Raw genomic sequence first — 144,179 nt, 5'->3', positions numbered from 1 at the left:
CTGATCCTGATACCGCTCGGTTAGTTGAGATCTGCCTCACCTCAACCTTTTTCAGTTTTGAAGGAGAGTTCTTTGAGCAAACTTGTGGGGTTGCCATGGGCTCACCCCTATCCCCTGTGGTTGCTAATCTGTTTATGGAGGATTTTGAATCTAAGGCTCTGAACTCAGCCCGTCTCCTACCCAAACTTTGGAAAAGGTATGTAGATGACACTAATGTCATCTGGTCTCACGGCCAAGAGGAGTTAGATCTCTTCTTCGATCATCTCAATAATCAATCCTCGGCTATTAAGTTCACTATGGAACAAGAGGTTAATGGTTGCCTCCCGTTCCTTGATATTCTTATCTCTAAGAATGAGGATGGTTCCCTCTCCCACCGAGTGTTTCGCAAGAAAACTCATACGGAGCAGTATCTTCATGCTAGTTCCCACCATTTCCTGGCCCAGAAGTTGGGGGTTCTCAACACCCTTGCAACTCGTGCCTTAAGGATCTCTGATGATAAGAGCTTTGAGGAGGAGAAATCCCACCTCCTTAATGTCTTTGTTGAAAACGGTTATAGTAGACACTTGGGACAAAAGGCTTTCCTCAAAGCAGCTAAGAATTCGTTAACCAAAAGAGGGCCTAAAGAGCGGATTCCTAGTGTCCATCTTCCGTATGTTGAGGGGACCACGGATAAGATTGCGAGGGTGCTTAAGAAGCATTATGTCCCCAAAACTTTTAGACCTCTCAACACCATTCGTAAATCCCTCAGATCTGTAAAGGATCCCATCGACCCTAAGGACATGAAAGGGGTTTATATTATTCCTTGTTCTTGTGGGACCCCCTATATTGGTGAGACTGGTCGATCCATTAATCAAAGGATTAGTGAGCACGTAGCTGACCTCAAGAATATGAGAACTAAGTCTTCCGCTTTAGCAGAGCATGTGGAGAAAACCAATCATCATGTCTGCATCGAGGAGGCTAGTGTGATTGCTAGAGTGTCGCAATTCCATCACCGGAAATTTAGGGAAGCCCTGGAGATTGAAAAAAGACCGAACAATCTCAATAGAGAGGATGGCTGGAAGATCAGTAGTTGTTGGATCCCAGCCCTCTCCTCCTAGTCGTTTTCTTTCTTTTACACCCTTATTTCATCGATATATTAATTTTTATATGGTAATTTATTTATTTATTATTATTATTATTATTTATTTATTCTATTTATTTATTTATTTTTTTTATTTTTTTAAAATTTATATGTAAAAACTTTTTGACTATTAATTTAAATTTAATTTATCTACAAAAATCAATTTAAATCTATTTTAATTAATTAATTTAAACTTTAATACGGTAAAATTATTATTATTATTATTATTTATTTATTTATTTTGTATCAATTTAAACTTAATTTACATAAAGTGAATTTTAAAATTAATCTATTTTAATATACTTTTTTTTTTTTTTAACCATTAAATAGACCTTGAATTAATTTTTATTTCCAACCCTTCAATTCTCTAATTTTTTTTTATGAATATTTATATTACTAACTAATATTTTTATCTAACAATTTAAAATTATTTTTATTAATTAATATATTTAATTATTTATGTATTTATTTATGTTTATTAATATATTAATATATTTGAAACTAATTTATTTTATGTTTTACCTATTATATTATATTAATTTATTCTATAACCGAATATATATATATATATATATATATATATATCCCCTTATCATGGTCAAACTAGCCGGTATAACTGACTAATATTTTTATTTAACAGTTCAAAATTAATTTTATTCTTATTCTTGTTAATTAATATATTTGAAATGATTTACTAATTTTACCTATTCTAGTATACATTTCTAACAATTTTTAAATTAATTTAGGTTTATTAATATATTTAAAATTAATTGATTTGTAATTAATTGATTTTATGATTTACTTATTATAGTCTATATTAATAACTGAAATTTCCTTTATATAAATAAATAAATAAATAATATAAATTAATATAATACCTCTTATCATGGTCAAACTAGCCGTTATCAGGTCAAATTTAGTTGTTGTCATTTTAGTTGTTACCTCATCGAGAAATCTGAGTCAGTGGATATTCTGCCCTATTGTTATAGACATTTTTGTGCCTTGCATGAAATGTCCATAAACCAAGGGCTCCTAAGTCCCTAAAAGTGTTGTTCCAACCTCTAAAGGAACAAAGTCAACAAATTACAGCTTCTCCCAGAAGTTCTCCACCAGAAACTGCTCAGAATAAGTCAAAACAAGATCATTTCAGCTGCTCCACTAGCTAAGTGCGTTGCATAGCACCTAAATCCACTGGCTAAGTGCGTTGCAACGCACCTAAATGCACTATCAGGGTGCGTTGAGCGGGAAATGACAAATGGCAATGTCATTCCGCGAGGTGGAGAGACAATGGAAGCTTCCAGAATCTTCTCCTATGACACTTGCCTCACTGAATTCGACCAAGGATGAGTAAGAGGCCTTCAGTCTCCAAGTGGAAGCAAGAACTGACAGAGAGAAGCCACTAATCAAATCATAAGCTAACTCATCCTCCTTGCATACATCTATATATGGATCCCTCATCCCAGAGATCCAGAGGCTGGAATTTTGCACATTGTAAGGAATTGCTGTTGGTTTTGAGATAGATATTAGAGTATTGGGTGATTTATGCTTTGTTGGAGGTGAAGAGGGGCTTCTTTGCTGGGAGGTTGATGCTGGGTCAGGAATCATCGGTTGTAACTCCTCCTGGATCTTCTCGTATATCAATAAAAACTATTTGAGTTTTTCCTCCATGCTTTTGTATCATTGATGCTTGTTACATTTGTATGGTTAGCTTAAATCTGATCCTAAGCTGTTTATGAATATAGATCCATGTCTTTGTATAGTTTTCTTCTTCTGTGATCTTACAGGTACTTGGTGAAGCTGGGTAAGTAAGAGAGCAGGTAGTTGGAAGTTGTCAAAGAAGAGAAGGATTGAATCAAAGGATTAGCGCAAGACATAGGTCGGTCCTTTCTATTCCTTCCTATCTATAGTTCATAAAGGAAATACAAAAGTAGTTTTCTCTGTTTGTTTCTAAGGCAGCTGTCACACCTTAGTGGGATAGAGCAGTTCTAAATAGACATATTTCCCGATAACAAAATGGCGACTCCACTGGGGACGAATTAGTTTGTTTGTCTATCTTCTTTGTTGTCTTTTTCATAAACTTACAGACGGAGTCTGAAGCTGTGCCAGGTAGCTTTCGAACTGCATTTGCTATGCAAATGCAAAGTAGCTAAAAGCCACTTCAGTCGACCTCTGGGATCTGTTTATGATTTAAACAACTGATTTACAAACTCTCTGATTGCCCTTGTGATAGCTCTTAGACCCTCCTTAGATCTACCCCCGATTGTGCATTACTGATTGCTTTTACTCGGCCAAAAAACCAAAGACTAAACTGCAAACCATGACCCAGAACCCGGATAGAATTCTCGTTTCTGCCCCAGCGCAGGTACTGTGAAGAGATTCTGCATTTCAATGCAGTTCCCGAAAGGGCAACCTGCGTTGCAATCCAGTTTCTCTGTGTTACAGGTGCGCTGATCAGCCTAGCCCTGTGCAGCTGAGGTTCTTGTGCTTCATTCTTTCCAGTTTTGTCTCTGAATTTTGCAGCCTGTGATCAGTATATGACTGTTTCAAACCCCTTTTCCTTACTGATATTCCACCTCATTTGTACAAAAGAACTGTAGATGTTTTTATGTGTTTGTTGAGTCGTTTACAGTTTTCCATTGCACAAGTAGAATAGTCGTACTGACGTCCTTTGATTTAGATCTGTCGCAAGTGTCGATTTTGATCATAGGAGAAAGTTTGATTGCTGTTGATGGTCGATTATACTTTTACTATTGCCTTTGGTTTGAATTTGTGACTTTCTAGTGTCAAAACGAGTATTTATTTCAAAATCATAAAGTGTCGTAATCATCTCTACCTTTTGATTTCGAAAAGAAGCTTGTTTGTGTTTGTTGCTTGAAAGCAAATTCAGATTTGTACATCAACTTTCTTTTTAACATCAATATTAAGAAAGTCGAAAACAAATACATGCATGTGCATTTGCATATAGACAGTCTGTCTGGCTTGATTTAGGATTGTGCATTTACAGTGTGCTCTTTGCTCTTTGTGAAAAGATTGTGTCTTTCTTTTCCCCTAGTAGCTAGGATTTTCATTGCCGAAAAGAGATAAAAGTTTGTTTATCATCTTTAGATTGCATTTTAGGAATTACATCTACATCTCGTGGTGAACCCAAAAGGCAAACTTCATAAGAAAGATCAACTTAAAATAAATTCAATGAATCTAACAACGCTTTGGAACTTAACGCACAACATTTAGAGGTCTAGGCTAGAGACATATTCCGGCGTCGTAAAGCCTGGTAACTATTGTCCTCACTGATGGTTGGGTGATTCCTCCACTTTGAGACGATAAGTGCCAGTACGGACTTGTGCTCCCACGTACCGTCGAGTATATTTTGGGAGACCCCTATAGGCTTAAATCCTTTATCCATAGGAAGCCGTGTCGGTCGCCCTACTGATCGCAATGCACTGAACACAGCATTCGGGAAGATTGACTGTCGTACCGTAAAAAGTATTCTACAGTTTTGCGATTGGTTTGGTACTCCCTCTACCTAGACCTCCAGAGTAGTCCCTTTCATTCATTTTCAGACTCTTTAACGGAAAAGGTCCATCTGAGCACTTGTCACTTCAGGCTCATTAAAAATCGAAGGAGACTAGAGTCATCTTTTGTTTTTTCTCGACTCTTAAAAACTGAAAAAACAAGTTGTGTCAAAGCGTGTTAAAATTTATTTTAAACGGAATATTCATTACCCCTTCCTACGTTGATCTTGGGTTGAGAAAATGGAACCTACCAACCAAGGAATTCCCCTTGGTGGAAATCCTAGTCCCTTCTCCTCTTGGGGAGATGTTGGTGCGCCCCATATGGCCACATTGTCGCTTCCAGGACTGACAATTGGTTTGCTTATATGGCTCTTCTCAACCTCTGTCGTTCAGAACACCACTATTCCTGAACAATCGAATCAGCAATTAGACGAGTCCAGAGTTGCCCACCAACCTTCTACTTCCTCTAATTCTTCCTCTCCTCCTTCCACTTCGCTTGGTGGGGTTGGTAAAGCCAAAATTCAAGTTCCTAAGGAGAAGAAGGAAAAGAAAAAGAAAGAGAAGAAGAAGAAGGAGCCAAAGGCGAATGGGGGAAAACGAATGTCGTCTAACGAAAATCCACACACTGCACCGACCAGGCCTAAATCTCCATGTGTCATTTGCAAAGGAGACCACTTTCACAGAGATTGTCCTTGCATCCCTCGGATATTAAGGGATTGGTCTCCTCGTTTGCACAACCCGGTGTCGTCAACCTCTGATGATCATGTTGAAAACACACCGTCGACTAGTGAAAGTGAAGCCCCAGGACAAAAAGGAAAATGTAGAATTCCTTGTAAACTGTGCGAAGGCGATCATGCCGTCCACCGTTGTCCCTTCTTAGACGAAGCTAAAAGAGTTTTGGATGATCATCCGGTTTCACCATTACGACTTTCTCCTGGATATAAAAAACTCTTGCCGAGTCCGTCACTAGTTGAAAATCCGGCTGGCCCGCTCAGGTGGTCGGCCGAAGCATCTATCATTGAAGATAAACCATCTGAATCCATACCAGACGAAAGTCAAAAGGTCGAGGCGGCAGTTGACCCGGTCTTGCCTTCAGAGGTTCCATCTTCAGATGATACAATCACTGAAGAGAACAAGGATGACACCGTCCAAATTCTTTTCATAAGCACAGACTCCAACGAACATGGGGGCAATTTACCCGTTCCTTTACCGCAGGAAGGAAGTTCGTCAGATTCGTACCCGGCCGTCTATTCGGTCCCACCTCCAAGAAACCTAGTTGTCTCCTTCGACTGGAATCAACTAGGCAGACCCCGTTTACCAGCTAGTGTACCATTCTGAATTATTGTTCAAATATATAGAATGGTTATGGTTGGTACCATCATAGATGAGGGGGCTTCTGTGAGTATCCTTTCCTCAACTGCTTGGAAAGTGCTTGGTTCACCATCGCTTTTGCCTGAGATGAGAAATCTGACAAGCTTTGATAAAGGAACCAGTCGACCTTTAGGGATCCTTCCCGATGTGCCCATAACATTGAGAGGGAAAACCATTCACATGAACGTAATGGTAGTTCAAGGACCCCTAGATTACAATCTACTCCTTGGACGAGACTATATTTATTGCATGGGAGCAATTGTCTCCTCACTCTTTAGAGTAATGTGTTTTCCGCACGAAGGAAGAGTGGTCAAGCTCGTGGACCAGCTTTCATTTCCCGGATCACGCATAGAAAATAGTCATATACCATCCCTGAATGGTCTTTTCGCGCAAGAAATGTCTCAATCTCCAGTTCGTCCACCCGATGAGCGCGAGTAATTCGGGGGTACATGACTGAAACCCAGGGGGCATGCATCCTGGTCTGCTTCGGCAGGAAAACTTCGGGTATAGAGTAGGTTTCCGCGGGAGAATATGCCTAGTCTGTACCCCCGTCCGTGATTGGAAGAGGGGGTTATTCTAGAACAAGATTCTCTTGTCAAAGTTATGTGAGTTGGCGGGCATCGTCGCTCACCTTTGTTTGTTTCGAGAGACATCGCCGGAGAAGTGTTTTGTTTGCGATGTGAATAGAGCAATCTTTGGGTAACCTGTAAGAGGTAGGCCTCTCTCGGTAAAACAAATGTTTTAACGGAATAAAGAAGAGGTAACCTTGAAACTCTGTTTTATACCTGGGGGCATGCAAACCTTTTGGAGTGCAAGCAAAGAGCGATCATTTATCTGTTTTTTGGATTGGTCGTTTCCTAACTTGCATAAAGAAAGGATGTGGGGCAAAACTCGAAAAGTTGCCGTTTTTATATGAGACATTCTTATCATATGACTGGATTAATCGAGCAGTGTTACCACAAGGTTCAAGCTCGTTAAAAAATAAACCCGCACCGAGCAAATGTTTCCACCCGCGTTTAAGCTCGTTAAAAAAAAAAATGAACTATTCCCCGGTAAATAACCACCGTGAATGTAGTACTTCAGCCATTAAAGCCTTGGTCGTGTTTGCACCGTCGCCTCCACTTTTTCATTGGCCGATCATTCACCTCCATTTGATTGTTTACCCATTTTGAGGAACAGCTGCGAAGAGTGATTTCACTAGCCATCCTTCTGACACTGCCGTGATTGGAAAATTCCAAACCTTACCTGGAATCAGCTTCTACCCTTTTTATCACTCGTTCCTCAAAAGACGAGTCTTCTTTAAGCTCTTTTCAATTGACTTGTAAAATATGAAAAGATTGCCGAGTCCTTGGCCTTCTAGCTCGTTAAAGGGACAGGAAGTGCTATCCCTCCTCTAGATTTTAATATTTTTGGACCGGAGGGATTATTGCACAAAAAGATTGAGCGCTTGTTTTGTTCGGCTCGTTAAAGCTATCGAAAATTCATCCCTTCTGTATTGTTTTATACTTTTCCATACTTAAGGGATTAGATGACGAAAAAGGAATTTTGGAGTTACCTTTACGTACCTTTTCAGACTCTCTAAAAATGAAAAAGACCGAGTTATCTTTGTCGTTAAACTCGTTAAAAAGATTAATAGCGACAAACTTGTCTTTAGACGAGAACGAGTTTCACTATCGCTAGGCTCGTTAAAACATAGCGATGGGTTTGCCCGAAGGGCAAATTATAGAACAAGCATATGTTATCCTCCTCAAGCTTGACAAAAATAAAGAGGTACTGGTCAGCAATGACTGGGGAAAAATTGGGAAGAAAACTCAAAGAATCTTTATTGGTAGCAAGTCGCTCTTGAACATGACACTTCCACTCCATGTCCGAGTCGGGTTGGGTTGTTTCATTCACCGGTCACATCGCCATGGTCACGCCATACCATCCACATTTGGGGTTAATGCTACCAATCCATCACATAAGTGTCGCCGACATGTTCAAGAGAAGTCATCCAGAGAAGTCACCTGTGTCCCACCCACTACCATACATTATACTCCATTCTTTCATGACCGCCATCCTGAACCATATATCATGAGATTGTTTACACCTCCATCAAAATCATTTGCTCCGTTCCGTGTCATTGATGTGGGATTCATTAAGGCCCTCCTATGACGGATCACTTCTTGTCGACATCAGCTCATTATCTAAGAAGTTGGTCTAGGAACACCCCATTCAGTACTTTGAAGCTTGCATGCCTCAATGGCAAGTTTCTCACTTCCGGCGACAGGTTTACATCAATGGCCTTCGACCGAAAGATTTTGTGTGGTGTTCGACGCCAAGTCCTTTATTCACACCACGTGAATTGTACTGCAGTACCTTGAGGATCATTATCATTATCGGTGATTCATCTCGCGCTTGTTAACAGTTTACATCATTAACTGGTAATCAAGCGATGCCTTTCCATGTTCGACTTCAAAACATTTCTCACATGGATCGATTTGTACTTCGAGTGAAGATCGGACGAGATTGAAGACCCCGGATCTAGTTTCATCCATCCGGGCTGCGATATATATTCAGGAAAATAAAGACATTGAAATGTACAGCATTGCAGCACAGGTAATCATCCTACCAAAAGGATGATGGCTCCATCAGAATCATCAGTCTACCATCAGACGATTGTCTGTCCTATGTACATGAAAATGAATTTATAAAGCTAAGCATGGGAATGCCCGCCTCAGCTAGATCATGAAAACAATATGAAGATAATGTATTGTATTGTATCTTATTACAGGTCACCTCCCAGCATTGAAAGAACTTTGGATCTTCATAATAAAGCATTTCACCCGATAAACGGCCTCATACTTTAGGGGGCAACTGTTATAGACATTTTTTTGCCTTGCATGAAATGTCCATAAACCAAGGGCTCCTAAGTCCCTAAAAGTGTTGTTCCAACCCCTAAAGGAACAAGGTCAACAAATTACAGCTTCTCCCAGAAGTTCTCCACCAGAAACTGCTCAGAATAAGTCAAAACAGGATCATTTCAGCTGCTCCACTAGCTAAGTGCGTTGCATAGCACCTAAATCCATTGGCTAAGAGCGTTGCAACGCACCTAAATTCACTATCAGGGTGCGTTGAGCGGGAAATGACAAATGGCAGTGTCATTCCGCGAGGTGGAGAGACAATGGAAGCTTCCATAATCTTCTCCTATGACACTTGCCTCACTGAATTCGACCAAGGATGAGTAAGAGGCCTTCAGTCTCCAAGTGGAAGCAAGAACTGACAGAGAGAAGCCACTAATCAAATCATAAGCTGACTCATCCTCCTTGCATACATCTATATATGGATCCCTCATCCCAGAGATCCAGAGGCTGGAATTTTGCACATTGTAAGGAATTGTTGTTGGTTTTGAGATAGATATCAGAGTATTGGGTGATTTATGCTTTGTTGGAGGTGAAGAGGGGCTTCTTTGCTGGGAGGTTGATGCTGGGTCAGGAATCATCGGTTGTAACTCCTCCTGGATCTTCTTGTATATCAATAAAAACTATTTGAGTTTTTCCTCCATGCTTTTGTATCATTGATGCTTGTTACATTTGTATGGTTAGCTTAAATCTGATCCTAAGCTGTTTATGAATATAGATCCATGTCTTTGTATAGTTTTCTTCTTCTGTGATCTTACAGGTACTTGGTGAAGCTGGGCAAGTAAGAGAGCAGGTAGCTGGAAGCTGTCAAAGAAGAGAAGGATTGAATCAAAGGATTAGCGCAAGACATAGGTCGGTCCTTTCTATTCCTTCCTATCTATAGTTCATAAAGGAAATACAAAAGTAGTTTTCTCTGTTTGTTTCTAAGGCAGCTGTCACACCTTAGTGGGATAGAGCAGTTCTAAATAGACACTTTTCCCGATAACACCTATCTATTTAAAGTGCATAGCCAGATCTTCTCATTCAACTTGTCCTGACGATGAACCACACTGGTTGGTTCGAAACACGTCGACAAAAATTTCTCCATGTGATTTTCGCCGAAGAATTCTTCAAAAATTTGATATGGATCACAGAAGTCTCAATTCAATAATATTTTCATTATTTATATTTTATTAGTTTTCTAATATTCAATATAAAATATTTAAAATATTATATTTTTAACGTAATGTCTTTAGTTATCTTATTTTATCTTTTATCCACGAATCACATATCTGAAGTGAAGGGGTGAGTTTTAATTAAGTCTAAATAATTAAGTGTACTATGTTCCAGTTATTAAACCATTATCTGCACACGCCTTTTGAGCTTTTATTAACTGCACCCACGCTTTCAATAATTACGCATATCTAGTTATTAACTATTAGTTATGGTTGTGCCAGCGCTTCACACTGACGCCGTCAGCTGGAAAACGAGGGCAAGACTACTCGGAAAGTTTGAGTGATGGGAAATACGGTAATGAAGTCACATGCATGCTCATGGTAGTCATGCAAGAATCCATGTGTTTCGTCTTTATGGAGAGATGCAGAAGATGTACTTAAGAACATTAAATACCGTATAGCATAGGAAATATGGCTTGCCGACATTCAAGACCGATGACTATCAACATAAGCAGCATTGATGAGCATCCCGCTGCTCTAGTCCTATGGATGACCATGACATAGATATCCATGGAGTAGCCCTAAAGACTCACTCTCTTTCATTTGAAATCCCCGCCTATTCGAAATTTGAAAGTCATTCATAACCCCTTCCCCATGAAAAATGTGATTGTTGAGCGACAAGGTGGGAGAAGGCAGCAGACGGAGGAGGCAAAATAGTATCAACTCATCATCTTGCTTCGAGCTTTGGGAGCTTAATGAAAGGCTTGTTAAAGATATTGATACCTCACGACAAGATTTTAAGGCATGTTTCTTACACACGATAGCGGAAATGGAATCATAGATTCATATTCTTCAAGAGGCCTTTCTTACACAAGGTAGCGGAAATGGAATAACATATTCATATTCTTCAAGAGGCCTCAACAATTTCGAGTCCAAGATAGATAATCATCAATTCATACAAGAAGTTAAAATTGGGGAACAACGGAGTGACCATTTGATGGAAATTGATAAGGAATTACAACAACAGCTGGCAAAGAGAGACGAGGAATACAACGCTGAGATTTCTAAAGCTGGACAGCAGTTCCAGGAACTCAACCTGGAGAGATCCATAAGAGAAATTTCTGAGAAAGAACATGGCAATGTTTTCTGATAAACAAACTCTAGAATCTAGTGTTTTGCAGTTGACAAATAAAAATAAGGTAGTGTATGACTAATTTGAGGTTGGGAGCTGGAAAATGATGGAATTTTCTTATAGATTGTAGCAACAGGAAAGGAGGCTGAGGATCGTTAAAATTAGTTTAATTGCATAGGAACCACGAAAGGTGTATAGAGGAGAACATTTTGTCTTCATTAGGCATGACACATAAGAATTTTTGCATTGAACCAAAGGGTTTTATTTGAAAAGATTGAGTTGTAATTTCAATTGAATGAATCCAAGGAGAGGACAGGGGAATTACTTGAAAATTTTGAAGATCACAGACATTTGTGGGATTCCAAAAAGCAAAAATTGCAAGGCAATTTTGTAGGGCTGCGAACAAAGAATAATTCTAAGGGTAGTGAAGGCGAATTGCTCTGTCAGAAAAATAGAGTGTCGAGGGTTAAAGTAGAGTCCTCGAAGGCCCAGTTGAATGAGAATATCACGAGAATAACTCAAATTCAGGATGAAAGGGTTCAAAATGAGAGGGTTCTACAACAATATCGAACATAAAAAGTTGATTTGCAATCCATCTTGAATGATTCCAAGGGAAAGACTCTGGATCTGCTCAGAAAAATTGGAGACAGGCAATTGTGGGTTGCTGAAAAGAATAATTTGGAAGGTACCATCGCAGAGCTGAGAGAAAAACATGAGTCAGGCTTGTGAAATGGGATCACTGACCCAAAAGAACAGAGAGCTAACCGTTGACGCAGAACTCATTAAGTTCCAGGTGAATGCATTGGAATATGAGTTGAATGAATCCCGAAAGAGTAGTCTAGAATTAGAGGAAAAATGAAGATGATTGACATTTGTGGGATAACAAAAGGAGTAATTTGGAGAGTAGTATTAAAGAGTTGAAAAAATACATGAAGATTTGATGTTACAATGGTCTAGAAAGAAAGCAATTGAAGAAAATTACTGTCAAGAATGTCTTCTTTGGAATAAATGAAGGAATCTATTTCAAAAGGTGAGATAAAAATAGCTAATTTAAGGAGTCAGATCATGTATTAATGTTATTTTATGACCAAAATCATTTTATTTGTAAAATGTAATCAGAATTGGATAACTTGTATTTTCATATTTATATGCCTACAAATTAAAGGATTCTAAAATTTCTTCCCTAAATTAATTTGGATTCCATCAAAGGCAAATGGCAGTTTTTCTACTCACAGAAATAATGCCTTCTATGAATATGGTAGAAGATGTTTTTCCATGGCAGAAGATGTTTTTTAGTAGTTCAAAATAGGCATGAAATTAATGAATGGCTTTTCTAAGTAGGGACTTGAACAAAGACATTCACCACTCCAAGCGTTAGTGAATGCAACAGTAAAAAAGAAGTTTATGTAATGTTTGTGTTTTTGCTAGTTCTTTGTTTATGTTATTATAAACCGTTTGTTCCTACCATTTTTTTGTATTTTAAACTGTAAATGTTTTATTTCTGTTTTTATTTTTCTTTTTTCCTACAGCTATTGTTACTGTTAGTCCATGCCTATTTCTATTTTTTTTCTACATCTATAGACTACTGTTTTTCCTTAAGGCACTTCTCGTATAACGGGGTACATCAATGCTGGAAGATTAAATAGCTGCATAGGCTTAAGTTGGAACTTAGATTTATTTTTTGTATGTAGAAAATTTGCAAATTAATGTTTTAATGTTTATTTTTATGTTAATTTGTTAACCACAAATAGTAAATTAGACTAAATAATTTTTTCTTTTTAATTTGCAAGCACAAAAATATTTAAAAGTAAAAAATTGTGTTTTTAAGGATTTAGTCTGGTGAATTTGTGTTTTTAAATATTTATATTTATGTGGGAAAGTAAGGCAGACAACTATAATGACATGCAACTATGCAAGAGAGCAAGTGAATAAACATAATAATTCTCACTACTCTTCAATTAATTAACAAAAAAGTCCTTTTCCACTTTATAGGTAGTTTTAAAGTTTATAAAACTAACTTTGTTTAAAATATTAAGGGTAACACATTTATACAATTATGGTATTTACAGACTTTTACATATTTTACACTCAACAATTGATTAATTATAATGAAAAATAAAAAAAAATTATAATATGTAATTTTATTGTAATGTGTACAATTTTTTTTAATTTAATTTAATTTTATGTTTTCACATATTTTGTATATTATATTGTTAATTTAAATTAAATTAAATAAGTGAAATTTTATATTATTTATTAATATTAATTAATTAAATAATTATAAACTAATATAATGTCTTTTACATATAATTACTTATATATAAAAACTTATTATATTTTACCATTTTATAAACACATAATTTATTATTATTCACATATATTTTTGGATAACTCCTATACATATTCAATTAGTGATCTGAAAACGGAATGTACTTGAATAAAGGGTGCAAGGTATCCATTTCCAATAATTTTAAATGTGCAAACAACTCCAAGGTTAACTCTGAAAATGTGAGAACTTCTTATTTCTAATACAGAGATAGAATGTAGGGGCATTAACCAGATATGTCACCTCTAAAGAGAAGATGAGATCCAGACACTACCTGGCCATCTACAGGCTCTGCCTAAAGAAATAATAGAAGTAAACACTCAGATGTCATTAAAATACTCATGATTGAAGCTTGATGTCTTGCAGAATAAAACAAATAAGTTTGAGCAGTTGTTTAGGTGTTTATGTGTGAAGGCAAGTTATTTAAATTTGTTGTTTAACACATTATATCATATTTGTTTAGAATGAAACCTTCAGCAAATAATGACACAAAGATGATGAAGTAGTTCACCCCTCCTAGGCTACATCTGTTGGACCAAGCCTCCCAAAATGGGCTTGTCCTCTTGTATTAAGAAAGCTGCAAAGGCTAATACAAGTAAATAAGTGCCTCTAAAGGCAAATCTGACTGTAAAAACAGAATCGCAGCTAAGAATGCTCTTCTCCAAGCACTAAACAGTGAAATTGTACCTTAAACAATACTTTCTCCAAATGGCCCTAGTGGCTCTTTAAACTTCTATGAAAAAATTCGAGGTGAAAATGACCTCCAATGGTTCTGAAACCTCTGCCAATGGACTCAGAAGGTCGAAGACAGTAGAATTAGGCTTTTGAATTAATGAAAATAGATGAATATGACCCCCAAACAGCTCAAGCACTGAAATGGCCCTGTTGGCCCTAAAAGCTTCCTTGAAGAAATTCGAGGTGAAGAATGCCTCATAGGAAAAAAGAGCTGTAGAAATGGACTCAAAGCACAAAATACTTTCATAAATGAACTTCGTTTCACATTCAATGGCTACACACATCCCAATGCAGCTCCCAAACTGATATGGCCCTAGTGGCTCCTGGAACATCCCCGAAGCAAAATCACCTGAAAACGACCTCTGTTGGTTGTTAAGCCTATGCTAATGGATTCAAAATGTCGAAGAGACCCAAAATCAATAAAAAATTTGTCCAAAAAGGCCTCTCCTAGCCAAAGTTATGGCCAATTCATTACCACTGCCAGTTAGCCCTAAAATCACTCCAGCTAACTCTAGTTAAACTGCAGTTAAGCCTGCCAAATATGGTGGGACCGCCAAAAATGGTGCCACCGCCAAAAAATCTGCCAGTTAAACTGGCAGTTAACTGTTGTTGTGCGGTCACACGGGCGGTGAGACGCCTTGGATTGCATGCCTGATCGCTGACTTGGCGGATTACGGTTGTTGGCTGTCGCGGTTAGTGGGAGTGGTTACATGTCCAACCGCCAACGGATTGACCACCAGTGTTAACTACCGCGAGTTTTCGCCACGGTTCCTGGGCCGAGGTTCCATGTGGAGGGGGCTAGCCCTTAGGGACTAGTCCCCTTTTAGGCCCACCCTTCGACAGTTTAAATTTTAAATATAACTTTGTCCCGTTTCATTTCAAATCCGGCCGACGTGGTCTAACAGTAAAACATTGCGATTGTGGGTTTGACCCACAGATCTGCCACCAAAATTTTTAATACACCATTCCATTGCCACCTTGGGGCGACACCTTTCCATTGGTTGCCTTGTATGGAATATTTTGGGAATATTTCAGGAATATTCTGAAAAATATTCCCTAAAATATTCCAAGAAATATTCTCTGGAATATTCTATTTCAATTTAAAAAAAAATCAAAATTGAAAGTTATTAGGCGATTTTAAAATTGGAATAACTTCTACATACGAAGTTCGTTTTTTGAACCGTTCACGGCACCGAAATTAGTAAGACGAGACCTATCCATTTGTTTAGGTTTGAACCAGTTCTAAGCACTTTCATTTTTGAGAATTTTTCAACACTTGGTCTTGAGCTCCTGATCACATCTCCCAAATGAGAGGCTTTTGGACCCCAAAAGCTCACTGAAATTTTGAAACTGAACTGTACAGCAAATGAGAGAACAAAAACATCCTCTTCTGTTCAACCAAATGAGCAAAAAGATAACCAAAATCTCCTGCCTTGCCAACTGTCGTCATGGCGAATTTTTGTTGAATAAGCCAACTATTTGTCGAATCCCGACCAAGTTTTCTCGCTAGAAAAATCTGAAAATTGCAGGAACCAGCAATGACACTTGCTGATGTATGAACTGAAATCTTCCACTGAACATGCGGGCTTGCTAACTGTCACTATTCCCATCAATGGTACCTCCTTCTCCAGAAGGAAAACTGAAGGTGACTTAGACCAATACCCACAACAAACTTCCAAAAATGAAGTAGCTGTAGAAGAATGCTTGTACTGGCTGTAGCATGCTGAAAGTAATGCAAATGCTCATCCCAAAATCTTGGGATACATGCTGCAAAAACTTCTCCAAAAAGAAGTACAATGGTTCTATTCACAAACAATAAAAGTAAGCAAACCATAATGAACCAAGTAGAGACCCATGCTGAAATTTGAGGCTTCTTTGCTTGCATGCTTTTCCAGCTCATGGAATTGTGCATTGCTTTGCACCAATTTTGTTCCCTGCACTAAATGACACCAAAGATACCTTGTGCAACAAGACAATCATCAACGACAAGTTAACCTTAAATGTGTTGAACAATGGACTCAACCATAAATGCAGCAAGTGTGTACACAACCAACACAAGTCGACAAAACATATGCAACACAATCGACACAAGTCAATAATCAAGGTGCAACACAGTCGACACAAGTCGATAAGAATTGTGTGACACAATCGACAATGTAAAAAGTGTGCTCACAAGCGACACTAGTCGACCAACAACAAGATACATTTACAAACACATATGCATGTATCATGTACAATGAACTATATACAGTTTGACAAACACACCTACAACCTCTATGTACAGGTGCAACTTCAACTCTTTTTTTTTTCAAAGGCCAACAAGTACATCAACCCAAAAAACAACATGTGGGTGACAAAGAGCTGAAATGAAAGACATTGCTACAATAATAGTGAGTACCATACTCATTTTTTTACCTCCATGGCAAAATTTTGCAACAACATAAAAAACATGCATACATCCAAAGTTTGTATATGTACAAAATGAGTACGTCTTACTGTGTCAAGAAGTCCATCCACTTCTCACCAAGCCACTTCCATGGCCATTTTTGTTGTTACAATTCTTCCTTGTGTGAAACTTCCCTTTTCACATCAATAATGGCATCTGTGGTTTCACCTTCGCGAATATTTTTGTCCTCTTGCTGCATGTGTGTGGGACGACAAGTTGGATATAAATTCCAACAATGAGAGACATCATGTCCCCTCATTTGGCAAAAAGTGCAAATCTTATGCACCTTTTTTGAAGGTAGTCTTTGCTTCATCTACTTCCTGTGTGCTTTCTTTCTCATCCAGCATCTCGAAACATGATGGCTAAATCGACCACAATATGTACAACAAATCTCTCTTCCATTAAAGCATGTAAAATTATCATGCCTTGCAGGAACACAATCGAATTGATCATGAGAAGATTTATATCTCTTATGCTACTTTGCATGTTCATCATTTTTGCCTCCATGAGGAGATGAACTAGTAGAGGCTCCAGCTTTCAATTGCAAACTAACATCATCGTTCTTGTTTTGAAAACTGCCTAAAATTGCATACTTGCCATAAGCTGCATGTCTACCATCTTCTTGCTGCAACAAAGGCTTCAAACAATGGTAACGAAGATTGCCATCATGACATTGATGCAATTGAGAACTTGGGAGAAATGTTCTCTTCAAATTTGCATCACATTCTTGAAGGCATGTGATCAATTCTTCGCCATTAGACTGCTCATATCCAAGACCAACATTCTTGGGTCGCTCCACAACACAAATAGGCTCAACAATGCCTTGTGCATGCTTGCCCAAACCTTTGCCTTCTTGATAGCCCATTTTCAACATTAATTTGGACCCTATACCTCTTGTATGCCTTTCAAAAGAACCAACACACTTTTCAATAAAGGAAACTGAAGACAAATCTGAATGATTTACCTCATGATTTACATCCTGAAGAAGAGGTATTTTCTTGGACAAAGCTTCTTGAGCTTGCAGGAGTTGTTTCTCCATGTCATGCAGTCTTTGGAGAATTATTTCCTTCTCTTCCTGCATAGCCAACAATTGTGCACGAAGCTGAACACTTTCCCTTTGATCCTCAAGGAGAATCTGCACCATGTCCTTCACCTTAATGAAGTCTTCTTTCATGTCATCACTGAAGATTTTCGTGAAGAAGGAAACCTCACTTGTAGAAGAAATTGACATCATGTCAATGGTCAAATAACAAAAGGAACTTCAAACAGAGTTCTCAAAGCTTTCAACAATGACAAGTTATTGACCAAATGCCTTCAACTCTTGGAGAGGGTTAACACCAACTATCCCAAAATGAGCTCAAGCAAACTCATGCACACAATAAAATAGTCAAGGTTGATTGCACAAATGCTCAAAATATAAACTAAACAAGAGAATAACTGAAGTAGCATTTATCTACTACGCAATTGTATAACAAAAGCGGTTCGAAGGCTTCCTGGCTTGCTTCAGACTCTGTCTATAGCTTATATAACTTTTCCTAGAGCATATAAACAACAAAAATTTTCTCTGATACCATTTGATTTGAAAATGGAATGTACTTGAATAAAGGGTACAAGATATCCATTTCCAATAATTTTAAATGTGCAAACAACTCTAAGGTTAACTCTGAAAATGTGAGAACTTCTTATTTCTAATACAAAGATAAACTGTAGGGGCATTTACTGGATATGTCACCTCTAAAGAGAGGATGAGATCCAGAGGCTACCTGGCCCTCTATAGGCTCTACCTAAAGAAATAATAGAAGTAAACACTCAGATGTCATTAAAATACTCATGCTTGAAGCTTGATGTCTTGCGGAATAAAACAAATGAGTTTGAGCAGCTTTTTAGGTGTTTATGTGTGAAGGAAAGTTATTTAAATTTGTTGTTTAACACATTATATCAGATTTTTTTAGCATGAAACCTTCAGCAAATAATGACACAAAGATAATGAAACAGTTCACCCCTCCTAGGCTACATCTGTTGGACCAAGCCTCCCAAAATGGGCTTGTCCTCTTGTATTAAGAAAGCTGCAAAGGCTACTACAAGTAAATAAGTGCCTCTAAAGGCAAATTTGACTGTAAAAATAGAATCAAAAGATAGGAAACAACTAAGAATGCTCTTCCCCAGGCACTAAACAATGAAATTGTACCTTAAACTTCTATGAAGAAATTCGAGGTGAAGATGACCTCCAATGGTTCTGAAACCTCTGCCAATGGACTTAGAAGGTCGTTAGACCGCGGGTTTTCGCCACGGTTCCTAGGCCGAGGTTCCATGTGGAGGGGGCTATCCCTTAGGGACTAGTCCACTTTTAGGCCCACCCGTCGACAGTTTAAATTTTAAATATAACTTTGTCCCGTTTCAGTTCAAATCTGGCCGACGTGGTCTAACGGTAAAGCATTGTGGTCATGGATGGTAGGTCGTGGGTTCGATGCACAGATCCGCCACCAAAAATTTTAATACGCCATTCCATTACCACCTTGGGGCCACGTGGTGGCCTCTGGGCTTGCCACGTGGCACCCTTATATTGGCTGCCCTGTATGGAATATTCTGGGAATAATCCAAGAATATTTTGAAGAATATTCCCTAGAATATTCTCTGGAATATTCTATTTCAAATTAAAAAAAAAAAAATCAAAATTAAAGGTTATTGGGCGATTCTAAAATTGGAATAACTTATGCATACGGAGTCCATTTTTCGAACCGTTCACGACGCTGAAATTAGGAAGATGAGACCTATCCAGTCGTTCAAGTTTGAACCAGTTCTGAGCACTTTCATTTTTGAGAAATTTTCGACACTTTCCCTTGAGCTCCTGATTAATTAGCATATATTATAACCATCTAACATGTATGAACTATTCTTTAAGTGAAGTTGGGCAAAAAAATCTATATAGTAATTTAAATACTCATTTTAAAAAAGCTAAAATATATCCACAGACAATCATTCCAGCTATTGGGGAACTAAACCAATCACATAAGTTCAAAATTTTACCATTGGGTATTCTATAGTTTACCAAATTGTCTCTCAAAATGGATGTAAAACCAAAAACTAAAATAAACCATGGGTTGACAAAGATGAGAATTATTACATTATCATAGAAATTCCTCTTGAATGATCTAGATCACTTGATCATCATCCAATTTTGGAGTCCATCGAATTCAGTGAGTGGAGCTTATTGTCAATGTTCAAAGAGAAGTCAAAGTTTTACAATTTCTTGGCCAGAATGGAGACCTTCCTAAATCTATCAAACTTTTCCATTAATTTTTCCATGTAGATGGTCATTTCCTACTAATGGTCTACTTTGTCAGTAAGAACTCTTCCCATGAGAATTTTAATATGCTAGTAAAGATTAATGGTTTGCATGTAAGAGGAGGTGCATGCTATCATATAGTTTCCCACGTTAAGTATCCATTCACTATTTTCACCGTCCACTTGCCTATATGGAATAAACCTTTTGGCTTCTCATAATTTTTCTTCCACACCAAAGATTAATCTTTGGAATACTGCAGAGATAATTTCTTTGTATCTGGTAATAGTAGCTCAAGTTGTTGAGTGGGATCTAGTTTTGGAAATAGAGTGGGAAGCAAGGTTAAGGGTGGGAATGGGTTGTGCTTTTCTACCTCCATGATGAGAAGAGGAGAGACAACATCTTGCCATGATCTAGGGACACCAGGGAGGGGATGAACTAAGTCTAGGATCTTGGAGAGGGAAGGTGAAATCAAAGATAGATTTTAAATACGGAGGAGAGGTGAAAGAGAGATAGTAGGAACTCCAGGAGTGGTGGCAAGGAAGGTGACTAGGAGGCTAGAGAAGAATAAACAAACATAACGAGTAGGGCACTCCTAACAAAGAGAAACATTAGACATCGGGGATAAAATGAAGGGCAAAAAATCTCAAATTGAAGTCGTTAAAAAAAATACCTCCTAGAATTAGAAGTCCTAGAGAGGGGATAAATATCTAGAAGATGATTAATCTACATCTCTTGTAGAACACAAATAGAAACATGTCCACAAATAAAGGGTTGTGCAAAACAAAAATTACAATTATAGTAAACATGAGACTCCTTCGTCATTTTGTTAACAAACTAGAGGTAGTGTGCCCCAAAGTGAGTATTTTCTGATTGAAAAATATTGTCAATCTTACACACAATGATAATTTTATTGCAGGATTGACATTGAATTTCCTTCCTTCCAAACCTATAATATTTGAAAAATGGCATGATTATAAAATGAAAGGAGTGCCAGAGAGAAATAGTGGCATGGAACATAATAAATTGCAACGAGAGATTCAACCTTCCCTTCGCTATTTCCATGTAGGTGTAGTTGTAGGCTAGGCCATGCATAGTGCAATTTGATGGGTGGCCTGCCACCCATATTAAATATATTCCCATCATGTCAATGCAAGGAGGTTGCCCCATTAGATTTGCATCGACATTGGGGAGTTTTGTCCATTTTTTAAATTTATTTGCATATGGTTCTTAGTGTGTCAAGAAGAGGATGAAGCCAATTTTTTTTTTGCAACATATCTTCTTTATAGTGTAGACCTTCGTTGGCTAGTTTATCTTCCAACTTATTTCCAATTTTTTTTATATGTGATAGTATAGGGGCTACTATTACTTTTAAGGGAACTTTAATTCTAGTTAAGCCTGCCATTAGTTTCTAGTTATTAGAGACCTTGGGGATGCTGGATCCATTTTGTAGTTTCTTTTTATCATTAGGACAATATTTCTAGAATCCCCTTTAATTACAATTTTTTATAATTAAGATGTTTGGCTATTATTGCGCCTTGCTCCAGGGATGAGATTTCTACCACATTATTAGTGTTAGTGCCTAGATTTCTCACATAAATGTGAATAATTTATCCATTATCATCTCTAAATACCCCTCCAAAACTAGAAAGGGAAAGATTACCCCAAGAGGCCCTATTGAAAGTTTAATTTTAAGAAGCTAGAAGGAGGTGATTGCCACATTATAAATTGTAGGAAAATTTTCCATGCTTTATTCACTATAGCAATTGTAAAAGGTCCAAAGTTTCATTCTTCAAGTGTTGAATAATATTGGTTCTATTCCAGTTTCGTTAATTGAAAATTATGTCCAATCCATCATAATGCAAATCTATAATTGTTAAGTATATGCTCAACCATTTCTATGCTTTCCCAACGAAGGCTACATCTAGCTAGACCTTGAAGACCCTTTTTTTGTAGAATTCCTAGGTTAATATTTTTTTTTGGCATGAGAAGCCAATGGAAGAGGGTCACGTTGGGCCAGAGTTTGGATTCCCATAGATTTTTCCATTTACTTTTGTTGGCGTTCTTTTCTACCAACTAGCAATCTGTAAGCCTCCTTTAATATGAAAGATCCTTTGGTCCAATGCCCCTATGAGAGAATATCTTTCCTAGATTGGATTTTAATTCTTTTGTTTTCTAGTTAATTTGTGATGGCTTCCTATGTTTATAAGCTTATGTTCACTTCTCCCATTGCCTCCATTGTTGTTGAGATTGAGGTTGTGTCTAATACTGTTGGACAAATACTCCATATCATGATATTAAACAAGGTTTTAACTCATTCAACTCTCTTTTTTCCAAATTGGGTCATTTCTATTAGTAATCCTCCCAAAAGAGGGTTAAATTTCTATCCCTAATTTCCCAAAAACCTGTGAGATTGAATCAGGTGTTTATTCTTATAGGTTGAATTCCAAAGATGAGATCCCTTAATTCCACCCCCCATCCAAATTAGAAAATTGTCCTCTATTCTCAGAATGCATTTTTTCTTCCATACTTTTCTCCCTAAAGCGTTTGGGTTTTTAAGCCACAACCACCAAGTTTTGGCTCCTAGTGATTGACTGAGGATTTTAGGGTCTTTCAAGGAAACCCTTATCCCGATTGTTGATTATCAAAACCTTCTTACATGGTTGCTCGAGCCCACCTCTCTATCTCTATTTACATAGAAGGGCGTCAGGTTAATTACCAAAATTAATTATTAGAAAAAAAACTCAGCAAACTCGATGGTGCATACATGGAGTATAGAACTGACATGGTTGTAGCAATCGAGACAATATGATTCAGGAAACATTTTAGCATGGATCTATAAGCTAATCCTTTCTTGTAATCTCGTGTTGTTGTAAGAATGGGTTTACAGTTCTAACCATGGTTATGAGTTTAAAATAGCTACCTTATCCTCAAAATGATGGTACATAGTCTCAATCACCATGGAAAACACTTATAATGGATAAAGTATTACCTTTTAGGAATCTTGTGAAAATGAATGGTTTGTCACGGGACATTATGATGCTTTTAATAAAACTGATGGGTATTTGTATCTTATCAATGGCCAGGGAAGCATAAAAATGGCCTCAGGAATTTACCAAATCTTTTAGGGATTAAACATGATGAAAAATGAATTGAAACACAACATAGGACCTTTTTATGAGATCTTTGGCCTTTAAGTGGGAAGTGGCTACCATTAATTGGTTTTGGGTAGTAGTGAGGGGTCTAGGGGCCTAAACCATGGTTGAAAAGGAAAACATGATTCTTACACAAGAAAATGAACATTATAGGCTTTAGGCACTATGATCAAGGTTTCCAACCACACCACATGAATTCTCTCTAGTGTCCTTGACCCCAATTGGTATTTTAGGTACCATTTGTTAGTTTTACATAATGGCGATGGGCCTAATGGCCTTCACTATGCATGGCTATGAATTTATGTAATTGGGATATATATTAAAAAATAATGTTGGATTCTTTAATTTTAGCTTTAGATTGACAAACCTATTGGATCAACTCACAAAAATAAACACACATCCATTTTTCCAGCTCCTTATTCTTATCTTTGTTTTCAATAACATATAAAATATTAGTTGGATATTTGCTAACTAGATCACAAGGGTTTATAAATATTTATATTTATATTTTAAAAATATACATTATTTAAGGAAAAAATATTGTTTTGTATTTTTAATGATTTTTGTTTCTACATATATCATAGTTTTTAAACACAAAGTCTTATTTTATTCCCCCCACAAATTTTTATTTCCTTTCCCATCTAGAAAACAAGTTCTATGATGCACAACTACAGACATAAATCTACAAGCTTGAAAAAATAATTTCTTATGTTAAGACTCTCCAACTTGATCTTAAGAGTTGACTTCCTAATTTCAAGAAATCAATGACTTTATTAACTTTCAAAATGTAAAATTAACATTGAAAAATATGGAATGTAGTGGTGCATAGGAAGCAAATATTACCTAAGTTTACACAAATTTGGTTCAATAGAATACATTATTTATATACTAAATAAATGTCTTAATGTGAACATATGCATTACATGATCCAGGAGGATCTCGAGACACCAAGGGGATGGATAAAGGCTCGAAATTCAAAATGGCAGAAAGGAGAATTTGATGGCATCAGTTGAGAGGGCTCATCTTCCTTATTGCGATGGCGTGAACGGTTCGTCAATCTGAACTCGTATGCAAAAGATAGAGCTCTTCAGCACGTGGGACTCCCATGGCAACTTGACACTTAGCATCCCTCCAGTGGCCTCCTAAACCTACACAAGCAACAAACGACATTATGATTATAACAACAATTTTTATATAGTTATTAAACTAACTATATCCAAATTTTAATATAACCAAAATCTATATATATATATATATATATGATATACCATATATATATATATATATATATTCGCACCAACCATATTAAATATATGTCAAACCGTATATTTCAACAAACTTTAAATCCCAACCGTTACACATATGAAGGGAGGTATATTATATGTAAACATTACAAAAACTAACGCATCTGGTGGGATTATTATGGGCCAAACATAACCATGGATAACCCATAGACTTGGTTTATGCTGTTGAACGCATATATATAGCCACCGTTTATACCATAAATTTCGGGCACCGAATCCGCAGCAGATTTATCCGTTGACCATGGGATGGGTACGGGGCTTGGGTAGGCAGCCACGTGGGTGGTCCCGCCACCCAAAGCCACCCACAACGTAACTAAGCCCAAAACTTAATGCGTATTCTGTATGTTGGTTCATGGGGATGGGTGCGGGCCAGCCATTTCGAAATTTTTTTATTAATAGAACCATGTTGGTTGGGTTTCAAACATATGTCATTTATGGGTTGTAAAAAAAAACTAAAATGTGGTTAAAATAGAGGAAGGATTTGACCTCTTGACCTTCCTCAATCGCTTTGCTTCTATTACCATTACACCAAACCAACTTCTTGGTAACTCCATCAGGAATATTATATAAACTTAGTCTTTTACCCAGAGCAGGGGGAGGAGATTAGCAGGCACGTTTTTCAAGGCAAGGAGAGCAGAATTTTTGAAGAGGGTGATTTTGGTCTAGTATCAGAATTGGGCAAGTTTTATATCGATTTTGCACCTCTCGACGATGGGAATTCGATGGTGGTGTCAGTTTTTGCAGTAGAGCTCTCCAATTTTCGGGCATTTTTCAGCATGGAGGTATAATGCTCCATTTTTGTAACTGATGAATGTAACCTCTTTTGATGCCATTTTTAATGAATGAAGGCCTCCCCATTGATCGAGCAGGGCCCAGAGATGTAGTCCAGGAGGGACGAACTCTGTTATCAAGTTCTTGTCTTCTTGTTTCTTATGCTCTTCTTCTTCTTTCTCTCACATGTGCACATTTAAAGTTTCTCTTTGGTTAAGCTACAAACTGTGTATGTAATTCTTTTAATGCATCTATAAACAAAAGGTAACTTGGATCATTGCATTCTAGAGGGAAAGTAACAGTTTACTATTAGAAAAATGTAAAATTTTCTTTTACCAATTTTCCATGAATTAAAGTCGTATATTATGAAATCTAACATGATTCTCTATATTTCATTTTTGTTACCGTCTTCTAATAACTTGAGCATGTACCTATAATAATTTCTATCGGTCAAATAATAATAATAATTATTATTATTTTTCATTTCCATTACAACCAATATTACAAGAGAGAAGCACGAGTTTAACCTAAATACTATAAAATCATTGTGTAACTTTTAAGATATGAGATAGTGAAAGGTGGATATGATCTTCTCGAAGAAATTTATCTAATCCAAAATTTGTTATTTTCATCCTTTAGTTGTTACCTACATTATTATTCCTACTTTAATTTTGTATCTTTATTTCCAATAAAAATGACTTTTTATATCTAATATTACACACCAAAATTTAATAGTAAAAATAATCTAGGAATTCAAAGAATAAGGGAAAACTAATAAAGAATACTATTACATTTGTATCAATAAAAAGTTTCAACTTTTACCAAGATTCAAGCTTATTATTTTGTCTTTATACTTTCCTAATCACTATTCATTAATAATCTAATTTAACACAAACTAATGTAATTGATGGGAAAGTTTGATTGGAGTTGAGGGAGCGGCATCGGGGTAGCTAACCCTCACTTTTTCGACCTCTGTTCATGCCTCCCTTTCCAATTTTCCATTGTGTCACCTTCTTCTTGCAAGTGCAGATCCTAGTTTGTGGTGCCATCTGCATTGTGTTGGATGAGTTTCAGCTACTATGGTTTGTTATTTTTGTTTTCTCGGTTTCTCTCTGTCACACATTTTCATGTCCATTGTGGAAGAGTGGAGGGGGGGGGGAGGGGTAGGGATGGGTGTAAATCATTTGTTTGGAAATTTTCTTCGTGCCTCTTCAATCCAAGGTTTCTCGTCGACCATTAGAGTCGGTCTATTGTGTGGCATCATTTGGTTTTTGGGCAGTCTTCTTTTGTTTCAACATAGTATTTTTTCATTTATCAGTGTGCCTTTGTCTTTGTCCTAGTCTCTTCTCTTATTCTTGGAAGAGCCACTTCATAGCCTCGTCTTGCCACTTCCCAAGCTTTCTTAGGTGTCAGTGTCTCTGCTCGTTGTAAAATTTTCGATAGGGCTTCTTTTTAGGATTTTTGTGGCCCAAAGTTTTCTCTAAGGCCTGGTTTGTGGTCTATATTCTGAGCTAGCCAGGTGGCTTGTGCTCAAATCTTGTTTATTTTTTGTTATTTTTTAATGGGGTTTTTGCCACTTTTTCATTATTTCTCCATGGCGTGTGTTTTTTTCCCAACCTTTGTTTCCTATTAGTTTATATCTAGCGTCGACTAGTTTTTATGTTATTTTTTACCCCTTTATGGGTTTTATGTGAGCCTACATGCCCTACCTCTATTTGTGTTCTGGCATGCATGCCCAATTGATTTTGAATCTTTCTACTTGGTGGTTTGGGGCTTTTTGACCCAAGGATTTCATACATTGGTCCTTCTTTGTCTAATGATTGCCTTTGTAACAAATATTTTTTCGATAAGGATTGCATACAAATAAGGTGTGTCTACATAATGTAATTTTTTCCCTGTTTACATAATAAAATTACGGTTTTTCTCTAAAAAAAAACCACAAACTAATGTAATATGAAAGTTTTATTCTTTATTCTTTTTTTCTAATGTATTATGTTTATATTAATTGTATTTTTTATATGTGTTAGGTCCCTATAATACTAGTGATTCCCCAATTTCTAATTTCATTATAGCCCTTATTGTTATTGTTGTGCCCCTATTATCCCCATATTGTTATTATTGTGCCCCATTGAAGCCCACTATTGTTATTGTTGTGCCCTTATATTATTATTATTATGTCAACTTTGATTATTTTGTGACCCCTTATACTCCTATATATAGAAAGGAGGTTTTGTCATTTGTATCATCCAAGAATTTTTCATTTGTGTAATGTAAAGGAGTTTTCCCCCTTGAAGAGGCTGATTCTGAAGTCGCTGATCTATGTTTTCTATCTTTTTGTGAGCTGGTTTCTTAACATTTGGTATCATAGCTTTGGATTCTAGGGTTTCGCTACTCAAAAAAGGTCATTGTGGAAATTTCGCTATAACGTTTTCTCTACGAATTTTCAGAAGCTAAAAAGAAACCCATTTGAGCATAAATCGTTCTGAACCTTAGGTCTGAATTTCAGATCTTGTCTCGCTATATTTTCGGAGATATGATCCGATGAAGTTAGGGTTTTTGTAAATTCTTGAATTACATTCCAAACATGTGAGCTTGGGAAAATCATCATAACGTTTTCTTTGAGCATCAGATTGAAATTTCATAAGAAGTTACAGAAAGAGGATGGACTTGTTATAGACATATTTGGGCACTGCAATCCCAATCACATATGTCCATAAACCAAGGGCTTCTAAGTCAGTAAAAGTGTTGTTTTATACCCTAAAAGGACAAGGTTAGTGATGAGCCCCAATTTTGGTACAATTTGGGCTCATTTTGGCCTATTCTACTTGCTCAAACCATTCATTTTTTTATTGCTTATGCATGCATTTCTTAGTTTATTCATGTTGTTTGTAGGAAGAAGGGTAGGCACTCTCTCTACGTGACTAATGCATTTTGATTCTAGGTTTTGGCATTAAAAGGGAGCAAAAGACAACGAAAAAGGAGTTAAGGAGACAACGAGGTGGCACTGCGGGTTTTGGGAGAGGATGTCCATGGTTCTAGGGACATCCCTCGTGATTCCCATCAAGAACTCCGAGCTCTAATCCATCTCCCCTCCGAGCTTAAAAAACGGCCAGCTGTTCTACATGAACAACAGTTATAAACTGCTCTACAGGAACAACAATTATGACCATCCTACAGGATCAGCAGTTAAACTCTAGTTGGACAGCCGAGCTCCTAAAATGTAGGACACTTGTTGGATCATCGTTTTTGTATAAGTATGAAGGCCTTAGCCTTAGATAGGTTGTTGAAACTCTCGTATTGCTATTGTAATTTTGGAGCACAGTTCAGTTTTCGTTCCTTTTTGTAAGCCAATTTGGCATGATATCAGTTATGAATAAAGAAGGCAGTTTGTGATCTAGTTCTGAGTTTTTCTTAAGGAGACTATAGCTCTCAGGTTAGGGCCCAACCTGAGAGCCATAGATCCCCTCTGCTGTAGTGTTGTTTCCATTTCGTTTTCAGCACTTTGAGTTTTCATTTGCACATGCAATTCGAATTACAGGTTGTTAAGTTGGTCTTTTTGATGAGTTAGATAGGATTTGCTTATGGTGAGTTTGTTTATAGTTGTTTAGTGTAGCAGAGGATAGATATAGTCCATTGGAGCTCCAACAAAAAGGTTATTAAGGCTCACTGCCGTCTCATCTGGGATTGGAGTGAAGTCCATGATTAACCACCAAAAATACGCATTTCTTTATTCCATGATTGCTGCCAACACAGTCACGTTAAGTTAGCTGCTTCTCCATGATTCACACCTGCACCACACTTCCTTACCACAGCTTCATGCACGTTCTCTTTCACGTTTAGATTGCTGCTCATCGAATTTACAAGCACAAGTAGTTTAGGTTGATGCATTCTTGGTTAAGTGACAGTCATAAGCATTTGTTTCACTTACACTGCTCTCTCTCTCGTTCCATCACTTCGTCCTCCATCTTAATCACGCATGCAAACACATTCTCGACCCCTGCTCTACTCTGCCATCACCCAAAGTCTTTCATTCCTCACGTATTTCCATTCTCTAGCCTTTCGTTGACATACCCTTTACCTTCCATCCTACTCCCTACACTCACTTCCTATCCTATTCCTCCACTTCTACAACCATCACCAGCCTCATTCCTACCTTACACATCTCCCCCTACCATTCCATTACTTCTCCATTACTTCTCCATCACTCCAACCACTCACGGTAGGTCATCCTGTAGCCATTTGTAAACATCCTGTAGAAAACAGAGTATCCTGTAGGATCCTTCACAGCCATCCTGTAAGAGGCCACTCTCTCGGTTGCTGAGCATCTGAATGCGAGGAACCTCTGTGGATGGGTGCTAGGGATCCCTAGGGACCTCTCCTAGCCTCCCCAGCCTATCCCACGCTTTCCTTCCTTCTCCATCCCATCTGCACAATCAAACCCTAGTTAGCACAAAATCACACTCATTCTACACACTTAAAGGAAAAATACAAAAACATATCTTTCATGATGCAAGTAGTCTAGATCCATGCAATTGCACTTATTAGAGGTAACAAAAGCATTGGTAGAGGTTTCATTCACATGTTTTTCATTGTAGAGGTTAGACTAGTTAAATTAGGGTTTCCTAGGTTTACATGCTTTGATTTGCTTTCAGTCCAGTTTGCCAAGTAGAGTAGCTTTCCTTTGAGATTAGCTTTCGTCCATCAATTAGCAAGCTTCTTCTGAGAGCCTATAGAAGTTGGCTTGAGCCCTAGCGGACTTGTGCCAGCTGACCAAGTGACAGCTGCGACAAGAGCTAGTACTTGTGCATATAGCACCGTCGCTTCCAAGTTTGTACGAACTACCGGGTTGATAAAATGAGAGACAGGAAGGCCCAGGAGTTGTAGCATTATTGCTACAATACTGGAGCTCACCATCTTTTTGGCGTCGTTGCCGGGGAAGCGTCAGAGTATTAGTACTTGTTGCTTTTCTTCTACTTTCGTCCTCTTACTTCTGCTCAGTAGTTTATTTCATTTCCATTCTGCAAAAGTAGCTTAGCCTTTCCTGCTTTCATAGATTAATATTTCTTGCTTTCCTAGACTAATATTTCTTGCTTTCCTAGACTAATATTTCTTGCTTTCCTAGAGTAATTTTTCTTGCTTTCCTAGATTAGCTTTCCAATTCTGCAATTTCATTTGAGCAATATAGTTAGTCGTAGATCACTTTGTTTCAGTTTTGCAGGTACCAAAGAAAAAGCAAAAGCACTCAAAACAAAAGAAAGAAAAGTCCTTTCCATTTCATGCCTCGTAGGAACCGTGATAGATCAGGAAAATTCCTACCAAACACCCCCACCACATCACTGAGTCACCCTTCTCTCTTCTTTGGTGACAGTGACCCAGAGGAACCTATAGGCGAACATCCTGAGATATACCAAGACCCTATAGAAGAAGAAGAGTTAGAGACCACTCCATCCGAAGCTATGGCTGACAATAGAGAAGATGAGAGAATAGAAGGAGCTTTCCCCATCCGAGAGACCAATGGGGAGATGAAAATGAAAAACATTAGCCCCTCTGCTTTGCCTCACTTCCATGGACTAACCACTGAGGATCCTGATACCTTCCTATTTGAGTTTGCTGTCCTCTGCAGAACCTATGACTATACTGAAGATGAGCAAAAGCTGAAGCTTTTCCCTTCCACCCTTAAGGATGCAGCCCTACGCTGGTTCATGGGGTTACCTGGGAATAGCATAGCTACTTGGGCTCAGATGCAGCAAGCCTTCAATACCAAGTATAGGGATTATTGTAGGTCCAAGGAAACTAAGGGAGAGATCTTTCGAATGACCATGGGGAATGATGAGTATTTAGAGGATTATGAGGAGAGGTTCCAACTTAGCTATAAACGGGCCAGGTGCACACTTGACCCTGAATCCCTCAAGTTGGTTCTACTCCGAGGAGTCCCTGAAGATCTTTTAGACACCCTTCACATGTTAGCTGGGGGGGACATTTACCAACTGCCTTATGAGGATATCAAGACTGTGTTTCGAAATCATTCCAGGGCAGCTAGAAAACGAGGTAGAGGAAATCTCCTCTCCACTGGTGTCCCTTTCTCCAAACATGAGTTTACAAACCAATTAGAAGATCTTAAGAGTGAGATGAGACAGACCATTGCCATGAAGCTGGACACATTCAGGATCCAGCAGAAGAAAGAAGAAGCTGAGAGAGCCTTGGCTGTCTTCTGTCCTAGGTGCACCAGAAGACACCCTAAGAACGAATGGCCATTGCATTCGGTTGAAGTGTGTTTCGTTTGTGAGGAGGACCACCCAACAAATCAGTGTCCAACCTTACCTGGGTTTAAAGCCATGTACCAAGGAACTGAAGCCCCCACTGAACCTCTCTACTTCATCAACCAACGGAGGTCTCAAGGATCTAGACCTTATCAGCAGGGGATGCAAGGGGCATCTCAAGCTTATTACAACCCCAACCAATCGACTCCTATGCCTTCCTGGGGTCCCCCTGCTCATCCTTCTTGGTCCATGCCTCCTCCATGGTCTTATCCACCTCAGTATCCTACTCAACCTCCCTCTCATCCATATCACTCACATACCCAGTCGCAGCCTCAATGGAGTGCTCCTCAGTCGGGGTGGAGGCCCCAATACAACACTCCTCCTGCCATTTTGCCTCCACCACCAGTTCAACCTCAGCCTTTACCTCCTGCTCCTCCTAGGCAACCTCAGATGCCTGCTCAACCGAACCCGAACCCCAACAATAGACAGGCTCAACAGGTATATACTGGGGAGACCTCATGCCCTACCTATGCTATGGAGATCCAGGAGATCAATCTTAGATCTGGAAAGACTCTTCCAGATCGCCAACCTCCTCCCCCAGAGGACGAGGAAAACCATCAGGAGAGTGAACCAAAGCCTATTCCACCCTTTCCTGAGAGACTAACAGCCACCACACAACCTAACCCAGAAGAAGATGAGCTTTTGGGTGAGCTCAAGCAGTTGTGTGTGAAGATACCCCTTCTCCAGGCCATCAAGGATGTGCCAATCTATAACAAGCTGGTTAAGGAGAAGTGTTTCAAACATCCAGGCAGACGGAAGAAAGATGCTTCAACTATCAATGTCATAGGACAACTGTCTGACCTTATGCTAGGACAAGTCATCTGCCCAAAGTACTTAGATCCTGGAAGTCCTGTAGTAGATGTCCACATCAATGGCACCATCATACCCCACACCCTGATTGATCTGGGCGCTGCCATTAATGTAATGACCAGGGATACAATGCTCAAGCTCAGTCTTCAAGGTTCCTTGAGGAAGACCTCGACAGTACTGCAATTAGCAGATCGCTCCATTGTGACTCCCGAAGGGATTGTGGAGGATGTCTTGGTCTCTATTGACTCTTGGGAGTATCCCGCAGACTTCTTGGTTCTGCAACCAAAGGCAAAGCTTACTGGATATCCCCTCATTTTGGGAAGACCTTGGTTAGCCACTGCAGATGCCTATATCAGTTGTCGTGCTGGAAATATGACCATCAAAAATGGTCCTATGTCCAAGCAACTTGTCCTATACCCTCCTGCCCAACTCTCTTTGGAGCATGACTTACCACTCTGGTTGGAAGAAGGAGAAGAAGACGAGGTGTATTCAGCACCTCTGTGTACCATAGAAACCAATAGAAGAAATCCCCCAACCGAGGATGACTTGATCGAGAACTTGATCCAAAACCCACCTACCAGTGCCCTACCTTTAGAAAAATTGGTGGAGGATGCCCAAGCTAGCACCTTAGTGGATCTTTGCACAACCAACCCTGTCACTCCCAGAGTTAAGAATGTGGAGTTCAGCCCTGAGAGAGCATTGAAAATCAGCTCCTCCCTATCTCCTTCTCAGGAAAAGGAGCTGTGCAACCTGTTGGCCAGCCACCTAGATGCTTTTGCTTGGAGCTATAAGGAGATGAAAGGAGTCCATCCCTCGGTCTGTACCCATCATATATACATCAAAGAGGACTGTAAACCAGTTAGGCAACCCCAGAGGAGAATGAATCCAGCCCTTAAGGACATTGTCAAGGACGAATTGCAAAAACTGTTGGATGCCGGATTCATCTACCCCATCTCAGATAGTGAATGGGTGTCCCCTCTAGTGTTGGTTCCCAAGAAGAATGGGAAGTGGAGGATCTGTGTAGATTACCGTGAGTTGAACAAAGCTACCAAGAAAGACCATTTCCCTCTACCTTTCATAGATCAAGTGTTGGATGGACTGGCAGGAAAGAAGTTCTTCTCTTTCCTGGATGGGTTTAGCGGGTACAATCAAATCCAAATCAGCCCGGAAGACCAAGATAAGACCACCTTCACTTGTCCTTGGGGTACCTTTGCCTACAGAGTCCTTCCCTTTGGGCTATGCAATGCTCCTGCTACTTTTCAAAGAGCTGTCTTGAGCATCTTCTCAGAGTTGGTCCATGATGCAGTGGAAATATACATGGATGACTTTACCCCCTATGGGGCCAACTTCCAGGAAGCATTGTCCAACTTGGGAAAGGTCCTAACCAAGTGCACTGAGATGAACTTGTCCCTTAGTCCTGAAAAATGTGAATTCCTAATGACTGAGGGGACCGTGCTAGGCCATACTATCTCTTCCCAAGGATTGCAGGTGGATCCCAACAAAATTGCTCTCATCAAGAGGGTTCCACCTCCTCAAAAAGTAAGGGATGTCCGGAGTTTCTTGGGATTAGCAGGATACTACCGGAGATTCATTAAGGACTTCAGCAAGTTAGCCTCACCATTGTTTGTTCTGTTGGCAAAAGATGTGGAGTTTAAGTGGACTGAAGATTGTCAGAAGAGTTTGAATGAGATAAAGGACAAGTTGGTGTCAGCACCAATCTTGAGAGGTCCAAACTGGGCCCTACCTTTCCACATCCACACTGATGCCTCAAACAAAGCCATAGGTGCAGCCTTAGGACAAGTTGAGGAAAAACTTCCATATGCCATTTACTTCGTTAGCAAAAACTTGTCCAAAGCCGAGCTGAACTACATTGTAACCGAGAAGGAATTCTTAGCTGTGGTCCATGCACTGAACAAGTTCCGTCATTACATTACTGGTTACCAGACTTTTGTACATACTGGCCATGCTGCTATTAGATATTTGATGAATAAACCAGATGTGAATGCTCGTATTATTAGATGGTTACTTTTATTGCAGCAGTTTGATCTAACCATTGTTGATAAACCAGGTAGAGAGAATGTTGTTGCTGACTTTTTATCTAGATTGGATTTGCCTGCAGGTGAAGATGGGACGGTGGATGATCAGATGCCTGATGAGCATCTGTTTGCTATCTCAGTACTCTCTCCATGGTTTGCTGATATAGCAAACTACCTTGTTTCAGCTCAGTTCCCTCCGCACCTCTCTTCAAAAGAGAAGAGCAAAATCATCAGAAAAAGTGCCTCATTCACTTGGATCGGGGCAACCTGTTCAAGCTTGGCCCTGATCAGATCTTAAGGCGTTGTGTAAGGGAAGAGGAAGTCTTTGACATCCTCCTCACCTGTCATGATGGGCCTTGTGGAGGACATTTTGCAGCAAAGAGAACTGCCTTCAAGATCCTGCAGGCAGGCTACTATTGGCCCACACTTCATCAAGATGTCAGAAGATATGTCAGCCAGTGTGACCAATGCCAAAGAATGGGGAAACCGACCCAAAGGGATGAGATGCCTCTCCAACCTCAAGTGACTCTTGAGCCATTTGAGAAGTGGGGCATGGACTTTGTGGGTCCAATCAATCCCTGTTCGAGGCAGAGATCCTACATCATTGTGTGTACTGACTACTTGACAAAGTGGGCAGAGACTAAAGCAATCAAGGCAGCAACAGAAGAGAAGGTGGTCGAGTTCTTAAGAGAGAACATCTTCTACAAGTTTGGCTACCCAAGAGAGCTGGTGACCGATCAGGGGAGCCAGTTCACATCCAACTTGATTGAAGATCTTCTAGCTCATCACAAGATCAAGCACAGGACTTCCACCCCCTATCACCCTCAAGCAAATGGGCAGGTGGAAGTCACCAATAGAGCATTAGAAGGGATCTTGACCAAAGTGGTGAGCAGCAGCAGAAAGGACTGGGCAGATCGCCTGGTTGAGGCCACCTGGGCTTACAACACCACTTGGAAGACCACCACCGGCTTCACACCTTATGAGCTGGTCTATGGGAAGAAAGCTTTGCTGTCCATTGAGTTTGAGTATAACACTTTGAGGATGGCAGCTCAGCTGGACTTAGATCTCAGCCATGCACAGCAAGAAAGGTTGTTGCAGCTGAATGGGCTGGATGAGCACCGCATGCAGGCCCTCCTTCACTCAGAAGTGGTTCAACTTCAGAGGAAGGTGTGGCATGACCAACATCTCCATGACAAGCAATTTCAGCCGGGAGATTGGGCTTTGTTGTATGACTCCAGATTCAAAGATTTCAAGGGGAAGTTGAGAACCAGATGGCTAGGGCCATATGTAGTGGAGCAGTGCCATGACAATGGATCTGTCCTCATTCGAACTATTGATGAGGAAGCCATTCCCATGCTTGTCAATGGGCACCGATTGAAGATCTACAGAAGACCTCTCTCAAGGCAAGAGTTTATCAGCACTATGGAGAAATCTGTTTTGGTAATAGAGAAGGGTTCTGCCTCCACTTTGGGCATACCCTGAAAAAAAGAAAAAGAAAAAAAAAAGAAAAAAAAAGAGAAAAAAATAAAGATCCTTGGGTGAAAACCTCATTGAGGCGCTCCTATTGTCTTTCAAAAAAAAAAAAAGAAAGTTTAAAAAAGATCCTTGAGTGAAAACCTCTTGGAGGCGCTCAGGGCAGGTAGCAAGGGTGAAAACCTCTTTAGGGCGCCCCTGCTATCTTTTCAAAAAAACAAAAGGAAAAAAGAAAAAAGAAAAAAAAAACAATAAGCACAATAAAAGTTTTGCATGCAGATGTTCTATGGAGGAGAAGAAGCCTCTCCACTCCAAGCCAGGGGCCTTCATCATGCTATCAAAGGATGTCATCAACACCTCCTCCAAGAATGACAATGTTTTTCAAGGTATGTGCAATTTTTATCATGATTTGGATCTTCTACAGGAAGATACAGTTTTCTACAGGAACAGACAGTCTTCCTACAGGAAGACGCAGATCTTCTACAAGAAAGTGCAAAATTTCTACAGGAAGCTCTGTGTTCTACAGGAAACTTCCTGTAGAAGGTTGCGACGGCCGAAATGTGTTTTCAAATGAAGATCTAGCGACTAAGGAGTGGATTGAATGCCTGCATGCCACTGATGGCACCCCTGAACATTGCTATTATCTTGCTCCACCATCCTCGTCGCCATGCAACCAAGATCCCTACAGCAGCGCAACAAAGCAATGAGTTCTCATGAAAAAAACATCTGTCAAAGAAAAACCAAGCACCGAGAGCCATACCACATCCACGTTATGCATCCGAAGTGCTGGGATCGTGATCGAGAAGCCAGAACCGCCAGCATGCAGCATGCACCCGAGGAGGTGAGACTGTTGCAAGGCTCCCGCGGGAATCCTGTAGCAGTCAAACCTGCAGGAGTGGATGCCATTCATCGGCCAGCCATCTGCAAGCAAAACGCGGGCGCATGCAACCAGGACGTCCACCACAGCGCCAACATCCCGTGACCACGAGCCTTCGGACTGTGTAAGCCACATGCAGTAGGTAGATCCGTCGTCCAAAAACCTGAAAATCATATGCATACGCGCGCAGGTAAGTGTTCTAATCCTTATCTCCATCAAATCGCATGGATATTACTTTGATTTGTTTTGCATGGCATAAAGGTGAATGGTTGAGCGGCCGTAAGGCCAGTTGGCTGGCCACATCGGCTAGTGAAGGGACAGTCAGATGATGAGGTGGCAGCCACAACAAAGGACACACGCAGCACGCACGTGAAGATCAGTCCCGTCAACCGTGAAACGAGTTTAACCGAAAAGGGCGGCGGCAGATCTGTGGGAATGAATGCAGCAGCAAGCGAATGTGCAGGCGGATGATGGGTGACGTCACCCAACGGTCCGGCGGGGACAGCTAACCCCCCGCGCCACGAGCTGCGCCGATTCAAAATCTAATCGGCTCGATTAAGCGTGTATATCCATCAACCTCACTTCAGAACTCGAGTAGCGCCTCTGATTACCTCTGCATGTTGATACGCCAAGCTCTCGGCTACCTGAACGCTGGTAAGGCACCTCTCGACCGCTGTTCAACTATAGCTCCCCCCGAAGTCTGCGCACTGCTCCTACAGGAACAGTTTCTACAGGAACGCAGTCCTACAGGAAGCAGTATCTACAGGAAAAGCAGTCCCTACAGGAATGTGAAGTCTTCACGTAAAAAAGGTGGCGGAAAAGAGGTAACCCTGAAACTCCTTCCGAAATTGGTTTTCAAAGGTGGCAAGGTCATTATTCACAGTTTGGTCATAAAAAAATTGGATTGTCGTGCCTATACTATCGCTTCTACAGGATAGCAGTATAATTAGACTGCGGTTTGGTGAATTCATTGCATGCTCTGTCTATAAGACCGAATTTCCTTTGTATCTACCACCTTTGGTCAAAACCGCTGTGTTCATCATGCCTGGTGGGTTTATCAGGCGAGAGCCCACTGATTCAAATGCATTAAGGAGAAATCCGGCAGTGGTTGAGCTCTTCACTAGAGCACAATGGATGCCTTTTTGTGATAAGCTACAAGGCTACGATGATGAAGTAGCCGAGGAATTCTTACAGGCCCTGAGGCCAAAATCCAAGGTGCTGGCCATAGTCAATTTCAGAGGCCTAAGCCGCAAGATAACCCCGCAGTCCATCAGTAGAATCACTGAGCTTCCTATGGGTCTCCCGTGGGATAAAGAAGAGTGGAAGCAGAGCCAGCAAGCAAAGAAGGAGTTCTTCCCGCCTAAAGAATCATTCACAGAGGACAAGAATGGGGTGAAAAGGACAAGCCTGTTGCCACCGTGGAACGAAGTCAGTTTGCAAATTATGAAATATATCACCTGTGAGGGTCGTTACAGCATCATATATGCGTATCACTTCAGGCTGCTCAATGAACTAAGACACCAGATTGACCTCCCTGCAGCACAGAGGCTGAGCATTCCTTACTTTTTACTGCAGTCCTTGATGGAGTGCTCTACAAAGCTCAAGGACGGAATCCCTGATCAGATAGCCCATCATGGGTTAATAAAATTGCTTGTGGAGGATGCACTGCACTCATATAAAGTCCCCCTCGCATGGGAATCATTTAGGAACTTAACACGGGAAGGGGACATAAAAATGTTGCTTGAAGAAATGGAGTCCTCTAGCGGTGAAGAAGAAGAGCCCGTAGCCAAGAGTAAGAAAGGGAAAAGCAAAAAGGTCCCGACTCCGACACAGAAGGAAGAACGAAAGGAAAAGGAGGAGGGAAAGGATGACAGAGAAAAAGAAGACACCCCCATCCTGTCAGCAAGGGAACAGAGGTTGAAAAGCAGGGCAGTCAAGACTGAGGTGGTCCCTGCCAGCCCAAGCACCTCGTCAGCTCCTGCGGGCAAAGTCAAAAGCAAAATCCACGCAGCCAAGCAAGAAAAGGTGGCGGAAGTTGCATCTACAGGAACGCAAGCACAGGCTTCTACAGGAAGCCCGAAAACACAAAAACAGGCTTCTACAGGAAGCCCGAAAACAAAGATAAAGGCTTCTACAGGAAGCCCGAAGATCAGTAAGGAACAGGCTTCTACAGGAAGCCCAAGAGCAACGACCAAGGCTTCTACAGGAAGCCCGAAAATCGTTGGAGAACAGGCTTCTACAGGAGGCCCAAAAACAGAGACAAAGGCTTCTACAGGAAGCCCGAAAGTGCAACCAAAGGCTTCTACAGGAAGCCCAAAGACAGAGACAGGGGCTTCCACAAAAAGCCCGAGATTGGAAAGAGGGGCTTCTACAAAGGGCCCGAAGGTCATTGAGAAACAGCCTCCTATAGAGAGTCCGAAGACAAAGAAAGAATCTTCTACAGAAGGCCTGAAAACGGGCAAAGCAGGGTCTTCTACAGGAAGCCCGAAATCTAAAAAGGAGGGACCCTCCACAAGGAGCTCCGAGAGAGCAAAGCGCAAGAAAGAGAAGGCTGGCGTTCTTGAGAAGGAGGCAGCAGTGGCACTGGCTGCCCTCAGCACACCTCCAAAACCAAAAGAGAAAAGGGAGAGGGAGACCCCTCTACCACCTGAAGCCAGGAGAAGTCAGAGAATGAAAACAGACAAGTCGCAGCCTCCACCTAGCAGCCAACCCACTTCAGGAGACATCCCTACTTCACCCAGTACAAGAACTCCCTCTAAAACACAGGCCACCCCTGAGAAGGGAAGCCCAAAAGTCACTTCCTGGACGCGGAAAATAGGCCAGTCGCCTTCTGAAGCCCGGCTCAAGGAAATGAAAAAGGGGGAAGAAGCACCACCCTCGTCTCCACTTGAGGCAGAGAAAACAGAGGCCCCAAAGATAGAGAAGAAGGAGCAGGTTCTGGGCCCCAGCTCTCGGCCAAGGACAAGGAGCCGGGGCAAAATTGCTCAAGGATGAGCAAATGGTTCAGCTGGGGGGTGATGATGAGCCCCAATTTTGGTACAATTTGGGCTCATTTTGGCCTATTCTACTTGCTCAAACCATTCATTTTTTTATTGCTTATGCATGCATTTCTTAGTTTATTCATGTTGTTTGTAGGAAGAAGGGTAGGCACTCTCTCTACGTGACTAATGCATTTTGATTCCAGTTTTTGGCATTAAAAGGGAGCAAAAGACAACGAAAAAGGAGTTAAGGAGACAACGAGGTGGCACTGCGGGTTTTGGGAGAGGATGTCCACGATTCTAGGGACATCCCTCGTGATTCCCATCAAGAACTCCGAGCTCTAATCCATCTCCCATCCGAGCTTAAAAAACGGCTAGCTGTTCTACAGGAACAACAGTTATAAACTGCTCTACAGGAACAACAATTATGACCATCCTACAAGATCAGCAGTTAAACTCTAGTTGGACAGCCAAGCTCCTAAAATGTAGGACACTTGTTGGATCATCGTTTTTGTATAAGTATGAAGGCCTTAGCCTTAGATAGGTTGTTGAAACTCTCGTATTGCTATTGTAATTTTGGAGCACAGTTCAGTTTTCGTTCCTTTTTGTAAGCCAATTTGGCATGATATCAGTTATGAATAAAGAAGGCAGTTTGTGATCTAGTTCTGAGTTTTTCTTAAGGAGACTATAGCTCTCAGGTTAGGGCCCAACCTGAGAGCCATAGATCCCCTCTGCTGTAGTGTTGTTTCCATTTCGTTTTCAGCACTTTGAGTTTTCATTTGCACATGCAATTCGAATTACAGGTTGTTAAGTTGGTCTTTTTCATGAGTTAGATAGGATTTTCTTATGGTGAGTTTGTTTACAGTTGTTTAGTGTAGCAGAGGATAGATATAGTCCATTGGAGCTCCAACAAAAAGGTTATTAAGGCTCACTGCCGTCTCATCTGGGATTGGAGTGAAATCCATGATTAACCACCAAAAATACGCATTTCTTTATTCCATGATTGCTGCCAACACAGTCACGTTAAGTTCGCTGCTTCTCCATGATTCACACCTGCACCACACTTCCTTACCACAGCTTCATGCACGTTCTCTTTCACGTTTAGATTGCTGCTCATCGAATTTACAAGCACAAGTAGTTTAGGTTGATGCATTCTTGGTTAAGTGACAGTCATAAGCATTTGTTTCACTTACACTACTCTCTCTCTCGTTCCATCACTTCGTCCTCCATTTTAATCACGCATGCAAACACATTCTCGACCCCTGCTCTACTCTGCCATCACCCAAAGTCTTTCATTCCTCACGTATTTCCATTCTCTAGCCTTTCGTTGACATACCCTTTACCTTCCATCCTACTCCCTACACTCACTTCCTATCCTATTCCTCCACTTCTACAGCCATCACCAGCCTCATTCCTACCTTACACATCTCCCCCTACCATTCCATTACTTCTCCATCACTCCAACCACTCACGGTAGGTCATCCTGTAGCCATTTGTAAACATCCTGTAGAAAACAGAGTATCCTGTAGGATCCTTCACAGCCATCCTGTAGGAGGCCACTCTCTCGGTTGTTGAGCATATGAATGCGAGGAACCTCTGTGGATGGGTGCTAGGGATCCCTAGGGACCTCTCCTAGCCTCCCCAACCTATCCCACGCTTTCCTTCCTTCTCCATCCCATCTGCACAATCAAACCCTAGTTAGCACAAAATCACAATCATTCCACACACTTAAAGGAAAAATACAAAAACATATCTTTCATGATGCAAGTAGTCTAGATCCATGCAATTGCACTTATTAGAGGTAACAGCAGCATTGGTAGAGGTTTCATTCACATGTTTTGCATTGTAGAGGTTAGACTAGTTAAATTAGGGTTTCCTAGGTTTACATGCTTTGATTTGCTTTCAGTCCAGTTTGCCAAGTAGAGTAGCTTTCCTTTGAGATTAGCTTTCGTCCATCAATTAGCAAGCTTCTTCTGAGAGCCTATAGAAGTTGGCTTGAGCCCTAGCGGACTTGTGCCAGCTGACCAAGTGACAGCTGCGACAAGAGCTAGTACTTGTGCATATAGCACCGTCGCTTCCAAGTTTGTACGAACTACCGGGTTGATAAGATGAGAGACAGGAAGCCCCAGGAGTTGTAGCATTATTGCTACAATACTGGAGCTCACCAGTTAGCTGATTACATCATCTCCCAGAAGTTCTCCATGAAAAACTGCTCAGAATTGGTCAAAACTAGACCATACAGACTGCTCAGTGCTAAGGGTGTGATGCATCTCACCCGCCACATGCAAAAAGTGTGATGCATACTGAAAATCCCTTTTGTAGGGTGCGATGGGCGAGAGTAGACAAATGGCAGAGACAGTTTGCAAGGTGGATGATCATGGAATCTTCCAGAAACTTCTCCTGTGACACTTGCCTCTCTGAATTCGCCCAGGGATGAGTAAGAGATCATGAATCTCCAAGTGGAACCAAGAACTATCAGAGAAAAGACACTAATCAAAATCCAAGAAGCTGACTCACCCCCCTGCAAACATCTATATATGGATCCCTCATCCGAGAGATCCAAAGGCTGGAATCTTGTATTTTGTAAGGAAGTGTTGTTGGTTTCTTGGTGGAACATCATAGTGTTGGGTGATCTAAGCTTTTCATGAGGTGAAGAAGGGCTTTCATGCTGGGAGGATGACGCTGGGTCAGATCAATGGGTTGTAATCCTCTCTTCTACTCTTTCTATCAATAAAGCTATTCAAGTTTTCCTCCACATTCTTGTATGTTTGATAATATATGCATTTGTGTGGTCAATATATATCTGGTCCTATATTGTTTATGATTGTAGATCTCTGTACTTTGATGGTGTTATGCTGCTTTGACTTTACAGGTGCTCTTTGAAGCGGGGTAAGCAAGGAAGGAGCAGCAAAGATCTGTCAGAGGGGAGAGGAAACAAGCAAGGAACCAAGCGAAAGATTGAGGTTGGTACTCTACTTCTCTCTCATCTACTTCTCATAAAGGAAAACAAAAGTAACTTTAATTTGTTTGTTTCTAAGATAGCGACCCATCTTAGTGGGACTAGCAGCTTTGCATGGACACTAGATTTCCCGATAACAAAATGGCGACTCCACTGGGGATGATTGGAGTCCATAAACGGAGTTGGCACCTAATCCTGTACTCAGCCTTGTGGGCATACCGAACATTAGTAAGAAATGTGACCGGGTTTACGCCCTTTCAGCTGGTGTATGGCCTGGAAGCAATCTTACCAGTTTAGTGTGAAATCTCGTCCCTCAAGCTCGCAGTCAACCTTCTCCCTGGAACTTCAAAAGAGGAGACTCGTTTCTTGGAATTAATCCAACTAGATGAAACCCATCGTGATGCCGCCTTGGCTAACGAAGCACATAAGAAATGAGTCAAGGCGCAGTTTGACAAGAATGTCAAACCCCGTGTCTTCTCAGAAGGTGACCTGGTCTTACTTTATGACTAGGAGTCCAACAAATTGGGAGCAGGTAAGTTCCAGTCTTTATGGATGGGCCCCTACATTGTTAAGCATGTATTAGCAAAAGGAGTCTACGAGTTAGTGGATTATGATGGGATTCCACTGTCGCAACCCTGAAACGGGTTGTACCTTAAGTGTTACTATGCTTGACTCAGTGTAGTAACCTCTGCATATGCTTTTGTTACATTTTTGTTTTCGCTAAGAGTAATCATTTTGGTTAGGTAATCCACTTTTGCATTTGTTGCAGATGTCGAACCTATTGGAATCATTTGTTGGATATGCTGACGGAGCGAGTCGTAGTTCACGGAACCTATCTTCTACGGCCTGGGCCATCTTTGATCCAAGCGACGAGTTAGTGAGTTTCAGAGGGGTATGTATTGGTCGATCAATGAACAACATCGCTGAATACAACACGTTGATAGAGCTCCTCTCTGATGCCATCGTGCATGGCATATGCCGACTTGTTGTCAGGCTAGACTCACAACTCATCATTTTACAACTCACCACATCTATTCCGTGCAAAATCCAACTATCTATCATATGTTCCTAAGGGTCAAGATTTTGGAAAGACAGTTGGATTCTATCCAATATCAACATATTTCCAGAAACTTAAACACATTAACAAACTCATTGGCAAATTATGTGTTAGATAGACATTTGTGACATTTATAAAAGAAAAGCGTTTCATCAATCTTTGCATCAGGATCATATAACTTAACCAAAATAAAGCTCCGAAAATAAAAATATATATATAACTGTTTATGGTTTATACATAGTGTTCTGTGTCCAAGAACATAATGTTCTGTGTTCTAACCAGTTTGATGGAGCAATTGAACAGGTAGTACGACCGTCAAAGGAACATAGTGTTAACGGCGAATCGAATATCAATGACCAATATCACGAGCAGTTTTACGCCAAGTTCAAGCTCGTTAAAAATTAAACCTAAGCAACGAGCATATGTTCCACCAAAGTTTAATCTCATTAAAAAATGAACCAACCTCTGGTAAATAACCATTGTGAATGCATTATCATCAGCTTTTGAGCCTTGGTCGTGTTCTTATCATCACCTCCACTCTGTTTTAGCCGATCATACGCCTCCATTTGATTGTTTACCCTTTTGAGGAACAGCTGCGACGAGTTATTCTGTTAGCCATCCTCTTGACACTGCCATGATTGGAAAGTTCCAAACCTCACCTGGAACCAGCTGCTACCCGAAAACATCACTCGTTCCTCAAAAGATGAGTCTCCTTTAAGCTCTTTTCACCTGACTCGTAAAATATGAAAAGATTGCCGAGCAATTGGCCTCTCCAGCTCGTTAAAACGATCAAAAGTGCTATCCATCCTCTAGATTTTAATATTTCTAGACCCAAGGGATCATTACACAAAAAGGTCGAGCGCTTGTCTTGTTCAGCTCGTTAAAACTATCGAAAATTCATCCCTTTCATATTGTTTTATATTTTTTCGGACTTAAGGGATTATATGACGAAAAAGGATTACTGGAGTTTCCTTTCCGTCCCTTTTCAAACTCTCTAAAATTGAAAAAGGACCGATTTATCATTGTCGTTAAACTCGTTAAAACCAATAGCGACAAACTTGTCCATACAGACAAGAACGAGTTTCACTGTCGCTAGGCTCGTTAAAACATAGCGACAGGTTTGCCCGAAGGGAAAATTATAGAACAAGCATACGTTATCCTCCTAAAGCTTGATAAAAACAAAGAGGTACTGGTTAGCAACGACTGGGGAAAAATTGGGAAGAAAACTTGAAGAAACTTTATTGGTAGCAAGTCACTCTTGAACATGACACTTTCACTCCATCACCATGATTGAGTCGGGTTGGGTTATTCCATTCACCGGTCATATTACCATTGGTCCATCGTACCATCCATTCTTGGGGTTAACACTACCAATCCACTTCACTGTCGCCGATATATTCAAGAGAAGTCGCTCAGATAATTCACCCACCCAGCTTGTGTCTCATCCGCTGCAATACCTTCACACTTCATTCTTTCATGACTGCCACCCTGAACCTTGTATCATCAGATTGTTTTCACCTCCACAAGATCATTTGCTTCGTTCCGTGTCGTAGATGTGGGATTCATTAAGGCCCTCCTATGATGGGTCACTTCTTGTCGACGATAGCTCATTATCCAAGAAGTCGATCTAGGAACAACCCTTTCAGTACTTTGAAGCTTGCATGCCTCAATGGCAAGTTTCTCACTTCCGGTGACAGGTTTACATCAATGGCATTCGACCAAAAGATTTTGCGTGGTGTTCGACGCCAAGTCCCTTTTTCACATCACGTGAATTGTACTATCATACCTTGAGGGTCATCATCATTATCGATGATTCGTCTCACGCCTGTTAACAGCTTACATCATTGGCTGGTAATGAGGCGATGTCTTTCCATGTTCGACTCCAGAACATCTTTTCACATGGATTGACTTGTACCTCGGGCGAAGATTGAACGAATTTGAAGACCTCGGATCTAGTTTCATCCATCCGGGCTACAATATATTCAGGAAAATAAAGACATCAAATGTACATCATTATTGCACAGATGATCATCCAAATCAAAGGATGATGGCTCTATCAGAATCATCAGTCTGCCACACAGACGGTTGTTTGTCCTATGTACACGAAAATGAATTTATAAAGCTGAGCATGGGAATGCCCGCCTCAGCTAGATCATGGAAATATTATGAAGATAATGTATTGTATTGTATCTTATTACAGGTCACCTTCCAGTTTGAAAAACCTCGGATCCTCATGATAAAGCATTTCACTCGACATCAAAAGATTAACGACCTCATGCTTTAGGGGGCAACTGTTATAGACATATTTGGGCACTGCAACCCCAATCACATATGTCCATAAACCAAGGGCTTCTAAGTCCCTAAAAGTGTTGTTTCATACCCTAAAAGGACAAGTTCAGCTGATTACATCATCTCCTAGAAGTTCTCCATGAAACACTGCTCAGAATTGGTCAAAACTAGACCATACAGACTGCTCAGTGCTAAGGGTGTGATGCATCTCACCTACTACATGCAAAAAGTGTGATGCATACTGAAAAGCCCTTCTGTAGGGTGCGATGGGCGAGAGTAGACAAATGGCAGAGACAGTTTGCAAAGTGGATGATCATGGAATCTTCCAGAAACTTCTCTTGTGACACTTGCTTCTCTGAATTCGCCCATGGATGAGTAAGAGATCATGAATCTCCAAGTGGAACCAAGAACTATCAGAGAGAAGACACTAATCAAAATCCCAGAAGCTGACTCACCCCCCTGCAAACATCTATATATGGATCCCTCATCCGAGAGATCCAAAGGCTGGAATCTTGTATTTTGTAAGGAAGTGCTGTTGGTTTCTTGGTGGAACATCATAGTGTTGGGTGATCTAAGCTTTTCATGAGGTGAAGAAGGGCTTTCATGCTGGGAGGATGACGCTAGGTTAGATCAATGGGTTGTAATCCTCTCTTCTACTCTTTCTATCAATAAAGCTATTCGAGTTTTCCTCCCAGCATGAAAGCCCTTCTTCACCTCATGAAAAGCTTAGATCACCCAACACTATGATGTTCCACCAAGAAACCAACATCACTTCCTTACAAAATACAAGATTCCAGCCTTTGGATCTCTGGGATGAGGGATCCATATATAGATGTTTGCAGGGGGGTGAGTCAACTTTTGGGATTTTTATTAGTGTCTTCTCTCTGATAGTTCTTGGTTCCACTTGGAGATTCATGATCTCTTACTCATCCCTGGGCGAATTGAGAGAGGCAAGTGTCACAGGAGAAGTTTCTCGAAGATTCCATGATCATCCACCTTGCAAACTGTCTCTGCCATTTGTCTACTCTCGCCCATCGCACCCTATAGAAGGGCTTTTCAGTATGCATTACACTTTTTGCATGTGGCAGGTGAGATGCATCACACCCTTAGCACTGAGCAGTTTGTATGGTCCAGTTTTGACCAGTTCTGAGCAGTTTTTCATGGAGAAATTCTGGGAGATGATGTAATCAGCTAACCTTGTCCTTTTAGGGTATGAAACAACACCTTTAAGGACTTAGAAGCCCTTGGTTTATGGACATATGTGATTGGGGTTGCAGTGCCCAAATATGTCTATAACAGTTGCCCCTTAAATCACGAGGTCGTTAATCTTTTGATGTCGGGTGAAATTCTTTATCATGAGGATCCAAGGTTTTTCGAATTGGAAGGTTACCTGTAATAAGATACAATACAATACATTATCTTCATAATATTTTCATGATCTAGCTGAGGCGGGCATTCCCATGCTCAACTTTATAAATTCATTTTCATGTACATAGGACAGACAACCGTCTGGGTGGCAGATTGATGATTCTAATAGAGCCATCATCCTTTGATTCAGATGATCATCTGTGCGATAATGATGCACATTTGATGTCTTTATTTTCTTCAATATATCATAGCCCGGATGGATGAAACTAGATCTGGGGTCTTCAAACTCGTTCAATCTTCGCCGAAGGTACAAGTCGATCCATGTGAAAAGATGTTCTGGAGTCGAACATGGAAAGACATCGCCTGATTACCAGCCAATGATGTAAGCTGTTAACAGGCATGAGAGGAATCACCGATAATGATGATGACCCTCAAGGTACGACAATACAATTCACGTGGTGTGAAAAAGGGACTTGGCGTCGAACACCACGCAAAATCTTTCGGTCGAAGGCCATTGATGTAAACCTGTCACTGGAAGTGAGAAACTTGCCATTGAGGCATGCAAGCTTCAAAGTACTGAAAGGGTTTTTCCTAGATCAACTTCTTGGATAATGAGCTGTCGTCGATAAGAAGTGACCCATCATAGGAGGGCCTTAATGAATCCCACATCTATGACATGGAATGGAGCAAATGATCTTGTGGAGGTGAAAACAATTTGATGATATAAGGTTCAAGGTGGCAGTCATGAAAGAATGAAGCGTGAAGGTATTGCAGCGGATGAGACACAAGCTGGGTTGGTGAATTCTCTGAGCGACTTCTCTTGAACATATTGGCGACACTGAAGTGGATTGGTAGCGTTAACCCCAAGAATGGATGGTACGATGGACCAATGGTAATATGACCGGCGAACGGAATAACCCAACCCGACTCAATCATGGTGATGGAGTGAAAGTGTCATGTTCAAGAGCGACTTGCTACCAATAAAGTTTCTTCAAGTTTTCTTCCCAATTTTTCCCAAGTCATTGCTGACCAGTACCTCTTTATTTTTATCAAGCTTGAGGAGGATAACATATGCTTGTTCTATAATTTGCCCTTCGGGCAAACCCGTCGCTATGTTTTAACGAGCCTATCGACAGTGAAACTCATTCTTGTATGTATGGACAAGTTTGTCGCTATTGGTTTTAACGAGTTTAATGACAAAGATAACTCGGTCCTTTTTCAATTTTAGAGAGTCTGAAAAGGGACAGAAAGGAAACTCCAGTAATCCTTCTTCATAATATAATCCCTTAAGTCCGAAAAAGTATAAAACAATACAAAAGGGATGACATTTCGATAGTTTTAACGAGCCGAACAAGACAAGCACTCGATATTTTTGTGTAATGATCCCTCAGGTCCAAAAAGATTAAAATCTAGAGGAGGGATAGCACTTCTGATAGCTTTAACGAGCTAGAGAGGCCAATCACTCGGCAATATTTTCATATTTTACGAGTCAGATGAAAAGAGCTTAAAGGAGACTCGTTTTTTGAGGAACGAGTGATATTTTTGGGTAGCCGCTGGTTCTAGGTAAGGTTTGGAATTTTCCAATCACGGCAGTGTTAAGAGGATGGCTAACATAATCACTTGTCGCAGATGTTCCTTAAAAGGGTAAACAATCAAATGGAGGCGTATGATCGGCTAAAACAGAGTGGAGGTGATGGTAAGAACACGACCAAGGCTCAAAAGCTGATGATAATGCATTCACAATGGTTATTTACTGGAGGTTGGTTCATTTTTTAATGAGCTTAAACTCTGGTGGAACATATGCTCATTTCTTAGGTTTAATTTTTAATGAGCTTGAACTTTGCGTAAAACTGCTCGTGCTAGTCGTATAATAAGGATGTCTCATCAATAGGTTCAATTTTTAAGGAGCTTGCACCATTCGAAACTTTGCTCCGCTGCCTCTCGCATGCAAGCTAGGAATGACCAACTACTATCCTAGGGGTTAGTTAACTACTAAGGTTAGGTAGGAAAATTCTTCCTTTACTTTGTCGACGCCATTTGGCCCCTGCGAAGGTGAACGGTCGATTCGACCACTCACCTAACTTAAGCAGTTGAAGTCAGCGGAACTATAGAGTTAGCGTTACGCTGGTCGCTTTTCACTTGCGCACAAAAGGTTTGCATGCCCCCAGGTATAGCGAAGTAGAGTTTCTAGGTTACCATATGAAAGTTCTTGCATTTGCAAGATTGTTCCATCTGCATTGCAGACCAAACACTTCCTTGGAGATGTCTATCGAAATAGATAAAGGTGAATGGCGCAATCGCCTCCACTCACATAACTTTGACGAGGGAATCTTATTCTGGTCTAATCCCATTTTCCTAGACAGACGGGTGTGTCAGACTAGTCATATATCCTTCGCAGAAACTTACCCTATACCCAAAGTTTTCTTGTCGAGGCAGACCAGGGTGCATGCCCCCTGGGTTTCAGTCACAATCACCAAATCACTCGCGCTCATCAGGTGGACAGATTGGAGATTGATGAGACATTCCTTGCGTGAAAAGACCAGTTAGGGATGGCATTTGACTATTAGCTATGTGTGAGCCAGGGAATGAAAGTTGGTCTACGAGCTGGACCACTCTGCCTTCATGCGGAAAACACATTACTCGAAAGAGTGAGGAGACAATGGCTCCCATGCTATAAATGTAGTCACGCCCAAGGAGCAGATTATAATCTAAAGGTCCTTGGACTGCCATTACATTCAGATAAACGGTTTTCCTTCTCAAAGTTATAGGCACATTTGGAAGGATCCCTAACAGTTGAATGGTTCCTTTGTCGAAGCCTGTCAGATTTCGCATCTCAGGTATAAGCGATGGCGAACCAAGCGCTTTCCAAGCAGTTGAGGAAAGGATACTCACAGAAGCCCCTTCATCTATGATAGTACCGACCATGACCATTCTGTAAGCTTGTACAATGATTTGGAATGGTACATTAGATGGTAGACGGGGTCTGCCTAGTAGATTCCAGTCGAAGGAAACGACTAGGTTTCTTGGAGGTGGGACCGAATAAACGGCCGGATACGACTCTGACGAACTTCCTTCCTGCGGTAAAGGAACGGGTAGATTTCCCCCATGTTCATCGGAGTCTGTGTTTACGAAAAGAATTTGAACGGTGTCATTCTCATTCTCTTCGATGATTGTATCATCTGAAGATGGACCTTCTGAAGACAAAACTGGGTTGACTGCCGCCTCGACCTGTTGACTTTGGTCCGGTGTGGACTCAAAGGGTTTATCTTCAATGATAGATGCTTCGACCGACCACAAAGGTGTGTCAGTCGGATTTTCAACTAGCGATGGACTCGGCAAGAGTTTCTTGTACCCAGGAGGAAGCCGTAGCGGTGAAGAAGGACGGTTATCCAAGACTCTTTTAGCTTCATCCAGGAAGGGACAACACTGGACGGCATGATCACCTTCACACAGTCTACAAGGAAATTTATATTTTGCTTTTCGTCTAGAGACTTCGTTTTCACTAGTTGACGGTGTACTTTCAACATGATTGTCAGAGGTTGAGGACACTGGATTGTGAAAACAAGGAGACCAGTTCCTTAAGATCCGAGGGATGCAAGGACAATCTTGATGACAGTGGTCTCCTTTGCAAATGACACATGGAGATTTAGGTTTGGACGGTGCAGTGTGTGGATTTTCTCTAGATGATGCAAAGCTGCCCCTTTTTGCCTTTGGCTCCTTCTTCTTCTTCTCTTTCTCCTTCCCCTTCTTCTTCTTCTCAGTTGCTTGATTTTTAGCTTTACCAGCTTCACTAAGTGAAGAGGAAGGAGGAGAGGGAGAAATAGACGAAGTAGAAGGTTGGGGGGTAACTCTAGTATCATCTAGTTGCTGATCTGATTTCCCAGGAATCACGGTGTGTTGAATGACAGAGGTCGAGAAGAGCCATATTGGCAGGCTGATTGTCAGTCCTGGGAGGGACAATGTAGCCATATGAGGTGCAGAAACATCTCCTGAAGAGGAGAAAGGACTAGGATTTCCCCCAAGGGGAAATCCTTGGTTGGTGGACTCCATTTTCTCAACCTAAGACCAACAAGGGAACAGTGACGTTATTCCGATTAAAATAAATTTTATGACGCTTTGACACAACTTGCTTTTTCAATTTTTAAGAGTTGAGAAAAAGCTAAAGATGACTCTAGTCGCCTTCGATTTTTAATGAGCCTGAAGTGACAAGTGCTCAGATGGACCTTTTCCTTTAAGGAGTCTGAAAAGGAATGAAAGAGACTACTCTGGAAATCTAGACAGAGGGATTTTCAAACCAATCACAAAACTGAAGAATACTTTTTATGATATGGCAATCAATCTTCCCAAATGTTGTGTTCAATGCATTGCGATCGATAGGGCGGCAGACACGGCTTCCTAAGGATAAAGGATATAGCCTATTGTGGTATCCCAATATATACTTGACGGTATGTGGGAGCACAAGTCTGTACTGGCACTTGTCATCTCAAAGAGGAGGAATCACCCAACCTATGATGAAAGCGATAGTTACCAGGCTTTACGACGCCGGAATACGTCTCTAGCCTAGACTTCTAAATGTTGTGCGTTACGTTCCAAAGCATTTTTATGTTCATTGAATTTATTTTACAGTTGATCTTTCTTAAGAAGTTTTCCTTTAAGGTTCACCGCGTGATGTAGATATACAATTCCTAAAATGCAATCTAAGATGATAAACAATCGTTTAATCTTCTTTTTGCAATGAAAATCCTAGCTACTAAGGAAAGAGAAGAGAGATTCTTTCAACATAGAGCAGAGAGCACACACTAGATGCACTGTCCTAAATCAAAACCAACAAGCAGTCTAAATGAAAATGCACATGCATGTATTTGTTTTCTGCTTTTTTAATGTGTGAATGACAAAAAGAATGCTAAGTACAAATTTGAATTATCTTTTCAAAGCGACAGTACTAACAATTTTCTCTTCAAAAGACGAAAGGAAGACAATGACGACACTTTGTGACTTTGAATTGAAAACTGATTTCGACACTTGAAAAACTATTAATTCAAATCAAATACAAGAGTAACAGTGTAATTGACCATCAAGAATAGTAGGATTCTTTTCTTTGACTGAAAACGACACTTGTGACACTTCCAAATCAAAAGACAACAGTTCGATTAAGCTACTTCTTTGTAAAGGAGAACTATGAATGGCGAACAATACATAAAAACATTCACAATTATTTGTACATTGGAGGCTGAATAATGCAAAGGAAGTGAGTTTCCACAGTGGTATACTGATCATAGACAACAAAACTCCTGAATAAAGCTGAAGAGAGTGAAGAAAAACCCGAAATCTGGAGGCAGAATTAGCCTTATCTGATCATCGCACCTGTAACACAGGGAAACAGGGATGCATCTCACCTACTGCACACGGGAGGTGCGATGCATCCAGATTTCCTAGAAGAGAAGGTGCAATGGTATAGGGATGAGACTTTAACTTGGTTTTTGGTCACAATTTGCAGCTTAGTTCAGGGATTTAGGCCGAGCTAATGATAGTCAGTAAATACAAATAATAGGGGCTGATCTAATGAGGTTACTTGAACCACCACCAAGGCAATTAGGATGTTTGCAAATCGATTTTTCAGTTTATAAACAAAACTTGGAGATAGACTAAAGCAGCATTGATCTACTTTGCACTTGCATAGAAAATGCAGTTCAAAGGCTAGCTGGCTTAACTTCAGGCTCCGTCTGTAGTTTATAAGGTAAACAAATATAAACAAGCAAACAAGCTATTCGCTCCCCAGTGGAGTCACGATTTTGTTATTGGGAAATCTAGTGTCCATGCAGAGCTGCTAGTCCCACTAAGACGGGTAACTATCTTAGAAACAAACAAATTAAAGTTACTTTCATTTTCCATTATGAGAAGTAGATGAGGAAACAAGCAAGGAACCAAGTGAAAGATAGAGGTTGGTACTCTGCTTCTCTCTCATCTACTTCTCATAAAGGAAAACAAAAGTAACTTTAATTTGTTTGTTTCTAAGATAGCTACCCGTCTTTGTGGGACTAGAAGCTCTTCATGGGCACTAGATTTCCAGATAACAGGACTGTAGTTTTCTGTGTATCTTTTTCATATCCAAAGGTCGAAATAGTGACATGTGGAACATCATACAAGTTAGCTCTACTGAAAAATTATATAATCAGGTCATCTTGGGAAATTGGGCATAATTATTTCTTGGAGAATCCAATTTTGATCAGACTAGTGGCATTGGAAAGAGGACTTAGAGGGATAATACAAGAAGAAATTTTAGAACTTGGAGATCCACAATTATAGATATACAATAGATTAAAAAATGTGTGTAGTCTTTTTAAAATTTTGCATAAGTTAGAGTTGAAAAATTAATTTGAAGTTCAAAGGGCATAGTGAAGCATAATTATCATTCATTGATGCCCCGAAGAAAGAAAATGGAAAAACCTAATAAGCAAGAAGAAATCTATAACATGACTCATGAAGAAGAGGAAGGAATCCAACATGATATATCGAAATTACGAGACCAAGTGCAACAAATTTCACTCTCACAAAAGGTAACCAAAGCTAAGATTTATGGTTTAAAGAAATGCGTGGAAGCTAAGATGAATGGAATGGAAGCTAAGATGAATGGCGTGGAAGTTAAGATGGATGGAATGGAAGCTAAGATGAATGGCATGGATGCTAAGATGGATGGTATAGAAGAAAAATTGAAAGGCGACATGGAAGATTTGAAGATAGATTTGACTAAGTTGCTACAAGAAATGCTTACTAATGGTGAAAGGGTAGTAAAGGAAACTCATGATGAGAAAAAAATAAATGTTAATCATGATTTCATAGACTCTAACGTTGGATTGAAGACCCATCATGTTCCAAAGATCGATATGAGGAAGTTTGATGGCAAGGATCCCACAACATGGATACTTTCGATCTCCATAATGTGAAAAACACACAAAAGGTATGCATTGCAACTTTATATTTGGAATCGAATTAGTTTGTATGGTATCGATGGCTTTGCTCTTGTAAACAAATTGTAACTTGGGCAAATTTTATGGAAGACATGATAACACATTATGAGGATACAAAAAGCAACACGTTTTAGCCAATTGATAAACCTCAAACAAAAGGGTTCAATGATGGAACACATTGAGGACTTCAAAAAATTGAATATAAGGGTAAAAGATATTCCAGAGGAGCATAAGATTGATGTGTTCATAAGGAATTTAAATGATAACATCCAACATGAGGTTCACATTTGGGAACCTGACTCATTGGAGAAGGCATTCAGGTTGGCAAGAAAAATGGAAAGCAAAATTATGGCAACATGGAAGCCTACCACTCACAACTATAAGGATGGAAGTGTTCTTTCCCCTAGACTTCCACAACCTACAAGTTTGACACCCCAACAATTGGAAGAAAAAAGAGCAAAAGGGCTTTCTTATAGTTGTGATAGCAAATACACTAAAGGTCATAAGTGTGCTAAGAAGAAATTATTTTACATAGATTGTGAAGAGGAGGAAGAAAAGGAACAAGAAATGTCAAAATAAGAGGATATACACCAGGAACAAACCCTAGAGAAAGAAGAAACGAATCTGACCATAGCCTGTAATGCATTGGCTGGAGTTACCACTCCACAAACTATCAAGATAGAAGAAAAAATTGAGAAGAAAAAGGTAATAATGTTGATTGATTTGGGCAGACCCATAATTTTATTCATTGTAAGATAGCCAAGCATTTGAATTGCTTCCTATATCCAGCACCAGAGTGTCAAGTGATGGTTGCAAGTGGAGGAACCATAAATTGCTCTAGAAAGTGCGATAATATCAAGCTATTCATGGGAGGATATGTATTGAATAGCCCAATTATTTCTAGTCCAATGGGTGGTGCTGATGTTGTACGAGGAGTCCAATGGCTACAATCCTTGGGTACAATAGCTTTTAATTTTCAAGAACTTTTCATGAAATTTTCTTTGGAAGGAAAGGAAGTTGAATTAAGAGGCATCGCAGGGAAACCAAGAAAGATAATAATCTCTAATGGAATGACAAATCTTCTAAACAAATACCAATGAGGTGTAATTGCACAATTATGTTCGCTAGAGGTTCCCACATCGAAATCATCTATTTCTCCAGATCTCCAAAAAGTCTTGGACAATCATTTTAAGGTATTTGAGACTCCCAAAGGTTTGCCACCTATTTGTGATCATGATCATGCTATTCATTTGATTCCAAGAACTGTTCCTCCAAACATCAGGCCTTACAAATATCTCTATGCCCAAAAGAGTGAAATTGAACATATGGTTGCAGAAATGTTAGAGGCTGGTATAATTCAACCTAGTCAAAGTTCTTTCTCTGCTCTAGTAGTGTTGATGCACATGAAGGTTGGATCATGGCACATGTTTCCAGATTATAGGGAGCTCAACAAGCTCACTATTAAAGATAAATTTCCCATTCATGTCATTGATGAACTATTGGATGAATTGCATGGATCAATTTACTTGACCAAGTTGGATCTTCGTTTAGGATATCATCAAATCATAATGAAGATTGAAGACATTCTGAAAACAACATTTAGAACTCATGAGGGTCATTATGAATTTTTGGTCATGCCATTTGGCCTTACCAATGCACCTTCTACATTTCAAGGTTTGATGAATTCCATTTTAAAACCCTTCCTTAGAAAATTTGTGTTAGTATTTTTTATGATATACTAATCTATAGCAAGTCTTGGAAGGATCATGTTCAAAATGTTGACAAGGTGCTCAAACTATTGGAGGAGAAACAATTATATGAAAATATCTCCAAATGTTTCTTTTGAGTACAAGAGGTGAAATATTTGGGTCATATTGTATCTCATGAAGGTGTTAAGGTAGACCCTAGAAAAATTAAAGCCATTAAGGAATGGAAAATCCCCACTTCCATAAAGCATCCGCGAGGATTTCTTGGGTTGACAATGTATTATCGCAAGTTTGTTAAGAATTATGGGAGAATAGTAGCACCTTTAACAACATATTGAAGAAATATGCATTTTTATGGACTCCAGAAGCAACGAAGGCCTTTGAACATGTTAAAGAGGCAATGTGCCAAGCACCGGTCTTAGCTACGCCAGACTTCACAAAAACCTTTATTGTGAAATGTGATGCCTCAGGAAATGGAATTGGTGTTTTTTTAATGCAAGAAGAAAGACCCATTGCTTTCAAAAGTCGTCCAATCAAAGGAAAGTATTTGAACAAAGATATTTATGAGAAGGAAATGTTGGCAATAATACATGCACTTAAGAAATTACGACCCTACCTAATGGGAAGACACTTCAAGGTAAAAACAGATCGTGATAGTCTTAAATATTTTTTAGAACAAAGATTATCTTTAGAAGAGCAGCAAAAATGGGTCACATCTTGATTTAATGGCAGAGAAAGAAAGAACACAGCAACAAAATGAGAGAGAGAGGACCAAGACAAATAAACTGAATATGAATCTGTTTTATTCGATGATCATTTTCATTACAAGGTATTCGATTTATTACGTGAACATCTACCGTTATGCTAAACTACCCGTTACATAACTAAAAAATTGGTTACAAAACTGAAGTTCGTTGTCAAACCAACAAACTCCACCTTGACAACAACTTTCCCATTCATCATCTTTCCTGCAAGCCAAGAGAAGCTAAACACCATCGCAACTTCTCTACTGTAACTGGCTTTGTGAATATGTCTGCACAATTTTCTCGTGTGTGGACCTTTTTAAGAGCTACTTTTCCACCATCGATCACATGTCTCAGAAAATGATATCTCACATCAATGTGCTTGGTTCTGCTGTGATAGGCAGGATTTGTGGCCAAGTGAATAGCACTTTGACTGTCACAAAGTACACTCACTTTCTCCTGCGCCCTTCCAATTTCATCGAGCAAACCCTTTAACCAGATTGCTTCTTTACTGGCATCTGAAGCAGCTATATATTCAGCTTCGGTAGTGGACAAAGCAACCGTATCTTGAAGCTTTGACATCCAACTAATGGCTCCACCTGCAAGAGTAAAGACGTAACCTGTAGTAGATCTTCTTTTGTCCAAATCACCTGCATAGTCAGCATCTACATATCCGCAGACTGATCCTTCACTACCATCAAAGACGATGCAATGATCTCTTGTGCCTCTTAGATATCGAAGCACCCATTTCACTGCTTGCCAATGTTCTTTACCTGGATTTGCCATGAATCTGCTGACAACTCCAACTGCATGTGAAATGTCAGGTCTTGTAGATACCATCGCATACATTAAGTTGCCTACTGCATTTGCATATGGTACATGAGACATATACTGCTTTTCTTCATCATCTCTAGGACTCAAAACCGAAGAAAGCTTAAAATGGGAAGCTAAAGGAACATTAACAGGTTTCACATTATTCATAGAGAACTTTTCAAGTACCTTCTCCACATACTTCTGCTGTGACAACCAAAGCTTACCATTTTTCCTGTCTCTGTGTATCTCCATGCCCAAGATATGTTTTGCTGCTCCAAGATCCTTCATATCAAACGCCCTAGAGAGTTGAGCCTTTAACCTGTTGATCTCTTCCATGCTTTTGCTTGCAATAAGCATATCGTCAACATACAAAGCTAAGATAATGAATATGCCATTGAAACTTCTGAAGTACACACAATGATCATACTCACTTCTTATAAAGTTCTGGCTCACCATGAAGGAATCAAACTTCTTGTACCATTGTCTGGGAGACTGCCTCAGACCATACAATGATTTCCTGAGCTTGCAAACTAATCTTCTGTTGCGACCTCGCACAAAACCTTCTGGTTGTTCCATATATATCTCTTCGTTCAAATCACCATGTAGAAAAGCTGTTTTAACATCTAACTGTTCTAACTCAAGATTAAGCAACGCAGTTAGTGCCAACACAGTACGTATAGAAACAAGTTTTACAACTGGAGAAAAAATCTCATGAAAGTCTATACCTTCAACCTGAGAATACCCTTTTGCTACCAGTCTCGCCTTATACCTCTCGATACTACCATCAACTTTCCGTTTCAGCTTGAAGACCCATTTACACCCAACAACACTTCTCCCTTCAGGAAGCTCTACAAGATCCCAGGTATTGTTCTTGGCTAGGGAGTCCATTTCTTCTTCCATAGCCTTTTTCCATTTCTCGCTATCTGTATCATCTATCGCTTCCTGATAACAAGACGGTTCCCCATCTTCAGTAACCAAAGCAAAAGATGAAGCAGCAGAATCTTCATACCTTTTGGGAGTTTTCTTCGCCCTTGTAGACCTTCTCAGAGCGACTGGTTGCTGAACTGGTTCAGAAACTTGCTCTGGTTCAGAAGCTTCAACGGCTTCCTTTGTGTCTTCAACACCTTTGTCTCCAGAAGTCTCTCCTTCCTTTCGACAGTCACCGAAAGATCTAGCCTCCAACTGAACTCGTTGACTCGGCGATACCTGTTCCTGTTCAATTCTTTCAACATTTGATTTTAACAAAGAGGATTCATCAAATGTTACATCTCTACTGATAACTATCTTCCGCAATGTAGGATCCCACAACCTATATCCTTTCACTGCATAGTCATACCCAACAAAGACATAACATTTCGACTTTGGATCTAACTTTGAACGCTGATTTTTAGGAATAAGAGAATAAGCATCACAACCAAATATCCTCAAATGAGAATAGTCACAAGACTGACCTGTCCAGACTTCTTCAGGAATTTTACACTCAATTGCTACTGAAGGTGATCTGTTAACCAAATAACAAGCAGTAGATACTGCTTCTGCCCACAACTCCTTTTGCAAGTTAGCATTGCTGATCATGCTTCTGGCTCTTTCCATAAGAGTCCGATTCATACGCTCAGCAACACCATTTTGCTGAGGAGTATAAACAGCAGTTTTGTGTCTAACAATGCCCTCATCCTTACAGTATTGTTCAAATTCAACAGAAGTGAACTCACCGCCATTGTCAGTTCTTAGACATTTAATAGATTTGCCTGTTCTTTTCTCTACCATTACTTTAAATTGTTTAAACACATTGAATACATCAGCTTTCCTTTTTAACAGATAGACCCAAACTTTACGAGAATAATCATCAATGAACGTTACAAAATACAAAGCACCTCCATATGACATAACAGGGGAAGGCCCCCACACATCAGAATGAATGTAGTCTAAAACATCTTTACTATTATGATTACCAACTTTAAATCTCTGTTTACACTGCTTCCCATACACACAATGTTTACAGAAATCTAAATTCAAGGATTTCAGACCGGGAAGAGATTTACGTTTCATCAGTATGTGAAGACCTTTCTCGCTCATATGACCCAAACGCTGATGCCACAGACGAGTACCTGCTTCTTCCTTTTCCGATGCAACCGCTGCTTCACCGACCTGAGTACTTCCTTTTAACCTGTAAAGATTCCCGACCTTCTCTGCCTTCATAACCACAAGGGCACCTTTGAAGACTTTCAAAACGCCATTCTGACCTGTAAACTTATAACCATCTGAATCCAACACTCCCAAAGAGATTAAATTTTTCTTCAAATCAGGCACATGTCTAACACTAGTTAATGTCCTAACTGTGTTATCATACATCTTAATCCTGATATCTCCCATCCCAACAGTCTGACATGACATATTGTTACCCATAAACACAGAACTACCATTTACATTTTCATACGAAGTAAACCAGTTTCTATGTGGGCACATATGATGCGAAGCACCAGAGTCTAACAGCCAGCTATCAAAACTATGAGAGACATTACATTCAGGTGAAGTTTCATCTATCGTACACAAATCTTCAGCAGATAAAACTTCGTCTACAATACCTGAATCAGCCTGATTCGCTTCGTTCTTCAGGTTTTCGGATTCCTTCCGTTTCCAACAGTCCTTCCTCAAGTGTCCAACTTTACCGCAGTTCCAACATTTTACCTTACACTTTTTGCCCTTCGATTTCGACCTGGAAGACCCTCTTGGTTTGTCTCCTCTTTCCTTTGAGCGTCCTCTAGCGACCATGGCTTCTGATGTTGTTGTATCAGTGCTGGATTTCCTTCGTACCTCTTCAGACAGAAGAGCTCCCACGACTGATTCAAACTTCAAAGAATCAGCAGAGCTGAAGCTGATCGAGGTTACGAAGTGATCCCATGATTCAGGTAGAGAACACAGCAAGGTTATGGCTTTATCTTCTTCCTGTATTTTTACTTCCATATCTGTTAATTGACAAATTAGTGTATTAAAGACATTCAAATGTTCTGCAACGCTTGAACCTTCTTTCATTCGAAGACTGTATAATTGTCGTTTCAGATAAATTCTGTTAGTTAATGATTTTGTCATATAAAGAGTTTCAAGTTTTCCCCACAAACCTGACGCCGTGGTTTCTTCAACGATGTTGAAGAGAACTTCATCCGCTAGACATAGCCGGATGGTACTTAGAGCACGGGCATCCAAGTCCTCCCACTCTGTAGTAGTCATGGTTGTGGGTTTCTTAGTAACCCCATCCAATGCCTTGTGCAACCCTTGTTGCACAAGCAGATCCTTAACCTTCAGTTTCCAAAGAGCAAAATTGCTCTTTCCGGTGAATTTCTCCACCTCGAATCTTGCATTCGACATCTTGGCCATTTTTCCTCCTTCCTAGGGTTTCAGTCTTTTTAAAAAAAAAACAACTTTCCCAATTCAAAAACAGAAAGTCAGGTTTCAAATCCTTTGATTTCTTGCAAACCCTTTTGTTTTTCTAGTTTCACAACATTCGTGCAAACAACCTTTTCAATCTGCTGTTCTTCCAATAGTTAAAAAAAAACAACAATCCTTTGCAACCTCTGCTGTTTTTTTTTTTTTTAAATTTCCAACCCTTCTGCTGTTCTACAGTATGTGAAAAAAAAAACAACCACCTTTTCTTTCTCTGCTGTCTTAAACAAAAAATAAATTTCTGAACAAACTTTGTTGCCTGCTAACTTTGCTGCCTGCTATCTTTTTTTAATTTCTGGAAAAAAAATTCTGGACAAACTTTGCTGGCTGCTATCTATTTTTGTTTAATTTCTGCAGACCCTTCTCCTTTTTTTTAAAAAAAAAAATTTCTGCCCCAAAAAAAACACCCGTCCACAGAAAATTCTGCTAAAACCCAAAAAACCTGCAAACCCAAAATTCTGCAAACCCCTTTTCTTTTAAAAACAAAAAAATTCTTCTTAAAAAAGTACCCGGATTGCAAATGCACAGGCCTCAACGTTTGGGCCGTCCTATCTGGGCAACGCCGCCAGGCCAACTGCCGTCCTCAGGGATCGCCGTCCACAGTGATTCTGCCGTCCTCAGATCTGCTACTAACCACAGAAGAATTACCGCCGTAGCTCCAGCCGATTCTGGTTTACACGCTGCACAATCCGCCTTCAACGCTTCAGGCCTCCCAACGCTCCACAGGGCACAGGCACAGGTTCTAGCTCCAGCCGTCCTCAGGAATAATTTCGTCCAGGCTCTGATACCACTTCTTGATTTAATGGCAGAGAAAGAAAGAACACAGCAACAAAATGAGAGAGAGAGGACCAAGACAAATAAACTGAATATGAATCTGTTTTATTCGATGATCATTTTCATTACAAGGTATTCGATTTATTACGTGAACATCTACCGTTATGCTAAACTACCCGTTACATAACTAAAAAATTGGTTACAAAACTGAAGTTCGTTGTCAAACCAACATCACAAAGATGTTGGGTTATGAATTTGAAACCATCTACAAAAAAGGGAAGCAAAATGTTGTGGCAGATGCACTCTCAAGAAAGGATGAGGACGTGGAAGCATTGCTCTGTGCCATTTCTATTATCCAACCAGATTGGATAAATGAAGAAAGGGATGAATGGAAGAATGACGAAGAAGTGTGGGCACTCATTCAAAAGTTAAAACAAGATCCCAGTACATATGATACATTTAGCTGGAAAAATGATTCGTTATGGTACAAAGATCGCTTATACCTATGTAATAATTCCCAACTCAAACAAAATATTCTTATGGAATTGCATGCCTCTCCCTTAGGAGGGCACTCGGGGTTTTAAAAAACTTACCATAGGGTTAAGAAGATTTTTTTTTGGGATGGCCTTAAATTTGATATTCAAAAGTTTGTGGTAGAATGTTTGGTTTGCCAACAAAATAAAGTTGAAACAATTAAGACCCCAGGTCTATTACAACCTTTTTCCATTCCAAGTCAACATTGGGAGGACGTTTCAATGGATCACAGGTTTACCCAAGTCCAAAGGAAAGAGTGTCATCATGGTGGTAGTTGACAAACTTACGAAGTATGCACACTTTTTGTGCATTATCTCATCCATTTAAAGCCAATATAGTTTCTATTGCATTTATGGAAACAATTCAAAAGCTACATGGAAACCCAAAGATTATTGTAAGCGACAGAGATCCCATTTTCAATGGAAATTTTTGGACATAATTATTTTCTTGTCTTGGTACTCGGTTAGTTCATAGCTCATCTTATCATCCTCAATCTGATGGGAAAATTGAGATAGTGAAAAAATGTTTGGAAGGATATCTTCATTGCTTTGTATCTGATAAATAGACACAATGGGTCAAATGGTTGCCTCTGGCTGAATGGTGGTATAACACTTCCTTCCATACTATAGCAAAAATGACCCCATTTATGGCACTTCATGGATATCACCCACCATCCATAACATCATATTTAAGAGAAAATTCTAAGGTTCAAGTAGTGGAAGATCACATTGAGCATTAACAACAAGTTCTCCAACTCTTCAAGGATAACCTAACTTTGGCAGAGAATAAAAGAAACAACAGGCATATCAACATCACAACAAAAGAAATTTTGATGTAGGTGACTGGGTATTTCTATGGCTACAGCCATATAAACAAATGTCGTCAAGCAAGCTAAGAATGATAATAAATTATCACCAAAGTATTATGGTCCGTACAAGGCGTTGCAAAAGGTTGGTACTATCGCATACAAATTGGAGCTTCCTACAGCTTCCCTAGTGCACCTAGTTTTCCATGTTTCATGCTTAAAGAAGGTTATTGGTGGCAAGCTCGCAGTTAAAACAATATTTCCAGATGTTGGGATGGGGTCCCCTGGGTCAATTTTGGGGTTAAGATAACCCAAGTTTTGGTACAGTTTTTGTAAATAATGTAAAATCTTCGCGATTTGTGAATGTTGAGCGTGCATATGAATAGGATTCAAAGGGGTTTAGCCCCTTGTTTTATGTAAAGATTGATTCAGTTTTGAGATTCACCCATGGTCTGCAAACCATGGAATTGTATGGAAAAGGATATACATAGGTGTGTCTTAGAGAGTCTAAGGCATTAGAAAGAAGTGGTAGTAGGTGATAATGAGAATAAGTGGGTAAGAAAGAAGAAGAAAGGCTCTACAACTGAGTGAGTGGAAGCCTAGGTAGAGTCCACATCTGAGTGTGTGGACCCCTGCAGCTATGTTCGCAGGGTAGTTTTGAGTCTGTAACCTTGAATTGAAGATCAATAAAGACAATTTCCGAAGAACTCTTGCGTGTTTATGTTTATTTCTATTAATGCTATATGCTGTCAATGAATGATGTGTTTTATGAAATATTGATGGAATGTTATGCGATTCTCTTGAACAAATGTTAATGATGTACGAAATGCATGCATAAATACTTTCGTGATGACTCGGATGAATTCTTTGATGTTTACTAATAACTTAAGTAAATCTGTGTGAACCCTAATTTAGGACTATTCTCTGATGCGCGTAAGTAGACAAATTGACTGTTAAAGGTCCACAAGGACAGATCGTAGACCTTCACAAAGGTTTGAAGGCTCTTTAACAGAGTTTCAACAACGAGCCCTAAGGGTGTATCGATGTGCGTGATGGCAGATATGAGGCGTTGGAAGACATCACACTAGTCTCAAGATGTAGAAACTTGGTTCTTGCATCCCCCCATACTGCTTCGGGTGAGACTATAGCCTGCGTTATGTGTGTTGTTTCCAAAAGGGCCAGTAGTGTAGGGTTTTGTTGGTTGGTGCAGCTAACTCTGAACCTGGGTTAGGAACCCCTAAGCCAACAAATGGTTCTGTTGCCAGGACCAGGATCTGCTTGAAAGAGATGTGTGATGTCGCATCATTGGAATCCAACCAAGAAAGAAATTAAAAAGTGGTTGGATCGGAAGATTCACTAGTTCACAGCACAAGAAAATAGGAGTCCATGCCTATCAAAGGAATAGTGGTTGAACATATATCTGTATACAGAGATACACAAGATCTTCTTCTACGCTTTTCCCATTGAATTGTATGAGTGGTTAGCTAACTTAACAGACAGTCAAGGAAGGTGGAAGCTCGATAGTCCTATAGTGTGGACTCCAGAATTAGTGCAATGATTAGAATCTTTTGGAAACAAGATCGAGCGAGTTGTTGACCACTTTCTCGATCGAATCATAGGAGGATTTGTTACAAAATTTGTAGTTGATACCTCAGTTAGCTATAGTGAAGTGGAGCAAAGATTTTTCAAAGTACTGCGAAGTAAGTGCTTAAGATCATTGAATACATGGATTAAAATGTTGTTATGTGAAAAATGGGTGATGCCATTACATTGATATTTAGAACTATGCGAAGCAGATGGTTCTTTAGAAATCACGAAGGATTAGGAATAGAATATAGCCCATTGATTGGACCTCCTCCAAGTGACGATGAAGTGGCGGAAAAAACTTTGCCATGAAGCGCTTTTAAGCTAATCACTAAGGGGATTCCTCAAGTAAATCATCCGTCCACTCCACCTCCACCTCCACCTCCACTGCTGTTGGGATGGGGTCCCCTGGGTCAGTTTTGGGGTTAAGATAACCCAAGTTTTGATGTAATTTTTGTAAGTAATGTAAAGTCTCCACGGTTTGTGGATGTGGAGCACGTAGAGGATTAGGAGTCAAATGGGTTTTAGCCCCTTGTTTATGTAAAGTTTGAGTTGGCTTTGAGATCCACCCATGGTTCGAAGACCATGGGATTGTATAAATAGGTGTGTCATAGAGAGTCTAAGGTAGGATGTCTAGATCTTGGGTGAAGAAAAAGAGCAAGTAAGAAGTGGGTAGATAGAAGGAAGAAGGCTCTACAACTGAGTGCGTGGAGGCCTAGGTAGAGTCCGCAGCTAAGTGCACAAAGGCCTAGGTAGAGTCTGTAGTGAGTGCGCAGGGTAGTTTTGAGTCTGTAAATTTGAACTGAAGATCAATAAAGAAAGTCATTGAAGAAAATCCACGTATATCTGCTTATCTCTATATGTCGTGGATGAATAATGTGTTTATAAAATATTAATCTAATGATGCGCGAATATATTTAATACTTGTTAAGTGATGTATGCAAGCATGTTTATGTAATTTCATGAAGACTGTGATAAATTATGTTATGTTTATTAAATACTTAAGTAGATCTGTGCAAAATCTGGTATATGGTTATTTTTTGGTGCGTGTAAGTGGATGAATAGACTACTATAGGTCCACAAAGACTGATCGCAGACCTTCGCGAAGGTCTGAAGGCCATTTAAATCGGGTTGCAGTACCAAGCCCTAGCGAGTTATCGATCTGCGCAAATGCAGATTTAGGGCGCTAAAAGACATCACACTGATCTCTGGATGCAGAAACTTGGTTCCAACATCCCCCCATACTGCTTCGGGTAAGACTCTAGCCTGTGCTACGTGGGTTGTTGTCGAAAGGGCCAATAGTGTAGGGTTTTGTTGGTTGGCACAACTAACTTTGAACTTGGGTTAGGACCCCCTAAACCAACAAATGGTTCCGTTGTCGGGACTAAGATCTGGTTAAGGAGATGTGTGATGTCGCATCACTAGAATTTGACTAAGAAGGAAATTGAAAAGTGGTTGAATAGAAAAATTCACGAATTTGCGGTGCAAGAAAACAGGAATTCGCTGCTGTCAAAGGAATAGTGGTTGGATAGATATTTGTATATGAAGATACACGAAATTTTCTCTCGACCTTTTGATCGAATTATACGAGTGGTTAGCTAAGCTGGAAGATGGTCAATGGAGGTGGAAGTTTGAAATTCCAATAGTGTGGACTCCAGAACTGGTACGACAATTAGAAGCCTCTAAAAACAAGAGCGTGTGGGCTATCAATCACAGGCTCAATCGAATTATAGGAGGATTTGTTACATAATTCACAGTTGATACCTCGATCAGCTACAACAAAGCGGAGCAACGATTCTTCAAAGGAACGCGAGGTAAGTATTTATGATCTCTAAATACTTGGATTAAAATGTTGTTGTGTGAAAAATGGGTGATGCCATTGCCTTGATTTTCGGAGCTACAAGTGGAAAACTCTTTAGAGACCAAGAGAGATCAGGTCCTGAATATATTCCTTTGATTGGACCGCCCTTAAGTGATGATGAAGGGGTGGAAAAGACCCTGCTGCGAAGTGCTGTTCATCTAATCACTTAGGGGTTTCCTTGAATAAATCATCCATCCACTCCACCTCCACTTCCACATCCACCACATACACCTTCGTCCACACCTCCACCACCACCACCTCCATTCATCATGGCGAACACAATGAAGTTGCCGGTTTTCAAGGGCATCAGGAGGGAGGATACAAATCAATTTTGGTTTGTTGCGAATGCTGTGTGGACAACGCAACATATTACGGATGACAATATAAAAAAGGCACAATTGGTTACCACTCTGCTGGATCATGCGCTAAATTGGTATATTAAGTAATATGACAATATAAAGAAGGCACAATTGGTTACCACTCTGCAGGATCGTGCGCTAAATTGGTATATTAAGTACTGTTCTGATAATCCTTTGGTATCGCTAGCAGATACTAAGGCTGCTTTAAACAAGGAATTCAGTAAGCCTAAGTTTGACTCACAGTCAGTAGTTAGATTTAAGGAAATCAAGATGAGGGTCAATGAGACACCTTGGGAATTAGATCAAAGACTGAAATCTATGATTCGAGAGGCTAACATGCAACTCACAGATGGTCAGCATCGCGAGTGGTTTATAGCTTTACTTCTGCCCCACCTAAGGATTGATCTGTCGCAACAGAAGATAGGAACTCAGGCAGAAGCCTTGGAAATCGTGATGAGGTTTCATGCGATGCCCATTCTGATGCGACCTTGGGGGTACAACAAATTCACTCCTAGTTAAAAAGTCTCTTCTTATAATTGCAGAGCTTGAGAAAGGACAAGGATATTAAACCAGAGGTGCACGAGAAAGTTTGGTGTTTGAAGTGAAAAGACCAAGGGCACGATAAAGATCACTGCCTAGTGTATGCAAATTATATTATAGGAGGAGGGCCAATTCCCGTGAGGACAAAAGCCCCAGTGGGGCCGAGTGCAGGGGCTACAATGTGGTGTGGTGTTTGTGAGGTTTGCTTGGAAACATGTGACAAACAATTGTCATATGCTTCAAAATTTTGTCCAAACACCCCAGCAGTTGTTTTGTACCCTTTTCAAATCTGTGGGCCACGATGAGTGCCACTGTCATAGCTATGAATTAATGATGGACAGAACGCCTACATACCAGATGCAAGCAGAAACCCGGCCTCCAAAGCAGGGCACCTAAGGAGTGCACAGAGGTTATCATGGAAGAGGATGAGGCTGGAGAGGAGGAGGACCTAGTAGAGGTCACAAACAGGTCATTTTCTATAACTGCGGAACACTGGGGCACTATGCACGAGAATGCAATAATCAGACATACCTATCTTGTCAGCACTACAGTCAGTTTGACCATACTATAGAAAAACGCCCAGTGCTGATAGATAATATGCAAGAGAAAAAGGCGTAGCCTCAGAAACCTACCTAGAACTTATAGATGATGAGATCTAAGCCCCACGAAAAGGATCAAAGCGTAAATATAGTACTAAGAGGTGGAATAACGATTGGTGATGAAAAAAGAAAACATCTTGAAGAAGATGGATGGGTCTGCAAGGCCCCGGAGAAGGAAGCTGGTTTTGATCTGGAGCACGCTAAGGAAACTTTTATGGAAGCCAAGAAGAGCTTCACTGAGGCCTCCACCTCAAAAATCTAGAACAAAGTAGAAGAAACCTGCGCACCTACAAAGGTTGATCCATCCGTCCTTACCACGTTCTTGGAGACCTGCATGAAACTGCAGTGCGATAGCAAGGATGTGAAAGGCCTACAAGATTTGATAAACAACTGTGACAGTAAAGAAAACTCCCTTGATGGACATCGCATAGTTAGAAAAATTAGCAAACATAAAGCAAGAACAGGGCGTGAAATGAGGCTCACCACATAGATAGGAGACTATGAGATGGATCAGGTCATCTTGGATCTGGGATCTGATGTGAATGTTTTAATGAAGAAAGCATGGGAAAGGATGGGGATAACTACGTTGTAGTGGTCTCTGATTCAGCTTAGAATGGCGAAACAATAGAAAATCATCCCTATGGGACAATTATATGGAGTAACAGTGGATATAGAAGGTAAGAGGGCAATGGATGATTTTGAAGTTATAGAAATTGTTGATGACAGTAGTCCTTACCCTATGCTCCTAGGAATTGATTGGGCCATTAACATGAACAGGGTCATAAATCTAAAAGAAAGGACAATGTCATTTGAAAGGAAATCGCTTCAGGTTGTAGTGCCATTGGACCCTGCAGAAGGGGTGCACTACATTGAACCGGTCCATGATTATGAAGAAAGTGAGGATGAACTGGATCATATCTACAAAATAACAGCGCGAGACCAAGACTGGATCAATCAGATGGCAGATGGGTGAATTGCATGGGATTGGGAAAGTTCCTGCACCTCTGATTCGGATGAAGAGTTGGAGCACTGGTAGAATCGACTGCATGAAGTATCTACACTACGCTGCAACATGATGACTAAATCGTTGCTCTGCATTTCGTCAGAGGTAAGGAATTTAACTTATTATGATGATTTAACTAACGTGGATAAGTTTTTGGATGCATTTGATCATGAAGTCCCCGAGCATCACGGCTTCCAAGCGTTAGCCTTGGCACTGCATGCTACGCCCACACAATGGTGGGGTATGCACAAGGGTTGCTTTTGATGGATGGCTGGATTAAAGAAGGATGATGAGGTTGCGGTTTTGTCATCCTAACACTTGATTGACTGAGAAATATTATGTAAGAGATGATCCTCACGATCACATAGGGTAATGGACTAAAGCTTATGAAATGGAGCCACAGCCGGAGTGGGTACACTTATTCTGCCATACTTTGGACACAATCCTTATGAATTGGTATTTGGAGATAGAGCTTTGCCATGGCTTCATGGAGTGGGATATATTGAGAGAAAAGGATTCTTATTAACCTTCAGCTTCGAGGACGGCTTTGCGAGCATTGATGAAGCGTTGCAAGAAATCAAGGCGCTTATCTTCAGAACACCACAAGAACCTTTGGAATGGTTTCAACTAGACTAGAGCACCCAGCTATGCCATGCACTGGAATGTTATAATGTGACCACTGAAGAGGAGGATGATGATCCAAGAAATATTAATATTCTAGAGGTAGAAGGGCATCACAAAGTCGAGGGACCAACAATAGACAACCCAGACATCACCACGCCATTGAAGACAAATCGAGTAAACATTGGCATTGAAGAAAAACCAAAATTTGCGAAGATTGGGGATTACTCGGATGATGCCACATTGGATAAAGTTGTTGAATTACTCCATGAGTACCAGGATCTTTTTCCTACCAAGTTTTCAGATTTGAAGGGCATAATTGGTGATCTGGGTGTTATGATGATTACCTTGAATCCAGACGCAAAGCCCATTAAGTAGAGGCCATGTCATCTTAATCCCAAATACAAAGAAAAGGTTCATCAGGAGTTGGATAAGGTGTTGGAGGCAGGTATCATAGAGCCTGTTGACGAATCTGACTGGGTAAGCTCGATGGTAGTACAAGAGAATAAACAGAATGATGAAATAAGAATTTGCGTAGATCTGAGGAAGCTTAATGATGCATGTGTACATGACCCATTCCTGAAACCATTTATAGATGAAGTACTATCATCAGATCAAGATCGCACCAAAGGATAGGAGAAAAATGACCTTCGTGACAGAATAGGGTTGTTTTCAATACACTGTGATGCCTTTTGGACTGAAGAATGCGCCTGCGATATTTTCTCATGTAGTTATAGCATCATTTAAGGAGTTCATCCATAAGTTTTTGGAAGTATACTTTGATGATTGGATAGTGTTTGGATTAGTGAAGCACCATGTAGCAATTCTCCGCCTGATGTTGGATACGTGTTGCAAATATCAGATCGCACTGAATTTGAAGAAATTCCTATTCTATGTCCCCTTTGGGACCTTGGTGGGTCATGTGGTATGAAAGCAAGGATTGATGGTGGACCCTACAAATATTGCAGTGATAGTGAATTTGGAGGCCCTGAGGAATGTTAAGCAGCTACGCGATGCTGGGACATACAAGATATTACAAGAAGTTCATCAAGGCTTATGCTTAGATTACTGTGCCCATGGAGAAACTGTTGAAGAAGGATACCACATTCTATTGGGATGAAGAATGTCAGTGTAGTTTGGATGTATTGAAAGAGAAGATGGTCACCACACCAATATTGGTCTTCCTTGATTGGAAGAAGGAATTCCATGTACATGGTGATGCCTCTTGCATTGCATTGGGTCCAGTGCTAACACATGCCAATGAGGGAGAAATGGACCATCCTATAGCCTTCACGAGTAGGAAATTATTGAAGGTTGAGAAGAATTATTCAACAACTGAGCACGAAGGATTGGCCATGGTGTACGCACTATAGAAGTTCAGGCATTATCTGTTAGGAGGGAATTTCAAGATGTACACGGATCATTTTTCCTTGAATACATGGTCAATAGGCCTATGTTGGGGGGGAAGATCTCCCGATGGTTGCTGCTATTTTAGGAGTATGAATTTAAGGTAATTGTGAAGCCAAAGAGGTTGAATGCAAGACCTAACCATCTGTTGTGGATCGAAATAGGAGAGGAGCCTAGTAATTTGGATGAAGGGTTGCCAGACGCGCAACTCTTGTGGTGTGCGTAGTAGATAATCACTTTGCAGATATCATTCACTTCTTGACCACGTGGACAACACTGGAAGGGTATACAAGTCAGCAAAAGAAGGAAATCGTAATGTGCGCAGCTGATTTTTCACTGATTGCGGGACATTTGTATAATATGGTGCTGATGAAATATTGTGAAGTTATGTGTCAGACTTTGAGAGGAATAATATTCTCGCTGAAGGTCATGGATGAGCTACAGGAGGTCATTATGCAGGAAAGGCGACTATGCTGAAGATTTTGCACACAGGTCTATGGTGGCCAACACTGCACAAGGAGTCTAAAGTGTATTGTAAGGCGTGAGATGCATGTCAGCGAACTGGAAGACCATTGCGTAGGGATGAATTTCCATTATAGCCTCAAGTATCTTTGCAGCCATTTGAAAAATGGGCGATTGAATTTGTTGGACCAATTTAGCCACCAGGGAAGAAAACTGGTGCATGCTATATCATCACCGCGACGGAGTACCTTACCAGATGGGTAGAGGCACAACTGGTTAAATATTGTATAGGGGCTACATTAGTAAATTTTTTGTTTGAATATGTCTTAACCAGGTTTGACTGCCGAAAAGTATTGATGAGTGACAGACGTACGCACTTCTTGAACGAAATAATCAGCGTGTTGACTGAAGAGTTCCAGGTTTACCACCATAAGAGTACATCGTATCACCCATAGGCTAATGGAACTGTTGAAGCCTTCAATAGGATTTTGGAGAATACGCTGACGAAGATCTGCAACGGCAACGAAATGAATGGGATGTGCGCGTACCTGTAGTGCTCTGGGCATATAGGACTACTTGTAAGAAGCTAACAGGGCAGACACTATTCAGGCTAGTATATGGTGTCGAAGCAGTAATGCTGATGGAGTATATTGTGCCTAGTCTGCACATAGCAGCTCTCACATATATTGGTAGATCGTGAGGCCTCAAAGGAATAACTCACACATCTAATGAAGCTTGAAGAGGACCGATTTTTGGCTGGATTTCACCAATAGTTACAGAAGGAACATGAAAAAACATGGCACAATTGACACATCAAGCTTCACATGCTCAAGGTAAATGATCTTCTTTTTTATATGATAGTAAATTCATTAAGTTTCTAGGGAAATTTCAGATGCATTGGCTAGGGTCGTATATTATCAAAGAAATTACAGATGGAGGCGTAGTTCAGCTCGTGAAGCTGAATGGAGATCCATTTCTAGGAAGAGTGAATGGAAGCCGATTAAAGTTGTATACAAGGGATCTTGCGCAATGAATATATGGTGATAGGATAGTCTTAGTGCTCAAGGCAGTTGCAAGGGAGTGCCGGACTATAAACTACACTTCCAAGATCGATGGACTATGCAGGAGGCGGGATATGTGGAAAATGGTGAAGTTGCAGCATATGGAGCTACACGCAGGGAGCTGCAGCATGGAGGGAAGTGCTGCAGAGCACAATAGAAAAGTGACCTTTGAAGTCACTGTTCATGAATTGATAGCTAGAAGACGGTTAAGACAAGTGGGCTGCATTTAAGGCTAAAGTCTTTGAAAATTTGCCACCAAAACAACATTAATTGTCCAAATTTGGGGGGGATGGTCAGATTTCAATTCAAAACCCCCTATAAATTCAGCATGCCGGCCCAATAGAGAACACTTTGCGCCATTAGAGTTGCTGTTGAATTTTTTTGTATGTCACTCATGAGCCGAGTGTTTTGGGAGAATTCTTCACACACACAAATGTTTCTCGAGAAGCTCGTGACTTGTTTATGGAGAGGATGACTGCCACCAACCCTGCTGAAGCCTTAAGTTTAGAAGCAACCATCTCTGATGCTCCAGGACCAAAAGTATCTAGTGTTGAAGTTGTGCCTGTAGTTCCCAAAGAGTCGAGGTCGCCTAGTCCAAAACAGTCCATGGAGAAAGAAAAACACCTTGAAGCACATGAAAAGCAGAAAAAGTTGGTGCAGGTACGTGCTTCCCCAAGGAAGCATACTGCAACACCAACATAGAAGAAAGACAAGCAACCAATAAAAGGAAAATAGAAGGTTGTATACCTAGAGGCAGAAGAAGGCCCAGGAACGGAGGACAATAATGTCGAAGGAGTGGAGCCCATCACAAATCTCCCTCAACATATCCCTCTGAGGAAGGGAAAGGTGAAGATTACTAAAGACCCAGACTCAAATAAATTCACCATCCCCACACCCCTACTACCTGAGGAGGTTCCCTTTGAAGGTCTACGGCTAGCGCGAGTCCCACTATTGAAGATGGAGGATTGGGACCTCCGGGCTCAAGCTAAGTTCCCTCACTTATCGACTGATAAATACATGAAGAGCATTTACTATGAAGAAACAGGTGTTATCACGCTGGAAACAGAGGAATGGGTCCACGGTGTTGAGCAACCATGGTTGCTCAACTTGCTATGGGTGCCACATTACCACCGCACCCCCATTAACACCATTTGTATACACCAGCTACTTACATTGGTTCACGATGGGTGTTTATGGATAGGAGGGCCTATACCCATCACATATATGCTCATTCACAGGATTACACACTTGCCACATGAAGGTCTCAACTTAGCCAAGGAGTTTGGTGGAAAAACAGGAGATAAGGAGCTTGCAGAGCGAATGAAAAAAGATTATGAACTTGTGAAAAAATCATGTGGGTATTCCATTTTTTCCATCTCATACCCCATAGTTCAATTGTCTGCACAAATATTGGCAGGAAAGGTGATGAAGAAATGTCACCCGGATGAAGTTTTGGCTCCCGTAGTGTCTCTAGCGACTTAGTGTGCAAAAGGTGTATTGTTCAACTAGGCCATGTACCTATGCCAAGAATTCCTTGCGAATTTCCACGAGGCTCAGGATGAAACCAAGTCGTTTCATTATGCTTGGTTTCTTCTCTCCATTGTGTTGGTTGCATGGGAACTGGTGGAGGATAGTTAGTTTCCTCTACTCGAAGAAGGATTACCAGAAGCAGTGCAGTTTGCATCGCTATGGGCTACCAAGGACCCTGCGCGGATCACAAAGACGAAAATCTTTTGGGTCCTGATGGAAATGAGTGTCTACATGGCAATTAACTAGCATCCAAGGTTGTCCCTGACCTTGTACACACAATTGTCAGCCTACACAGTATTCAAGGCTAACGTCCACTGAGTATACATCTAAGCGTAGAAGGATCGAACACAAAAGTAGCATGAATTGCCCTATTTGGTAACGAAGATCGATGTGCTTGAGGTAGTAGCGCGATGGCCAACAGAGTGGTGTGCTCCTCTGATCTAGCAGTTGGCCTAATCACGAGTGTCGAAAGTGTTGCTGCAAAGAAAAGGAAGGAGGAAGCTAAGAAGGTTGCACAGAACCTAGCCACACAGAAAAAGAAGGATGTTGTCAATAAGGCTTGTGTTAAGAAGGAACACGCTACCAAGGAAAGGGCAGATCAGGAGCAGCACGAGACCCAGAAAGGTGACAAGTCACCTTCACCAGAAACAGAAACAAAAGAGATTACAAGGCAAGGTGGTGGAGGTGAGGAAGGGCAGTGCACCCCCTTCATTCTGGAAAGGCATGAATCAGAGAAACAAGTTGGATTGATGAAGAAGCAGAAGGTTCAGAAACACAGGTTGATCCCATGGTGCTCACTAAGAGCAATCTGGATTAGATAAGTGATAAAGTCAAGGACGCCACAACAAAAGTACTGCAACAATTGGAACAACATTACATTCAAAAATTGGGAGGAGTCCAGGCAGATCTTCATGAGTTGCAACTCCAAGAAACCAAGATCCAAGAAGATGTCGAGAAAGTGAGCGGCGCAACAAGTAGTTTGGTGCGAGGTCATGATAATTCTGTGGCTGCTAGATGTACGAGTTTTCCCCTTGCCTGCAAGTTTAGTCTGCACTGACACCGAGGAACAACGTGACTTCCTTGACAGAGTCCCAAATATGGGCTTGAACCTTGCTGCGATGCAAATGGAGTAATTGCATGCATTATTACAGGGATTCATGGAAGAGCTTCGTATCAAGGAATAATGAGCACTCAGCACTGTTAGCAAAATTAAAGTTAATAATCAGTAGTTATTCTCCGAGAAGATATAGGTTCTGCAGGAAAAGGACGTGCTCCAGGCACACAGCTCATGACTGGACTCAGGAGTTGCGAAGGCATTGTGAACAGTGCCTGAGCTTCATATTCCTGAGGACGCACAACCAGAAGCGAAGATTAGAAAATTAGCTACTGGTGTGCACAAGGCCAAAGCTGAGGTTAACTGAGTTCAATTTGAAATCAACACGAAGATCACTGAGCTTCAATTGAATTTGAAACTCATGACTCCACCGGAGGTCTGGGAGCAGAACGGATCCACGATCAAGGAAGGACTAGCCACTCTGGATGCCACAGTTATCGACTGCACAATAGTATTTGAGAAAGCCATGGAGTTGTTCATCAATATATAGGAAGATCCAAACCTGTAGACACTGAATACAAATATTAGGGAGCTGCAGCGGAAGTCTAACGAAGTTAGGGCAACGACGCACTCAATCACACTAGCGCAGCGCCTTGCAAAATTATAGGAGGGGAAGCAGCTCCTAGCGCAGGTAGAGGCATCATAGAAGAAGGAGACCTTGGTTAAGGATAGGTTGGAGCCTTGGTTAGAGGAGGCTTATCAAGTAACGACCACTATTTAGGATAAGCTAAAAGGCTTGCAACAGATGCAACAGACAATAAGGCTGGCCTCAGAAGGACCAACTATGGAGAAGCTAGTTGAGGAGGTCAAGTAGACAACCACGTAGAGCACTGTCGAGGTTGCATTTATTTAGGTAGAGCTGGGGGGTCTTCGAAGCAAGATTGCAGAGCCAACTAAGTGAATCAAGGGTGAGTATATTTGTGTTGGGGGCCTGTTGGGATGGGGTCCCCTAGGTCAGTTTTGGGGTTAAGATAACCCAAGTTTTGATGTAATTTTTGTAAGTAATGTAAAGTCTCCACGATTTGTGGATGTAGAGTGCGTAGATGATTAGGAGTCAAAGGGGTTTTAGCCCCTTGTTTATGTAAAGTTTGAGTCGACTTTGAGATCCACCCATGATTCACGAACCATGGGATTGTATAAATAGGTGTGTCTAAGAGAGTCTAAGGCAGGATGTTTAGGTCTTGGGTGAAGGAAAAGAGTAAGTAAGAAGTGGGTAGATAGAAGGAAGAAGGATCCACAGTTGAGTGAAAGGAGGCCTAGGTAGAGTCCACAGCTAATTACGTGGACCCCAGTTGTTGAGTGCGCAGGGTAGTTTTAAGTCTGTATATCTGAACTGAAGATCAATAAAGAAAGTTATTGAAGAAAATCTCTATATATTTTCTTATCTCTATATGTCATGGATGAATAATGTGTTTATAAAATATTAATTTAATGATGCACGAATATTTTTAATAACTGTTAAGTAATGTATGCAATCATGTTTATGTAATTTTGTGAAGACAGTGATAAATTTTGTTATGTTTATTAAATACTTAAGTAGATACAAGCTCTGGTCTAGGGTTGTTTTCTGGTGCACGTAAGTGGATGAATAGACTGCTAAGGGTCTGCAAAGACTGATCGTAGACCTTCACAAAGGTCCAAAGGCCATTTGAACTAGGCTACAGTATCGAGTCGTAAGGGCTTATCAATCTACATGAAGGCAGATCTAGGGCACTAAAAGACATCACATTGATCTATAGATGCGAAAACTTGGTTCCAGCATCCCCTCATACTACTTCGAGTGAGACTGCGGCTTGTGCTATTCGGGTTATTGCCAAAAGGGCCAACAGTGTAGGGTTTTGTTGGTTGGTGCAACTAACTATGAACCTGGGTCAGGACCCCCTAAACCAACAACCACATACATCGTCGCCCACACCTCCACCTCCACCACCACCATTCAACATGGCGAATGCGATGAAACTGTCAATTTTCAAGGGCATAAGGAGTGAAGATACATAGAAGTTTTGGTTTGTTGTGAATGTTGTGTGGAGAGCGCAACAAATTACTGATGACAATATAAAGAAGGCACAGTTGGTTACCACTCTATAGGATCGCACGCTAACTTGGTATATTAAGTATTGTTCCGATAATCCTCTTGCATCTCTGGTAGAGATGAAGGCGACTTTAAACAAGGAGTTTAGTAAGCCTAAGTCTGACTAACAATCAGTGATTGGATTCAAAGAAATCATGATGAGGGTCGATGAGATTGCTTGGGAATTAGATCAAAGTTTGAAGTGTCGGATTCGAGATGCTAACATGAAACTCACAGATAGTCAGCGTCATGAATGGTTTATAGCTTCACTTTTGCCCCACCTAAGAATTTCTTTGTCACAACAGAACATAGGAATGTAGGAAGAAGCCTTGGAAATCGCGATTAGCTTACATGCATCACCTATTCAGGATGCCACCTTGGGGGTACAACAGATCCACTCTCAGTTATAGAGCCTACACCTAGATTACAAAGTTTGAAGAAAGACAAGGAGACTAAACTGGAAGTGCGCGCGGAAGTCTGGTGTTTGAAGTGCAAGGGCCAAGGCACAATAAAGACCATTATCTCGTGTATGTGAATTATATTACAAGGGTGGGACCAATTCCCTTGAAGCCAGAAGCCCTAGCCAGGTCGAGCGTGGGGGTTGCATTGTGGTGTGCTATTTTTCAAGTTACTTGACAACATGCAAGAGATAATTTCCATTTACTTCAAAATTTCATCCAAAGAACTCAGTGGTTGTTCTATAACTTTTGCAAATCGATGGGCCATGATGAGCACCACTATCGAAGCTATGAGTTGATGATGGAAGGACACCTACATATTGGATGCAAGAAGAAACTCGGCCACCAAATCAGGGAGCCGGAGGGGCGCGTAGAGGTTATCAGGGATGAGGACGGGTCCGAGGAGGAGGAGGACCTCGTAGAGGTCAGGGTCATGTTATCTATTACAATTACGGAAAACCAAGGCACTATGCATGAGAATTCCAGAATCAGACATGCTCCTCATGTCAATATTGCAACTAGTTTGACCACACTATAGAAGAGTGCCTGGTGCTAATAGCTAAAATGCAAGAGAAGAAAGTGTAGCCTCAACAACCTACGAGGAACTTACAGATGATGAGAGCTGAGCCCCGTGAGGAGGATCATAGTGTGAATATTGTGCTGAGAAGTGGAATAACGACTGGCGATGATAAAGGTAAACAACTTGAAGAGGACGGATGGGTCTGCAAGGCCCCAAAGAAGGAAGTTGGCTTTGATCTAAATCACGCTAAGGAAACTTTTATGGAAGCCAAAAAAATATTTGTTGAGGCCTCCACCTCAGGAATCTAGGACAAGATGCAAGAAACCAGTGCGCCTACAGAAGTTGATCCCTCTATACTCACTACATTTTTGGAGACCTGCATAAAACTGTTGCATGGTAGAAAAAGATGTGTAGGGCCTTTAGGAATTAATAAAAAAATGTGCTAGCAAAGAGAAGGTCCCTGATGGACACTGGGTGGTCAGAAAAATTGGCAAACATAAGGCATGAACAGGGCGCGAGATGAGGCTCACCACGCAGATAGGTGATTATGAGATGGACTAGGTCATCTTGGATCTAGGGTCTGATGCAAACGTATTACCAAAACAAACATGGGAAAGAATGGGGAGACCTATGCCCCAGTGGTCTCCGATTCAACTCAAAATGTCGATCCAGTAGAAAATCATCCCCATGGGATGATTATGTGGAGTAATAATTGATATAGAAGGTGCGAGCGCGATGGCTGACTTTGAGGTCATAGAAATCATTGATGACAGTAATCCATACCTCGCGCTCCTAGGAATTGACTAGGCCATTGATATGAATGGGGTCATCAAATTAAGGAAGAGGACAATGTCATTTGAAAGAAAATCACTTTGGGTTGTAGTACTGTTGGACCCTGCAGAAGGGGTGCGATATACTGAACCAGTCCGCGATTATGAAGAAAGTGATGATGAACTCGATAAAATATACAAAATAGTAGTGCGAGACTAGAACTGGATAAATCCAACTATAGATGGTAGGATTGCATGGGATCAAGAGAGTTCTTGCACCTATGATTTAGACGAGGAGTTAGAGCATTGGAAAAATCACTTGCATGAAGTATCTACATTGTGATGCAATATGATGATGAAGTCGCGACATTGTGTTTCGTCAGAGGTAAGGAAACTACCCTATTACGATGGTTTAACTAACGTTGATCTATTTTTGGATGAATTTAACCGTGAAGTCCCTAAGGATCACCACTTCTAAGCATTAAAGTTGGCACTGTGTGCTACACTTACATGATGGTGGGGTACGCATAAAGATAGTTTTGCTGGATGGCGAGATTATAGAAGAATGATGAAGCTACGGTTTGGACGTGCTAACACCGGAATGACTGAGAAATATAATGAAAGGGATGATCTGCGTGATCACCTAGCGAAATGGACTAAAGAATGGGGAACATAACCACAACTAGAGTGGGTACACATCCTTTGCCATACTTTGGATACAATTCCCATGAACTAGTATTTGGAAACGGAGCTCCGCCATGGTACTGCAGAATGGGATGTGTTGAAGGAAGGATTCTTATTGACCTTCAACTTTGAAGATGGTTTCACAAGCATCGATGAATGACTATAAGAGATTAAGGCGCTTATCTTCAGAACACCATAAGAACCTATGAAATGGATCTAGCTAGACTCGAGCACCCAGTTGCGCCATGCGCTAGAATGCTATAATGTGACCGATGAAGAAGAAGATGAAGATCCAAGAAAAATTAGTATTCCAGAGGCAGAAGGGCATCGCAAAGTCGAAGTCCCACAAATAGACAAATCGTACATCACCACACTGTTGAAAACAAAGAAAGTAAACATTGGCACTGAAGCATAACCAAATTTCATGAAGATTGGAGACTATTGGGATGATGCTACCATGGATAAAGTTGTTGAGTTACTTCATGAATACCAGGATCTCTTCCCTACTAATTTTTCGGATTTGAAGGGCATAGTTTGCGATCTGGGAGTTATGAAGACCACTCTGAAGCCAAAAACAAAGCCTATTAAAAAGAGGTTGTATCACCTTAATCCTAAATACAAGGAAAAGGTCTACAAAGAGTTGGATAAGATGCTGGAGGCAGGCATCAAAGAACTAGTTGAAGAATCTGATTGGGTGAGCTTGATGGTGGTTTAGAAGAAGAAACAAAAAGGTGGAATAAGGATTAGAGTAGATTGACGAAAGATTAATGATGTGTGTGTCCACGACCCATTCCCAACGCCATTTACAAATGAAGTTTAGACGACGTATGAGGGCAGGAAGCCTATTCCTTTAATGATGGGTTTTTTGGGTATCATTAGATTAAGATTGCGCCTAGGGATAAGAAAAAAATGACCTTCATGATGGAGTGGGTTTGTTTTTAGTACACTGTGATTCCATTTGGACTTGAGAATGTGTCTGTGATATTTTCTCGCATAGTCATAGAGGTGTTCAAGGAGTTCATTCATAAGTTTCTGAAAGTCTACTTTGATGACTGGAAAATGTTTGGATTAGTGAAGCGCCATGTAACAAGTTTTGCGCCTGATGTTGGACACATGTCGTAGATACCAAATCGCGCTGAATTTGAAGAAATGTATATTCTGTGTTCCCTTTGGGATCTTGTTGGGTCACATTGTGTGAAAGCAAGGATTGATCGTGGACCCTGCAAAGATTGCGTAATTGAGAATTTAGAGACCCTGAGGAACTTTAAGCAGCTACAAGCGATGCTGGGACATATGGAATATTATAGGAAATTTATCAAATGTTGTGCTCAAGTTACTGCACCCATGGAGAAACTGCTGAAGAAGGATGCAACATTTTGTTGCGACGAAGAATGTCAGCGCAACTTAGATGTATTGAAAGAAAATATGGTCACTGCATTGATTTTGGTATTCCCTAATTGGAAAAAGGAGTTTCATGTACATGTGGATGCCTCTTGCATTGTGTTGGGTGCAGTGCTAACACAGGCTGGTGAAGGAGAAATGGACCATCCTATAGAATTTTCCAGTAGGAAATTATTGAAGGCCGAGAAGAATTATTCAATGATTAAGCGCGAAGGATTGGCCATGGTGTACGCACTGCAAAAATTCAGGCATTACCTATTAGGAGGGAATTTTAAGACGTACAAAAATTATTCTGCCTTGAAATACCTGGTCAATAAGCCTGTGTTGGGGGGTGGAAGATCTGTAGATGGTTGTTATTATTTTAGGAGTATGACTTTGTAGTTATTGTGAAGCGAGGAAGGCTAAATGCGGGGCCTGAACATCTATCACAGATCGAAATAGGAGAAGAGCCTAATAATCTGGAGGAAGGATTGCAATATGTACAACTCTTTGCGGTACGCATAGCAGATAATCATTTTGCAGACATTATTCACTCCTTGACTACAGGGATGGCACCGGAAGGATATACAAGTCAGTAAAAAAAGGAACTAGTAGTACACACAACCAATTTTTTAGTCATTGCAGGATATCTATATAATATGGGTGGAGGTGAAATATTGTGGAGATATGTGCTGGACTTTGAGCAGGATAACATTCTCATTGAAGCTCATGGGGGAGCTGCGAGAGGCCATTATGCAGGAAAGGCAACTACACAAAAAATTTTGCGTGCAGGTCTATGGTGGCCAACTTGCACAAGGATTCAAAGGCGTATTGTAAGGTGTGTGATGCATGTCGAAGGACTGGCAGACCATCACAAAGAGATATGTTACCACTACACCCTCAGGTGTCCTCACAGGTATTTGAGAAGTGGGCGATTGATTTTGTTGGGCCAATTTAGCCCTCAGGAAAGAAAATGGGTGCGCGCTATATTATCACTACGATGGAATTTCTAACCAAATGGGTATAAGCATAGCCAGTTAAGGATTGTACACGGGCTAAGGCAGAAAAGTTTTTGTTTGAGTATGTCTTAACCAGATTCAGTTGTGCGAAAGTGTTGATGAGTAACAGAGGTACACCCTTTCTGAACGAAAAGATCAGTGCATTGACTAAAGAATTCCAGGTATACCATCAGAAGAGTACACCGTATCACCCATAGGCCAATGGGACTATTGAAGCCTTCAATAAGATTTTGGAGAACGCATTGACAAAGATCTGCAACGTGCAGTGAAATGACTGGGATGTGCATGTACTTGCAGTACTATGGGCTTATAGGACTACTTGTAAGAAGCTAAGAGGGAAAACACTATTCAGATTAGTGTATGGGGTTGAAACTATAATGTTAATGGAGTACATTGTGCCTAGTTTGTGCATAGCAGCGCTAACGGATATGGAAGATCGTGAGGCCTTGGAGGAACAGCTCGTGCAACTGATGGAGCTCGTAGAAGATCAATTTTTGGTAGGATTCCATCAGCAAGTATAGAAGGAATATGAAAAAGCATGGCACGATCGCCACATCAAGCTTCACACATTGAAGGTAAATGATCTTGTCCTGTTATATGATAGTAAATTCACTAAATTTCCAGGTAAATTCTAGTTGCATTGGTTAGGGCCATATATTGTCAAAGAAATTATAGATGGAGGTTCATTTCAACTCGCGAAGCTGAATGGGGAACCCTTCCTGGGAAGAGTGAATGGGAGCAGGTTGAAGTTGTATACATGAGATCCTACACAATGAATAGATGGCAGTAGGATAGTCTTAGTGCTCTAGGAAGTTGCAAGGGAGCGCGAGACTATAAAATATGTTGTTGGTTTTGGAGGACAACGCAGTGAGCTGGTTGCACGAAAACTGATGGAGGTACAACCCAGGAAGCTGTGCTCAAAAGGATGCACTGTGAGGGTAGGTACCACGGAGCACAGTAAGAAAATGATCATTGGAGTTGAGGTTCATGACTTGTTGGCCAAAATATGGTTAAATGAAATGAGGTGGCGGCATTTAAGGAAAAAATATTTGAAGATCTACCGCCAAAACAACATTTATTGTCAGAAATTGGGGGGAACGACCAGATTTGAATTCAAAACCCCTTATAAATTACGTGTGCCAGTTCAACAGAGAACACTTTTTTCTCTGAGAGTTGTTAGTGAATTTCGTTGTTTGTTGCCAATGAGCCAGACGTTTTGGGAAGATTTAGTTGTTAGCCCCTTGTTTTCTGAGTTGTTGGAGATAAACCAGAAGCTTATTCTTGGCAAAATTTTTGCACCAAGTCTTGTTGAAACTGTTAGTACTGGTGAGGTCACCTTTGAGACCACTGCCCTGGAAGTTGTGAGTATGGAAGCTACAGCTCTTGTGCCTACAACGTCGAGTTCGCCTAGGCCAAATTCTACCCCTACTAGAGAACCCCAACCAGCCAAATCAAAGCAATCCACGAAGGATAAGCAGAAGAATCCAGTGCCGGAGCGAGCATCCCCAAGAAATCATATTGAAATGCATAAGTAGAATAAAGATAATCAGCGAGAGAAAGTAGTGGACCTAGAGGTGGAAGAAGCCCAGGGAAGAGAAGATATTGATTGTTAAGGAGTTGAACCCATAATAGTGCTACCCATGTATATCCCTCTGCGAAAGGGAAAAGAAAAGGTCACGAAGGATCCAGATGTTGAGAAATTCACAATATCCACACCCCTGCTACCTAAGTAGGTCCCTTTTGAAGGCCTGCGGCTGGCAAGGTTCCCGTTGTTAAAAATGGAGGATTGGGACCTCACAAACCATGCTAAGTTGCCACACTTTGCGATAGAAAAATACATGAGGAGGGTCTACTATGTAGAATTAGGTGTTACAACGTTGGAAACGGAGGAATGGGTCCACAATGTCAAGCACTCAGGTTTGCTCAGTTTGTTACGGGTGCCACATTAACACAACACCCCAATCAATATGATATGTGTGTGCTAACTACTCAAATTGGTGCGTGATGGTTGTTTATGGCTACGAGGGCCTATCCCCATTATAGACATGCTCATTCACAAAATCATGAACCTACCTTATAAAGGCATGAACCCAGCTAAGGAGTTTGGCGGAAAGACTAGGGAAAAAGACCTCGCATAAAGGATGAAGAAAGTTTATGACCTCCTTAAGAAGTCATGAGGGTATTCACTTATTTCTATAACAGAACCGACAGTTCAATTGGTTGCCCAGATTTTAGCAGGGGAGGTGATGCGAAAATTCCGCATGGATGAAGTTCTGGGGCTAGTAGTTTCCCTAGTTGCATAGTGCACGAAAGGCATATAGTTTAATTGGGCAAGATACCTATGTCAAGAGTTCCTTGTGAATTGTCGCGAAGCCAAGGATTAAACCAAGGTGTTTCACTATGCTTGGCTATTGCTATCAATTATGCTGGTTGAATGGGAATTACTGGAGGATAGCCAATTTCCTCCGCTTAAGGAAGGATTGCTGAAGGTAGCGGAATTCACTTCCTTATGGTCTACAAAGGATGCCATGCAGATTATACAGACAGATATATTTTGGGTTCTCATGGAAATGTCTCTCTGCATGGCCATCAATCAGCATCCCCCCAACCTTGTTCACGCAGCTGTGAGCCTACGCGGCATTCAAGACTGACTTCCACAGAGTATATATCCATGTACGGAAGGATCCAGAGTAGAAATTTCACCAGTTGCCTTATTTAGTCTCAGAAGCGGACGTCTAGGAGGTTGTATTAAAATGGCCTACAGAGTGGCGTGCCCCGTCAGACTTAGCTAATGAACCAAGCATGGGTGTGGAAAGTTCTTCTGCGCAGAAAAGAAAGGAGGCAACTAAGAAAGTTGCGTGTACCCTAGCAGCACAAAAAAATAAGGAAGTTGCAGAAAAGTCTTGTGTGGAGCAAGAACGTGCTGCCAAGGAGTAGGTGGAATAGGAACAACGTGAGTCACAAAAAGGTGACAAGTCACCTTCGACGGGGACACAGGAAGAAGAACTTTCAGGACAAGGTGGCGAAGGTAATGAGGGGAATAACACCTAATTTATTTTGAAATGATGTTGAAAGGAGTAGCAGGGTGGAACATGGAAAAGAAGAAATATGATAAATCACAGGTTGATCCCATGTTGTTAACAGAGGGCAATCTTGGTGAGATCGAGGATAAAATAAGGGACATAATGATAGAAGTGTTGCAGTAGTTTGAGCAGCAATACATGCATAGGCTGGGGAGAATCCAGAAGGATGTACGCGAGCTGTATATCCAAACCAGCAAGATACAGGTGGGTGTTGGACAAGTGAGCATGGAGCATGCGAGTCTGACACCCGGAACAAGCCAAGCAACAGAGATGGTAAGGAACCTAGATCTTAGAACTATAACATTTCCAGATGGGTACCTTCGTGCAGAGTACTACAATGATCATATTATACTTAGTACAATCAAGAACATAGGACTGAATATAGCGGCACTCTCCAATGAGACCCTCCATGCGCTGCATATGGGGGTGGTAGATGAATTGAAAACCTAGAAGCAATGCGCCTTCAACCTCATAAGTGAGTACAAAGTCAACGATGAGCAAATGTTCACTAAAAGACATAGGCTTTGAAGGAAAAAGAGTCACTTTAGACGTGTAGTTCAAGTCTGGAGTCAACAGCAGCAGAGGCATGAAAGACAATGCTTGAGCTTCACATCCCAGAGGATGCACAACCAAAAGCCAAAATAAGAAAAAGGGTTGCTGGTGTACATGAGGCTAAAGAAGAGGTGGACAAGTTGCGTTTGAGCTTAACATGAAGATTACAGAGATACAATTAAAGTTGTAGTCCACAACTCTGCCTAAGGTCCGGGAGCAGTGCGAAGTTGAGATAAAGGAAGGCATGGCTACCGTGGATGCCACGTTCACTAACTGTGCGACATTGTTTGAACAGGCTATGGATCTCGTGACCAATCTGCAGGAAGATCCAAACCTGCAGACACTAACTGTAGAGGTAAAAGAGCTGCAATGACAATATGATGAAGTTAGGGCATCTACACACTCCTTAGCACCAGTGGAGCACCTTTCCAAATTACAAGAAGGAAAACTGCTACTGGCATAGGTGGAGGAAGCACAAAAGAAGGAGGCCTTGCTAAAGGCTAGGTTGTAGCGTTGGTTAGAGAAGGCTTATCATGTCACGACTACCATTCAAAATAAGCTTAAAGGATTGCAGCAGAAACAAAAAATGATGAGGCTAGCCATAGAAGGACTAACCACAAAAAAATTTGTCGAGGAAGTCAAGCAGACAGCTACGTAGAGCGCTGCCAAAGTTGTAGTGACCTAAGTGGAGCTGGGGGATCTTCACAGTAAGATTACAGTGCCAGTAGAGTGACTCGAGGGCGAGTTGATGAGCCTCATCATTGGGTAATTATATGGGTCTTAATTCACCTCCTAGCTTAGTCAAACCAACTATTCTCATAACTTATTGCATACTTTTGATTATATTTTGTTTATGAGATGAGTTAGAGTTGGATATTTTGCTTTGTGGTCTAATGTGCATTTAATGCAGGATTAAAGGATAAAAGCAAGGAATTTTGGCAAAGACCAAGGTAAAAACTTGAATTGGACAAGGGAGAGGGATTCTAGGAGGTAAATACTCCTCATTTACTACCCCTCAATTCGAATATTCCTCCATCAGCTCGGAGTGCAAACAACCAAATCATGAGGACTAGAAGGTAGCCGAGCAAGTGAAATACAAAGCACCAGTTTATCTCGAGTTTGGGAGCCAAGCCTCCCTATTTTTAAGGAAGTTGTTGGATACTTCAGATGTATAAGTAGAGAGGCCTAGGACCTCAGTAGGATTCAGATTTTTATTGTAAAACTCTACTTTATTTTCGAGCTGCAAGACTTGTGACAGTTTTTTGATGTAATATGTTGTTTTGGTAATAAGAATGAGTTTTGTTTTGAGCCAGAACTAACTTAACTCATAGGGCTGAAGCTCTTGGGTTAGGGCCCAACCCTAGCAGCCAAGGCTCCTCTTTATTGTACATGTATGCTAGTGTAGATTCATAGCTTAATTGTTAATTTGCTTAGTAGATGCATTTCCATTATAGCAGTGTAGATTAGATTGGTTGTGTGATATTTTTCTTCCATTTTTGCCATATTTCAAGTAGCAGGTTAGCAAGGAGAAAAAGGATCACCACAAGGTTGTTAGCAGGTGTCCAACCTCAATTCCTCCCTCTGGGACCATGACTTAAGGAAGGGACCCTTCAACAGCCCCAAAAACACAGATTTCTAGTTCTTGTATGAGCTTTGGAGTTTATTGTCTTTGATTCAGTATTTGGTTCATGTTGCAAGGTAGATTTCATTGTCATATTTTTCCATCTCCATTTTTGTAATAAGATATCACTCATGCTTTCACTCCCTTCAGCAACTTTCTTCATGCATAATATAGGCTATTGATTCATGCTTTTCTAGTTTATGAAAATGTATCTTGTTGCATAGTTCTTGGAATACACACATGTTTTAGGTAGAGCAGGTACTTCAGGAGGAGACCAAGACTTCATAACCATCAACCACCTTCCGCTTCATCCACCTTATCCATCCCTTGTTTCACCATCACCCTCACTATTTTTTCATTATTTTTCATTGAAATTCCCCTAGATACATTAAGTGAATCTAGCCATCTCTTATCTTGGATATTGACTCCTGAGTGCTCCTAGACCTCCTAACACTCCATTCCACCCATCACGCACCTTTCCCAAGCTTCCCAACACCTCACAATTATCTCTCGGATGTATCTTGTAGGTTTCTTGTAATTCCTATAGGATCATCCTATAGGTTTCTAGTACATCCTGTAGGTTTTCCTGAAACGGCCTGTTTTGAGGCCGAATTGATGGGAAACCTCTATGAAGTCACAAAAAGCCTCCTAGGACCCCTCCACACCATCCAACCACTTCATAAACCTCCTAGCCATCCTCAAACTCCTCCCATCCACCTGTCACAGCCACAAGAACAATTAGTTTGCATACTTGATTTTGCCTAAAAAAAAGGAAAAAAATAAGTAAAAGCAGAGTTAGTGTAGTTTCTTTGCTTGCATATTAGTATTGTTTGATGCTTTTTACTTCTATAGCTTAGATAGTGGCATTTGTTCATTGTTGATTTAGCATTTCTTGCATTTCTGCTTAGCATAGATTCTTAAATGGTTAATTAGGGTATGGTGTGATTTAGCATTACATGTTGTTTTTTTTCATTACTGTAGTAGAGTAACTCTTTAGAGTAGATTTTCCTTTCTTCCATCAAAGAATCAAGCTTCTTCTGACTCCATAGAAGTTTGGCTTGGAACCCTAGTGGTCTCTCGCCAGTTGAACAATGACAACAGGCAGAACCATCACTTTTACTTGTGCACACAACACTGTCACCTCCAAGTTTTTACGAACCTCGGGTTGATAAGTAAAGCTAGTAGCCCAAGAGTTGCAGCATCCTTACTGCAATAATGGCACTCATAACTTTTTGGTGCCGTTTCCAGGGAGGTGTCAGAGTAGAATGTGATTACTACTTTTTTTTCTTCTATTTCTTGTCTTCAATATTCTGCAATTAGTTTACTTTTGCAAGAGTAATCTAGTTGTTTCCTTTCTTTCATTTTGCATTATCTGCTTTCCTTTCCATTCTGCAAGTAGGATTTCAATTCAGCAAGTAGCTTTTTCATTTTGTCAGTAATTTTAATTTAATCAAATTTTTCAATTCTACAAGTACTTTCCAAGTTTTGAAAAGAATACAAAACCAACCCAAAAATATTTCCTTTCATGCCACGTAGGAATAGGGAGAACTTATGGAAATTTTTGCCAAATACCCCCATTGCATCCAACAACCAACCTTCTCTCTTCTTTGGTGGCTGTGAACTAGAAGAAACATTAGGTGAGCAACCAAACATATTTGAAGAACCTACAGGGGAAGAAGAAGAAGAGGAACCCATTCCTACTGAACTAATGGCTAAAAACCGAAATGACAGAGGGAATAGAGAGAGAGTTGAGGGTGCCTTCTCCATTAGGGAAACCAATGGGGACACTAAGATGAAAAATATAAGCCCCTCTTCCCTACCTCATTTCCATGGCCTGACCACAGAGGACCCCAACACTTTGTTGTTTGAGTTTGTTGTTATATGCCGAACCTATGACTATACAGATGATCAGAAAAAGTTAAAACTATTTCCATTTACCCTCAAGGACGCATCATTGTGTTGGTTCATGGGTTTACCTGGGGATAGCATCACAACTTGGGCTCAAATGCAGCAGGCCTTTAACAATTAATATTGGGACTATTGTCGGTTAAAGGATACTAAAGAAGAAATTTTCAGGATAATCATAGGCCATGATGAATCCTTAGAAGACTACGAAGTAAGATTCCATCTCAGTTACAAAAGGGTCAGGTGCACACTTGACCTTGAGTCACTAAAGCTTGTCCTACTTCGGGGAGTAAGAGAAGATATTCTGGATACCTTACATTTGTTAGGAGGAGGAGATATCTACCAATTACCCTATGAGGATATCAAGACTATCTTTAGAAACCATTCTAGGGTGGCTAGGAAAAAGGGTAGGGCTAGTCAACCTATGGCCAATACATCATCTTCCAACTCATCCATCAAGGGTGAAATTGGAAACTTGCTGGAAGATTTCAAAAATGAGATGCTGCAAACCCTTGCCTTGCAAATGGACACCATGAACATTAAAAGGACGCAAGAGGAAGCAGAGAGAGCCTTGGCCATATTTTGTCCTAGATGCACCAGGAGGCATCCTAGGAATGAATATCCATTGAACTATATTGAAATTTTCTCGATCTGTGAAGAAAACCACTCCACAGACAAGTGCCCTTATTTACCCGGACTCAAAGTTGTATATCAAGGAGCTGAAGGGGTCACTGAGAAACTTTGCTACATTAACCAAACGAGACCTCCTGGGTGTAGACCATACCAACTGGGCATGCAAGGGTCATCCCATGCATATTACAACCCCACCCAAACCACAAATATACCTTCTTGGGGACCCCCTATGCATCCTTCTTGGTCTACACCCCCTCCTTGGTTCTATGCATCTCAGTGTCATTCCCAGCTAGCCAACTGGTCATTTCAACCTTATGATCCACCACAACCTCAGTGGAATACACCACTCCAGGGGTGGAGGCCCTAATACAACAATGCTTCAGCTCTATTGCCTCCACCACCTGCCCACCCACAGCTCCTACACTCTGATCCACCAAAGCAACCCCAGATTCCTACCCAGCCAAATCTGAACCCGAAAAATAGGCAGGCTCAGTAAGTATATAGTGGAGAGACATCATATCCAGCTTATGCCGTGGAAATCCAGGAGATTAACCTAAGATTTGGGAGAGTTCTCCCAGATAACCAACCTCCCCCTCCACCTAGGGAGGTTGAGGAAGAAAGAGAGGAAATCAACCTTAAAGTAAATCCACCCTTTCCCGAAATATTAGCCCAACCACTCTAGCCTACCCCAGAAGAGACTGAACTTTTGGGAGAATTGAAAAATCTATGTGTAAAAATTCCCCTTCTCCAAGCAATAAAAGATGTTCCCATTTACAATAAGTTGATTAAGGATAAATGCTTCAAGCATCCAGGGAGGTGAAAAAGGGATGCCCCTACCATTAATGTCATTGGGAAGCTATCCGACTTAATGCTGGGGTAGGTAATATGTGCAAAATATTTGGACCCTGGTAGCCCTATAGTAGATATGCACATCAATGGCACCATTGTCCCACACACTCTGATCGATCTTGGGCTTGCCATTAATGTGATGACCAAGGACACCATGCTCAAGCTCAACCTCCAAGGGTCATTGAGCAAGACCACAATAGTCCTACAACTTGCAGGCCGTTCCACAATAAGCCTTGAGGGAATTGTGGAGGATGTGATGGTCTCCATTGACTCTTGGGAGTACCCTGCAGATTTCCTAGTTCTCTAGCCTAAGGCTAAGATTACTGGTTATCCTCTCATCCTTGGGAGTTCATGGTTGGCCACAACCAATCCTTACATTAGCTGTAGAGCTGGGAATATGATCATCAAGAACGGGCATATGTCCAAGCAGTTAGTCCTATATCCTCCTGCTCAACCTTCTCTAGAGCATGATTTACCTTTATGGTTGGAGGAGGAGGAGAAAGATGAAGTTTATTCTGCCCAAGTTTATGTTTTGGAAGCAACTATGGGAGGAGGACAACAAGATGAGGATGACTTGATTGATCACCTGCTCCAAAGTCCAACTCCCGATTCATTACCTTTAGAAGAAATAGTAAAGGAAACCCAGAACAATCATCCAATTGACTTATGCTTGGCCAATTCCAACCCACTCTATGTCAAAACCATAGAATTCAGCCTAGAGAGAACCTTGAAAATCAATCCATCTCTTTCTGCTCTCGAAGAGGAGAAGCTATGCAACATGTTAAAGGAAAATCTAGAAGCCTTCGCTTGGACTTACAAGGAAATGAAGGGAGTATACCCCTCAGTATGTACTCACCGCATATACATCAAAGAAGGTTGCAAGCTGGTCCGCCAACCACGAAGGAGGATGAATCTAGCTCTTAAAGATATAGTCAAAGAAGAATTACGAAAACTGCTAGATGCAAGATTCATTTACCCTATCTTCGATAGTGAGTGAGTCTCTCCTTTGGTGTTAGTTCCCAAGAAAAATGGTAAGTGGAGGATTTGTGTCGATTACAGGGAGTTGAAAAAGCCACAAAGAAGGACCATTTTCCCCTACCCTTCATTGACCAAATGCTAGAAGGCCTGGCAGGGAAAAGGTTTTTCTCTTTCCTAGATGGATTCAATGGGTACAACCAAATCTAGATCTGCCCAGAAGACCAGGATAAGACCACATTCACCTATCCTTACAGTACTTTTGCCTATAGGGTCCTTCCTTTTGGCCTATGCAATGTCCCTGCCACTTTCCAGAGATCAGTCTTGAGTATTTTCCTCGAATTAGTCCATGATACGGTGGAGATTTATATGGATTATTTTACACCTTGTGGCTGTGATTTTCAATAAGCCTTGTCTAACCTAGGCAAAGTACTACACAAGTGCATTGAAATGAATTTGTCTCTTAGTCTTGAAAAATGTGAATTCTTAATGACTGCGGGGACTGTGCTAGGTCATTCAATATCTTAGCAAGGACTGCAAGTGGACCCAAACAAATTAGCCATCATCCAAAGGGTCCCACCTCCTCAAAAGCAGAGAGATGTCAGAAGTTTCCTAGGGTTAGGTGGATACTAGTGAAGGTTCATAAAGGACTTCAGCAAGTTGGCCTCTCCTTTATTTGGTTTGTTGGCCAAAGATTCTAAGTTTATATGGTCAAAAAGCTGTCAAGAGGCCTTAGACATTCTAAAGGATAAGTTAACCACTGCACCAATTCTCCGAGGCCCAAACTGGGCCCTCCCCTTTCATATTCATGTTGATGCCTCACACAAAGCCATAGGAGCAACCCTAGGTTAGATAGATGAAAAATTGCCTTATGCTATCTATTTTATTAGTAAGAACTTATCAAAGGCTGAACTAAATTATACAGTGACCGAAAAGGAACTCTTGGCTGTTGTGCATTCATTAAACAAATTCAGGCATTACATTACAGGCTATCAAACATTTGTGCATACTGACCATGCTGCAATCAAATATTTAATGAACAAACCAGATGTGAATGCTCGAATTATAAGATGGTTACTTTTATTACAACAGTTTGATCTAACCATTGTTGATAAGCCTGGTAAGGAAAATGTTGTTGCAGAATTTTTATCTAGGGTAAATTTGCCTGCAGGTGAAGAAGGAATGTTGGATGACCAGTTACCGAATGAGCACTTATTTGCTATTTTAGTTCTCTCTCCATGGTTTTCTGATATAGAAAACTATTTGGTATCAGCTCAGTTCCCACCAAAATTGTCCTCCAAAGAAAAGAGCAAGATTGTAAGGAAAAGCGCCCCCTTCACTTGGATTGGGGGCAATCTTTTCAAACTTGGCCCAGATCAAATATTGAGAAGGTGTGTCAGGGAAGAGGAAGTCTTTGACATCCTTCTGACCTGTCATGATGGGCCTTGTGGAGGTCACTTTGCAGCAAATAGGACAACATTTAAAGTGTTACAAGCAGGCTATTATTGGCCCACTCTTCATTAGGATGTGAAGAAGTATACTAGTCAGTGTGATTAGTGCCAGAGGATGGGAAGGCCTACTCCGAGAGATGAAATGCCTCTGCAGCCTCAAGTGACTTTTGAGCCATTTGACAAGTGGGGCATGGAATTAATTGGTCCTATTGACCCTCCTTCAAAGAAAAAACAATACATTATTGTGTGAATTGCTTATTTGACTAAGTGGGCTAAAGCCAAGGCAATTAAGACAGTGATAGAAGAGAAGGTGGCTGAGTTCCAAAGGGAGAATGTATTCTACAAATTTGGGTACCCTAGAGAATTGGTCACAGACCAAGGTAGCCAATTTACCTCGAACATCATCGAAGACTTGCTCAGCCATCATAAGATCAAGCATAGGACCTCCACTCCCTATCATCCACAAGCTAATGGGAAAGTGGAGGTGACCAATAGAGCATTGGAGGGCATCTTAACCAAGGTGGTGAGCAACAACAGGAAGGATTGGGCAGAAAGGCTAGTTGAGGCCACTTGGGCCTATAGTACCACATTTAATACCACCACTGGATTCACACCCTATGAGATGGTCTATTGGAAAAAGGCCTTGTTGTCCATTGAATTTGAATATAACACATTAAGGATGGCAGCCCAACTAGATTTGGATCTCAGCAATTCACAGCAAGAGAGATTGTTCCAATTGAATGGATTGGATGAATTCAAAATGAAGGCCCTCCTACATACAGAGGTAGTTCAACTTTAGAGGAATATCTCGCATGATAAAAATATCAAAGAGAAGCAATTTTAGGAAGGTGATTGGGCATTGTTATATGATTTCAGGTATAAAGACTTCAAGGGAAAGTTAAGGACAAAATGGCTCGGACCTTATGTTGTGGAAAGATGCCATGATAATGGTTCAATGCAAATCAAAACCATAGATGAAGAAGCCATTCCTTTGCTTTTTAATGGACACTGATTGAAAATGTACAAGAGACCTTTATCAAAACAAGAGTTCGTCGATGATATCAATAAAACAATGATGATGGTGGAGCAAGTTCCAGCTCCTCCCTCATCAAATCACTGAAAAAAAGAGGACTCGGGTGAAAACCTCCATGAGGCGCCTGAGTCCCATCTTTGGGTTGAAAACCTCTTGAGGAGGCCCAGTGATGAAAAAAAACAAGAAGAAAAAGAGAATAAGAAGATCCCTAGGTGAAAACCTTTCTTGAGGTGCCTAGGGCAAACAGCTAGGGTGAAAACCTCTCTGAGGTAGCCTAGTTGTTTTTCAAAAAAAAAAAAGGAAGAAATTTTGTTTTCTCATGAAATTTCCATTTGTAGGTGGGCGAGAGGGACAGTCAAGGAGAAAAAGAGGATCCCAAGGAGGCCCCTGCCATTACATATTCATTCTCTTAACTCCCTACCATGCATTCCTTCATCATTTTTGTCATTTTCCCACTTCCCTACCATGCATTCCTTCATCATTTTTGTCATTTTCCCACTCCATTGCTACAATTTATGCAAAGACTATGTTTTCTACAAGATCCCCTAAAAACCTACACGATGATCCTGTAGGAATTACAGTGACCTAGAAATCCTACAGGAAGCAATCCGAAGGCATATGATGGACTTGTTAGGTCCCTAAAATTCACCCTATTCATGATCTAGCACCTTACCTCATCCACCATCATCATCCCTGCACTCACCATTCAAAAAAAAAGATCAGTTTCAACAATTTTTTTCTTCAGTCTTCAAAGAAAAAAAGGGAAAACAGAGAGGAGTAAAGAACATCACCTGAGTTTCCTTTGCTCTCCACACTCCCACTCCTTCTTTCCATCCATTCCACCATCCTCACAGCCCCAACAAGAAAAATGATTAAAGAATTATGAGGGAGAAGCAGCTACATGACATCCTGTAGGAAATCCTGTAGCAGCCTATCCCACAGAATGCCAATCACACTAGCAACAAGTCTTTAGCAGGATGATCTAGGAGCTCCAAAGCAGCAGAATTAGATCTTCAACCAAAAATACCTGCAAAATAGAGAATCCATTAGCAGACAACAAGAGGAGTAAGAAGAATGGCATGCAACAAAATACACAGCAGCACCTCTGGTATTCGACAACTGCAACATAGCATTGAAACCACAGGTAATTATCCCGCTCGCTCTCTCATATGCATCATGTAGTAAAAAATTGTAAGCGTTACGAGATAGTTGGTTTATAAGCGAAAAGGTGGCCAGTTCACTTGTCCACCTTCTTTCAGTCAGCACATGCACAACCGGGTGTCCTCTCACATGTGGCTGTAGTCAACTCAAAGACAAAGAAGGAGTAGGACAAAAAGTGGTTAAACTACAGATCTACGAGGTGGGAGATGATTATGAGAAGTGGGAAATGATGAGGTGGTAGTGGCGACCAATGGTCCAAAAATGGAAATGTACCTTTGCTACCAGAACACCACCTCACCCGGAACCATGGTAAGAGGAAATAAAATATCGTTCCCATTCATTCATGCATTTCACCTCCTCAAAACTCCCTCACTTAAGTCACTCTCATAACCCAGGCCACCCATCGGAAGCAAATATCCATTGTTCACTCCACAAGAATTCTTACAGGAACATGCATAGAAATTCCTACAGGATACAGTCTACAAGATACACAGAGACTGTCTATAGGGTTGGCAGAGAAGAGTTCAGAAGGGATATCACGGGAATTGGCCACTGCAACTAGTCTAAAGAGGTAGGCTCTAAAATTACATTCCCCTTTGCAAGTAAATGAACCAGGGATACTCTAAATTTGAGTGAATTTAGCAACTGTGTGAAGGGAATTAAATACACAGTCATCTCTGTTTTTCTCCCGCATTTGAAAAATTGTTTCAACCTTCTCATTTTTTCCTCAAGCCTCACCAATAATATGACAGGAGGGTTTAATAGGAGAGAGCCGACAAACACTGTGAGGATCCAACAATGCCCCCAAGTGCTTGAAATCTTCACAAGACATAACTAGAAGGGGTTTTTCGAAAAATTAAGAGGTATGACAATGAGGTAGCTCAAGAATTTTCTCTCTCCCTCTCTCCACACAATAGAATCCATGCCATTGTTGTAATAAGGGGCCTCACTATAGATCTCACCCTTGATCTCATTAGCACGGTCACCACACTTCCCCTATGAATCCCATGGATAAAATAAGACAAAGGAGACAGCGAGGTGGAAAAAAGAAAATTCTTTTTAGAAGGTGAAGAACCCACTGAGGACAAAAATAGAGTAAGGAGGGAAAGTTTTCCATACCCATGGAGTGAGGTAGGCTACCAACTAATAAAATACATCTCATGTGAGGGTAGATATAGGGTTGTATATGGCTATCATTCCAGGATCCTTGAAGAATTAAGATTTGGAGTAGAAACACCCCCTCACCAGAGGCTTAGCATACCATATTTCTTGCTTCTATCACTCATAGACTCAAGCATCAAAGTGAAGGAGGGAAATTCCCAACAATTAGCACACCATGGGTTGATGAGGATCCTCATTGAAGATGCCCTCCAAAACCTCAGAACCCCTATAACATGGTCAATTTTTAGAGACATGCCAGAAGAGGATGACATCAAAGCTCTCACTTATGATGTTAGTCCTACTGCCAGTGAAGAGGAAGTAAAAGAGGAAGAGGAATATACAAAGCAAGATAAGGATGAGATGGATGAACAAGGAGTGTTGTTGGGAAAAGTATCCAACACGGAATGTCCCTATCCCACTCTGAGTGATAATGCCTTAGCAACAAACAAGACAAAACTATATGAGTATTCTTCTTTATGAAATGTAAATAGAGGAGAAAGATGTAACTAACCGATGTCTTCCGCTAGTTTGTCGATCCAATCTCACTCTCTTTCGTCCACTTCCCGCTGCTTGTTCCTTCACTGGCCCAACTACACCAAGTTCCTGCAAGATCACAAGAGAGGGAAACTACAAAAAGCATAGATTCACATTCATAACTAGTTTAGGATTAGAATAAACTAAATATGCAAATACAACAAAACATCATTGATATACATGCATATAGGAGAAACTCAAATGGTTTTATTGATGAAGTAAAAAAGTTCAGGAAGAGATACAACCAAGTGAGGCCCAATCCAGCATCACCTTCCCAGCAAAAAGGAATCCCTTCTTCACCTCCTTCAAAGAAAATCACCCAATAGTTCTAATCTCAAACCAACAACAATTCTTTGCAAAATACCAAATTCCAGCCTCCTGAACCTTTGGGTGAGAGATCCATATATAGATGTTTGGAGAGAGGATGAGTCAGCTTGAGATCTGAATAGTGTCCTCTCCCTCTGTCAGTTCTTGTTTCCACTTGGAGGTTCTTGCTTCCACTTGGAGGTTGAGAACCTCTTACTCATCACTAGTCGAATTCACTGAGGCAAGTGTCATTGAGGAAGATTCTGGAAGCTTCCAGGGTCTTGACACCTCGTTGAATGAACTTGCCATTTGTCAATTCTCGCTCAGCGCACCCTGGTAGTGCTTCTACCTGCGTTGCAGTGCAGGTAGCCAGTGTAAGCCTTGCATTTCAGCGCAAACAGCTAGTGGAGCATCTGAATTGATCCTGAATTGACTTGTTTTTGAGCAGTTTCTGGTGGAGAACTTCTGTGAATTGCTGTGGTTTGTTAGCCTTGTTCCTCTAGGGGTAGGAACAACATGTTTAGGGACTTTGGATCCCTTGGATTATGGAAATTTCATGCTCAAATGCTGTAAGGCACAAAAATGTCTATAACAGTTGCCCCCTAAAGTATGAGGCCGTTTATCGGGTGAAATGCTTTATTAGGAGGATCCGAAGTTCTTCCGATGCTGGGAGGATGACCTGTAATAAGATACAATAAAATACATTATTTTTCATACTGCTTTCATGATCTAGCTGAGGCGGGCATTCCCATGCTCAGCTTTATAAATTCATTTTCTGTACATAGAACAGACAATCGTCTGATGGTAGACTGATGATTTTGATGAAATCATCATCCTTTTGGTAGGATGATTATCTGATGCAATGTTGTACATGTCAATGTCTTTATTTTTCCTGAATATGGTCTTCAATCTCGTCCGATCTTCACTCTAAGTACAAGTCGATCCATGTGAGAATTTTTCTGAAGTCGAACATGGAAAGACATCGCTTGATTACCAGTCAATGATGTAAACTGTTAACAAGCACGAGAGGAATCACCGATAATGATAATGACCCTCAAGGTACTGAAGTACAATTCACGTGGTGTGAATAAAGGACTTGGCGTCGAACACCACGCAAAATCTTTCAGTCGAAGGTCATTGATGTATACCTGTCGCCGGAAGTGAGAAACTTGCCATTGAGGCATGCAAGCTTCAAAGTACTGAAGGGGGTGTTCCTAGATCAACTTCTTGGATAATGAGCTGATGTCGACAAGAAGTGATTCGTCAAAGGAGGGCCTTAATGAATCCCACATCAGTGACACAGAATGGAGCAAATGATATTGATGGAGGTGAAAACGATCTGATGATATATGGTTCAGGGTGGCGGTCATGAAAGGATGAAGGATAATGCACGGTAGTGGATGGGACACGGTTGACTTCTCTGAATGACTTCTCTTGAACATATCGGCGACACTTGTGTGATGGATTGGTAGCATTTACCCCAAAGGTGGATGGTATGACGAGACCATGGCGATGTGACCGGTGAATGAAACAACCCAACCCGACTCAGGCACAGAGTGGAAGTGTCATGTTCAAGAGCGACTTGCTACCAATAAAGTTATTTGAGTTTCTTCCCAATTTTTCCCCAGTCATTTCTGACCAGTACCTCTTTATTTTTGTCAAGCTTGAGGAGGATAACATATGCTTGTTCTATAATTTACCCTTCGGGTAAACCCATCGCTATGTTTTAACGAGCCTAGCGATAGTGAAACTCGTTCTCGTCTAAAGACAAGTTTGTCGCTATTTAATGTTTTTAACGAGTCTAACGACAAAGATAACTCGGTCCTTTTCAATTTTAGAGAGTCTGAAAAGGTACGTAAAGATAACTCCGAAAGTCCTTTTTCGTCATCTAATCCCTTAAGTCCGAAAAAGTATAAAACAATACAAAAGGGATGAATTTTCGATAGTTTTAACGAGCCGAACTAAACAAGCGCTCGATCTTTTTGTGCAATAATCCCTCAGGTCCAAAAAGATTAAAATCTAGAGGAGGGATAGCTCTTCCGGTCGCTTTAACGAGCTGGAAGGCCAAAACTCGACAATCTTTTCATATTTTACGAGTCAGATGAAAAGAGCTTAAAGAAGACTCGTCTTTTGAGGAACGAGTGATGAACAGGGTAGCAGCTGATTCCAGGTAAGGCTTGGAATTTTCCAATCACGGCAGTGTCACAAGGATGGCTGGTGAAATCACTCTTCGCAGCTGTTCCTCAAAATGGGTAAACAATCAAATGGAGGTGAATGATCGGCCAATGGAAAAGTGGAGGTGACGGTGCAAACACGACCAAGGCTTTAACGGCTGATAATTTACGTTCACAGTGGTTATTTACCGGGTAGTTCATTTTTTAAACGAGCTTAAACGCGGATTGAACCACTTGCTCGATCTTATGTTTATTTTTTAACGAGCATGAACTATGTGCTAAAACTGCTTGAAACTTATGTTTATTTTTTAACGAGCATGAACTATGTGCTAAAACTGCTCGATATAAGTTTGCATGCCCCCAGCATAATAACACAAATCGAGGTGCATGCCCCCCAAGCTTCATTGCATTCAACTTGGTGATTGGAATGAAGGTTTACCTTTGAGAAAGGGGATTTGTTTCATTTTTTGATGAGGTTGACACAGTAAAAGAACCATCCTCAAGACCCCTTGTTTCATTTTTTAACGAGGTTGACACGAGATAAGAACTGTCCTCGGAGTCCAAATCCATTAGATATAGAAGGTTTCATATTCCACTGTGGCCACTTCTGCCAGATTACTCGGAGGCGGTAGGGCAAAAGTACCCATTAAGGCAGGGTCTTTTAGGAGACCTACTCCGATATTTTGGAGCGAATGATTGCTTCCATGGATCATTGGAATGCTTCCATTAACTTGAGAACCATTGGGGAGGAAGTTTTGCTGATCGACGATTGTAATTCCTCCTTGAAAGGGAAATGCAATCCTTCTGAAATAGGTCGACACAACAGCTGCCATGGCATATATCCATGGTCTTCCTAGTAGGATGTTGTAGTCAAGATTCCCATCTATGACTTCAACATCTATTTCTACTGTTTTCCCTCCTAGTTCAACTTTCAAGTTATTTAGGATACCATATGGGGTATATGTCCTTTCGTCGAATGCTTTAATGTTGTCGAAGATCGCGACAAGGTTGGGGATCCTAAAGTTTTCCAGCAACTCATCGACATAATGCATGTAGATGCCCCCTCATCAATAATTGTTCGATGAACAGTTTTGTTGAGGGCTTTCACTTGAACAAGGAAAGCTAGTTGAGCTGGTAACTGAGGGTCATATCCTTTATGATCAAAGGCCACAAGATTGGAATCCATTGGGTCAATCCCACCTATTGCTGATAATAAAGCTTGCTCTTGGGAGAGGCAATTTTGCGGTACCTCAAGTGACGACATAGCGGACGACGATTGGGCCAGGTCCTCTATTATATTATAATTCTGTGTTATTTTTGCACGAGGATTAAATGTCGATTTGTGTACTACTCCCTTTGGCGACTTTATCATTTGTTCAGGAATGATGGGTGGCACAACTTTGGTCAAAGTTGTTGTCGAACTACTAGGTTGTTCATTAGCCTTGTTATTCGACACTTGTGGATTCTCGTAATCTTTATTCCTTGCCAAAGCATCATTTTGCTGCTTTGAGATAGACAACATAAGCACTTGGGATCGGGAAGAATTTTGATTAGCAACCAGTTTGGTTCCCGGGTTTGGAAATGGATCAGTCAATACTGCTGAGGTTTTTGAACTCTTAAAGAGTTTCTTAACCTTAGCTATATGTGGACAATCTCTCGTCCAATGATCCTCATCGCATATATGACACCTAGCAGGGGGTTTCCTTTTTCTCCCTTTCTTTTTCTTCTTGCCCCCTGGTTGCTTCAGTTGTTTGCCCTTGTCGGTCGACACAGCATTTTCTTCCGAGGCAAGAAGTTCCTCATTTGCATTTTGACTAGAAATCTTACAGGCCTTTTTAGATGTAGTCTTTGTCGATTTCATATCTGTCGCGCCAATTACGCCATCGATGGCATGAGAGTCATTGTTTGATTTAGGAGGAGGAGGAACTGAGAATTCCGGTCTAGGGGCGTCAGGTATTTTGTCGTAGAGCGTGCCAGACTGAGTATAGACCAAGTCCAGATATTGCGCACGAGCGATAACTTTCTCTTTCGTTACGACTCCCCCTTTCGCCACATCTTCCGTTATGGCAGGAAGTAACGACTTGATAAACCATTCAGCTAATAGCTGATTGGGAACGTACATTTTTACCATCCTACGACGACATCGCCACTCATGTATATGATCAGATATGTGGGTGGCCGTCGTCTGTTTGAAGTTGGTAAGGAGTTCCGTCCCCGTTTCATACCTTATCGGTAATTGAAAATGGGTTAAAAAGGTTGTGGCTAGGGTACTGAAGTTGTCGAATGAAGCTCTAGGCAATTTGATATACCATTTTGCTGCCGAACCAGTTAACGTCCTTTGAAAGAGGCGAAGTCTTATCGAATCATCATTCAGGGTGTTTGATGAACACCATAGATGGAATGTCATCACATGATTCGACGGGTCTTCACTCGGATTTCCATTAAATTTAGGAATATCTTACGGAAGTTTATGCGGAATCGCTGGCCACCAAGGGGCATAAGCAATTGGATCATTCGTCAGCCGGTTTAGATCTGGTAATTCTAGAGTTGCTACAAAGGGAAACTGTTGATTCAGGTTAGGCGAAGCATACCCAGGATAAGATGGAATCGCCTGAGCAGTGGGTCTTTGCATACCAGCATAATGTATTTGATGCTGGCAACTTTGACAAGGTCGATGGGCATAACCATTATAATATGGTTGTTGATAACCGCTTTGTAAATGCGATTGCCCATTACTTACAAAGACTTGTTGCTCAGGTCCTCGATATGATTGTTGGAATGGGGGCTGATGAGTTTGAACCAGCTCTGGTTGTTGGACCATTTGCTGTTGACCAATACTGGATGTTTGACCAAGATGAGGAGTCATAGTACTTGTTTGAACCTGAGTCGCTCTAGATAAGGAGGCACTAACCTGAGGTTGTGATTGAGTCGTTGAGACAAGAGGCTATTGTATTGCAACCTGAGAAACTTGGGGTTGACATACAACAGGTAGAGCTTGTACTTGCGACGCAGTCACCATAGCAGGTATAGTGGGAATATTCGACACAGGGTGGACTGGTTGCATTGAATATACAACCCTTGGTTGTTGAGGCAGTATTGGCACCCAACCGCTGGATGTAATTCCAGTTTGACCTGAACTTTGTTGTAAACTCCCATATGGTTGTTCTCCGGGGGGGAACAATGAAAAGGCATACTGTCCTCCATATGGTGGCAATCCAGTACTTAAAGGGTAGATTGGCCTTTGAAGACACATTGGATCAATTTGTTGAGTTTCAACATAAGAAATACCAGATGATAATCCGGATGAAGAAATAGGAACTAACCATGCCGTCGAAACAGTCTCTGATTGGACTCCAGCTTGTTGTTGACAATTTGCCGAGACAGATGGTATACCAGCAAACATCGTTGGAGTAGCAGCAGGAGGCTCTGCCGCTGCTGCGTCGGATGACACAGTCCTGAATGTCGACGGTTGTTCAGACATATTTAGTCTATCTAAAAGATTTCCTAGCGATTCTACAAGAATTTGTGATGAAGGGAGACTAACTTCGAAGATCAACGAGGGAAAGGTGATGATTATTCCGTTTAAAATAAATTTTAACGACGCTTAGACACAACTTGCTTTTTCAATTTTAAAGAGTCGATAAAAAGCTAAAGATGACTCTAGTCTCCTTCGATGTTTTAACGAGCCCGAAGTGACAAATGCTCGGATGGAATTTTTCCGTTATAGAGTCTGAAAAAGGCCAAAAGGAACTGCTCTGGAGTTCTAGGTAGAGGGTGTGCCAAACTTTTCGCAAAACCGCAGAGTACTTTTTAGGGTACTGGCGGTCAATCTTACCGAATGTTGTGTTCAGTGCATTGCGATCAGTAGGGCGGCCGACACGGCTTCCTATGGATAAAGGCTTTATTCCTATAGGGGTCTCCCAATATATATGCGACGGTACGTGGGAGCACAATCCGTACTGATACTTATTGCTTCACCGTGGAGGAATCACCCAACCACTCGACGGTAAGATATCAGGCTTTACGACGCCAGAACACGTCTCTAGCCTAGACCTCTATGTTGTGCGTTATGTTACAAAGCGTTGTTAAGTTCATTCAATTTATTTTAGGTTGATCTTTTTTAGAAGTTTGCCTTTTTGGATCACCACGAGATGTATGGTACAACTCCTAAATGCAGTCTAAAGATGATAAGCAAGCTTTTTATATCTTTTCAACAGATGAAAATCCTAGCTACAAGGGGAAAAGAAAGACATCATCTTTTCTCAAAGAGCATGGAGCACACTGTAATGCACTTTTCCTAAATCAACATACAAGCTGTCAAAATGCAAATGCACAAATGCATGTATTTCTTTTCGCTTTCTTAATATTGATGCCTATATAAAGAAAGCTGTTGCATAAATTTGAATTCGATTTCAAGTGAAAACATAAACAAGTTCCTTTTTCAAAATCAAAAGACGATTACGACACCTTATGATTTACTTGTTTCGACACTAGAAATGCATAAATCCAAACCAAACGACAAAAGTAAAAGCTAAATCAACTGTGAATAGCAAACAAACTCACTCCTAAGATCAAAGCGACACTTATGACAGGTCTAGATCTAAGGGCGACAGTATGACTAGTTTACTTTCGTAATGGGAAACTACAAATGATGTAACAAATACACAAAGAACAAATACAGTTTCTTTATACAACTGAGGCAGAATTGAGGCAAAGAAAAGGGGTTTCAGATAGGTACACTGACTGATAGCAGGCTGCAAAAAACAGGGATAAAACTGAGCAAAAGGAAGCAGGGAACCACAGTTGCACAAGGCAAAGACTGATCAGCGCACCCCCAGCACAGAGGTTTTGACATTCAGCGCAGGTAGCCTTCACGGGACCTGCGTTGAAATGCAGAACCTCTTCACAGAGTCTGCGCTGAAGCAGAAACGAGAGTTGTTTCTGGGTTCTGGGTTACGGTTTGCAGTTAAATTCACAGTTTTTGGCCAAATAAAAGCTATCAACCAGGTACAATCAAAGGGATGATTCAAAGGAGGACTAAGATCTATCACTAAGGGCTGTTAGAGCACTTGTGGATCAGCTTTTCAGATCATAAACAGGCCCAGCGAATGGACTAGAGTAGCAGATCTCTACTTTGCATTTGTAAATGGCAAATGCAGTTCGATTCAGCACTCTTTGAGTTTATGAAATGAATAGCAAAAAACACAAATAAACTAACAAGATACTTCCCCAGCGGAGTCGCCAATTTGTTGTTGGGAAAAGTATCCAACACGAAATGCCCCTATCCCACTCTAAGGAGTGATAGTGCCTTAGCAACAAACAAGACAAAACTATCTGAGTATTCTTCTTTATGAAATGTAAATAGAGGAGAAAGATGTAACTAACCGATGTCTTCCGCTAGTTTGTCGATCCAATCTCACTCTCTTTTGTCCGCTTCCCGCTGCTTGTTCCTTCACTAGCCCAGCTACACCAAGTTCCTGCAAGATCACAAGAGAGGGAAACTACAAAAAGCATAGATTCACATTCATAACTAGTTTAGGATTAGAATAAACTAAATATGCAAATACAACAAAACATCATTGATATACATGCATATAGGAGAAACTCAAATGGTTTTATTGATGAAGTAACAAAGTTCAGGAAGAGATACAACCAAGTGAGGCCCAATCCAGCATCACCTTCCTAGCAAAAAGGAATCCCTTCTTCACCTCCTTCAAAGCAAATCACCCAATAGTTCTAATCTCAAACCAACAGCAATTCTTTGCAAAATACCAAATTCCAACCTCCTGAACCTCTGGGTGAGAGATCCATATATAGATGTTTGGAGAGAGGATGAGTCAGCTTGAGATCTGACTAGTGTCCTCTCCCTCTGTCAGTTCTTGTTTCCACTTGGAGGTTCTTGCTTCCACTTGGAGGTTGAGAACCTCTTACTCATCACTAGTCGAATTCACTGAGGCAAGTGTCATTGAGGAAGATTCTGGAAGCTTCCAGGGTCTTGAAACCTCGTTGAATGAACTTGCCATTTGTCAATTCTCGCTCAGCGCACCCTGGTAGTGCTTCTACCTGCGTTGCAGTGCAGGTAGCCAGTGTAAGCCTTGCATTTCAGCGCAGACAGCTAGTGGAGCATCTGAATTGATCCTGAATTGACTTGTTTTTGAGCAGTTTCTGGTGGAGAACTTCTGTGAATTGCTGTGGTTTGTTAGTCTTGTTCCTCTAGGGGTAGGAACAACATGTTTAGGGACTTTGGATCCCTTGGATTATGGACATTTCATGCTCAAATGCTGTAAGGCACAAAAATGTCTATAACAAGGAGCTAACACAGAGGAACATGATGAAGATGAAGAAGAAGAGGGAGAAGAGAAGGAGGATGATGAAGAAACAGAGGAGGAAATTAAGGAGGAAACTGATAGAGATGATGAAGATCTACAAGAAGAGGAAGACAAGAAAGACATAGAGGAAGAAGGAAATAGAACAGAGGGGACATAACACAAGGATGAGTCACCTAGGGAATCTCCATAGGCCACTGAGAGAGAGGCAGAAACTACCCTCACTTCTCTCAGCACCCCAATCAAGCAAAAAGAGGAAAAAGGTAGAGGCAGACTCCACTATATTTCAGGACAAGAAAGAGCACAAGAATAAGATAGGGGAAGCCACAAACATCAAACAAAATTCCTATTGAGATTGAAGATTCCCCTACACAAAAAGCCAAAATTCCTTCCCCTAAGTCCCCTATCAACTATGTATGGAGGCCTACTACTAGGTCAACTTCCTCAAAGGGTTAGGCAATCCTATAGGATCCACAACAAAATCTACAAGAGGCAAAAATAGTCCTATGGATACTCTGCTGAATCTACAGGAGGCACAGAAATTGGAAAGAAAGGGAGGGGAGCAGCAAGAAGATAAAGAGGAGGACCCAGAGACAAAGGAACCTAGCCCCCAACCTAACCCGACCTCCTATTACTAGTTTATTGAAGGAGACAGGTTCATACCTCAAAATTTTGGCATCCCACTATTCTTCGAGCTTGAGAAGGAGAGGGCTAGAACTCATTGATGGATGCAAATCGCCAAATCAAAGGGGGTGGAAGACATTGAGTACATGGAGGAAAAAAATCAAAGAAATGGGTAGAGAGCTAAGTGGCTTAAGGGACAGAGAAGCTATAATGAAAAATCAACTAGAGACAAAAAATGCATGGCTGAGGGGACAACTGTAGGAAGGAGAGAACCAACTATCATGTATAGCTAGCCTCTCCTTGGAGGAAATCCAGTGTAGGATGCCAACCAAATCCTATGCTCTCTACCTCAAAGAACAATGGCTGAAGTTTCATATTAAGACACTAGCACAGAGGGGAACCATGCCATTTCAGGACTACAGGTAGTTTATTGATCTTTGTGATCAAAGCACACTAGAGGATAGGGCCAAAATGGCTGAGTTTTATTTGCACAAAATGGCCCTCATAGGCATGACTGCTTGGGACCCTAATGCCAGGCTAGGAGATCTACAATTCATGGCTTTGGTATCATGGATGAAACATGAGGAGTCAAGAGTTTCAGAGATGAAAAGGATATTGGCAAGAGAGAAAACTGAACCTATTTTTATCAAAGTTGAACAATCAAATCCCATGGCCCTCATCAGTACCCATAATTTGATTGCAAATGATCATCAATTGGCACCTAGATATCTTGCTACCCAAGAGCAAGCAATTTCACATTTTGAGGACATGTTTAGTCTGCTAGGAGATGATAGTATATATGCTTTTCTAAGGAGATGGAACACACTTCCATACAACTTAAAGATAAGAGAATATAACTCCCTTGAAAGGTTGGGGGAGGCAGTCAACAGGACACCTATGTATAATCAATCTATGCAAAGGTTGAAGGTCAATTGGATAGGCCTAAAACTCAGCCCACCACTACTCTTAGGGATGCTAGAAGGGAGAAAATAAGAAGAAGAAAAGTGGCAGTGTGAAAAGGTAGAAACGAAATCAGGCTTCTATGAACAATAAGAGGAGACCACAGCAGAGGCATGGGATGTCAGATAGGCTACCAGAGCCATGACGGATATGGATATTGACTAAGTTGCTTAGAGGATGAGCAACATTTTTAGTAGGGGGGTGATGATGAACCTCATCATTGGGTAATTATATGGGCGTTCATTCACCTCCTAGCTTATTCAAACCAACTATTCTCATAACTTATTGCATACTTTTTATTATATTTTGTTTATGAGATGAGTTAGAGTTGGATATTTTGCTTTGTGGTCTAATGTGCATCTAAGGCAGGATTAAAGGATAAAAGCAAGGAATTTTGGCAAAGACCAAGGTAAAAAATCTAATGGGACAAGGGAGAGGGATTATAGGAGGTAAATCCTCCTCATTTACTACCCCTCCATTCGAATATTCCTCCATCAACTCGGAGTGTAAACAACCAAATCATGAGGACTAGAAGGCATCCGAGCAAGTGAAATACAAAGCACCAGTTTATCTCGAGTTTGGGAGATGAGGCTCCCTAATTTTAAGAAATTCGTTGGAGACTTAAGATGTATAAGTAGAGAGGCTTAGGACCTTAGTAGGATTCGGATTTTTATTGTAAAACTCTACTCTATTTTCAAGCTGTAAGACTTGTGACAATTTTTTTATGTAATCTGCTGTTTTGGTAATAAGAATGAGTTTTATTTTGAGCCAGCACTGAGTTAACTCAGAGGGATGATTCTCTTGGGTTAGGGCCCAACCATGGTAGCCAAGGATCCTCTTCATTGTACATGTATGCTAGTGTAGATTCATAGCTTAATTGTTAATTTGCTTAGTAGATGTATTTCCATTACAGAAGTGTAGATTAGATTGGTTGTGTGATAGTTTTTTTTCCATTTGTGGCTTGTTTCAAGTAGAAAGTTAGCAAGGAGAAAAAGGATCACCATAAGGTTGTCAGCAGATGTCTTGGACTCACTTCCTCCCTCTGGGACCATGACTTGAGGAAGGGACCCTTCAGCAACCCCAAAAACACAGATTTCTAGTTCTTGTATTAGCTTTGGAGTTTGTTGTCTTTGATTCAGTATTTGGTTCATGTTGCAAGGCAGATTTCATTGTCATATTTTTCCATCTTCATTTGTTCAATAAGATATCACTCATGCTTTCACTCCCTTCAACAACTTTCTTCATGCATAATATAGGCAATTGATTCATGATTTTCTAGTTTATGAAAATGTATCTTATTGCATAGTCCTTGGAAGACACACATGTTTTAAGTAGAGAAAGTACTTCAGGAGGAGACCAACACTTCATAACCAACAGCCACCTTCCACTTCATCCACCTTAGCCATCCCTTGTTTCACCATCACCCTCACTAGTTTTTCATCATTTTTCATTGAAATTCCCCTACATACATTGAGTGAATCTAGCCATCTCTTATCTTGGATATTGACTCCTAAGTGCTCCTAGACCTTCTAACACTCTAGTCCACCCATCGGACACCCTTCCAAGCTTCCCAACACCTCTAACACCTCATAATTAGCTCTCGTATGTATCCTGTATGTTTCTTGTAATTCTTATAGGATCATCCTGTAGGTTTCTAGTACATCCTGTAGGTTTTCTTGAAATGACCTATTTTGAGGCCAACTTGATGGGAAACCTCTAGGAAGTCACAAAAATCCTCCTAGGACACCTCCACACCATCCAACCACTTCATAAACCTTATAGCCATCCTCAAACATGTCCATCTACGTATCATAGCCACAAGAACAATTAGTTTGCATATTTGATTTTGCCTAAAAAACCGAAAAAAGTAAAACCAGAGTTAGTTTAGTTTCTTTGCTTGCATCTTAGTATTGTTTGATGATTTTTACTTCTACAAATTAGATAGTGGAATTTGTTCATTGTTGATTTAGCATTTCTATTTAACATAGCTACTTAAATGGTTAATTAGGGTATGGTGTGGTTTAGCATTACATGTTGTTTTTTTTCATTACTGCAGTACAGTAACTCTTTAGAGTAGATTTGCCTTTCTTCCATCAAAGAATCAAGCTTCTTCTGACTCCATAAAAGTCTGGCTTGGAACCCTAGTGGTCTCTCGCTAGCTGAACAATGACAACATGAAGAACCATGACTTTTACTTTTGCATACATCACTGTCACCTCCAAGTTTGTACGAACCCCGGGTTGATAAGTAAAGCTGGTAGCCCAGGAGTTACAACATCCTTGCTACAATATTGGTGCTCATCACGAGTCATGATCTTTGTGTTGGGGACTTGTTGGGATGGGGTCCCTTAGGTCAGTTTTGGGGCTAAGATAACCCAAATTTTGGTACATTTTTTGCAAATACTGTAAAGTCTCTGTGATTTGTGGATGCGGAGTGCGCAAATGAATAGTAGTCAAAGGGGTTTAGCCCCTTGTTTTATGTAAATATTGAGTCAGTTTTGAGATTCACCCATGGTTCGTGGACCATGGCATTTTATGGAAAATTCTATAAATAGGTGTGTCTTAGTGAGTCTACGGCATTAAGAATAAGTAGCAGGAGGTGATAGTAGGAAGAAGTGGGTAAGAAAGAAGAAGAAAGGCTTTGTAGCTGAGTGTGTGGAGGCATAGGTAGAGTCCACAGCTGAGTGTGCGGACCCCTGCAACTATTTGTGCAGGGTAGTTTTGAGTCTGTAAACTTGAATTAAAGATCAATAAAGATAGTTTCCGAAGAAATATTGTGTATTTCTGTTTATCTGTGTTAATGCTATATGTTGTCGATGAATGGTGTGTTTTATGAAATATTGATGGAATCTTACACGATTATCTTGAACAAATGTTTATGATGTACGCAATGCATTTATAAATACTCTTGCAAAGACTCTGATGTTTACTAATAACTTAAGTAAATCTGTGCGAACCCTAATTTAGGACTGCTCTCTGATGCGCGTAAGTAGACAAATTGACCATTAAAGGTCTGCAAGGACGAATCGTAGACCTTTGCGAAGGTTTGAAGGTTGTTTAACAGAGTTGCAATAATGAGCCCTAAGGGTTTCTCGATCTGTGTGAAGGCAAATTTGAGGTGCTGGAAGACATCAAACTAGTCTCTGGATGCAGAAAATTGGTTCTTGCATCCCCACATAATGCTTCGGGTGAGACTGCAGCATGCGCTACACAAGATGTTGTCGAAAGGGCCAATAGTGTAGGGTTTTGTTGGTTGGCGCAGCTAACTCTGAACCTGGGTTAGGAACCCCTAAGCCAACACCAAAACTTGACGAGGAAGGAAAAATTATATTGGAACCTGAAGCAGTCACAGAAACAAGAACTTGATAGCTACGAAATCAATCAATTTTGGAGTATCTTGTCAAGTGGAAGAACTTACCTGTTGAAGATTCCACATGGGAGGATGAGAATTTTATACATAAACATCTAGAACTAATCAAGCATTGAGGACAACACTTTTTTGAATGAGAGGGGCATGTTAGGTCCCTATAATACTAGTGATTCCCCAATTACTATTGTCATTGTATCCCTCATTGTTATTGTTGTGCCCCTATTGTCCCCATAATGTTATTATTGTGCCTCATAGAAGCCCACTATTGTTATTGTTGTGCCCTTATATTATTATTGTTATGTTAGCTTTGATTATATTGTGACGCCTTAGACTCCTATATATAGAAAGGAGGTTTTTTCATTTGTATCATCCAAGAATTTTTCATTTGTGTAATGTAAAGGAGATTGCCCCCTCTAAGAGGTTGATTCTGAAGTCGTTGATCTATCTTTTCTATCTTTTTGTGAGCTGGTTTCTTAACAATATGATTCTTTTATAAATCAATAATTTTGATTTTGTAGTTATTTAATCAATATTATTCAAAATTTATTTGGTTGTAATTTTAATTTTCATAAACATTTTAATTAAGTGTATTAATTTTGGTACAATCTACCCCTGATGGGGTGACTATCGAGGCAAAGAGGGTGGGGGGTGTGGATTTCCACCTCCCCACTAGACTAGTAGGTTGGGGGACATTGCAACATACCCCCAAAAAACATAATCGATACGTAGAGGGTATTAACACTCCCCGTGAGAAGAAAATTGAGAATATGTTGGGTGAATGAAGTAGATGACACTAAACATGTGACGAGGAGGGTGGCCATAATGACATACATGCTTGTGTTGATTCACCTATTTGGCTCAAAAGTCCATAATGAGAGGGAGATAGTTTTGTTTCATGTTTGATATTTGTAGACAAAAGATGGGTATGAGGATATAAGAGAAAACAGGGTCAGTAGTCGAGGGGTGAAGGGCTTCTTTGCACCATGTTTTTATCCACCATGGGAGAAATGTGAGTGTCGCCATTTAGGGATTGTAGTTTTTGCAAGTTCCATTTCTAGCTGGTAGATTGAATTAAGGAATTGCCACATTAAATTCCTAAAGAGTAGACTGCCAAGATCCCAGATGGAAAAGTTGGAAATAATTCTGATTTTTGTTGTTCAACTCAGGAAATTATGACAGATCCTCACTATTTTCACTTCATGTAATAATTATTCTCATGATTGGAGTCCTCCTTCTGGTTATGTCTTATGTCTATTCTATTTAGAAGTTATTTTGGATGCTTCATTCCCTATTTCCTAAACTATGGTGGTGGTTGGTATTTTTAGATTTGTTGTTCATCTCCCGGTGCTTTGTAATTGGGGGGATTACGGAGGTTGTAGAGTCCTTGAACCTATGTTAGTTCGATGAGGGTTATTTGGTCTAGGGATGATCACTGCCATATTTATCCTGAAGTTTCTTGGGGTTCTTTTAATCTCGAGTGTTGGTGTTTTCGAGTTGATGTAGTGAATATAACCAAGACTTAAGGTCACTAGCTATCGTTTAAGAGTGTCCTCGGTAAATGGTGGTATATGTTATTATGAGTCTCCTTGGGTTTTCACTAGTCCACTAGCTTTCACATGTCAACATGGGTTCATTGGTAGTTGTATCTTTTATTTCAATTTTTTCTTTGGTGTCAACCTAATTTAACTAGTGGCTTTGTGAACTTGTTGTTGCATGGAAACGAGAATTTAGCAGGGTGGAGTATTGAAGTTACGGCGGGGGGTGTTTGCTGAGCTTGAAAGGGTACCTCACCTGTGGTATTTCAGGCTATTTGCCTCAGAGATTTAAGCTAATCCAAGGTGAGGTGGCTTTGTGTTAAAGAGATTATCTTTTACAAGAGTAGATTGTGTTCCATATCCTAGGCTCGAGGTGTTTCCTTCGCCATGCCTAGAAAAATAGCACAGGTAAGCTAAGAGGATGCTTATTATGAGGAATGTTCCAATAGAGGAAATATATGTCTACATCACTGAACTAATGGTTTCACAACCAAATATAGGGATTAGATCCATGTTCATGTCTAAGAGGAAATTTCTTGGTCTAGAGGGGAAGCGCCTTCCCACAAAACTTCCCTCTCGGATACTAAAGTGTTGGCAGAATGGACATATTGGATCCCTGATATGGGACATATGTGAGGAAGATTTAATCAATATATGCAAACAATAAACTTGTATTAGAAAAATGAAGTTCCTGTAGGGATGTACTCTATTGGATTTCCATGAGTCTCAGAAGGATTTGCTACAATCCTTGGATCACATACATGGGCACTTGAAAGATTTTGATAGTAGGATGAATAATATGGATCACAAGTTGGCAAGGATAGAACATCATCTCAACATTCAACCAATAACTGATAGACCTCTTGCAGATCCAACAACTCTTATCTGAATGGCGGGCTCTGATTATGATCCCCTTACTTGACTTTGTTATGATTTTGCCTCATGGTTCCACTTTTGTAGTTGATTTTTTGCAAGGCAAAATATAAAACTATCCTGTTTAAATCTGTTTCCGGTTATCTCGTTTGTTGCTTTGAAGAGTACATTTTTTAGTTATCGTTTAATCTCCCTTGTGATAGGTCAATATGATTTATTTTAATCCTTGACGTAATATCTAATTTCCAAAATTAATAGAATTCACTCCACAAAATAAAGAATAAAAAATAAAAAATTGGCACAATCTAAAATAATTCATTTCATTTATTTTTATAATGATAAAATGAAAATAATTCAAAACATTAATTTTAGTTATTCTATAATTTAAAATGAACTACTTACATTAAATTAGTTTGGTGAAAATATATTTAACTTAAATTTATCAAATATTTATATAAATTCGTTTTTTCTAATTAGTTTAATCTTAATAAATACTTGATAATAAAAAATTAAAATGAACTATAATACAATATATTGATTTTATAATTTAAATTAAGTTATTCACATTAAATTAATTTGGTAAATATAAATATAAATATTTAATCCAAATTTATCAAATATTTATATCATAATTTTTTAAAATTAATTAATTTTTAAAATATATTAAATTAATTTGGTAAATATAAATCTAAATATTTAATCCAAATTTATCTTATATTTATATCATAATTTTTTAAATTTATTTAATTTAAAAAATAAATATTATATGTATAAATAAATATTATAATAAATATTATATGTATAAATTACAAATTAATATTTATAAAATAATAAAATATAATAAATATTTGTATTTTATTAAAAAGAAAAATGAAAAAATGTATTATCCACATATTAAATTTAATTAAAATATACAAATCCATGTTATTATTTTATAATTATTTATTTTAGTATTTTTCCTAAAGTAAAAATCATAAATTTATTTAAAAGAACAAAATTACATGTTGTATATGTTAGTAAACATTTAAGCGAACCAATCTTACCTCGTATCCTAAAAAAAAAACTCTCATAAAAAATAGAAAGAAAGAAAGAAAGAAATTATTTTTAACATCCATGAGGCTAAAGATAGCCTACGAGACAGATTGCTTCTTCATCTACTTGATGTTTCAGGCCCTTTTTCTATGAACCTTCAAAATAAATGCTCCCAGCTTCTCGACAAACCCCTCGCTAGATAGATTATCCCAAGAGCTAGCTTCCATCATATCTGCATAACCTTCCCTGTTGTCTTTGAAGGCCTCACATTCTAAAATGAAATGTTTTTCTGTTTCCACTTTTCCAGAAGAACAAAAAAAACATACTCTTTCCTCCCACACTTCCTTTGGCCTTTTCCAGTGCCTTGTTTCACAACGGAGTTGATGAGAATTAGTCCTTAACTGAGAAATAAGAATTTTGGCACTCCAAGAGATATTGGCCTCTATGTATGCTTTTGGTTGATGAATATGAGTGGGATTAAACACTTCAATATAGTAATTTTTCTTTCTTCCTAGTTCCTTATCCCATGTACGCTTGTGGAACTTTTCCATAACAAAAGCTTTTATCTCTTTGTTGTTTATGGGACACTGTTATAGATCCATTTGGGCACATCACTCCCATCATTCAGATCAGTACTATTAGGGGTCATCAAACCCTAATTCAGTTGCTACATGCCCTAGACAAGTCATCACTTTGGATGCCTCCTTCCCTGAGATTTTCTTGGCCTGAATCCCTCCAAAAATGCCTCCTTGAGGGACCACTGCAGCCTTGGTCAGGGGTAAGTGCACTTCAGTGCAGGTAGGCCCATGTCAGGGTGCATTTCAGAGCACCTAGCCCCACTTTGATCTGCACTGGGCGAGATTGAGCAAAATCGCCATAGGGTTCTAGGAATATTCTTAGCTTCTAGAGCCTTCTAGAAGATTCCCACACTTATCATCTCCTATGAGCTCGAAATTGGATAGGGAATGAGTTAAGTAACCTCCTATCCTCCCATCCTTTCCTCTATGGAAACTAACTCTAAGTTTGGAAGTCCATTCAATACCCTCATTTATGATCAAACCTCCTCCATTTTCCTATAAATTGAGCACTCATCTAAGTGATCAGGGGCTGGACTTAAGAATTTGTAAGGAGATATTGTTGGTGTGAGGTTTGAGATTGTAAGCAAGTATTGTTATGCTACCAGAGTGTTGTGCTTTTGATGTGATGTCGGTTGGAGCCCAAGCTGGAGGAGTGACATTGGATCAGACTTCATGGTTGTAACTCTTCCTTCTACTTAATAAAGTTGTTTACACCTTTTCCCATATTCTTGTCTTTATGTATGATGATTATATGTGTAAATGCTTTCGATTCCATTTTCTTATAGTAGATAGATCTCTTTCTTTGATTGATTTTTGTCCTCTATTTATGATTGCAGGTACTTGTCGAGTGGATTAAGTTCAAGAAGGAGTGACAGGAACCATACAAAGGAGAAAAAGGGAAAGTGAAAGATAATAAGTAGGTTCCTTGTCTTATTTATCTTCTATAGAAAAAGGATAAACACTTTAAATATGTTGTTGTAGGTGTAGCTACCCACCTAGGGAAATTGTATTTATCCCTAGATGCAAAATTCCACATAAAAACTTAGCTACTCCTCTAGGGAACGATCATCGTTCCGGGTATTTTACCTTCATCCTAGTACATCCTAGTAGATTTTACTTACTTCCGTTGATCTTGTTTCAGCATTTTTGAAGTTTTTTTTGGTAAATATTGTGCTTGAAAACCCTTAGGATGGTCTCTTTGGCACCAACACAGGTTTGATCAAGAGACAGAGCACTATAGAGCACCCTTGGCTTGAGGACAGTGCTATGAAGCATACTTTCTCCCATTTAGGGCTGCACTAATCCTCCTTAGCTCAAAAATCCCTCCTTTGACTTGATTTTTCCCAAATTTCCTTATGTTTGTGCTTGCTGAAAGATCAATGATTGTTGTACTTTTGAAATCAATTTGTGTTTCCTTTGCTAGCCCTACTTTGGCCTTGATTGTTTAGTGTTTCTTAAATGATTTCCTTATCACTATCAATTTATTTTCGAAGTTATTTTATAGTCGATTAATCTTTGTTCAAAAGAAAGTTTCGTAAAAGTCTTCATTTCTTTCGAAAAGGAACCATCGTAAAGTCTTCATTCTTGCAAAAAGATTTATTGATTATATGTGCATTAGTTTCCTTTTGTTTATCTCAACATTAAGGGAATTTAAAATAAAAACTTGCAATGTGCATTGAAAAGTTTGTGTGTGCTCATAGGAATAGTTTAGGCAAATCGCATTAGATGTGCTCTTTGTTCTTTGATTAAGAGAAGTTGATTACTCTATCCCTATTAGCTAAGGTTTTGATTGTTCAAATTGAATGAAAAGGATGCTTATCATATTAATTGCATTCTAGTAATTTCAAAGACATCACGTGGTGAAAATTGAAAGGAAAATTCTTAATCAAGATCAACATAAAAATTAACCTCAATTAACCTAATGGAGCATTGTCACCTAACGCAAAACATTTAGAGGTTCTAGGTTAGAGACGTGTTCTGGCATCATAAAACATAGCAGCTGTCGCTAACTTGTCTGCGATACATTATGAGTGTGATACCTCATTCCATGCATGTAAGTATATTGTAGCTCGTCCATGTACCTTTGGGTGTGTAGGGTGGTGTTACAATACGTAAAGTATAAAGGAATGATCTCACTGTGCGGTTTCACATTAGACAATGCTAATATGGATTGGGCCTCCACGTACTTTCGGGTATATATGGGAGGACAACACTAGGTTTTTATCCATCCTTAAGTAACCGAGTCCGCCGCCTTGTACACTGTGATACACCGAACACATAATTCAGGGAGATTTCCTGCCCATACTTCTCGGTTTGCCAGGAGGTATTCTGCAGTTCACAGTTGCTTGGTAAACCTTTTGCCTAGCTTACCCCTTTTTGTTTATTTCTTTTTTGTAATAAAATCAATCAGAAATCATGGAGGAACATCAACCCTTACCTCGTCGTTCATGGAGGACAGCGAGTAAACCACCTTTACCACTCGAAGCTACACCTATCCGGTCAAAGTGGTCTCGTTTGACTGAATCCAGTACTTCACAAACTTCTGGTTCTTCATCTGAATTACCAGAAACACCTATACCAGTAAGTACTGTGACCCCAGTTACTCCTACAGTTACTGGTACATCTGTTACTGAAGTGGAATCTCCACAATTACCTGAGGAAACTAGAACTGAATCTAGTGAAACAGTAACCCAAGTTGTTCAACAACAAGTTGATTCTCAACCCGAAGTTGTTCAACAAGAAATTACTTTTGAACCTGAATCTGTTCAACCAGAAGTTGATCCTGAACCTATCACCATTCAATCAGAAGTTACTTCTGAACCAGAAGTTGTTCAAGAAGCCCAACCTGAACTTGTTCTTTTACCAAAAAATTTGGATTTGAAGGTTGAACAATCAGAAATTGTTACAATACCAGAAGAAGATCGACTGGTACATCCTCAGAGATTCGTAACTATCGAGACTTCCTCTTTACCTCAGGAACAAATACCGGAAATCTACTACAGACCTGATGATGAAATCCTTCTGCCTAGTTTGATTTTAATAGAAGAGGAACCTGAGGTAGAAACACCCAGAACTCCATTCCATTTTGGAACTAGACTTTATCTGTATCCTCATACTCTTCATTTTACTGCTCCTTTTAATCTTGATTACTTTGAGACACCTATTGATTCATTACGAAATTTATTTAGACATTTGACTATGGCAGAGTCAACATCCTAGACTGTATCATCTGTTACAGCTATGATAGAATATTCTGTCGCAACCTCTTTGATGTTTACTACGACACCTGAGTCACACTTGTATGGTGTTTCGTCTGTCCCATTGGGTTACCAATATTTATCTGGAACCCACTTAGGTGTTGCTTCTAGCCCTTGGTCTTCGCCAATGTCCTCTACTGGAATATTAGTTGGTTCTTCATTAAGGGATACTGAACAGCGAGACCCATCAAGTCAATATCAAGCTAGTTCATCTGGTTACCGTCCTATGTATCCACTTTACACTGGACTACCCCCATATGGAGAACAATATGCACAATCTCCTTATCCTCCATTTTATGGGGGGCAACCATATGTCGGTATGTCATCGTCTTTAGGTCAGCCTGGAATGACTGTCTGTCAGTGGTAGCCAACAATGCCCGTTCAACCTAGGCTTGTGTATCCATCACAATTGCAATATGTCTCATCCATACTCACAACACCTGTTGTTACAACTTTACCGTAGTCACAAGCTCATATTGTTGTATCTCAACCTATGTAAGTTGGTCCTTCAACCTTAGACCCCCAAGTTTCAGGTTTACAGATTCAACCTTCTCAGGCAGTTTTACAATAACCACTTGTGCCTGGAGTCCAACAACCTCAGGCCAGTTTACCTTTTACTGGAATGACTTAGACTTACACTGGTTTAGTGTATTCACAACCTGGTCAATCTTACATTGGTGGGCAACAACCATTAAATCAACAACTGTTGTATCAACAACAACAATAGTTGCTTCAACAACCTTGGTAGCCCTAATATCAACAGCAACAATTCCAGAAATACCAACCTCAGACTAGACTTGGTCAACAAGCCTATGCTGGGATTGGTCAAAAACAAGTTTACCCAGGTCCTGGTCAACAAGCCTATGTTGGGCTTGGACAACAACAAATGTATCCTGGTGCTCAACAACAACCTTACACCAAATTTGCTTAGCAAACTTACCCTTATCAAGGTTATCAGTAGCAGATGCCTTATGCTGGTATGCAAAGGCCTATTTCCCAGGCAATCCCATCTTACCCTGGATATGCTCAACCTGACCTCAATAGACAATTGCCTATTGTTGCCACACTTGAGTTACCAGATATAAATTGGCTCACCAATGACCCAATTCTTTATGCACCTTGGTGGCCGGTGATTCCTCATAAATTACCTTCCAATATTCCAAAATTCAATGGAAATGCTAGAGAAGACCCGTCTAACTATGTCATGACTTTTCATTTGTGGTGTTCATCAAACTCCCTGAATGATGATTCAGTTAGACTACGTCTTTTCCAGAGAATGCTTACTGGTCCGGTTGCGAAGTGGTACATTGAGTTACCACGAGCTTCTTTTGATAACTTTACTACCTTAGCTACTGTTATCACAAAATCACTACTAAGGGCTGCAACCAAGTAAGATTTTATGTAACTCTTTCAACCAGACTTTAGACTAGGAATTAGCCTTCCTAGTCAGAGAGGGCTCTCTCACAGACTTATAATAGAAATCAATCACAACAAAAGATGGCTAACTCTTCCCTCATTCATGAAAACAACAGCTGGTTGAACACATATCAAATTGGTCTTCATTGGGCTATGGAGTCTTACACATTTAATAAACAAAAACACAGTCATTTCATGGAAGTCAAGGCTCTTTGCATTAGATGTTCAAACATATTTCACACAAAACACAGCTTGCCAAACATATAGGAAGTCAGAGCATTAGAAATGAATTCTGAGTGATTATGTTATAACAAGGCTGTACAAGAACATATAAGATAAAACACCAACATCATATTTGAACAAAATAATCCATTGAGAATCTTGAGAAGAAATAACCACTGTTTTACTATTACTGTAACAAGTCTTTACATTGGCCCAAATAACTCTGTTTTTGTATAAAATGTCCAACCTCTATTACATCCTAATCTGATCCCTTTATAGGAATCTATTCTTCTCTCTCTAGAATGAGCTCGAAGGCCTATGAACTACTCCTACATGCTATTTAACTAATTCATTAATTACAAAGTGCTGAGCTGTAATTACACAAAATCCTAATCAAACTAAAACACTAATTCCATTCTCCTCGTATGCTTGATTCCTTTGTGAATGCTGCCACATGTCCTCTTTCTGTTTTGGTTGAGGTATCTTGAAGGAGAATATACTGCACGAGCTAGCTTTGGATTCTAGTTGCGTAGATGGCTCATTTAATTAACCAAGAGAAGTGCTCTATTTTTACGGTCTCTGTCTCCCATTATTCTTCATCACTTTAATCACATGTCCCCTGCTCTTTAATTCTTCCCAAACAACGCATATCATCATACTTATTCAATGATATGGAAGCCTTCTGAGCTGAACATGTTTTCAAACCAAATCACCGAAGACTATAACCAAAACCCTAATAATTCGGTCATAAAGTGACTTTAGGAAGACTTTAACAAAAGACAAAAATTTCACCTTTTCCTTAAATACTCACACCTGTCACCTTTTGAATATCTGAATAGCTTTGTATAATCTCCATGCTGGCCTCGAGTCATCCCTTTAAGATTTGCTGACCTCAGCATCAATTTCATTTTTTCACATAAACAGTCATCTACAGCAGTTTCGCAGTTTCGTAGCGCAAGTTTAAACATAAATTCCTCCCACCTCAAAACGAATTTGAAGAAACTGAAAGAGGTTTTTGTAGTTTGGTATGTTAGGAATAAAAGCCTCTTTCAGTTTTCAAAATTAAGTTTTCAGCTGCTCAGAATCCCTTCTGGAAATTTGCTAGTAAACGCAGAAAACAGAGTTTTTTCTGCTGAAACAGGCTGCTACAGGGGTTTCGCAGCGCGCTGCGAAACTGCTGTGTAATTTCAAAAATCACAGCTTATTGCCAAAATCCGATTGTCTTGAGTTTCTTTACCTTGGAATGTGTTAAGGGAGTAACTTCATTTGGTTTTGAATTGCCATTTTCATCAGCTAAGGGATCCTTGACATTAGGATCATTTGACTCTGGCAAGGATGAAAAGAGATCAAACTCCCGTCTAGCATTTATGTTCTCTGTAGTTCTCTGTATTGAATGTGTACTTTTGCACTTGTCCACTGGAAGGTGCCATGCACACATCCAAACAAGTAACTGTGTTTGCATATGCTGCATACAAAATATCATCATTTCCTGGACTGAAACAAACAGAAGCAACTGCTTCATGTATGCGCATCATTATAAACCAAAGCACAGAAAATAAGTACATTGAGGTTAGTATTCTTTGTCCATGATGGTTCCATAGGTACAAAATTATGCCTCTGCATGCTGGGATGAGTTTAAGTGTCTTTGTATGATATGAAGAACCAACAGATCCATTAGCATCATTGTAATAGCTGTCCACATATCTATTGAACAAAGATTGCTGCCCAAATGGCTGTATGATAGGCATTGGTCATGCATCCATCAATGAACCAATTATTGCACCCTTTCTAAGAAACTCACACTGACCAGACTTAATGACAAGCATTGATGATGACTTCTTGAGAACATGCCACCTGTAAAATGTATCTGCCCCAGAACTATTTTGCACGACAGCTACTATGGATTCGAAAAAATCCCCCATTTCGTAGCACGCTACGAAATCACTAAAACAGGATTGCGCTGCGAAACTGCCAAAAGGATCTATGTGCTTTTGTCCTCAAGCTATTCTGAGAAATTTTGGCATTAGAATTTTCAGTGATAACAGTGGCTCCACTTGGGATAGTGTGCCCTTGTGGTACACTAAGAACATGCAGCTCCAGTGCCTTATCCATTTGTGACAAACAGAAATTTGCTTGACAAGCATGACTGTAGGAGGAAAAAAAAACTACCTCTACTGAAAAAAGAAATGCTCAGTTAACCTTGAGCTTATTTGCATTTATCTACCTACCTACCCTAACAATTTCAATTTCCTTCTGCTCAATCAATATGAAATTTCCAATGTAGCCAATCATTTGTCTTATCTGGTATTTGATTTCTTTGACTGCATCGGAGTTCAGAGCCAATGTGATAGTGTGATGACCGCTGCCACTGAAATTGTCTCTGATCTTTGTAAGTAAACTGAAACACTGGAGAGTAAAACTCTTCCATGTAATCCGCTATAGGATCCCAGAACACATGAACAGCTTGATTCTTCTTGTAACCTTCAGGTTGTGCAAACTGATCTTCAACAACCATGTATAACTCCTTAAACGTGAAAGAGAAAGGAAGTGGCACTCTCTCCTTGTGTTCTGTCATAGAAAGCTGCTGAAAATAATGATCATGATAACACTCTTCATTTTCAGGCCACTGATTCTCAACCACACAAGACCCCTCTGATGTGCTATCCACTTTTCTATTTGACAAGCTATCCAGCTGCTTTTCTGAATCATTCCAACAAACAATGGAATTTTCCTCACTATTATGATTATTATTTGAAGTAAGATGCTGCAAGGAATTACAAAATTGAGCAAGCTTTTCCTCTGTCTGAGTGTCATAGAAAATTTCCTCCAATATTTCTTCTTGCTGGGTGCAATCAATTTCGTCTTCATCATGATCTGAAGCCTGACAAATCTGCTGCATCTCTACATCAATATCTAAGGATAAAACATGGTTTTCACAGGTAAACTCTTGCTGCTCTTCATGCTGTGCTTCATGGAATGTTATACCTTCTCCTTGGTGCTGAAAAACATTGTTATGAAGAGCCTCTAAAATTTCTTCATCTGTAAATTCATCATCACCATAACAATCCTCCAAATACTGAATAAGATTTAAAGAATGCCTACAGCAATCTTTGAGCAGCAACAAAGAAGGATAACATTCTTTATACATTTCACAGAACACATCATGGAAATCAGCAAGAGAAGATAATGAACCATTTTCCAAACTTTTATACCAAGACCATGCTTCTCCTTCTAAAGTGGCCATAAACATCCTCATGAGACAATCTTCAGGGAAATGAACCTTAAGACTGCGTACATGCATGTGAAACCTAACCAAATGGAGAGCAACATCATCCTTCTTTTCATCTTTGAATATTGGAAGATCATCTAACCAATCAACCTTTGGCATAGGATTTGGAAAACCAGGGATATGAGACCGATTCATAGGAGCATACCTGGCATTCATTCTTGCAGTGGAATCCATCTTGAAACTTCATCAAGCTACTGATCTTCTAGCAGTGGAGTCACCTTCTAATTTATTCTTTGATGTGTGGAGTCGCCAAGGTAGTTTTGCAGCCTCAAAGATGTCTGAGCTCCTGCTACCTTCAGAAGTTCAACCATTGATTTCGGGAATGAATAGACTTTAGGCTCCCGGCAGACGCACCAAAATGTTATCACAAAATCACTACTAAGGGCTGCAACCAAGTAAGATTTTATGTAACTCTTTCAACCAGACTTTAGACTAGGAATTAGCCTTCCTAGTCAGAGAGGGCTCTCTCACAGACTTATAATAGAAATCAATCACAACAAAAGATGGCTAACTCTTCACTCATTCATGAAAACAACAGCTGGTTGAACACATATCAAATTGGTCTTCATTGGGCTATGGAGTCTTACACATTTAATAAACAAAAACACAGTCATTTCATGGAAGTCAAGGCTCTTTGCATTAGATGTTCAAACATATTTCACACAAAACACAGCTTGCCAAACATACAGGAAGTCAGAGCATTAGAAATGAATTCTGAGTGATTATGTTATAACAAGGCTGTACAAGAACATATAAGATAAAACACCACCATCATATTTGAACAAAATAATCCATTGAGAATCTTGAGAAGAAATAACCACTGTTTTACTATTACTGTAACAAGTCTTTACATTGGCCCAAATAACTCTATTTTTGTATAAAATGTCCAACCTCTATTACATCTTAATCTGATCCCTTTATAGGAATCTATTCTTCTCTCTCTAGAATGAGCTCGAAGGCCTATGAACTACTCCTACATGCTATTTAACTAATTCATTAATTACAAAGTGCTGAGTTGTAATTACACAAAATCCTAATCAAACTAAAACACTAATTCCATTCTCCTCGTATGCTTGATTCCTTTGTGAATGCTGCCACATGTCCTCTTTCTGTTTTGGTTGAGGTATCTTGAAGGGGAATATACTGCACGAGCTAGCTTTGGATTCTAGTTGCGTAGATGGCTCATTTAATTAACCAAGAGAAGTGCTCTATTTTTACGGTCTCTGTCTCCCATTATTCTTCATCACTTTAATCACATGTCCCCTGCTCTTTAATTCTTCCCAAACAACGCATATCATCATACTTATTCAATGATATGGAAGCCTTCTGAGCTGAACATGTGTTCAAACCAAATCACCGAAGACTATAACCAAAACCCTAATAATTCGGTCATAAAGTGACTTTAGGAAGACTTTAACAAAAGACAAAAATTTCACCTTTTCCTTAAATACTCACACCTGTCACCTTTTGAATATCTGAATAGCTTTTTATAATCTCCATGCTGGCCTCGAGTCATCCCTTTAAGATTTTCTGACCTCAGTATCAATTTCATTTTTTCACATAAACAGTCATCTACAGCAGTTTCGCAGTTTCATAGCGCAAGTTTAAACATAAATTCCTCCCACCTCAAAACGAATTTGAAGAAACTGAAAGCGGTTTTTGTATTTTGGTATGTTAGGAATAAAAGCCTCTTTCAGTTTTCAAAATTAAGTTTTCAGCTGCTCAGAATCCCTTCTGGAAATTTGCTAGTAAACGCAGAAAACAAAGTTTTTTCTGCTGAAACAGGCTGCTGTGTAATTTCAAAAATCACAGCTTATTGCCAAAATCTGATTGTCTTGAGTTTCTTTACCTTGGAATGTGTTAAGGGAGTAACTTCATTTGGTTTTGAATTGCCATTTTCATCAGCTAAGGGATCCTTGACATTAGGATCATTTGACTCTGGCAAGGATGAAAAGAGATCAAACTCCTGTCTAGCATTTATGTTCTCTGTAGTTCTCTGTATTGAATGTGTACTTTTGCACTTGTCCACTGGAAGGTGCCATGCGCACATCCAAACAAGTAACTGTGTTTGCATATGCTGCATACAAAATATCATCATTTCCTGGACTGAAACAAACAGAAGCAACTGCTTCATGTATGCGCATCATTATAAACCAAAACACATAAAATAAGTACATTGAGGTTAGTATTCTTTGTCCATGATGGTTCCATAGGTACAAAATTATGCCTCTGCATGCTGGGATGAGTTTAAGTGTCTTTGTATGATATGAAGAACCAACAGATCCATTAGCATCATTGTAATAGCTGTCCACATATCTATTGAACAAAGATTGCTGCCCAAATGGCTGTATGATAGGCATTGGTCATGCATCCATCAATGAACCAATTATTGCACCCTTTCTAAGAAACTCACACTGACCAGACTTAATGACAAGCATTGATGATGACTTCTTGAGAACATGCCACCTGTAAAATGTATCTGCCCCAGAACTATTTTGCACGACAGCTACTATGGATTCGAAAAAATCCCCCATTTCGTAGCACGCTACGAAATCACTAAAACAGGATTGCGCTGCGAAACTGCCAAAAGGATCTATGTGCTTTTGTCCTCAAGCTATTCTGAGAAATTTTGGCATTAGAATTTTCAGTGATAACAGCTACCACGTTTTTAACCCACTTCAAGTTATCCATACGATATGAAACTGGAACGAAACTATTAACCAACTTTAAACATATTACTGCTACTCATACCTCTGATCATATTCATGAGTGGCGTCATCGTCATCAAATGGTTAAAATCTATATTCCTGATTAGCTTTTAGCGACTGGTTTATAAAATCCTTATTCCCATCTATCACTGAGGATGTGGCGAAAGGTGGAGTTTTCACTGAAGAGAAAGTAATTGCTTGTGCCCAATATTTGGACTTGATTTACACACAGTCTAGCACACTCCATGACAAGATTCTGAATGCACCCCAACCAGCTTTCACTATTCCTCTACCACCATCGAGTAAGGACTCTCATGCCAGTGACGGTGTGATTGGTTCTTCGAGCACACAAATGGCAGGTATACCATCTGGTAAAACACTTGCCATTTCCATTAGATCCCATGCATGAACTAGGAACTGCAATAATTATGATTGTTTCCTCATCTCGGACAACCTAAAGTATTTGAGCAACCCATAGTTTCTGAGGGCCTCGACAGTACATGAATAATTTAGGGCAACCATGTCTTGTTCTTCATGCTCTCTTTCTCGCCAAGTAATAGACATTTTGATCAGATGAAAGCCTGAAATCAAACCATAAGCTTAGTTAGGTTCCATTTCATCCAAAAAACTAGAGAAATTTTGGGCCAAACAGGTGAAACAAGTTTGCGAAACTTGCCCAACGCAGCCCAGGCAAGGAGATAATGCACTGCAGAGAAGCTACCCTTCTATCTAGGTGCTCTGCAGTGCAGTTTTCGACATGGAAGGCTGTGTTGATCCCAAGGCAAAATATTCTAACCCCAAGGGCCCTAAAAACCCTAAAAACTTGCATGAAACTGTAAAAGAATGACATGAAAAGAAAGAGGAGGGGTAGATATCCTACCTGGTCCAGACAACACGAGAAATGATCCACAAAATCTCTCGCAATCAACTACTGAAGATTGAGGTAAAAAACAGGGTCAGAGCACAAACTGAATGGTAAATATCAAATGGTGAAAATAACATGGTAAATTCTTGTTTTATGTTTATTTCATGATCATTAAATGAGTAAACTTTAGTATTTACCTATTTTTACCAATGAAACATGTATGTTTGATCCATTTGGTGTTGCTTTGAACATATTTACAACTGACTTACAGAATTTGACATGCACGATCGTGAATTGTACTTTGACCACAAACCATAATTTTATCTCTTTTTCGAGCTTTATTAAACATCGAAAAAGGAACCCCCTTGGAGTCCTATTTAAGCTCTTTTCAGACTCTCGAAATATGAAAAGATTATCGAGTGCTTGTCCTTTTCAGCTCATTAACGGATTGGAAACGACATCTACTCAATATAAGTTTAACCCTTTTCCAGATTGAGAGAGATTATTTACAAAAAAGGAATACGTTGATTGAACATGGTCAATAGGTTCTCTCTTGTATTTTTTTACACTTTTTCGGACTTGAGAGACAAATCTACGAAAAAGAACTTGTGGATTTTTCTTTTTGTCCCTTTTCAAACTCTCTAAACATGAAAAGGACCGAGTTATCATTGTCATTAAACTCATTAAAACATCAAATAGCGACAAACTTGTCCATCATGACAAGATCGAGTTTCACCTTCACTAGACTCATTAAAACATCACATTGCGATGGATTCACCCGAAGTGTGGAATTATACAACAAGCATATGTTACCCTCCTCAAGATTGATAAAAATAAAGAGGTACTGGTCAGCAATGACCGGGGAAAATGGGAAAAGGGGTAAACCATTTTATGGCAGCAGGTCGCTCTTGAACATGACACTTTCACTTCATCATTGTGACTATTTGGGTTGGGTAATCTGCTTGATGGTCATCATACCTTGGTCTATCATACCATCCATTACTTTGGTTTTGGATCAATGCTGCTAATTGATTCAGTGTCACTAACATGTTCAAGAGAAGTCACTCAGTTAAAATTCATCCTTTGCAAAGCTCATAAGCCTTCATTTTCATGACCGCCATTCCTGAACCTTGTGTCATCAGTCACATTCTGTCTCCAAAAATCATTACACTTGTTTCGTGTCGTTGATGTGTGATACATCAAGGCCCTCCTGCGATGAGTCACTTCTTGTCGACATCAACATGTTATCCAAGAAGTTGACTTAGAAACACCCTTCCAGTACCTGGAGGCTTGCATACATCAATGGCAAGTTTCTCACTTCCGGAAATAGGTTGACATCATTGGCCTTCGACCGAAAGACTTTATGTTAGGGTCCCACCCTAACCCCCTTATTTATGTAGTAGGATCGAGTCATAGTTATAGTTAAGTAAAGAGTCAATAAAGCCCATATTAATAATTGTAAGTGGTTAACCCGCATTTAAGGACGGGACCACAGTTAGTTGCAAATGGGGCATGGTATCAGATAGATGGTATTAATAAGAACCATGGTATTGCTCCATGGTATTGCATGTATGAGTCATATATAAAGAATAGAGACTCCCTGCGAGGAGCATCGTGTCTTATTTTGTAATCGAGCTCTGCTCTATTGGAGGTTGCCCCCTCGAAGAGGCAAGTGAACATTGCTTTCTGAATAATAAAATACTTGCTGTTATTTCTAATTATTCTATGTTCTGGGTATATTTCTTCACATATTCGGTATTCTGGTCTCATCTTGTAGGTTAAGAGCATAAGAAGTGGTATCAGAGCACTTTCCAGGGCCGGTGGGATCTCCATTTCTTAGCAAATTTTTTTTTGGATAGAGACGTGTTTCGGCGTCTTTAAACCACGGGATTTGTCATTGAGCGCATAAACCTACGGATTTGGGGAGGCATGCATGCAGGAAATACAAGAGGTGGTCACGCTTGTTGGACTCCCTTGTAACCCCTGTGGGTACCCCTTCGAGTAGTAGCGCATTAGACAGAACCGCGCACGGACTGTCTTCCAAGTACCCTCTGGGTATATCGGAAGCCCCCTAGCTCCTTTGCAACCTCGCCATAGATAAACCGTCGGCCGTCTTGCTGCTACAGTACACCAAGAACAGCACTCGGAGAGATTACTCACCCGTACGATAGGGTAGTCAGGTTGTACGGCTAAGGGTACGGTTGATCCTCCTTAGTTAGAGCCCTGAAACATTGGGCCGAGTACTACTGTTAGACCCTTATGTATATTGCGATCTGTAGCACCTAACACTCCTCGAGACCATAGTTCCCTTTTCTATCTCTGGATCACGCATAATCTCTGCCAGATCAGATCTCGCAAGTGGGGTTTGCAGCAGCAGCAGACATCAGTCCCGCAGTTCCGAGTTAACAGAACAACCATTCAGATCTATTAGATCCATCAGATCCGCAGTAGAAATTTGTTCCACCACTCAGAGCTATCCGATCAGCCATTCAGATCTCTCAGATCCACCAGATCTGAGTAGTTGTGTGGGGTTCCTATACCGGGGCGTGATTTTCACAGGACTTTTGGCAGCATTGACATTTTGGGGATTCGGCTACTGCAGTATTCCTAAGGAAGGAGTAAAACTCCGTTAGGAGTTTTCAAAGACCCCCCGAGGCACTTATTAGTGATCTAGCCCATAAGAAACAGGACGACGAGCTGAGCAAGGTGGTACCATTCAATTGTTAGTGCCAAAAGAAAAAAATTAGGGCGGTCCCAAATTTCAAGTACATCGGATCGGTGCATGGTAGCAACTAGAGCTCAAGCTATGGCCAATGAGAAGATCGAAAAACTTGAACAATCCTTGAAAGAGCTCCAAGATGAGCTAAGGGCACTAACTACTACACTCTCTAAGGGCAAGGTGGATGCTCGCGAGGAAGCGTATATTGGCAATGAACACAGTGAGGGTGAGTCTAGCCACTCTCTTCACCTATGGGGCACCCACCAACAATCCCGTTCGCGACCACCCAAGCTGGATATGCATAAATTTGATGGTTCTCACCCGGAAGCATGGGTAGCACAAATGGAGCAGTATTTCAATCTAAATTACATCTTAGATAATGAGACTCAACTTATGGTGGGAAGCATGTACTTGCACAATTGAAGATGGCAATGCTGGCAATCGCATCAACGTTGCAATGGAAGGTTCTTGACTTGGGAAACCTTCAAAAAAGCTCTTGTAGAGCACTTTGATCATGACTCTGCTTTTTTGGGTCGTCTCACTAAGCTCCGACAGACTGGCACAGTGGATGAATATATTACAGCATTTGAAGCCTTAGCTTTCCGCACTACGGGTCTCCAAGATGCGTTCTACACGGAATGTTTTATCAGTGGTCTTAAAGAGGCCATACAAGCTCACGTCCAACTGCACCACCCTCCCACATGGTCGGAGGCTTGCAAGGTAGCTTGTAAAGTTGAACGTGTGTTAGCGGCCCAGTCCAATCGCCCAAATTTCACCACCAAGGGTCGCCCCCCACAGGCTCACAGCACTACTCAAACACTTAAGGTTCAAAAGGTGTCACCTGCAGAAATGGCAGAAAGAAGAAAGCAGGGATTATGTTACTACTGTGATGAAAAATACTCCCCAGGTCATAAATGCAAGGAGCCCAAATTCTTTCAAATTGATGCTATTGATTACAGCTCATCGGAGGAAGCCCCACCACTTGAGGAACCTGAGGAGGACGAAGAGGACAACCAGAAGGACAATATCCCTGACAAACCAGTTATTTCGCTACATGCTTTGGCAGGGATTTCTTCACCTCAAACTCTCAAAATCAAAGGTTTTATTAAGCACCGCCCAGTAGTAGTTTTGATTGATAGTTGAAGCACTCATAATTTTATCCATCAAAGAGTCGTGGAAGCAGTGCATTGTTTTGTACGAGCCATTTCTAACTTCCAAGTCCAAATTGTGGATGGGGGAACAATGAAATGTGAAGGTCGCTGCGAAAATGTCAAACTTCAAATGGGGGATTATCAGTTGAAGACCCACATGTTTGCCATACACATGGGAGGGTGCGACATTGTCTTCGGTGCTGAATGGCTGCGCACACTTGGCCCAATCACAATGGATTTCCATGAGTTATATATGAGCTTTAAGCAGAACAACTCCACACATACCCTCCACAGACTCCAGGCGGGAGCCCCCTCTATCATTAGCTCACATAGGATGGAAAAGTTGTTAAAAAAGGGCCATCATGGAGTTATAGCTCAATTTAATGCCATCCAGGCCATCGAACCCAATTCTCTGTCAATTCATCCTGAAATGCAACAGATTTTAAATAACCATCTGCCAGTGTTTGACAAGCCTCATGAGCTTCCACCCTCGAGAGGGGAACATGATCATAGCATCACCTTGGTCCCAGGGGCACAACCACCAAATGTGCACCCATACAGATATCTGTTCACCCAAAAGAATGAAATAGAAAAAATAATCAAGGAACTTTTGGAAGCAGGCGTCATTCGTCCCAGCATTAGTCCTTATTCATCACCGGTGGTCATGGTGCTTAAGAAAGATGGGGAATGGCGTATGTGTCCCAACTTCAGGGCCCTCAATAAGTTGACAGTCAAAGATAAATTTCCCATTCCGGTTGTTGATGATTTGCTGGATGAACTCAATGGGGCTCAATTCTTCACTAAGCTGGATCTTCGCTCAAGCTACCACCAAATTCGCATGAAGGAAGTCGACATTCCAATGACTGCTTTCAGAACTCATGAAGGCCATTATGAGTTCCTGGTCATGCCATTCGGTCTTTGTAATGCCCCATCTACTTTTCAGAGCCTTATGAACCACCTCCTCAAACCATATCTCAGAAAATTTGTCCTTGTTTTCTTCGATGACATCCTCATCTACAGTTACACTTGGGCTGCACATCTTCAGCATGTAGATCTGCTTTTGCAACTGCTCAGCAAGCATAAATTATTTGTTAAGAGGTCCAAGTGTTCTTTTGGCATGGAAGAAGTTGGGTATTTGGGCCACATTGTGGGGCGTGAAGGTGTTAAGGTGGACCCCAAAAAGATCCAGGCAATGCAGGATTAGCCTCAACCTAAGACCTTGAAGAGCCTCAGAGGATTTTTGGGTCTCACAGGCTACTATCGCAAATTTTCCCGCAATTATGGTCGCATTGTGAAGCCCCTCACCCAAATCCTCAAGAAAAATGCATTCTTCTGGCATGATGAAGCACAATAGGCCTTTACAGCTCTCAAAAATGCCATGTGTTCCACTCCAGTCTTAGCACTACCCGACTTCACCAAATCTTTCGTCATTGAATGTGATGCTTCGGGTACGGGTATTGGGGTGGTCTTAATGCAGGAAGGTTGACCCTTGGCCTTCACAAGCCAACAACTAAGTGGGAAGAATCTTGGACAATCTACCTATGAGAAGGAAATGATGGCCATCTTACATGTAGTAGATACCTGGTGACCTTAGTTATTGGGGCGACGTTTCCAAATCCGCACAGACCATCACAGTCTTAAATATTTTTTGGAGCAACGCCTATCCTCCCTACAACAAAATAAATGGCTCGCCAAAATGTTGGGATATGATTATGAGATCATTTACAAGAAAGGGCGCAAAAATATTGTTGCCGATGCATTATCTCGCCAATTTGAGGAGGAAAGTACCCTGCTCGCAATTTCCCTTCCCATTCCAGAATGGATTGAAGAGGCTCGCAGGGAATGGTTTTCACATCCCTGGCTCTCCCAACTCATTACTCAATTGCAGGCAGATCCAAATTCCACTAAGGGCTACTCGTGGCAGGATGAGATTCTTCGCTACAAGGACAGAGTCGTAATATCACCAACATCCACCCTCAAAAGCCGCATTTTAGCGGAGTTACACTCATCACCCACTGCCGGACATTCAGGGTTTTAGAAGACGTATGCTCGCACTAGAAGATCATTTTTTTGGATAGGCATGAAAAAGGACATCGTTACTTTTGTAGCGGAATGCGATGTCTGTCAGTGCCACAAAGGGGAGACAGTCAAAGCACCAAGCACATTACAACCATTGCCCATCCCAGCATCAATATGGATGGAGGTTTCTATGGATTTCATTACAGGTCTTCCAAAGTCAGGAAACAAGTCAGTCATCATGGTGGTTGTGGACCGACTTTCTAAGTATGCTCATTTTTGCGCCCTACCCCACCCTTTTACACCGACTTTGGTCGCTCAATATTTCATGGATCAGATCTTCAAATTGCATGGCATGCCCACTTCTATTGTGTCTAATCGTGACCCGATCTTCACCAGTAATTTTTGGCAGGAACTCTTCAGGCTACAAGGTACCCAACTAAAACTTAGTACTTCCTATCATCCACAAACAGATGGTCAAACTGAAGCAGTCAACAAATGTCTGGAAACCTACCTTAGGTGTTTCACTTCAGAAAAGAAACATCTTTGGGTACAATGGTTGCCTCTAGCAGAATGGTGGTATAACACCAACTATCATGCCACCACCAAAGTGACTCCCTATGAAGCAGTTTATGGTCAACTCCCTCCTCCCCCTACTTCTTATATCAATGGGTGCTCAAAGGTACAAGCAGTGGGTCAACTCCTACAAAACCGCATAACCATGCTCGCCCATCTTAGAGAGAATCTTCATCAAGCTCAAAACCGCATGAAGCAACAGGCAGATCAGCATCGCTCAGAGTGCCAATTTCAAGAAGGGGATCAGGTATTTTTGAGGCTGCAACCATATAAGCAAACATCACTCAAAGACAAGAGTTGTCAGAAACTATCTCCAAAATTCTACGGACTGTATCGAGTACTTCAGCGCATTGGAGAAGTGGCCTACAAGCTAGCTTTGCCACCCACTGCAAAAATCCATCCAGTTTTCCATGTCTCCTGCCTCAAGAAAGTGATTGGGAACAATTGTAGAATTCAAACCAGTGTACCTGAATTGGATGAAGAAGCGTCAATCTAGCTCCAACCTGAACAGGTCATAGACACCCGAGAACGGCACCTGCGTGGCCACATGATCAAGGAAGTCCTCATCAAATGGAAAGACACCTCTCCGGAAGATGTAACCTGGGAACCAGCCACTATTCTTTAGCAGTTTCCGCAGCTTCAGCCTTGAGGACAAGGCTATTATTAAGGGGGAGGGCATGTTAGGGTCCCACCCTAACCCCCTTATTTATGTAGTAGGATCGAGTCATAGTTATAGTTAAGTAAAGAGTCAATAAAGCCCATATTAATAATTGTAAGTGATTAACCCGCATTTAAGGACGGGACCACAGTTAGTTGCAAATGGGCCATGGTATTAGATAGATGGTATTAATAAGAACCATGGTATTGCTCTATGGTATTGCATGTATGAGTCATATATAAAGGATAGAGACTCCCCACGAGGAGCATCGTGTCTTATTTTGTAATCGAGCTCTGCTCTATTGGAGGTTGCCCCCTCGAAGAGGCAAGTGAACATTGCTTTCTGAATAATAAAATACTTGCTGTTGTTTCTCACTATTCTATGTTCTTGGTATATTTCTTCGCATATTCGGTATTCTGGTCTCGTCTTGCAGGTTAAGAGCATAAAACTTTATATGGCTTTCGATATCAAAACATCCATTCACACCATGCAGAATGTACTGCAGTACCTTGAGTATCATTATCATTATCGGTGATTTCTCTTGCGTTTGTTAACAACTTACATCATTGGTTGGTAATTAGATGGTGTCTTCCCATGTTCGACTTCAGATCACATATTCACATGGTTAGACTCATACTTGAGTGAACGATTGAACGAGATAGAAGACCCCAGATCTAGTTTCATCCATCCAGGCTGTGATTTCAGGATAGTACTAAATCATTTGTACGATGGATTTACACTGATGGTCATCCCATCATGGGTCTATATCTGTAGACGACTATCTATGTACATGTAATGAAAGTTTATATGTTAAGCATGGGTATGCCTTCCCTTAGCAATTCATGAAAAAATCAAAATATCATGATATTATGTATTGTAATTGATGTAGGTCACCATCCGCTTTGGAACCTCCTCATCACATCGTAAAGCATATCACTCGACATTAACATTTTCGACTTCATGCTTTAGGGGGCAGCTGTTACAGATCCATTTGGGCACATCACTCCCATCATTCAGATCAGTACTATTAGGGCTCATCAAACCCTAATTTAGTTGCTACATGCCCTAGACAAGTCATCACTTTGGATGCCTCCTTCCCTGAGAGTTTCTTGGCCTGAATCCCTCCAGAAATTCCTCCTGGGAACCAGCGTAGCCTTGGTAAGAGGTAAGTGCGCTTCAGTGAAAGTAGGCCCATGTCAGGGTGCATTTCAGAGCACCAAGGCCCACTTTTACCTGCGCTGGGTGAGATTGAGTGAAATCCTCATAGGGTTCTTCGAATATTCCTATCTTCTGGAGCCTTCTATAATATTCCCAAACTTATCATCTCCTATGAGATCGAAATTGGATGGGGAATGAGTTAAGTAACCTCATATCCTCTCATCCATTCCTCCATGGAAACTACCTCTAAGTTAGGAAGGCCATTCAATACCCTCATTTATGACCAAACCTTTTCCATTTTCCTATAAATTGAGAACTCATCTAAGTGATCAGGACTTTGAGAATTTGTAAGGAGATATTGTTCGTGTGAGGTTTTAGATTGTAAGCAAGTATTGTTATGCTCCCAGAGTGTTGTTCTTTTGATGAGATGTTGGTTGGAACCCAAGCTGGAGGAGTGACATTGGATCAGACTTCATGGTTGTAACTCTTCCTTCTACTTAATAAAGTTGTTTACACCTTTTCCCATACTCTTGTCTTTATGTATGATGATTATATGTGTAAATGCTTTGGATTCCATTTACTTATAGTAGATAGATCTCTTGCTTTGATTGGTTTTTGTCCTCTGTTTATGATTGCAGGTACTTGTCTAGCAGATTAAGTTCGAGAAGGAGTGATGGGAGCCATACAAATGAGACAAAGGGAAAGCAAAAGATAACAAGTAGGTCCCTTGTCGTATTTATCTTCTATAGAAAAAGGATAAACACTTTAAATATGTTGTTCTAGGTGTAGCTGCCCACCTAGGGAAATTTTATTTATCCGTAGATGCAAAATTCCACATAACAGACACCCATTCAAACCAATACCCCATTTACTAAACCATTTGTTATTTTGTTGTATCCAAGTTTTTTTGCTCTTGCACAATCTATCATTAAAGACAACCTTAGGCCATCTACCCTCTTCCATTTTCTCAATTGTTTTTAAATACATTATGACTCGCACCATAGCAGTTGCTTCAATAGGAGCAGTCCCTATTTCACTTAACAAGATATCATAAGGAACTACACTTTTAATCTTAAATTTGTTTATAATCAAACACTTCTAAATTTTCTCAATTTGTCTCCACTGTACGTAATATGTACTACTGGCCCATAGTTCACAACCATAGGGAATCACCAGAATCACTAGAAGCGCAAAAATAGTTTGAGTGGTTTTCCAGTCCCATAACTCTGCCTCTCTACACCTATTTTGAAAAGCATAAATGCTTTCCAACCCGCCAAAGTTCTTTTCCTTCTACAACCATTCCAACTTAGATTTTTGTTGAAGTCAACTTCGAGGTATTTGTACTCTGCAACTTCTTCCAGATTGTTGCCTTCAAAGTAGAACTTATGTTGGTTATGTTTTATTTTCTTAGAGAAGACCACTACTTTTATTTTGATGATATTGACTTGCATCCCCACACTTCTACAAAAATTCTCAAGGGATAGTAAGTTCTCTTGCAAACCAAGAGCTGATTTAGCAATCATAATAAGGTCATCTGCACACAAAATAAGCCTTATAACAAACTTGCCCAAATAGATACCATCACCCCCTTGCAAATTTAAACACTCCTCAAGCTTGTCGATATATAAACTAAAAAGGGTAGGAGATAGTGGGAAACCTTGCTTGACCCCGATATCACTTCTAAAAATTTCAAAAATGCCTGTTGAAGTTCTAATTTCGACTTTCACCTCTTCATACAGCCTATGCACAACTGCTCTCAAATGTTTAGGAACCCCAAGTTCCTCCATTTTGTGTCAAATCTTATCCCTAGGAACCGAGTCAAATGCTTTTCTGAAATCAACAAAGAAACAAAAGACTTCTTCCTTTTTCTCCCAAACTTTTTCAATGATGTGCCTTAAAGTTATATAATGATCAACTATGGAATGTTTAGGTCTAAAACCTGCTTGCCCTTTAGCACGCTGATCTCTTTCTTCTGCCCACTTGCTAATTTTGTTTTCTAGCATGCTTCCAAATAGCTTTGTAAACAAAGCGTTTATCATGATGGTCCTATAATTTGAGGGATTATTGACGTCGCTGCTCTTGAAAAGAGGTATTTCCAAACTAGTTGTCCAATCTGTGGGGAACCCTTGTTGTATGATGTTGTTGAAGATTTTTGTAATGTGAGGTGCAAGAATCTTTGAGCCCCATTTTAGATATTCTGCTTGGAGTTCAGCTAAGTCTTTTGCTTTTCCAACACCCAACTTCTTGATACCCATCTCTACCTAACTATTCTTTTCTACTTTTCTTTTTCTCCACTTTTCCCCAACCACCAAAGTTGGGAGTGGAAACTACAATGGCCATATGACTTGCTTCTATATTTACAGAGATTTCTTTGCCAGAGTCTGAACTCTCTGATACATGATTTATTTTGGTGTCACTTGTTTCTCTCTCAGGGATAACCTTCTCAATTTGTTGCTCATGAGCGGTAGTTGTGGTTACTAAGGACAAATTTGGAACCACCGAATAATTTATTTTAGTTAAAATTAATAAATGAATATATAAAATTGAATTATTTATTTTAATTAAAATTAATAAAATGAATAGGTAAATAAAATTAATAAATGGCTTAGTCTAACTTGTTAATTTTAATCAAAACCCAACAGAGATTTTAAAAAACTTGAGTTTAAGTTGTTTAATTTGCATAATTCGAGTGTCCCAAGGGGTTTTTTAGGGTGTTGAATCCATTTATGCATTCAAAAATGTGTTTTAAACAACAAAAAATCACATTCTTTCTTGAAATTATTTTACGGGATTATGGTGAAAAGTCTATTTTATAAGTTAGATATATATATATATCTAAACACATTAAAATAAAATATTACATATTACACTTATTTATTTATCATTATCATTAATTTTCTTAATTAATAGGTTGTGTAAAATATGTGAAATTAATATACAATTTAAAAAAATAAAAAGACAATAAAGTAATAATAATAAAAAATGATTAATCCTAATATTTTAAATAGAGTGATCATAAAATACAATATTACATATTACACTTATTTATTTATTGTTATCATTAATATTTTTTCTTAAATAATAGGTTGTGTAAAATATGTGAAATTAATATACAATTCTAAAAAATAAAAAAACAATAAAGTAATGATAATAAAAAATTATTAATCCTAATATTTTAAACACAGTGATCAATAGCATTATAAAATTATGTTTTATAGGAAAATATTGCACACCATGAAAGATAATACAATGCTTTTATTAATTTAAAAAAAAAAAAATTAATAGTCCACTTGGGGTAGTTTAATTGGCAATGGCCATGGAAATGAAGTCTCACCGAACCTGAAGTCTTGGGTTCAAATCTTGTGCTATCCCTCGGATAGTCTTGGGTTCAAATCTTCTGCTATCCCCCCGATCGGTGTGAGAAACCCAAATCTTCTGCTATCCCTCGATCGGTGTGAGAAACCCAAATCTTGTGCTATCCCCCCAATCCTTGTGAGAAGTTGGACGTGATGAAGATGTAGTCCTACCAAATGGTTGATTGAATGGGGGATTATACAAAGGTAAAGTAGATTGGGTTATATTGGCCATTACCATCTTAACTTTTCATACTTCAAATATTTTGATTTTAACTAGAAAAGTGACTTTGCTAATTAATTTAACAGTCAGAATTATTGTATTCATTCATTTTGGTTAGAGTTATTGTATTCATTCACTTACTTTCTCAGGACTCCATGTCATGATAGTTGTTTGATTTACTTTCAATAATAACACAAATATTTACTTTATAAATGCATGCATCTTTGACATTCAAAAGAGAAAAGCTCTTAGTCTAATTTACTATTTGTAACTAACAAATTGAGATCCAAATAAATGTTAAAATCTACACATAAAAAAAATTATTTACAAATTTACTCTAAACTTAAACTTTTACAAATATCCCCTCTTCCAATATTTATTGGAATATTAATATACTTTTAATATTAATTTAAATATTAATATACTATTTCTTAAAATTAAAAATGAAAAAATTAACTCAAGAGTGACCGTTGCACCCCCCACACACATATATATCCCAAAAAACAATTAAAAACAGCGCAAAAACGGAATGTAATTAAAAACAACGCAAAATCGGAATGTTAGTATAATGCCTATGACATGAAAAGACATCTCTTTCATTTCATATATGAATGCTGTCAGCTCTGTAATTAATATTATTATAATGAAAATTGCCAAACTCTGCAATATATATTATTTGATTTAAAGTATACTACCACAACTAAATTAATTAATGTGGTGTTGAGGGCCCCGAAATCGGGTCGACAACAAGGGGGATACCCACCCGGTCCGGTACCTGGTTGGCGGCTCCTTGCCCGTTTGGAGTAGCGGGTCCCACTGGGGGTAATGGGACCAGTTTCCCAATGTGAGGGGTGTGCGTGTGTGTGTAGAGTTTGATGGTATTGATCTAAAGGTATTCTAAGCTAATTTTAATTCTAACTTCTAAATTAACTCTATGCTATTGTAATCTAATGGAAAAACAATACATCTAATCTACGCTAACCCAGGGTATTTCCTTCTATTATGCGATCTAAACAGATTTCGAACAATAGCTGGTAATAAAGATCATTCAGCTATTATAAGAATATAAATCAATGAAGATAAACCATTTTGCATAAAAAGTTAGGCAAAACAGTTGTGAACAGCATATCGCATAATTAGTTATTCATATGTCAAGCATAAATAAATGACTCCACCGTACAGAAGTTCCAAATGGTAATACACACATTCATACATTAACATATAAAGAACTCAGCTGCATATCACTTTAGGAATATAAGCAGAAATTAGTCAAGAGATAAAAGTACCATTTATGACTGATTTCACTAATAAACTTCAAGCAATAACGATTTATTTCTACTTGTTCTAATATCTGCTAAGAGTACAGAAGTGCAACATCAGTAACAGACATTAAAATGCAAACATAAATAAATCTCGATCCATCCATTCATCAAAAACCTCCTCCGAGGGTGCAGAAGTGCATGTTCTGAGGACAAGTTTTTTGACAGATTTCCGGACCCTTCTCCAAATGCCATGAGAAGGGTTAAATACTACTAACTAATTAATCTTAATTACAAAAATTTAGGGAACGGCTTCAAATGACTGCCCTTTTACTAAAAGCAAATTTATTTCTAAAAATTGAACCTAATTTCTGACCGTTTCTGTATCTGCTCCTTAGTGCTGCAAACAGTGCAACGTTTGCCTAGGAAGAGTCGGTTGGCCGCCTTCTTCTTTCGTTTGAGTGATAAAAGTAGAAATAGCAAGAGCTGTCACCTCCTTCTGACAGACTAGAAGATATTTTCGAAAACCTTTCTCTAGCTGGGTGTATTCGCTGTGTGTATACTTAGTACAACCCATGTTCCTTTCGAACTGATTTTGCTGTTGCTATTTCGGTTTCCGGTCGTGCGAATGACTCAATGAGTTAGGAGTCGCGCTGTATGGACAATCCCCTGTATCGAGAATTGCTTCCGTTCTTTGTTCCAGGCTTTTCTGGAGCGTCCTCCTTCTTTTGCGTTTCTCTTTCTGCTTTACCAAGTCTGACCTCCAGGATCTTTTGCAAACACGCTGCTTTTGTGCACCTTTGACTCTGAGTCTTGGATAGTCTATTTTCATCAGTGCCTGTTGGGTGATACTCTGGAATCCGCGGTTCTGCTGCATGCGGCATCCATTTGCGGAGGCATCTTCTCTCTGTTACCTTATTGGTGCTTTCCCCTTTTCCTTAGATGTTTCCTGCATATAGATTTATATCAGTTGCATGTCTTGCAGTTTACGCAAAGAAGAAGGGAAATGACGAAAAGATTGACATGAAAGCATTAAATTCTAATGAATGCATAATTCTGACATTCATCATGACTTGACTCTTCGAAAAATGCGATGCAATCATTTCTGGATACTCAAGCATGCGGTCATTAATTTCCCTTAAGGCGCGCGCTCAATTTTGGGTCTACCGTGTATGTCGGAGAATTCTTGCGATGAGTCTTTTCTGCGATTGGTATCGCAGTATCGAGGGCTGCGACGTCATTAAGTGTTATCGCAGATCACAGATCGCTGATATCGCAGATCGCTGATATCGCAGATCGCTGATATCGCAGATCGCTGATATCGCAGATCGCTAATATCGCAGATTTCATTCAATTGCTTATGCTGCTTCATGCGACGTTTGCGATGTGCGATGTCGCATATCGGCGGTCGGTGGTTCCTTAAGATTTTCTTTTTAAGAGCGCTTTGAATGTATGCGACGCGATGAACTTCGCATCGCTTCTTCGTAGTTTGATTTTTGCGCTTAGGAAACGCTTCACTCTCTCCTCGCGATGCGATCAAGCCTTGGGGAGTCTAAAATACAAAAACTTTAACAAAAATATTTTTTGGATTTTTTGTTCAGGGTCCCCCCTTTGCTTGGTGTTATTGCTAATATCAAACAAAGAGGGGGGGTTGTTGGTGACCACAACAATGGCGATTCACTGTGAAGAACCAGTTATCTCTGCTTTTCTATTGCATTTTCACTTCCAAAACAGAAAAATTTTCGTATGTCTAAATTTTGTTATGGATAGATAGAGTATTACCCCTTATCCTGTCAATGACATTTCGTCACAACCTTTTTATTTCGATTGTCTGCTTCCTCTGGGTTAGTTCTTGCATTCACACCAGACATTACTCGGTCCTTTTTTAAAGATAAAATAAGGTCTTCTCTGCGTACTGGCTTTCTAAAATATGCTCATTTGTCGTAGGTAGAGCCTCTGCTGCCCGCAAGCGTCCATAGCCTCGACAGGGTTACCATGTTATCCAGCAATGATCCTTTTTCCTGCTTGAGGTTATTTACAACATTTCAGAGAAAAATCCTTTTGACACTTTTTTTTTTTTTTTTATTCTCTAAAGAACAATGTCTTGGTTTGGTGGCCAAATTATGACACAGTCATTCACTTGATTTACACTTTTGCTGAACAAGATGGCTCGTGATGAGACCCCTTATCTTTTGATTGCAACAATCTTGAGTCGTTGCCCTGTTTTGATAGACAGTATTGGCAAAGTTAGCAAGTTATAATATCTGTGATCATGATAAGGCGGCTCGTGATGAGACCTCTTATTCTTTGAGATATAGTGTTTTCTCGGATTGTTTCTCTGGATGCTGCAATTTCCCTCAGCAGGGAGGAAGTCATTGTTTTTCCTTAAGAAAGCTCTGGACGACAATAATAGAGTTTGAAAACAACAGCTTTACAGAGAATACTTATTTTATTATTGATGATACCTTTCATTGCGTTGGCATAAAACAATATTTTGCCAAAAGTTGCTTTCATCCGAGATTTTTTTGAAGTTGAAACTAACATCATATTCAGGCTAAAGTTAACTCTATTTGTCAATAATAAAAGTCAGATTTTTCGAAAAGTTTTGCTATTTATACAAGTGAAATCAAAATCTGATAGAGAATTGGTGTGCTCTTTCATGAATCTTATTTATGATCGCTCACAACCAGTCTTATTTATAAGAAAAGAAAAACAAAAATAAAACTAAAACTATCCTACAAAAATAGAAGAATGATCTTCTATGGAAAATACATTTTGAGAATTTGTCCATTCACAGGCAGAGAATCTCTCCTGCCTGTTAAATCCTGCAACACAAAAGTCGATGGGCCTATGACCTCTACAATCTGAAAAGGACCAAGCCACAACTTCTGGAATTTCGTATGTTTGCCCTTTTCGTCATGAGCCTTATCCCATTTTAAAACTAAATCTCCCATCTGAAAGTTTTTTCTGGTCATTATGTTTGAGTCGAAAGAGGATTTTATTAGCGCCTGGTGGTGAGCATGGGTTTTCTTAGCCTGTTCTCGTCGTTCTTCTAGTTTGATTATTTCCATTTGTCTTAATTGTAAGGAGGAAGTAGGTACTTCATCAATTTATTGTACTAAGGACAAAGAGGGAATGACTAAGTGAGTAAGAAGAACTGCTTCTCTCCCGTAAACTAAATTAAAGGGAGAAGTGCCGATAGAAGCTTTCTTTGTAATTCTATCTGCCCATAAGGCGTTTACCAGCGCTTTGTGCCAATTCTTTTGGTTTTGGTCGACTGTCTTTTTAATAATCCTGATTAGGTTCTTGTTTGTCGATTCAGCCAACCCATTACCTTGCGGATAGTAGTTGGCAGAATACTTCAGTTTGAACCCTCTTTTGAGCGCAAACTCAGTCATGGTATTTCCAGAAAAATATGATGCATTATCAAATATTAAGGCCGTTGGCAATCCAAACCTAGTGATGATAAACTGATCTATGAATTCAATAATGCTTTCAGAATTAGCTGTCTTGAGAGGAACTGCCTCTACCCATTTGGTAAAATAGTCAGTTGTCGTGAGGATATACCTATGCTGTTTAGAAGAGTGAGGAACGATCTCACCTATTATGTCCAGGCCCCATTGACTGAACGACTGCTCGATGTTAACCGGCTGCAGTGGCATGGATGACTTCTTTTGTTTCCCTGCAGCAGTCTGGCAGACTTGGCACTTCCTTACATAATTGTATGAGTCTTTGAACAGCGTGGACCAGTAATATCCTGCACGTAAGATTTTATGTGTGGTGGCTTCTCCAGCATAGTGTCCACCTGCTGGTCCATCGTGGAGTTCCTGCAAAACCTTTTCGGCTTCAATTTTCTCAAGACGTCTAAGAAGCACAGAATCATAATTTCTTTTAAACAGGACATCATTTATGAGCTGGTATTGTTTAGCTTTCAATCTCAGGGCTCTCTTCTTGGTGTGATCCAGGTGAAATGGAGCATACCCGTTCTTAAGAAAATAAATGGTGTCAGCATATAATGATTCTGCGTCGTTTAGGCTTACCTCATACGTGTGTATCTCTTCAGATGAGTTCTCAGGAATTTGCGATGCTCCAGCTAACATCTTGCAGAAGCCTTTACCTCTCACGATGTGTGCCGGCTTGATCTCAAGGTTGTATTCTTGTAAGGCGGTGATCCAATTCGCTCTCTTTTCGCCCACATCCTTCTGTATCAGGAGGTTTCTTACCGCTGGAAACGATACTATGAATTTGGTATGGGCCTTTAGCAAGAAAGGTCTGAAATATTTGATTGCTTTGAAAACGGCATATGCCTGTTTCTCTACGTCCGAATAATTGAGTTCAGCACCTTGTAAGTTCGAGCTAAAAAATGCGATT

The sequence above is a fragment of the Pinus tabuliformis genome, chromosome 3_2 (assembly GCF_031772625.1).
Source record: "Pinus tabuliformis cultivar Carrire ecotype Pingquan chromosome 3_2, CPIR1, whole genome shotgun sequence".
In the NCBI taxonomy this organism is placed as follows: Eukaryota; Viridiplantae; Streptophyta; class Pinopsida; order Pinales; family Pinaceae; genus Pinus; species Pinus tabuliformis.
This window is presented reverse-complemented; position numbering follows the sequence as displayed.